The sequence below is a fragment of the Eubalaena glacialis genome, chromosome 18 (genome assembly GCF_028564815.1).
Source record: "Eubalaena glacialis isolate mEubGla1 chromosome 18, mEubGla1.1.hap2.+ XY, whole genome shotgun sequence".
Classification (NCBI taxonomy): Eukaryota; Metazoa; Chordata; class Mammalia; order Artiodactyla; family Balaenidae; genus Eubalaena; species Eubalaena glacialis.
Window position 1 is genome coordinate 116,835 of NC_083733.1, and position 121,896 is coordinate 238,730.

General features: G+C 53.9%; 5 protein-coding genes and 1 pseudogene across 8 annotated transcripts; 4 read left to right on the top strand and 2 right to left on the bottom strand.

Annotated features, from left to right (window-relative positions):
• Positions 1 to 33,272: 33,272 nt before the first annotated feature.
• On the top strand, positions 33,273 to 47,943 carry PRDM7 (PR/SET domain 7). Its single transcript, XM_061174030.1, has 15 exons — positions 33,273 to 33,341; positions 33,741 to 33,864; positions 34,188 to 34,295; positions 36,124 to 36,173; positions 38,303 to 38,459; positions 39,108 to 39,209; positions 39,425 to 39,696; positions 40,111 to 40,178; positions 41,320 to 41,513; positions 43,225 to 44,597; positions 45,149 to 45,219; positions 45,459 to 45,652; positions 46,754 to 46,840; positions 46,939 to 47,143; positions 47,883 to 47,943. The coding sequence occupies exons 1-15, from the start codon at positions 33,273 to 33,275 to the stop codon at positions 47,941 to 47,943; spliced, it is 3,135 nt and encodes a 1,044-aa protein (XP_061030013.1).
• On the top strand, positions 34,525 to 34,680 carry LOC133078562 (large ribosomal subunit protein eL39-like; annotated as a pseudogene).
• A 9,391-nt stretch (positions 47,944 to 57,334) lies between the features above and the next one.
• LOC133078244 (5-hydroxyisourate hydrolase-like) lies at positions 57,335 to 60,195 on the top strand. 2 transcript variants are annotated; one of them, XM_061173227.1, is made up of 4 exons: positions 57,335 to 57,544; positions 57,925 to 58,064; positions 59,328 to 59,463; positions 59,927 to 60,195. In XM_061173227.1, the coding sequence occupies exons 1-4, from the start codon at positions 57,485 to 57,487 to the stop codon at positions 60,014 to 60,016; spliced, it is 426 nt and encodes a 141-aa protein (XP_061029210.1). In that variant the 5' UTR covers positions 57,335 to 57,484; the 3' UTR covers positions 60,017 to 60,195. The 2 variants fall into 2 exon arrangements, with proteins under 2 accessions (XP_061029210.1, XP_061029209.1); XM_061173226.1 differs by lacking the exon at positions 57,335 to 57,544 and having other exon boundaries at positions 57,732 to 58,064.
• GAS8 (growth arrest specific 8) lies at positions 58,986 to 85,030 on the bottom strand. 3 transcript variants are annotated; one of them, XM_061173223.1, is made up of 11 exons: positions 84,951 to 85,030; positions 83,043 to 83,129; positions 80,873 to 81,070; positions 70,099 to 70,305; positions 68,499 to 68,553; positions 67,663 to 67,868; positions 66,971 to 67,138; positions 66,601 to 66,687; positions 64,607 to 64,816; positions 62,943 to 63,008; positions 58,986 to 60,618 (listed from the first exon to the last, which is right to left on the bottom strand). In XM_061173223.1, exons 1-11 carry the CDS (start codon positions 84,951 to 84,953, stop codon positions 60,469 to 60,471), a joined length of 1,437 nt encoding a protein of 478 aa, XP_061029206.1. In that variant the 5' UTR covers positions 84,954 to 85,030; the 3' UTR covers positions 58,986 to 60,468. The 3 variants fall into 3 exon arrangements, with proteins under 3 accessions (XP_061029206.1, XP_061029207.1, XP_061029208.1); XM_061173224.1 differs by lacking the exon at positions 62,943 to 63,008; XM_061173225.1 differs by lacking the exons at positions 67,663 to 67,868; positions 68,499 to 68,553 and having other exon boundaries at positions 59,779 to 60,618.
• Positions 85,031 to 89,450: 4,420 nt separating this feature from the next.
• On the top strand, positions 89,451 to 97,560 carry DBNDD1 (dysbindin domain containing 1). Its single transcript, XM_061173399.1, has 4 exons — positions 89,451 to 89,515; positions 95,161 to 95,307; positions 95,471 to 95,611; positions 96,319 to 97,560. The coding sequence occupies exons 1-4, from the start codon at positions 89,485 to 89,487 to the stop codon at positions 96,474 to 96,476; spliced, it is 477 nt and encodes a 158-aa protein (XP_061029382.1). The 5' UTR covers positions 89,451 to 89,484; the 3' UTR covers positions 96,477 to 97,560.
• Positions 97,561 to 99,392: 1,832 nt separating this feature from the next.
• Positions 99,393 to 121,681, bottom strand: LOC133079036 (AFG3-like protein 1). Its single transcript, XM_061174293.1, is given in 17 exon segments — positions 99,393 to 99,611; positions 99,697 to 99,891; positions 99,973 to 100,065; positions 100,068 to 100,181; positions 100,601 to 100,716; positions 101,875 to 101,985; positions 104,863 to 104,988; positions 105,631 to 105,739; positions 107,057 to 107,209; positions 107,420 to 107,557; positions 109,553 to 109,823; positions 110,294 to 110,418; positions 110,999 to 111,064; positions 113,385 to 113,534; positions 113,948 to 114,042; positions 118,109 to 118,196; positions 121,523 to 121,681. Coding segments are annotated over 17 exon segments (2,289 nt in total). The 5' UTR covers positions 121,643 to 121,681.
• Between the last annotated feature and the right edge of the window lie 215 nt (positions 121,682 to 121,896).

Consider the following 121,896-nt stretch of genomic DNA (forward strand, 5'->3'; position numbering starts at 1 on the left):
TTTTCCGACCACAACACTATGAGACTAGATATCAATTACAGGGAAAAAATCTGTAAAAAATACAAACACATGGAGGCTACACAATACACTACTTAATAACAAAGTGATCACTGAAGAAATCAAAGGGGAAATCAAAAAATACCTAGAAACAAATGATAATGGAGACACGACGACCCAAAACCTATGGGATGCAGCAAAAGCAGTTCTAAGAGGGAAGTTTATAGCAATACAAGCCTACATCAAGAAACAGGAAACATCTCGAATAAACAACCTAACCTTGCACCTAAAGCAATTAGAGAAAGAAGAACCAAAAAACTCCAAAGCTAGCAGAAGGAAAGAAATCATAAAGATCAGATCAGAAATAAATGAAAAAGAAATGAAGGCGACAATAGCAAAGATCAATAAAACTAAAAGCTGGTTCTTTAAGAAGATAAACAAAATTGATAAACCATTAGCCAGACTCATCAAGAGAAAAAGGGAGAAGACTCAAATCAATAGAATTACAAATGAAAAAGGAGAAGTAACAACTGACACTGCAGAAATACAAACGATCATGAGAGATTACTACATGCAACTCTATGCCAATAAAATGGACAACCTGGAAGAAATGGATAAATTCTTAGAAATGCACAACCTGCCGAGACTGAACCAGGAAGAAATAGAAAATATGAACAGACCAATCACAAGCACTGAAATTGAAACTGTGATTAAAAATCTTCCAAAAAACAAAAGCCCAGGACCAGATGGCTTCCCAGGCGAATTCTATCAAACATTTAGAGAGGAGCTAACACCTATCCTTCTCAAACTCTTCCAAAATATTGCAGAGGAAGGAACACTCCCCAACTCATTCTACGAGGCCACCATCACCCTGATACCAAAACCAGACAAAGATGTCACAAAGAAAGAAAACTACAGGCCAATATCACTGATGAACATAGATGCAAAAATCCTCAACAAAATACTAGCAAACAGAATCCAACAGCACATTAAAAGGATCATACACCATGATCAAGTGGGGTTTATTCCAGGAGTGCAAGGATTCTTCAATATATGCAAATCAATTAACGTGATACATCATATTAACAAATTGAAGGAGAAAAACCATATGATCATCTCAATAGATGCAGAGAAAGCTTTTGACAAAATTCAGCACCCATTTATGATAAAAGCCCTGCAGAAAGTAGGCATAGAGGGAACTTTCCTCAACATAATAAAGGCCATATATGACAAACCCACAGCCAACATTGTCCTCAATGGTGAAAAAGTGAAACCATTTCCACTAAGATCAGGAACAAGACAAGGTTGCCCACTCTCACCACTATTATTCAACATAGTTTTGGAAGTGTTAGCCACAGCAATCAGAGAAGAAAAAGAAATAAAAGGAATCCAAATCGGAAAAGATGTAAAGCTGTCACTGTTTGCAGATGACATGACACTATACATAGAGAATCCTAAAGATGCTACCAGAAAACTACTAGAGCTAATCAATGAATTAGGTAAAGTAGCAGGATACAAAATTAATGCACAGAAATCTCTTGCATTCCTATACACTAATGATGAAAAATCTGAAAGTGAAATTAAGAAAACACTCCCGTTTACCATTGCAACAAAAAGAATAAAATATCTAGGAATAAACCTACCTAAGGAGACAAAAGACCTGTATGCAGAAAATTATAAGACACTGATGAAAGAAATTAAAGATGATACAAATAGATGGAGAGATATACCATGTTCTTGGATTGGAAGAATCAACATTGTGAAAATGAGTCTAGTACCCAAAGCAATCTACAGATTCAATGCAATCCCTATCAAACTACCACTGGCATTTTTCACAGAACTAGAACAAAAAATTTCACAATTTGTATGGAAACACAAAAGACCCCGAATAGCCAAAGCAATCTTGAGAACGAAAAATGGAGCTGGAGGAATCAGGCTCCCAGACTTCAGACTATACTACAAAGCTACAGTAATCAAGACAGTTTGGTACTGGCACAAAAACAGAAACATAGATCAATGGAACAGGATACAAAGCCCAGAGATAAACCCACACACATATGGTCACCTTATCTTTGATAAAGGAGGCAAGCATATACAGTGGAGAAAAGACAGCCTCTTCAATAAGTGGTGTTGGGAAAACTGGACAGGTACATGTAAAAGTATGAAATTAGAACACTCCCTAGCACCATACACAAAAATAAACTCAATATGGATTAAAGACCTAAATGTAAGGCCAGACACTATCAAACTCTCAGAGGAAAATATAGGCAGAACACTCTATGACATAAATCACAGCAAGATCCTTTTTGACCCAACTCCTAGAGAAATGGAAATAAAAACACAAATAAACAAATAGGACCTAATGAAACTTAAAAACTTTTGCACAGCAAAGGAAACCATAAACAAGACCAAAAGACAACCCTTAGAATGGGAGAAAATATTTGCAAATGAAGCAACTGACAAAGGATTAATCTCCAAAATTTACAAGCAGCTCATGCAGCTCAATATCAAAGAAACAAACAACCCAATCCAAAAATGGGCAGAAGACCTAAATAGACATTTCTGCAAAGAAGATATACAGATTGCCAACAGACACGTGAAAGAATGCTCAACATCATTAATCATTAGAGAAATGCAAATCAAAACTACAATGAGATATCATCTCACACAGGTCAGAATGGCCATCATCAAAAAAATCTAGAAACAATAAATGCTGGAGAGGGTGTGGAGAAAAGGGAACACTCTTGCACTGTTGGTGGGAATGTAAATTGATACAGCCACTACGGAGAACAGTATGGAGGTTCCTTAAAAAACTAAAAACAGAACTACCATACGACCCAGCAATCCCACTACTGTGCATATACCCTGAGAAAACCATAATTCAAAAAGAGTCATGTACCAAAATGTCCATTGCAGTTCTATTTACAATAACCAGGACATGGAAGCAACCTAAGTGTCCATCATCGGATGAATGGATAAAGAAGATGTGGCACATATATACAATGGAATATTACTCAGCCATAAAAAGAAACGAAATGGAAGTATTTGTAGTGAGGTGGATGGAGTTAGGGTCTGTCATACAGAGTGAAGTAAGCCAGAAAGAGAAAAACAAATACAGTATGCTAACACATATATATGGAATCCAAGGAAAAAAAGAAAAAAGGTCATGAAGAACCTAGTGGCAAGACGGGAATAAAGACGCAGACCTACTAGAGAATGGATTTGAGGATATGGGGAGGGGGAGGGGTAAGATGTGACAGGGTGAGAGAGTGGTATGGACATAGATACACTACCAAATGTAAAATAGATAGCTAGTGGGAAGCAGCCGCATAGCACAGGGAGATCAGCTCGGTGCTTTGTGACCACCTAGAGGGGTGGGATAGGGAGGGTGGGAGGGAGGGAGATGCAAGAAGGAAGAGATATGGGAACATATGTATATGTATAACTGATTCACTTTGTTATAAAGCAGAAACTAACATACCATTGTAAAGCAATTATACTCCAATAAAGGTGTTAAAAGAAAAACAAAAAAAACAAACAAAAAACATTCTTAGTGAAAAAAGCCATACAGAAAAGGCCACCTAGATCCCATACTCATCTTGTCTGCTTCAAATCCATCAAGGCTGTCCAAATGAGGGGGAAACTCAGTAATGGTTCCAGAAAAAGAAAACTGGATATGGATGGAAAAAGATATTTTCATACAGTTGGGACAGCAGGTGAAATTTGAAGTGGGGCTGAGTATAAATTATAATGTAGACATCAGGATTTCCTCATTTAGGGGTTATGTGCTGGTTCTTTGGGCAAAACACACTGAGCATTTTGTGTGAAGTGGAAAATGTGAGTACTTTTGGCCATTACTGAAACTTTTCTGTACATTTTAAATTACTGGTAAGTAAATTACTTTTCTAGACAACCATGTCAGTATCATGCCAGAAAATCAGACAAGACAGACATCCAATTTTGTTATAGAGGCCAAGACTTACCCAGACCAAGTTCAACCAAAGTTGTGATACTTATTTCCCTTGTAGGAGTCCACATGGTATTAAGAGGCACCGTGGGAAGAGTATATTAGTAGCTACCATGTCTTGGGTCCTGTGGATTACCTGGGATGCAGTAGAAACAGTGAGATTTTAGTATTTCAATTTTTCACATTACTTCAAAAAATACATTAAAAAATAAATTCAGTAAAGTTGCAAAATATGGAATCAATATACACAAATCAGTTTTGTTTCTATACACTAATAATGAACCACCAGCAAGAAAAATTAAGAAAACAATCCCATTTACAATTCCATCATAAAGAACAAACTATTTAGGAATAAATTTAACCAAGGACATGAAAGACCTATACTCAGAAAACTATAAAGCATTGATAAAGAAATTGAAGACACAATAGAAAACAATATTCCATGCTCATGCATCAGAAAAATTACAATTATTAAAATGTTTATTCTACCCAAAGCCATCAACAAACAGTGCCAGGAAAACTAGACACCAGACACCAAAGAACGACACTGGTCACCATCTACACGGCACATAAAACTAACTAAAAGCGCACAGTATTCTACATTAAACCCTTTCTCTCCTGAGTCCCCTGAAGATGCACCCTACCCACCCAGCAGTCAGGTGCACAGGAAGATTCTCCACACTTGCTCAATTTTTCCTCTTGTGGAGTCTCCTCACCAGTGGTTCTTGAGAAAACCCAGCTGCTGTCAGTGTGGACAATGCCTCATGGTCCAGAAACCTAAGCCCTGACAGGAGACAAAGCTCCTGTCTGCTTGTCACAGAGCAAAGTCTGTGGGCAGGGTGCACCTGTGCCCCCAGGGTCAGACAGGTGGGTTTGGCGCCCCCTGTGGGACGTGAGAAAAGTGCCGGAAGTGCCGCACTCACAAACCCAGAGGCCTCATGCAGTTCTGCTGTATATACTAAGTTTGGAAATCCAAACTGAAATGGAGCCAAGTGTCTCACTGTATCTTCTCAAAAGATGGTTAAGGAACAATTAATTGCAAACCATATGTAATGAAATGAATGTAGACACAAACTTTACAACTTAAACCAAAATTCACTCAAAATTGCCCATAGACAAACTTAAATTACCAAACTATAAAAATCCTAGGAAAAAAAAAAGAAAATCTACATGACTTTGTGTCTGGTGACCTTACTCAGAAAACCGGAAGACAAACCACAAACTGCAAGAAACTATTTCCAAAACACATATCTGATAAAGGATTTGTACTCAAATTATGCCATTAAAATTTGGTAAAGATTGTAACACACACCTGGCCCAAGAAGATAAACAGGCAGTACATAAGCATACAAGAATATACTCAAGATGCTGGTGGAATGCATGTACAACCAACTTTGGAAGACACTTTGGCAGTTTTTTCCAAATCTAAAAAGTCTCACCTTAGGATCCAAGAAGTGTACCTCTTGTATTTAGACAACTGCTTTGAAAAACTGTGTTCAAACCAAAAGTAGCATCAAGTAATGCACAGCAGCTCTATCCATAATGGCTAAAAACTTAAAGATATCAGGATGTCCTTCTGTAGATGAATTCATAAGCAAATTAGGGCACATACATGTCAAAGGGAGCAGAATACACCACCCCAAAATATGCCCATTTGACAAAAGGATTATTTTGCACTGATTAATTTAAGAAACAGCAGACCCAGGAGAATCTTTCAAAACCAAGTAGAAAATGCCCTTTTATGAGGTAAATTTACATTTATTAAGGATATCTCCATTTGTAAGGGTATATCCCTCTCTGGACCAGGAATTGAATGATGACTAAATATCAAGAAAAGCTTGTTGGGACTTCCCTGCTGGTCCAGTGGTTAAGGCTCCATGCTCCCAATGCAGAGGACAAGGGTTCAATTCCTGGTCAGGGAACTAGATCCCGCATGCTGCAACTAAGAGCCCGCATTTCGCAACTAAAGGTTCCACAGGACGCAACTAAGACCCGGCACAGCCAAATAAATAAATGTTTTTTTTTAAAAAAAAAACTTGTCAACGAAATAGGCCTGGATGTAAATCTGTGTAACAACCATACCCTTGTCTACTGTGCTTTGCCTAATAACCTCCCTTAAATGGCTTCCTCCATTCCCTAATATCTTTCTTTTGTTCTCAGCAGAAGATAGCATTTAAGGTAATGGCTTGGGCCATTTCAGGGAGTGACTCAGTTTTCCTGGGTATCTTTCAAGTATACAGGAGGTATGCATGGTATATATTAAACTTCTGATTGTTTTCTCTAGTTTATCTCTTTTTCATTACAAGGGAGAGCTCAATGAAGAACGTAGAAGGGTAGAGGGAAAATTATTTTTCCTCTAATATACATGCAATGCAATAGTATTCAGAGATATAAAGGAATGGACCATCAACCCGTGCAAAAAAAAAAAAAGATACATCTAACACTTACATTGCTAAGTGAAAGAATCCAGTCTGAAGTGCTACACACTGTATGGCCTCATTTATATGACATTCTAGAAAAGGCAAAACTGACATGGTAAACAGTGTATGGAATATGTGGTTGAAATAGTCCATATGATACTTTAGTGGTGAATACCTGTCACTATGCATTTGTCTACACCCACAGATTTTTACAACCCAGCAAGTAAATTACAATCTATTCAAACTTAGCTACTTAGGATATGGGAGTGTCAAAGACTGGAATACAGACTGTAACAAAGAATTTAACTGATTCAGAAATGTATGAAAAAACTCACTGTTGGTAGTGGGACAAATGGGCTGACCTAAGTTAACTTTGGAAATATACAGAACCTGTAGGCCAAAGACAAAATGTGCCATACATACACAGTGGACTCTATGTTCTTTCCATGAGGGGTAGTAGCTAATAGTACTGAAACTACTATATCAGTAATTGAATGGAACAAGCACTGAATTTAATAAATGACAAATGGTGGAAGCCAGGTTTCCTACCACTGGAGTGGGATGTTACAGTCAAACAAAGGGAGAAGGTTACAATATCCATGTCATAACAGATCCGGTTGGAGATACCAGTATAAACTATCTTTAGCCTACACATAGTTCCACATGGAAATCTTTATAATTATGTGTATATGCATAGGCTGGGATACATGCATATATTTCCACGCACTGTCAGCTGAGCATATTTAGCTCCCACATGTAAGTTTTTAATACCATTCTCTAATAAACAGAACAAGGGCTCTTTGAAGAAAGGGCTGATGCTAGGACTGAGACAGTAAATATATGAAGCAGGATAATCTTAAAATATCAGAAAGTAAAGAAGTACCAAAAATTTTAAAAACCCACAAAAGAAAAATTATGTAAAATGAAAACAGGAGCAAATGCAAAAATCTCTCAACAGCCAAAGCAAGAATTAACTAAGCAGTCTAATAATGTAGTGCTGGATTATAACCAAAAGTTTACAATAATTATTCACGTGTCCAAACTGGTAAAAATAAATTACATAGTTTTTGATGAATGGTGTTAAATAGAAATCTCCTATGCAGAAAGCTTCTAAACAATTTATATAGCCACTCAGCTGTCCATCAAGGGTGTGAAGCTAACCCCTCTCTCCTCAAGTGTGGGTTCTGCATTATGACTTCCTCCTAAATAAGACACACAGGATGGACATGGGGAAAAATTAACCTCACTGTGGGAACACTTGACAAACACTACCTCAGCTAGGTGACCAAAGTTGAGAATATAAGTGAGAAGTTCCCTTGAGAGCCTGTCCTCTTGATATACAGTGAAGAGGAAGCACTTCACCTCTGTGATCTGCTTTTTCAAAGCCAAGTCTAACCACGACAAAAACACCAAGCAAATCCCAGTGCCCGGCAGTCTATAAAATACCTGACCAGTCCTCCTCCACACTGTCAAGGTCATGGAAACAAGGAGAGTCTGAGCAACTGTCAAAGCCCAGAAGAGACTAAATAGATATGATGACCCCATGGCCTTTGAGATCCTGGAACAAGGAAAGGTATAACAAAGGGAACATGAATAGGGACTTCGGTTAATAATAGAGTATCAATATTTGTTCATTATTTGTCATGATTCTATAGAAAATTAGACAGGAAAAATTAAACGTCAAATAAGAGAAACCTACTGTAACAAACTGGAAATCCAGAAGAAACGGGTGATTTCTTTGTAAAAACACATTACCAAAATGAACACTAAATTAAGGAAAATACAAAAAGACCAATTAATCACTGAGGAACCTCTTCCCCATACTGGTTATCCTATCACTGTTCCAGGGTTTCCCTCTCCCAGGACAGGGAAGGAACAGGGACAGAGCTGTTTGGCAGCTCCACTAATATCTGGTCCCACTCAGAATCTTCATCTCCCCCAGCCATGCCTACCCAGTGAGGACACCTGAGGAAGGATCAGGGATTATTGATTCAGATGTATCAACTACGAATTTTTCTTTTCCCAGCGACTGGACACACTTACTGAAGTAAAATAAATTAGTATTTACTTACTGTCCTCCCAAGACTGCAAGAAGGTCTTTCACTTGCTGACAAGTCAGGATCATTGGTGGTGGTAAACTCAAGTCTCTTTCCTTAGGCATCAGGTCCTCACATCTCAGAGGTTGGCCCAAAACAGCCCATGTGCCCTCAGAAGACACACAGACCTCATTCCTGCCCCTGAGAGGTGGGAGCCCTTGAGTTATGCCATCTCCCTGGCCATATTAATTGCCCATCCCTGAACAACAATACTGGTCCTTTTCCAGGTTCTTCTCTCTCCTTTACTAAGTGAAGAAACCAAATGCTAGGGTGGTAAGGAAACTCTTGTGCAATGAAGTAATGGGAGGCGCAAGAATTATTCCATGCCATGGAACCCATAATTGGCAGGCTTTCCAGAGGCCACATGGATGCATATGGCTCTCCAAGACAATGCAGCCTCAGTGTGAACCTCCCATTGGGAGGTCCAGGTGCTCCCATATCTTCGATTCTTAATGAATATGAATGTCAAAAGTTTCTAACGACTGAAAGGACAAAGGATTGCAGGGCCATGGTCTGCTGTAGGGTTGCTGTGTCAGGGACACACTCCAATGTTTAGAGGGTTATTACTTCTCTTGGCAGCCTATGAGGCTGTGAGGGGGAGGCCTTTTTCTCAACCACATGGATGTTGGTAGTTGAAACTTCTCAAAGGAATGTCTACACTGCCCAGGTAGCTGTTGAATTGCCCGGCATCATGGTCAGCTCCGTAACTATACATGAGGGCCTGACAATGCCCAGGCTGGACTGAGCTAGAGGACCACAGATGGCTGCCTGGATAGTCAGAGGTCAAGGGCTGTCCTGCCTGAGGCTTGATCATCTATTCATGCCCACTCAGATGGGACAAAGGATGCCTCCAGTGCCAGGAGGGCCCCACCAGCCCTTAAGAAGGCAGCATCTGGGGGCTGGCAGGTCACTGCACCCAGTCCTGTATAAATCCACACATGTCCACTGAGTGCCCTCCTGTCTGGGCTGTGCTGGAACCTGGGGCTGCCCAGGCAGAGTAGGGCCAGCATCACCCTTCCCAGGTAGGAGGGCAGAAGGAAACCATGCATGACTTCTGACACCCTCTCCAATCCTTGACAGAGGTTGAGTTGGATAAGAAACAGTCTGAGACAAGAACAGACATTTCATTCTTCTTTCAGAGCCCAGGACTGAGGGAAGGGAGGCCAGAAAAATAGTTATTGACCTCAGCTCCCTGACTCTTGTTTGACCCTGGGCAAGTCCTATCCATTCTGGAGGCTTCAGAGAGAAAGAGAGGGGAGGGCAATGAGGGTCAATTGTGCTTAAACCTAACTCTAACCTTTACCCTAAGAACCCTAACCTCTAACCTTAACCCCCTAACAACCCTAGCCCCAGACCCCTAGACCCTCGTCCCTGACCCCTAAACTCTAATCCCCGGCCCTGACCCTTTAACCACAACCCTCTACCATGACTCTCCAACAATGACCCATAACCCTAAACCGTGACCCCTGAACCCTCACACTGACTCAATCCCAGGCCTAAAGCCTGGCCTAGTGGGTACCGAGGGGTGACTGTATGAACTCTCAAATAAACCAAGGAATTAAATCTTCCTGACCATGAATTTAACAATGGTTTCTTAGATTTGACAGTAAAGCATAAGAAATGAAAGAAAAAAATAGATAAATTGGATTTCCTCAAAATTACAAACCTTTGTGCAACAAAAGAGGCTCTCCAGAAAGTGAAAAGACAGCCCACAGAATGGAAGATAATATTGGCACATTATATATCTGATAAGACTCTTTACCGAGAATATACCCAGGACTTTTACAACTCATCAACAAACAGACAAACAATAAAATTTTTGAAACAGACAAATGACTTGCATGGACTGCTCTCCAGGCAAGACATACAAATGGTCAAAAAGGACACGAAAAGATGTCAAACATCAGTAGTCATGATGAAAATGCAAATTAAAGCCACAGTGTGATGTCCCTTCACACACACTAGAATAAAAATAAATTTTTAAATAAATTTTTAAATATATAAATAAAAATAACAAATGTTGGCAACAATGTAGAGAAATTAGAACCCTTAAAAGTTACTTGTGGAGATGTACAATGGTGTAGTCTATGTGTACAAAACTTTAGCATTTACTCAAAAATATAAAATATAATTACCATGTGGTTCAACAACTCCACTCCTAGATATATACCCAAAATATGGAAAACAGGTGTTCAAACAAAAACTTGTTCACCAATTATTCATAGCAGCACTGTTCACAATAGCCCAAGGTAGAAAAGATTTAAATGTCCATCAGCAGGTAAACAGATAAGCAAAATAAGGTAGATCCATAAGCTGCATTATTCTGTCATATAAAAGAATAAAGTAAAATTATACAGCCATTGTGGAATACTGTATGGTGGCTCCTCAAAAACATGGAAAATGTATGATCCCTTGATTCCGCTCCAGGGTGTACACCCAAAACATTAGAAAGCAAGGACTGGAACAGATATCTGTACCCCATATTCATAGCAACATTATTCACAATAGCCAAAAGGTGGAAGCAACACAACACGTCCTTCAATAGATGAATGGGTAAGTACAGTGTAGTATATACACAATGGAATATGATTCAACCTTTAAAACTAAGGTAATTCTCACACATGCTACAATGTGGATGAACCTTGAAGTCATTATGCTAAGTGAAACAAGCCAGACACAAAAAGGACAAACGTTCTATGATTCCACGAGTATGAGGTATCCAGATAAGTCAAATTCAAAGACAAAGTAGAATAAGGTTGCCAGGGGTTGAGGTGAGTTAGTGTTTAATGCCTACGGTTTCACATGGGGAAAATATCTGGAGATGGATGATGAGGATATTTTTACAACAATGTGAATGTAGTTAATGCCATAGAACTGTATACTTAAAAATGGTTTAAATGGGGCTTCCCTCGCGGCACAGTGGTTAAGAATCCGCCTGCCAATGCAGGGGACATGGGTTCAAGCGCTGGTCCTGGAAGATCCCGCATGCCGTGGAGCAACTAAGCCCGTGTGCCACAACTACTGAGCCTGCGTTCTAGAGCCTGCGAGCCACAACTACTGAAGCCCGTGTGCCTAGAGCCCGTGCTCCGCAACAAGAGAAGCCACCGCAATGAGAAGCCTGCACACAGCAATGAAAAGTAGCCCCCGCTCGCCGCAACTAGAGAAAGCCTGCACACAGCAACAAAGACACGACACAGCCAAAAAATAAAAAATAAAATAAAAATTTTTAAAAAGCTTTAAAAAATGGTTTAAATGGTAAACGTTATGTGTTTTTAATCACGATGGAAAAAATGAATGAAATAATGATCAATGTTACAATGTGGATAAACACTGCAAACATCCTAAGTGAAAGAAGCCACACAGAAAAACCACCCAGATCATGCTCATCTTGTACACTTTAAGTCCAGCAAGGTTTTTAAAGTGAGGAAAAGCCCCAGTGATGGTTCCAAGAAAAGAAAACTGGATTCGAATGGAAAATACATTTCCACAAAGCTGGGGCAGCTGGTGAAAGTTGAAGCAGGTCTGGGGATAGGATTATAATGTGGAAACCATAATTATTCCTCATTTTGGGGTTATGTGCTGGTTCCCTGGGAGAGTGGCCCTCCCACTCTCACAGGGTAAAACAAACTGGAGTATTTTGTGAATGTGGAAAACTTGATACTGCTATTTGAAGTTTTTTATACACTTGAAATTTACTAGAAAATAAAGTACTTATCAAAACAACCATGTTGTACCACGCCAGAAATACAGACATCAAACTTTGTTATAGAGGCCAAGCTCTACCCAGATCCAGCTCACCCACAGTGCTGATGCCAATCACCCTTGTAGGAGTCCACATACTACAAGAGGCACCATTGGAAGATTACATTGGGAGCCACTATGTCTTGGGTGCTGTGGATGACCTAGATGTAGTTGAAACAGTGGGATTTCTGAATTCTAGTTTTCCACATTCAACCACCAAAAAACTGTTACAACTAAAAAATGAATTCAGTAAAGCTGCAGGATACAAAAAAAAGAAAAATCAATGCACAAAAATCATTTGTGATTCTATACACTGATAATGAACCATCAGAAAAAGAATTTTTTAAAAAAATCCCACTTACAATTGCATCCAAAAAGATAACTAGGAGTAATTTAACCAAGGACGTGAAGGACCTGCACACTGAAAACTGGAAGACACTGATAAAGGAAACTGAACAGACAAAAATAAATGGAAAGATACCCCGTGCTCATGGGTAAAAAGAATATTGTGAAAATATGCATTCTAAGGTGGGACTTCCCTGGCCGTCCAGGGGTTGGGACTCTGCGCTCCCACAGCAGGGGGCGCGGGTTCGATCCCTGGCTGGGGAACTAAGATCCCGCATCCTGCAGGTCACATGGTGTGGCCCAAAATTTTTTTTTAATTTTAAAAAATATGACGTTCTAGCCAAATTAATGTACACATTCAACACAATCCCTACCAAAAGTCCAACGACATTTCCCATAGAAACAGAGCAAACAATCTTAAGATGTGTGTGGAACCACAAAGGACCCAGAAGAGCCAAAGCCACCCTGAGGAAGGAGAATGGGCTGGAGGCATCTCGCTCCCTGACTTCACACTTCATTACGAAGCTACAGTCCCCAAAAAGTGTGGAATTGGCACAAAAACAGGCGCACAGACCAGAGGAACAGAGCGGAGAGCCCAGGAATCAACCTACAGGTATGTGATCAGTTAATTCACAAGCAAGGAGCCAAGAACATACACCAGGGAAAGGACAGTCCCCTCAATAAATGGTGCTGGGAAAACCAGACGCCACACGCCAAAGAACAACACTGCACTCTGTCTACACCACACACAAAAGCGGCCAAAAACCCAGTTTTCCACATCAAGCCCTTCCTCTCCTGGGTCCTCTGAAGACAGACACCCTCAGCGGTCAGCCATGCACAGGAACCTTCTCCCCACATTTCCTCACCTTTTCCCTCAGTGGCGTCACCCCCTGGCAGGTCCTGAGGAGACCAGGCTCCTCTCAGCATGAACTGGACCCCACAGTGTCCCAAAGCTGTAGCCTCAGGGGGTCCTGAGGAGACTCGGTTTCTGTTAGTGTGGACTCGACCCCAGCTTGTCCTGCAGCCCGGCCGTCAGTGTGGATGCAAACCGCGTGTCCCAGAAGCCAAGCCCCAGTGGGTCCTGAGGAGACAGGGCTCCTCTCAGCGTGAACGTGAACAGCATGATCTGAACAGACATCCCGCCAAGAAAAGATATACAGATGGTAAACATCATACAGAAACAAGCTCAACGTCATATACCATTAGGGAATTACAAATTAAAATCATGAGATATCACAGCACACCTATTAGCACTGCTAAACTCCAAAAATATGAAAATACCAATTGCTAGAGGGTGAGGAACAAAAGGAGCTCTCCCTCATAGCTGGGGGGATGCATGTGCAGCCACTTTGTAAGACAATTTGGCAGTTTTTTCCAAAGCTAAACAAGTCTCACGTTGGGATCCAACAATCATGCTTCCAGTATTCATGCAACTGCTTTGAAAATCTATGTCCAAATGCAAACAAGGATACAATTATGCACAGCAGCACTTTCATAATGGCTAAAAACTTGAAGAAATCAGGATATCCTTCAAAAGATGAATGTATAAGCAAATTGGGGTAGATCCATGTCAAGGTGAGTAGAATATGCCACCCCAAAATATGTCTCTCTGGCATAAGGATTATTGGTCTGCTTTAAAACAAAAGGGGGGGCTTCCCTGGTGGCTCAGTGGTTAAGAGTCTGCCTGCCAATGCAGGGGACACGGGTTCGAGCCCTGGTCCGGGAAGATCCCACACGCCGCAGAGCAACAAAGCCCATGCTCCACAACTACTGAGCCTGCGCTCTAGAGCCCACGAGCCACAACTACTGACCCTGTGTGCCACAACTACTGAAGCCTGCACACCTAGAGCCTGTGCTCCGCGACAAGAAAAGCCACAATGAGAAGCCCACGCACTGCAAAGAAAAGTAGCCCCTGCTCGCCTCAACCAGAGAAAAGCCTGCACGCAGCAACGAAGACCCAATGCAGCCAAAAATAAAATAATATATTCAAAAAAAAATCTCAGAAAACTGAGATTGCTGTTTTATGAAAGACATTTACAATACAGAAATCGCCATTTATAAAGGTATGTCCCTCTTTGCACCAAAAATAGAAGGATAATTAAATCTTAAGTAACTCTTTTCAATGGAGAAGTCCTGACTTAAATGTGCGAACAATCATACCCTTGTTTACTGTGCTTTGCAGGATAACCTGCCATAAGTGGTCTTCCTCCCTTCCCCAGCATATTTCTTCTGTTTTTAGCTGAAGAGCTATTTAAGGGGATGGTTTTGGTCATTTCAGGGAGTGACTCAGTTTTCCTTGCTATCCCCCCTGCATTCAGAAGGTAGACATGTAATTAAACTTCTGCTTTTCTCCTGGTAATCTGTCTTTTATTACAGGGGCAGGGGGGCCTCAACCAAGAACCTGAAAAAGTAGAGGGAAAATTGTTTTTCCGCCCATACACATGCAGTGGAATACTATTCAGCAGAAAGGAATGCACCATCAGCCTATGGAAAGACATGGATAAATCCTCAGTATATACTGCTAAGTGAAAGCATCCAGGCTGAGGAGGCTGCACACAGTATGACCCCATTGGTGACATTCTGGGAAAGGCAAAGCTACATAGATGATAAGCAGATCATGGGGTGGGGGGTTTGAAGTATTCCATGTGACATTCTAGGATGGATACCTGTCACTATGCATTTGTCTAAGCCCACAGATGTGTATAGCCCAAGGGGCCAATCATAATCTATTCAAATTTAGTTATTTAGAATGTAGGCATGTGTCAGGATGGAATACATAATGTGACAGAGTCTAACTGTGTTAGAAATATATGGAAACAACTCACTGTAGGGGATGGGATAAAAGGTGCTGACCTAAGTTACCTTTGGAAATGAATGGAATCTGTAGACTAAAGGCAAAATGGACCGTACATATACAGTGGGCTTTATTTTACGAAGTTCTTCCCAGGGTGTAGTAGCTAACAACTCTGAAACCTCTGCACATGTAACCTGGAAAGGAGCAATGCATACATAAATGGCAGATGGTGGGAGCCAGGCTCCTCATTGTGGGAGCGGGAAGTTACAGATAAGCAAGGGGAGAGCCTCTGCCCTCGTAAACCTGGATCTGGGCTTCCTGGGAGGATGTTGACTGGACGGGGGAAACACACAGATCTTCACGCTGGGAAGACCCTGCAGACATAGGAACTCCACGCCCCATCTTTCCACCCATACCTGCTAGAAACACTCAGCCCTCCATAATCAGTCAATTGCAGCGTTTAAGACATTCTCATCCCCAGGCAGATAAAGGAACATGAGGGTCTTGCTTACCCCTAAGCTGTCCCAGAATCCAGGCCCTGGGGGTGGAGCCAGGATGGGGTTTCCTGGGCCTCTGACCAGCAGGTGAGAGGAAGGAGGAGGACCAGTCCTGAGGACAGAGGTTCCCTCAAGTCTGTGAGCCCAGGACCCCCGATGGGATTCATTCCCAGTGAGGACATGGGCGGGGTCTGCAGTGGTTCTGTGCTCCCCCTAGGCCCCTTTGATGAAGCCATGGCAGCACTGGCCCCAGACGTCGCCTGGCAGTGTCTCAAACTCTGACACAGCAGTTTTACAAAGGAACAAGAGAATGGAGCTGAGCCCCTGACGGCCACTCCTTTCTGGCTCTGAGTTGCTTCCAACAGGACCGCAGTCACCTGCACGTATTCTGCTGTGACCTACCTGCCCCCACTGGCCTTTCCTCTCCCTCTCTGCGATGAGTCCCGTGACATTTCCAGCCTGGACCCCTCCCCCAGGCCAGACGCCTCTGTCCAGTCACTGCACCCCCATCTCACCTTGGGGGCTAACAGGGCCCTCAGGGGACCGGGATCCTGCAGCTCCCCACACCCAGCAGCAGCCCCACCTTCCCAGGGTGCTGAGCCCAGGCACCGGGTGTAACCGAGCAGGACCCTACGGGGCCTTCCCAGGACAGACCCCTCCCCCACATCCTCTGCTGTAGTTCCTCTCTGAAGTACCTGCGTAACAGTATCTGATGCACGCTTCCTGAGTTGTTTTACAGATGCTAAAACCACCACCAAACGGAAGAAATTAACTACCTGATGATCTTGAACAGGTAGCCCCGGAACTTCTGGTGCCTAAGAATTTAGAATGTTAACCGCCTGTTACCTCACCATCAACCAGAGAATTGTGCACCAGCTGATCACATACCCTGCGACCCCCTTCCTTCAACTGGCCTTTAAAATTGCTGTGCTGAAATCCTTCAGGGAGTTCGGGGATTTAGAGCACAAGCCGCCTGTTCTCCTTGTATTGGCACTTGTACAATTAAAGCTGCACTTCCCTTCACCACACCCGCTGTCAGTAGACTGGCTTTACTGCACTCGGGCAAGCGGACCCAAGTTTGGTTCGGTAGCACTGGGGTCTCCCAGGCTCCCACTCTCCTTGTGCCCCACTGACTGTCATCTGCTCCTCCAGAGTCCTGTTGCAGCAAAAATAGAAATGAAGTGTTCCCTCCCCTGAGAACAAGGAAAACAAAGGGAACAGCGAACAGGCTAGAGAAGAAACATAACCTGGCCTGAAAGAGTTAATCACTCCTTGTTTTACTTTGTCACTCATTTGTAGTAACTAGATTTGTACTTTACAAAGCTAACCTCACTCCCTGACACTATGTAATTTACCTCTGACACCCATCACCCCTAACTCTGTGTGAGTTACATCCCCTGCCTCTCACTCCCTAACCTTATTATGTCCAGCACTTACATTCTATATGCCCCTCATAACAAATCACCCCCTATAGTCTTTGCATTTCAGAAACAAGGTCACCGGCCGATAAACCAGAGGCAAACGGACGCAATTACCAGACTGCCAGACCCCAATTACCGGGCGGCCTGATGCCAACTATGACTGCTTTGAAATAATGCAAAGAAAAGGAGGAATGCAAGACCTTCACTACTTTGATCCTCATCCTATACCCCGGACTGCGAGAGCCCCACGTATAAAACCTTCCCTGATTCTCAAGGAGGGCGGGTCCAGTTCTTGAGGCGCTAGCCGGCTGTGTCTTCCCTTCTGCCTGGCAGAAGAATAAAGCCATCTCTCTCTTCCTCCAAAATCCCTGTCTCCGTATTTCTGTTTGGCCTCGGTGCACAGGGAAGCCGAGATTTCGACAACAGTCTGTGGCCAGTTCCCACACTAATTCACCTCTACGCCCACAGCCCTGGCCCAAGCCCGATCTTGTGCCTGGTTCCTCCATCAGGCCCTGACAAAACTCCCTGCCCGCACGGTGCACCTCACATCCCACCCCAACGTGGTCTTTCTGAAGCAAAAATGAGACTGTGACTCTCTCCCACCTGTAATCCCCCAAATGTTTCCCCACTTTCTCTAGAGTATCTGCTGGGAGAGACATCTGCCAAGGCCCTGAGAGTCCCCGGCATCCCCACGAGGCTGCTGGCTCCTGGGTTCCCTGACAGTGAGCACCTCAGCAGGCCAGGCGACACGGCAGGAAACCCCAGAACCGCTCACCTCAGGAGGGGGCTGGCACGGCCACTGCCTGATCAGAGAGAGCAGAGAAGGGCTCCCCAGCTGGGACACAGACTCTGCACGAGTGGCCTCTCCCTGAGCCACTACATCACCTCGTGTGACTTGAGGGAAGGAAGGACCGAGGCACACTTGGCTCCTAAGGAGGATGGGATAGGCTCAGCCATGTCCCCCCAAATTCACATGCTGAATCCCTAACCCCCAGGACCCCAGGATGTGGCTGTATTTGGAGATGGGACTTTTAAAGAGGAGATCAACGTAAAAATGAGGTCACTAGGGTGGATCCTAATCCAATAGGATTGATGTCCTACAAGAAGAGATTAGGACACAGATAGGCACAGGGGGAGACCACGTGAGGACCTGGGGAGAAGATGGCTGTCTAAGCACCAAGTAGAGAGGCCTCAGTAGAAGCCAGCCTGCACACACCTTGATCTCAGATAGCATCCAGGACTGGGAGATAGGCCTGTTATTCAAGCTGCCCAGTCTGTGGTATTTGTTATGGAGGTCCTGAGCAGACTCACACGCAGGGTAACTCAGGGCTCAGACTGGACACAGCCCACTCTCCATCCCCCTGTACATGAGTTACAGGATCCTCAGGAACTGAGGAGGGGGTCCCTGAGGAGAGGCACAAGATAGAAGGTGCTAGGCATTAACATGACTGCATTCACGTTAAACGTGCCTGAAGTCCATCCACACGAGATGGTCTTGTCCTGTATGTACATCGGCACCTTCAGTCTGAACTGAGATCTTTGGCTTCACCACCTCCACTGAGAGCATTAGCTTCACCTGCTGTGGACCGTCTCCTATAGGGTTTCCAGAACCACAAAGCATCGAAGCTTCACAGGACCCAGAGTCTGTGCGCTAGCGTCTGGGCGATCCTCACAGGAGAGCCGCCCAGCTGCCCATCAGAACCCATTTCCCTTTTTCCTGTTCACAGCTACCCTGCACCTCCCAGCCTTCCCATCCCTTGCAGCTGGGACCCAGTGTCTCGTGTTACCAAGGGGAAGGGGTGGAGGTGGTGAGGGGCTTGGCCAGCCTGCATCCTAGGACAGAGGGCATGATGCCCACCTGGTCACCCCACCCTGTTGGTTGGAGCCCTGACCTGGAAGCAGGGAGGAGAAACAAGGGGGACAGAGCCTGGGACCTGACACCTGCCCTGGACTCTCACAAGAAGGGGACAGAGACAGCTTGAGCTTCAGCCCAGTTTGGGGAGACACTTTGCTCCAGCAACAAACCTTTGCTCTAAAAGCCAAGGTGCTTTACAAACCCCTCCCCAGCTGTCACAGAAAGTCAGGCTTAATCTCTTCACACTTTGCAAACCCCAGCTCATGCTGAGACCACCACTCAGGTGACGGTGCTTCAGAGCAGCCCCTTTAAAAGATCCCTGGAGTTCAGCTCTCCCAGCCCTGCCTTCAGTTTAAGAGAGAAGTTTCTTTGACAACCTTGAAAAACCTGCTCAGTTTCCTTGACAACCAAGCTTCGCAATCTCCCAAACTCTTCTCCTTCAAACATTCCTACTCTAGGCTTGCTGTGCCTAAAATGACAGTGCTGTCATCACGTATCAGAAAGCGATTCCTCCAAGCCCATAGTTATTGGTTACATGATGCTATTGATGATGAAATCCCAGAAGAGCCAGCTTTGCAAGGTAACCACTTCTGGACTTGGCACTGGGTCCCTTTCCATGGACCGAGTGGAGTGGCTGTTTCCACGGACCCCATGGTGGAAGAGCTCACTTTCTGAAGAAGCCAGGCCTTGATCCTTTCCTGGTGATTCTAGGGTCCTCATCATCACCAGACCCCCACCCACATGGCTGCTGTCTGTGCCAATCTATATGAGATCTTGGTAATCTCCTAAAATGAGGGTTATTTTATACACAGATAATGGGTTGAATGGTGGCCCCAAAAGATGTGTCCCCCCAGAACACGTGAACAGGACCATATCTGGGAAAAGGGTCTTCATATATGTAGTTAAGGATCTCGAGGTGAGGTCATCTTGGGTTAGGGTGGCCCCCTATCTAATGACAGCGTCCTTGTAAGAGACAAAAGAGGAGAGACCCAGACACAGGAGAAGCCACGTGAAGACAGAGGCAGAGACAGGAGGGATACAGCCGCAAGCCTGGGGAAGCCTGGAGCCCCCAGAATCTGGAAAAGGCAGGGAGAACCGTATCCTGGAGTCTCTGGAGGGACTTCAGTCCTACAACACCTTGATCTCAGATGTCTGATCTCCAGGACTGGGGGAGGATGAATTCCTGTTGTTTTAAACCACCCAGCTTGTGGTCACTTGTTAGAGAAGCCACAGAACGGTCACACAGACCCTGCTCTGTAAGATCCTGGAGATGTGGGTCTCACTAAAGGCAGACAGAGGCTGGATTATGGAACCCTTAGAGCCAGCATTGGCCCCCAGAAATCCTAAAGCAGTGGTTGGACACCAGAATGTTGAGCGGTCAAGTCAGAAGCCCTAAGGGTGCTGTCTTCACGTGGCCTCCCCAGGTTCTTACACCTGTCCATGTGGGGAGTAAGTATTTCAATCCTGATTCAGGACCTTTAACATTACCATTCACATTGCTAATTAAGAACCCACCAGTGGAGATTGGTTCAAGATGGCGGAGTAGAAGGACGTGCGCTCAATCCCTCTTGCGAGAGCACCGGAATCACAACTAACTGCTGAACAATCACTGACAGGAAGACACTGGAACTCACCAAAAAAGATACCCACATCCAGAGACAAAGGAGAAGCTGCAATGAGATGGTAGGAGGGGCACAACCACAATCAAATCAAATCCCATAACTGCTGGGTGGGTGACTCACAAACTGGAGAACACTTATACCACAGAAGTACACCCACTGGAGTGAAGGTTCTGAGCCCCACGTCAGGCTTCCCAACCTGGGGGTCTGGCAATGGGAGGAGGAATACCTAGAGAATCAGACTTTGAAGGCTAGCGGGATTCGATTGCAGGACTTCAACAGGACTGGGGGAAACAGTGACTCCACTCTTGGAGGGCACACACAAAGTAGTGTGCACATTGGGACCCAGGGGAAGAAGCAGTGACCCCATAGGAGACTGAAACAGATCTACCTGCTAGTGTTAGAGGGTCTCCTGCAGAGGCGGGGGGTGGCTGTGGCTCACCACGGGGACAAGGACACTGGCAGCAGAAGCTCTGGGAAGTACTCCTTGGCGTGAGCCCTCCCAGAGTCCGCCGTTAGCCCCACCAAAGAGTCAGGTAGGCTCCAGTGCTGGGTTGCCTCAGGCCAAACAAACAACAGGGAGGGAACCCAGCCCCATGCAGCAGCAGACAAGTGGATTAAAGTTTTACTAAGCTCTGCCCACCTGAGCAACACCCAGCTCTACCCACCACCAGTCCCTCCCATCAGGAAGCTTGCACAAGCCTCTTAGATAGCCTCATCCACCAGAGGGCAGACAGTAGAAGCAAGAAGAACTACAATCCTGCAGCCTGTGGAACAAAAACCACATTCACAGAAAGATAGACAAAATGAAAAGGCACAGGATTATGTACCAGATGAAGGGACAAGATAAAACCCCAGAAAAACAACTAAATGAGCTGCAGATAAGCAACCATCCAGAAAAAGAATACAGAATAATGACAGTGAAGATGATCCAGGACCTTGGAAAAAGAATGAGGGCAAAGATCGAGAATATGCAAGAAATGTTTAACAAAGACCTAGAAGAATTAAAGAACAAGCACCTAGAAGAATTAAAGAACAAACAAACAGAGATGAACAATACAATAACTGAAATGAAAACTACACTAGAAGGAAGCAATAGCAGAATAACTGAGGCAGAAGAACAGATAAGTGACCTGGAAGACAGAATGGTGGAATTCACTGCTGCGGAACAGACTAAAGAAAAAAGAATGAAAAGAAATGAAGACAGCCTAAGAGACCTCTGGGACAACATTAAACGCAACAACATTCGCATTATAGGGGTCCCAGAAGGAGAAGAGAGAGAGAAAGGATCCGAGAAAATATTTGAAGAGATTATATAGTCGAAAACTTCCCTAACATGGGAGAGGAAATAGCCACCCAAGTCCAGGAAGTGCAGAGAGTCCCATACAGGATAAACCCAAGGAGAAACACACTGAGACACATAGTAAGCAAATTGGCAAAAATTAAAGACAAAGAAAAATTATTGAAAGCAGCAAGGGAAAGACGACAAATAACGTACAAGGGAACTCCCATAAGGTTAACAGCTGATTTCTCAGCAGAAACTCTACAAGCCAGAAGGGAGTGGCACGATATATTTAAAGTGATGAAAGGGAAGAATCCTACAACCAAGAGTGCTCTACCCGGCAAGGATCTCATTCAGATTCGATGGAGAAATCAAAAGCTTTACAGACAAGCAAAAGCTAAGAGAATTCAGCACCACCAAACCAGCTCTACAACCAATGCTAAAGGAACTTCTCTAAGTGGGAAACACAAGAGAAGAAAAGGACCTACAAAAACAAACCCATAACAATTAAGAAAATGGTCATAGGAACATGCATATCGATAATTACCTTAAACATGAATGGATTAAATGCTCCAACCAAAAGACACAGGCTTGCTGAATGGATACAAAAACAAGACCCATACATATGCTGTCTACAAGAGACCCACTTCAGACCTAGGGACACATACAGACTGAAAGTGAGGGGATGGAAAAGGATATTCCATGCAAATGAAAATCAAAAGAAAGCTGGAGTAGCAATACTCATATCAGATAAAAGAGACTTTAAAATTAAGAATGTTACAAGAGACAAGGAAGAACACTACATAATGATCAAGGGATCAATCCAAGAAGAAGATATAACAATTATAAATATATATGCACCCAACATAGGAGCACCTCAATACATAAGGCAACTGCTAACAGCTATAAAAGAGGAAATCGACAGTAACACAATAATAGCGGGGGACTTTAACACCTCACTTACACCAATGCAGATCATCCAGACAGAAAATTAGTAAGGAAACACAAGCTTTAAATGACACAACAGACCAGAGAGATTTAATTGATATTTATAGGACATTCCATCCAAAAACAGATTACACTTTCTTCTCAAGTGCACACAGAACATTCTCCAAGATACATCACATCTTGGGTCACAAATCAAGCCTCAGTAAATTTAAGAAAATTGAAATCATATCAAGCATCTTTTCTGACCACAACGCTATGAGATAAGAAATCAATTACGGGAAAAAAGTGTAAAAAACACAAACACATGGAGGCTAAACAATACATTAGTAAATAACCAAGAGATCACTGAAGAAATCAAAGAGGAAATCAAAATATACCTAGAGACAAATGACAACAAAATCACGACGATCCAAAACCTATGGGATGCAGCAAAAGCAGTTCTAAGAGGGAAGTTTATAGCAATACAAGCCTACCTCAAGAAACAAGAAAAATCTCAAGTAAACAATCTAACCTTACACCTAAAGGAACTAGAGAAAGAAGAACAAATAAAACCCAAAGTTAGTAGAAGGAAAGAAATCATAAAGATCAGAGCAGAAATAAATGAAATAGAAACAAAGAAAACAAAAGCAAAGATCAATAAAACTAAAAGCTGGTTCTTTGAGAAGATAAACAGAAATGATAAACCATTAGCCAGACTCATCAAGAAAAAGAAGGAGAGGACTCAAATCAATAAAATTAGAAATGAAAAAGGAGACGTTACAACGGACACCACAGAAATACAAAGCATCATAAGAGACTACTACAAGCAACTCTATGCCAATAAAATGGACAACCTGGAAGAAATGGACAAATTCTTAGAAAGGTATAACCTTCCAAGACTGAACCAGGAAGAAAGAGCAAATATCAATGGACCAATCACAAGTAATGAAATTGAAAATGATTAAAAATTAAAAATCTTCCAACAAACAAAAGTCCAGGACCACATGGCATCACAGGTGAATTCTATCAAACATTTAGAAAAGAGCTAACACCTATCCTTCTCAAACTCTTCCAAAAATTGCAGGGGAAGGAACACTCCCAAACTCATTCTATGAGGCCACCATCACCCTGATACCAAAACCAGTCAAATATACTACAAAAACAGAAAATTATAGACCAATATCACTGATGAATAGAGATGTAAAAATCCTCAACAAAACACTAGCAAACAGAATCCAACAACACATTGAAAGGATCATACACCATGATCAAGTGGGGTTTATCCCAGGGATGCAAGGATTCTTCAATATACACAAATCAATCAATGTGATACACCATATTAACAAACTGTAGAATAAAAACCATATGATCATCTCAATAGATGCAGGAAAAGCTTTGACAAAATTCAACACCCATTTATGATAAAAACTCTCCAGAAAGTGGGCATAGAGGGAAACTACCTCAACATAATAAAGGCCATATATGACAAACCCACAGCCAACATCATTCTCAATGGTGAAAAACTGAAAGCATTTCCTCTAAGATCAGGAAGAAGACAAGGATATCCACTCTCGCCACTATTATTCAACATAGTTTTGGAAGTCCTAGTCATGGCAATCAGAGAAGAAAAAGAAATAAAAGGAATAGAAATTGGAAAAGAAGAAGTAAAACTGTCACTGTTTGCAGATGACATGATACTATACATAGAGAATCCTAAAGATGCCAGCAGAAAACTACTAGACCTAATCAATGAATTTGGTAAAGTTGCAGGATACAAAATTAATGCACAGAAATCTCTTGCATTCCTATACACTAACAATGAAAGATCAGAAAGAGAAATTAAGGAAACAATCCCATTCACCACTGCAACAAAAAGAATAAAATACCTAAGAATAAACCTACCTAAGGAGGCAAAAGACCTGTACTCAGAAAACTATAAGACACTGATGAAAGAAATCAAAGATGATATAAACAGATGGAGGTATAAACCATGTTCTTGGATTAGAAGAATCAATATTGTGAAAATGACTATACTACCCAAAGCAATCTACAGATTCAATGCAATCCCTATCAAATTACCAGTGGAATTTTTTACAGAACTGGAACAAAAAACCATAAAATTTGTATGGAGACACAAAAGACCCCGAATAGCTAAAGCAGTCTTGAGGCAAAAAAACGGAGCTGGAGGAATCAGACTCCCTGACTTCAGACTATACTACAAAGCTACAGTAATCAAGACAATATGGTACTGGCACAAAAACAAAAATATAGATCAATGGAACAGGATAGAAGCCCAGGGATAAACCCACGTACCTATGGTCAACTAATCTATGACAAAGGAGGCAAGGATATACAATGGAGAAAAGACAGTCTCTTCAGTAAGTGGTGCTGGGAAAACTGGACAGCTACATGTAAAAGAATGAAATTAGAACACTCCCTAACACCATACACAAAAATAAACTCAAAATGGATTAAAGACCTAAATGTAAGACCAGACACTATAAAACTCATAGAGGAAAACATAGGCAGAACACTCTATGACATAAATCACAGCAAGATCCTTTTTGACCCACCTCCTAGAGAAATGGAAATAAAAACAAAAATAAACAAATGGGACCTAATGAAACTTAAAAGGTTTTGCACAGCAAAGGAAAACATAAACAAGACGAAAAGACAATCCTCAGAATGGGAGAAAATATTTTCAAATGAAGCAACTGACAAAGGATTAATCTCCAAAATTTACAAGCAGCTCATGTAGCTCAATATTAAAAAAAAAAAAAAAAAACCCATTCCAAAAATGGGCAGAAGACCTAAATAGACATTTCTCCAAAGAAGATATACAGATTGCCAACAAACACATGAAAGGATGCTGAACATCACTAATCATTAGAGAAATGCAAATCAAAACTACAATGAGGTATCACCTCACAACAGAATGGCCATCATCAAAAAATCTACAAACAATAAATGCTGGAGAGGCATTTATTGGAGAAAAGGGAACCCTCTTGCACTGTTGGTGGGAATGTAAATTGATACAGTCACTATGGAGAACAGTATGGAGGTTCCTTAAAAAACTAAAAATAGAATTACCATATGACCCAGCAATCCCACTACTGGGCATATACCCAGAGAAAACCATAATACAAAAAGACACATTCACCCCAATGTTCACTGCAGCACTATTTACAATAGCCAGGTCATGGAAGCAACCTAAATGCCCATAGACAGACGAATGGATAAAGAAGATGTGGCATATATATACAATGGAATATTACTCAGCCATAAAAAGGAATGAAACTGGGTCATTTGTAGAGACGTGGAAGGATCTAGAGACTGTCATACAGAGTGAAGTAAGTCAGAAAGAGAAAAAGAAATATCGTATACTAACGCATATATGTGGAACCTAGAAAAATGGTACAGATGAACCGGTTTGCAGGGCAGAAATAGAGACACAGATGTAGAGAACAAACGTATGGACACCAAGGGGGGAAAGTGGCGGGGGGTGGGGGGGTGGGATGAATTGGGAGATTGGGATTGACATGTATACACTGATGTGTATAAAATTGATGACTAATAAGAACCTGCTGCATAAAAAAAAAACTAAATTTAAAATTTTTTTAAATAAATAAAATTTTAAAAAATAAAACAGAAAAAAAAAGTTCTTCCCTTCCCATAGACGTATTTATATGAATGAATTATTTCCATGCTTATATCTATAAATACAAAAAAAGAGGAATAAAACCTACCTTGAACCAAAAAAGAAAAAAAGAAAAACAAAACAGAACCCACCAGTTATACAGATGAAAACCCTATCAGGACACTTGCTCCAGTGGTAAACAATTCTGAAGTTGGTCAGAGGTGGGGAATCGTCTCCCAAGCAGCCAGCAGCACCCCCGCCAGAAGCGTCCTCATTGCAAAGCTGGGGGACCGTGAGGAGGCGTCTCTGAGTAAACGTGAGCTGAGCCCCAGGCCAGCTGCTGCTGAACTTTTCCCACCCTTCCGAGGTAAAACACCTGAATGTGTGCAAGGACTTGAAAGCCTAGAGGAAGGGGCTTGGAGTCACACCAGCGACAGCACGCAGGCCCGACTTGGTGCCTGCAGGCCAGCCAGGATGGTCCTGGCCCCGGGCGCTCTTCTGGAAGCTTTCCATTTCCCTGCCTGAGGTACCCCTCCTGTCCCGGCCCCCACTGCTTTTTTCCTTCCTCACCTCTGCCCGGGTAGAAATTCCAGCGGCAGGTACGGGTGACACATCCTCTTCTTTAGCAGGTGGCAGCCCGGCAACTCCTGCAGAAAGTCCAGCAGAGCCCCACTCACACCGGGCCACCTGTAGAGCCGTGGGCCCTACTCCCTCCCACCAGCCCAGCCCCGAGACTGCTGACGGGGCAGAGCATATGGCGTCAGGCACAGCTGCAGGGGCTCTTGCTGCCTGGAGGGGTGTTTATATAGACCTCAACCCAGGCACACCTGGGGAGGGCTGGCCGGCCGGGTCAGGCTGCCCAGGTCAGCCAATCCTCGCCCCTCAGGGGCTCAGAGTTGCAGAAAATGGGCCTTGCTGCACCGGCCAGGTCCAAGGAACAGGTGTGGGGTCCTGAGAGTCAGGATACACACGGGGCTGCAGCTCTGGCTTGTTTTCTAATCGTTTTATCTGGTCCATGAGTGGGAGACAACTTCAAGAAGACCCTCTCCTAATGAGAGGAACCCAGGAGTCAGGGAGAGGAGGGGTGGTGGGTGGAGACAGGGGCCTGGTGCCCCAGCTGCAGTGGAAGCCTCTGGAAGACCAGGTGGAGGGAGGCCGCACAGAGTGAAGCCCAGGGTCACAGACCTGTCGGAGCTGCTGTTTGTTAGTTGAAGTCCTGCTCTGAGGTGCTCAGGGTCAGCTCTGAGCGACAGGTGAGCTGGGGGTGCTCTGCAATGAGGGCTACGTGCACGGTTCCTGTGTGCCCAGCCCTGCCGGGGTACCTGCCCAGGGGAGCTCCATATCCAGGGAGGGGCCTGCCTACGAGAGCCCCGTGGGCTGCTGGGTACCTGCTCAGGTGAGCTCCATATCCTGGGAGGGGCCTGACCACGAGAGCCCTGTCGGCTGCTGGGTACCCGCCCAGGTGAGCTCCATACCCTCGGAGGGGCTTGACCACGAGAGCCCCGTGGGCTGCTGGGTACCTGTCCAGGGGAGCTCCATATCCTGGGAGGGAGGGGCCTGACCACGAGAGCCCCGTGGGCTGCTGGGTACCTGGTAAAGGACGCCAGGACAGTCAGTGAAGCCACAGAGGATATACATCCAGTAGTTCCTAATTCCTACACCCTGCTGGTCATTCTACCATCCACCAGGACATGGTATTCTGTATTAGACTTAAAAGATGCCTTCTTCTGTATTCTATTAGTCCCAGAGTCACAAGAAATTTTGGCTTTTGAGTGGCAGGACTCAACATACAACAAAAAGAATACTACTGGAACGTCCTGCCCCAAGAGTTCAAAAATTCCCCCACCATCTTTGGGAAAACTTTAGCTAAAGACCTAAAAGATCTCCCTCTGGAGAAGGGAACACTCCTTCAATATGCAGACGACATTCTGATCGCCAGCCCTACTAAGGAGGCCTCTGAACTACCTAGCCAATAAAGGATAGAAGGTGTCCAAGAAAAGGGCTCAAATATCACAGACTAAGGTGACCTGCCTGGGCTTCATTCTCACAGAAGGTCGGAGAAGCCCATCCCAGGAAAGGGAAGAAGCCATTTGCAGCCTTACCCTTCCTAAAACTAGAAGACAGCTTAGGGTTTCCTGGGGAGGCCAGGGTTTGCTGCATCTGGATCCCTAACTACAGTCTAATAGCTGGGCCTCTATATGAAACACTGAAAGGAAAAGATGATGATCCTTTTGAATAGAATCCAGAAGCGGCCTTTCAAGAATGGAAAGAGCAGTCAGTTCAGACCCTTGCCCTGGACCTCCCTAATTTAGCTAAACCCTTTGACCTTTACATTCCCGGTAGAAGGTGAATCGTCCTTGGAGTAATAGTGCAAAAACTGGGACCACTTGAAATGGAACAACGCAAGTATGCCCTCCGGGTAGGAGAAACCATGGTAACCAAGGGTTGGGCCTGCCGCCCCACCAGGCCAGGATACTGGGGGTATCTAAAAACCTGGAAATCAGCAGCACGCAAGGCCAGCTCCCTCCTAAGGGAAAAGGACCCCACTTGGTGATCCTAACCACCCACCTTGCCCTGAAGTTGCAGGGGTCGCTCCGTGGACACACTGACCTCGAGTGAGGAGGCCCTCAAGCTCCAACCTCCAGAGAGACAACCTGGGGCAATGGGCCCCCATGACGACTCATGTGACCATCTCTTTGACCTGGAGCTTCTATTCCAGAAAACAACAAGACTGTGCCCCAAAAGAGCAGACTACTGGTTGCAGGAATTACTGCACCCAGAGGGGAGCTAATAAGCTTGGCGGGGGAACCGTATATAACGCTGTCACCATAGAAAAGCCAGCAGCCACCGCGGTGACGGCGGCCAATGAGACCGGCTCGACTCCTAGGTACTTCAAAAGGCCGTTGACTCAGTGGCCGTCATGGTCCTGGATCACCACCGGCCCTGGACTGTCTGGGAGTTGACCAGGCAGGGCTCTGACACCTGGTGCTGTTCGTACGTTAATTCAGGAGCCTAATTGAAGAAAGCGCGGACTACTGGTCAGAGCATCTAGGCTGGCAGAAACCGTCAGCCAAGTGTGGCCGAACAAATGTGGGGCGGGGTAAAACCGGCCGCCCAGCGTCTCTGGGCATCTCTCTCCTGGACCCTTAAAGGTCATTAGAATCTATAAAACTTCCAATGCTGGTGCTCAGGCGGACGAGCAGTGAGGCAGGAGGCCTGGGGGCAATCAACCTCACCTGGAGGCTGCTGGGGAGAAGTCCTGCCCCTCCCCCCGGGTATGAGGACACCCAACTCAGCACGAAGCAGTTACAGAAGAGGGGTCTGCACCCTCAGTGCCCCAAGAATGAGGAATGGGACAAAAGGCAGAGGAGGGGTTTGTCACCGGCAAAGCCCATTAAAGATTCCTGGGAGATAAAAATAGAATCTGGGCAATAAAATAAAGTCTAACCTTTTTTTCCTTTGTGCTTTGTCCAATTTCACGTGCTCCTAGGGCTCCGCATGCAGAGGCCTCACACCCGGCACTTCAGACCCGATTTCCTAGCGCAACATGGCTGGGCCGACACCTCAGCTCCCGCGCCGGTGCAGACTCCGCGACGTAGAGCCTGAGCTCCAGCCAACCAGGCCCACGAGAGCTCCGCCCCCTCCCTCCCGCTGACGCTGACGGGATCCCTACACAGCAGCCCCGCCCACAGCCCGCGGGGGAGCGCACGCTCTCAGCTCTCCGTTCTCTGATCAAAATATAAAGTTTTCCTTTGCTTCTGAACCAAACTCAGTCTCGTTCTGTTGGCTCCAATGACACTGGGCAGGGGGACCCTTGTTGGGGCCCATTCTGGAGGATCAGTAACAGAATTTGAGAACATTGTAACTTCAGTGAACAGATGTGCGAACCAAACTGTAATGAACGTAGAGCAGTGTATAAGGCTCGTGTAAAATAAGATGTTTCTAACACTTCCATTTGATTTTTCCAGCACTTGATTATAAGCAAGTTCAGTGGAGGGTTTTTGTCTTATTTGTCAGGTCAAGTTTAGAGAAATTAAGTGATTTTTTTCCAAGGATGTACATCTAATAATCTTGGCTGAAGCTTCAATCTTCTTTTGAATGCTTTTCCATTGAAAATGATACCTCTCTTTCTGAGGAATATAAAATCTCCCCCATTTCTGAGGAATATAAAATCTTATAACTTATTGTTACCAAAGGGGAAAGGCAGGGGGAGGGATAAATTAAGAGTTTGGGATTAACACATACACACTGCTATTTCTAAAATAGATAATCAACGAGAACGTACTGTATAGCACAGGGAACTACACTCAATATTTTGTAATAACCTATAAGGGGAAAGAATCTGAAAAAGAATAGATATCTATATCTACATCATCTATCAACGCCAGATAAAATGTAACCTAAGGGAGGCCGATGGTGACCTCTTCTGACCCTCAAGACTTCAATCATCTAAAGCTTGGACTCTGCCTACTGCCCAAGGCCCTCCATGAACATGCATGTACCCATAGCTTAAAACTTCCCCAGTTTGGGGGTTTGGGGAGACACTGTTTTGGCAAGATCCCTGGTGTTCTCCTTACTTGCTGCAAGTAATAAATCCCTCCTTCTCCCAATCTTTGGCTGGGTTGTGTCTTTTGGCTCTACACCCACCAAGAGGCAAACCCAGTTTTCTGGTAACATCTCTCCATCCAGACCCCCAACCAGCACTCGTGGTCCCACCTTGACAATAATTCTACAGTCAGTTGTCTTGCTTCCAATACATGGAAATCATGTTATGTTTCTGTGACCAAAGCTAGGTAAGGGGCAGAAACACTCTCCCCATTTTATCTTGTGAAGCCCCCTCTGCAGATCCATTGTCCTCGAATTTGATGCCTCATTTTAATGGAAAACACTTGCAGGGCTTTTTGGTTTTATTTATATCTCATTTCCGAAGCCTTTTTAGACCTACATTGCTTAAACATACAGATTACTCCTAAATGCCACTTCTACTTTGAGATTTAAAATTCTCTCAGTGTTTTTTCTAATGTACTTATTATTCCATTTGTTGCGTTTAAATCTTTGACCGTATGTTGTTTATTTTGTGTCTCATCAGATTTTAGTTAATTACCTAGTTTTCCCCTGAATAAAGCAATACTCATCACATACAGTTCTTGCCAAAACTGGATTTTACAAGGAAGGGAACAGGTGGGCCTAGGAGAAAGTTCGGGAGCACGACTACCGTCCGGTGGAGCAAAGACTCTCGTTCAGGGCACTGGATGGCCACGTCCACCCTAAAGACCCACCGCCCGCTTGAGGCTCCAGGATTAAGACGGGGTGCCTGACGGCGGGCGGAAAAAACAATCAATGAAAACCGCGAAGCTGCTCCTGCGCGCTGGAGGCTTCTTTTTAGACACGCGCGGGACCCAGAGCAGCCAATCCCCGAGCGGCGGGGCGGGACCTTCTGCCCGCTCCGCACCCTCCCGGCCGCCTATTGGCGGGACCGCTTCGGTCGCAGCGCCGATTGGTGGCTTCTGCCTGACGGGGCTTTACGAGCCGGCTCCGCGCCCTTCGCTTCGCCTCAGCTCAGGAGGACGCGAAGCCGCGGGAGCCGGAGCGCGCGCCGGGCCGGGGTGGGCCACGCGAGGGGACAGCGGGGAGACTGACGGGAACACGCCCTGCGAAACCCTTATAAACCCTCAGCCCGAGGCCTTCAAATTCCAGGCTGGGAGGCCCCAGATCCCCTCACCCTGAGGGGCTCCAAATCCCGTGAGCTCGGAGGGACCCCGGGTCCTAACCTGAGGGACCTCACATCTCCTCAGCTTCGGGGACCCAAAGTCCCTTCACCCACAGAAACACCAAATCCCCTAATGCTTAGACCCCCCCAAATACCTGGAGTAACCCCTAGAGGTTAGGCGCCCTAAAAATAGCACCCGCAGAGAGACCAAATTTCCCTAACCTCAGAGACGCTGAGTACCCTCAGCCCGGGAACTCTTAACCCCTTCCTCCTCAAAGACCCCGGCTACGCTCAGTGTGGGAGAACCTAAAGCCCCTTCACGAGAGACCCCCGATTTCCTCAGGCTCAAAGGTCCCAAGTTCTCTCAGCCTGCGCCTTCTACATCCCTTCAGCCAAAAGACGCCAAATACCATCAGCCTAAGGGACCCCGAATCCCCTCGGGTCTGAGGAACCCCAGTTCCCTCAGCCGGAGTGGCCCAGATCTCCTCAGGCTGAGCGATCTGTCCCTTAGGCATAGAGCGCACGTTACGCCCAGATTTTTCCGGAGCCCCCAGGTGGAGAGCCCCGAAACCCTTCCTGGAGAAACCGTCCCCGTCCGTCGCTGGAACAGAGCCCTGGTCGTCGACCTGCCCCCAGCGCAGCATCCGGGGCTCCCGGGGCTCCTCGGGGCTCCCTCAGGCACCCACCGACACGGCCTGCCGGTGCCTCTCCTCAGAGGGGCCGGGCCGCAGGGGGACTGAGGAAGCCGAGTCTGGTTCCCGTCAGGCGGCGCTGCCGTGGCCGGTGAGGCTCCGTGCACCCCACCAGTACCCTCCGCATCCTCTAACCCTTGCGGGGCTCCTCGCACCTTCCTGCTCGGGACAGCCCACCCGGGGAACGCAGACCTGGCTCTGGGCAGCGGGCTGGGCGACCTCAGCACCTTCCCCTCCCACAGGCGCCTCGGCCCTGAGGCGGTCCCGGGCCCATGAGCACCGACGGGCGGCCGGAGGAGCGCGCTGAGGGAGCCGCTGGGAGAGCAGAGTGGAAGCCCACGGTGAGGGGTGCAGGAGGCAAAGCCGGGCGCCAAGCCGGCTCTACGGGAGGCACACGGAGCTGGTCCCTGCAGGGCCACAGACCCCGGGCCTGCGCCGCTGGGTGGCCTTCTCTGTGAAGGGACACAGGATGGGGGTGCCTGGTGCTGGCTAAGATGGCGGGGGGGGGGACACAGGACACGAGCATCGTCCACCGCTCTGTGTCCAGGGAGAGCGAGGCAAATGCTCAGCGGTTGCTCAGTGAAGCAGGACACAGTCCGGAAGGAGCGCCTTCATCCTTGTCTCAACAGAGACCGCCCAGCGGCATCAGGCTACAGCCTGCCCGAGGCGGCGGAGGAGGCCCAGCTCTAAGTTCTGACTGAGATGAGTAAGTCACTGATGAAGGCTGCTATTTTCTCTAGGCCAAAGATGCTTTCAAAGACATTTCCATATACTTCTCCAAGGAAGAATGGACACAGATGGGAGAATGGGAGAAAGTCCGATACAGGAATGTGAAAAAGAACTATGAAGCCCTGATTGCTATAGGTAACGGGAAATGCTGGCTGCCTGTGAGCCTGGGAGGCGTGAAGCAGGTCTTCGGTCTCCGTGTGAGCTTGGCTCTCTCTCAGGTGGCCTCATCGGCTCACAGTTCCCTTCCGTGTGGAGACGAACCTGCAGGAAATGTGTGCTCTTTCGTATTCGGTGTGGGCCTGGCCCTGGCAACGCAGAGCTCGCCTCTCGCCTCGTCCCAGACTCTCCCAGCCCATCCTACCAAGTCACACTGGCTTTGTGGCGCTTTCCGTTGCCTCTGGGCTTTGTTCCTCCTTCCAGCTCTTCGCTTTTGGAACAAAGATTTTGCTTCTTTCCAGGTCTCAGAGCCCCTCGGCCAGCTTTCATGTGTCACCGCAGGCAGGCCACCAAACCCCAGGTGGATGACCCTGAGGATTCTGATGAAGAATGGACTCCAAGGCAGCAAGGTGAGGGGCCGGGAAGATTTACAGGTGTCTTCCCGAAACCAACCTGGGTTTAGGTCTCAGCTGCATCTCAGGCATTAGCAAAAAAACCCCATAATTGTTCACCAAACAAGCGAGATGCAAAACAGAATATTATACAGTAAGAGACTATCCATATAAAGTTTTTAAATATGTAAAATAATTAGCCTCCCCTTCTCTGCCATCCAATGTGTGGTTGACTCTGCTCCTCACCATGTCTTCTCACAAGACTTTCACGATCAAGCGATTCCTGGGCAAGAAACAAAAGTAGAATCGTCCCATTCCCCAGTGGACTCAAATGAAAACTGGTAATAAAACCAGGTACAACTCCAAGAGAAGACATTGGAGAAGAGCCAAGCTGGGTCTATAAGGAGCCACACATGAGGTGGCACACGTATTTATGCTGTGGAAGGTCACTTGCATCTTACCATATCACTCTGAAAACATCACTACTATCTGGACAAACGCATCCATTTGTTTTATTGGAAAAAAATGATTTTTCTCCTTGTGTCAGTGTTTCTGCATTAGTGCTTTGGCTCAGAAATAAATATGAGACCTTTTGTTGGAAAAAATATATATATATATATTGTTTATAGGTACATTAAAAGGCCGTAAATGTATAAAAATTTGAATGTGAATAAGAAGTACCAAATTCATCACCAGAGGAGTAAGGGCTGGCAGGTGGCTTCACTGTGTCTTGGTTAGTTTTTTGTTTGTTTTTGTTTTTGAATTTTGAAATAGAAATTAAAAGACCCGCAGTGGTTGTGGCAGAATGGTGACATAAGACTGAATGGAGGTGGATGTATGGGTTTTCCAGTATAATTCTCAATAGTTTTCTCTCTTTTTTTTTTTTTGGCTGCGTTGGGTCTTCATTGCTGCGCACGGGGTTTCTCTAGTTGCGGGGAGCGGGGGCTACTCTTCTTTGCAGTGCGTGGGCTCCTCGTTGCAGTGGCTTCTCTTGTTGTGGAACACGGGCTCTAGGTGCGCGGGCTTCGGTAGTTGCAGCACGCGGGCTCAGTAGTTGCAGCATGCAGGCTCAGTAGTTGTGGCGCACGGGCTTAGTTGCTCTGCGGCATGTGGCATCTTCCCAGACCAGGGCTCGAACCCGTGTCCCCTGCATTGGCAGGTGGATTCTTAACCGCTGCGCCACCAGGGAAGTCCCGAGTGCATAGAAAGATTTTTGAGTGTTGATTTTGTATCCTGCAACTTTGCTAAATTCTTTTATTAGTTCTAACAGTGTTTTCTGTGGAATTTTAAAGATTTTCTACACATAAAATCATGTCATCTGTGAATAAACCTAATTTTACTTCTTTCTTTCCAAATTGGAAGCCTTTTGATTCCTTTTCTTATCTAATACCCTGGCTAGGACTTCTAGTACTATGTTGAATAGAAGTGGCGAGAGTGGGCATCCTTGCCTTTTTTCTTGATCTTAGAAGAGATCACTCTTTCCACCAATGAGTATGATGTTAGAGGTGGACTCTTCATATGTGACCTTTATCATATAGAGGTAATTTCCTTCTATTCCTACTTTGTTGAGTATTTTTGTCATGAAGTAAATTTATTTGATACTTTATGAACATAGGATGAAGCACAGATGAGGTTTTGTCTATTTTTTTTTTTTAAATTTTAAGAAAACTATGTGATGCTCCCAGCGGAAGCATAGGCGTTGATGATACAGAAATCATTTTCCATTCCCCCTTTGGTAATCCTTGTACTTGTCCCTCTCTGGTTCAGAATTCTGTGTCCTTAATTCAGATGCCCAGAGTTTGGAAACATTTACCAACCGAAACACTGATTTCTCATCATCTTTTAGTTAAACCTTCTTGGGTGGCCTTCAGAGTGGAGCACAGTAAACACCAGAAGGTAAGTATTTCCCAAATCCTGTTGACAAGAAAATCTTCCTCGTGGATCCAATCACAGGTAAGAATAGGAGAATACACAGAGTATCGTAGACACTGCTGCTTCCTTTCATGATTCTTTAGCACAATGTCTGATATCATCGTCATTTTTATAGTTAATAAGAATAGCAACGATAGTAGGTTGTTCTATTTTCACATTATTTTCATAATATTTCAGACTCTATTTTAAGCATTTTACATGAATAAACTCACTTTCAACCTTAAAACAATCCTATAGTACCTATAGGTAGTGTAACTATCACCGTTTATATTGAATAGGTCAAGAAACTGAGGTAAAGAAATGTTTGATTATATGCCTGAGATCACAGTATCACTGGTAGTGCAATCTCATCCAAAGCTCCTTCTCTAAAACACTTACAAGCTGAGTAGAACTTCCATAGTTTTATAAAGTTTACACTGTCTTATTCATACATCTTTTTTTTTTTTTTATAAATTTATTTATTTATTTATTTTAGCTGTGTTGGGTCTTCGTTTCTGTGCGAGGGCTTTCTCTAGTTGCGGCGAGCGGGGGTCACTCTTCATTGCGGTGTGCGGGCCTCTCACTATCGCAGCCTCTCCTGTTGTGGAGCACAGGCTCCAGACGCGCAGGCTCAGTAGTTGTGGCTCACGGGCCCAGTTGCTCCTCGGCATGTGGGATCTTCCCAGACCAGGGCTCGAACCCGTGTCCCCTGCATTGGCAGGCAGATTCTCAACCACTGCGCCACCAGGGAAGCCCCATACATCTTTATATCATTCATCTGATGGATGATTTCAACTTCAGTTCTTTTCTGCTACGCCGAAGTGAGTGGCATGCTAAGACCATCTGACTAAGGGAAGCTTACAGATCTGTAGGCAATTTGTAGAGTGGATTGTCCGAGACGAAGAAGGAGATGGATCCCCCAACCTCAGAGCCTCCTACTCTAATAAGAGGAAGCATCTCCCAGCCCTGACTAGCTTCAAGTTTGATAATTGAAAACAACAAATAAGAAAATAACTTAAGGACTTCATAGAGGTTACCCGCGTTTCAACAGAAACTCATCCCTCTGGAACTGATTTCAAATGCTCATTCTTGCAGGAGGAAGTAACAGCTCCTTCCTCTGAGCTCTAATTAGGCAACTCTCATGTTTGGAATCATTTGTTTAGCCTGCCCCTGCGTTGCAAGCTTTGAGAGCCTGGTCCATACCCGTTTCTTCTCAGAAGTTCCAGGCCCAGCTCAAGGCCCCTGAGGGCCCCCTGGATGTTTTCTGAATGAGTGACTCCACATTTAAACATTCACCTAGAAGTAAGAGGGTCAAGGGCTGCTGAAGATAGTATCTGTGAGCTAGATTTCAAATAGGGAGACAGTTGAGGGGGTAAATTGATAGCAGGGCTGGACTCTCACATTCACACTGTGTTAAATATCAATAGCTCACAAAACAATTTGGTGAACGTTATTAAATTTCATGTCCACTGTAACGTTAAGAATTAGCATGTATACCAATTTATGGATCAGGAAACTGAGGAGAACTAGCTAGTCGTACAGCCTTATTCAAGCAGAATCGATGGGAACCAGCTACTCTAATTCCAAACATTCTCTCTGGGATATGGCAACCTGCAACTTTCAGCATCGTTTTCTTTATTGTCTAGATATGTTTCTGCCATACCATTTCTTTGTTCTCTTCCCAATCTCACTGCTCTGTCACCTCATTTTCCAGAAGTGTTTTGTCCCCTCTGTACTTTTCCACATTTCCTCGTCCATCAGAGGTCCACTAATTAATAGAAGACCCCCTCTTTTTTTCTATAAGCCCTTACCCACCGCTTCTTTCCCAGACTTTGTTGATTCTTCCCAATTATTCTCCCTGCCTCGCTCTCACTTTTACGGAGGAATTTGAGAGAAAGTTGAAGGGAAGGAACCTTAAGACATGGGTTCTAGTCTTGATTCACTACCCGCTTAGGCCCTTTATTTACGCTCTAGTGTTCAGACTCCACCCGCCCCGGGTATTTCCAAGGGTTGTTGAAGTATTAACTAAAGTCATGCATGTGAAAACACTTCATAAGCCCTAAAGAACTAAAGAAATGCATGTTGTCTTTTACTATGTGACTCTCCCGTTGAAGGGAGTGCCCCCGGTGCCATTAAGTAATGAATCTAGTTTGAAGAAATTGCCAGGAGCAGCGCAACCGCAGAAGGCAAGGGGCCCCGCGCAGGCCCGGCGCCCGGCGCCCCCTCCCGGAGCAGCAAGCACCTCTGCACGGCACGCTAGACAGAAGCTGGGTAAGAGAAAATACCTTGGGGGCTTTAGTCCCTCTCCTTCCTCTAGAAAGGCTGATTAGTATGGCCTACGTGTGTGGGGTGGACTTGGGGTAGGCGTGGGTTTAGGCTGGACTGATCTGAGACGTGAAGTTAGCACTGGGGCCTTGGGAAAATCTTACACGTTTTCTGAGGTCCTGATTGCTAATCTCTAAAGTGACTATAAGGATACATAACTCGTATAGTGTTTGAAAGCATTAAATTAAATATACAAGTACTGACACATACACGTTGTTCAAAAATCCATCTGTGATAATAGGGACCATGCTTTCTTAGTTAAGGCCTCTGCTCAATGCCTAACATGTAATGTGCCTTAACAAATATTTTCTGAATGAGTAAATGTGTCAATGAACCATTTTCTAAGTAGAAAGGTTGGGAAGTTAAACCTAATAATGGGAAGAACAGGAAGCTAACATTGAACTGGGCATCTGTAGTCAGTGTGGAGCCTCGGTCTCTCTGAACCAGTAGTTAAAGGGGGAAAAAACAAAGTATACAGAAGGACAGGTGATAATTTGATGGGAGGGGATTTCACATTTTCTGATAAAACAGGGACCAACACTCCAGACCCCACCAACCTTGTTACCTAGAGTTACCTACTCTTCTCCAACTTAGAACGCAGAACAAAGCAGATTGAAGTGAAGATGTATAGCCTACGAGAAAGAAAGGGCCATGTGTACCAAGAGGTCAGCGAGCCCCAGGACGACGACTACCTCTGTGAGTGACCACACTGGCCCATTACAGAGAAGGCTGTTATGTCTTGCTACAATAATCTCACCTTAGCATTTGGTCCCCAAATCATCCCCTTTGTCTAGTGACTTGGGGTACAGGATTGAGGCCAAATGACACGAGCGCCCCAGTTCTTTCTGAAGGTCTTTACGACCAGGAACACGCACTGTATCTTCCCTAATCCCTGTTGCTCTCGCCTCCAGACTGTGAGAAGTGTCAGAACTTCTTCATTGACAGCTGTGCTGCTCACGGGGCCCCTACATTTGTAAAGGACAGTGCAGTGGAGAAGGGGCATCCCAACCGCTCAGCCCTCACTCTGCCCCCTGGATTAAGTATCAGACCATCAGGCATCCCTGAGGCTGGGCTTGGAGTATGGAACGAGGCATCCGATCTGCCGTTGGGTCTGCACTTTGGCCCCTATGAGGGTCAGATCACAGAAGATGAAGAGGCCGCCAACAGTGGATACTCCTGGCTGGTGAGAAACCCACTGTCTTCCCCTGTCCTCTGGCCTCCACATCCCTTCTGTGGATGCGGGGGGGGCCTCACCTTCAGCATGCTAGGACGTGGATGGGGACAACACGGTTAGCTCTGTGTACTGAGTGCACTTTGCATGAACACAGAACTTCTGTTTAAAGATCAGAGGATGGGTGGGAGCACGGTGGTACCGGCACAGAGAAGTGGCTCCTCCCGTGCGGGGCCCTTGACCTGAGGGGACAAATAGACTCAGACATGAGGATGGTGATTAAGGAGCTTCTTGTGTGGTCACGACTGGCAGCTGCATCCATGCAGGCTGAAGAGCATTGATGACAGCAGAGTGAAATAATTCTTCTATTACCGCCCACCAAAAAGAAAAAAAAAAAAGCCTTTAACTTCTTTTTCTGACACTCAGATCACCAAAGGGAGAAACTGCTACGAGTACGTGGATGGAAAGGACAAGTCCTGGGCCAACTGGATGAGGTAAGTCCAGTAGGTTTCCAGGTTCCAGAGAGGACACTCATCTCTCTCAAGCCCATGTCCCTTTCCTTCTCAAACTGCCCCCCTCAATGGTTTTTACATCTTCTGTCCCTCTTTTTTTCCATACAGTGCTCTTTCATTTCAAGAGACGTCAGAAAAAAGGAAATAAAAATATAGTATATGTCCTCAAAATACGTCTCTGTGCTCAAGAAAATTGGGGTACTTGAAAACAACTTGAGGAGTCTAGATTCACCAGGGACACTTATTTACCTAATTAACACTTATCAAGCACTTACTATTATGCTCCAGTTTAGAAAACGGAGTCCATTACTTAAACAGATCACATAACCCATGTCCTTACGGAGGACACACTGCAGACAGACATTAAGCAATTGATTTTAGGAATATTTAATCATAATTTTCCGATTTTTCAAGAAGTGCACAGCACCAGCATAACCTAACATGAGGGACCTTTAGTCTGTGAGGGCGGCCACCTTCCCAGCCTTGGTTCCAGTGAGAACTGGGTTCTGAAGCCAGGGAACAAACGGACTGCAGGATGGTTGTGAGCAGCCCCTTTCTCTAAGGTCCCCTCCTTTCATCAGGGGAGGCAGAAAGTGAATAAACTACTATTGTTCTGTGTTTCGAGCTAAGTCAGAGAGCTCTCCAAGTTTCTACAGGAACCTGGGGGAGGCAAGTGAATGGGGGGCCCTGGATACACGTGGGGAGACTGGAGACAGGCCTCTCGAGAGAACGTAGGCTGGGGCTGAGTGCTGAGGGATGTGTGCTAAACTAGAAGCACCAAGTTCTGTGGTATAAAAACAGAACTTCATTGAGAGTTTAGAGAAGCCAGAGGTCACCAGTTTTATGGCCAATCCAGGTGGAGACCAGTCTGGAACTGGGCTTTGGAAAACAGCTAATTAGGTAAGGAGAGAAAAGCAATCCGGCCTGGATGCGCACCGGAAACAGCATCTGGAGATAGGGATTCACAGGACAAGGTCGCAGGTGTGAACAGAAGGTTCCCGAGGAGGCGCAGTGGGAGCTGGGGGCAGCGCCAGAGCGCGGAGGCAAGGAGCTGGCTTGGGTCTGACAGACAGAGGGAGCTCATCACCTGTGCTTTCTTCCCCTTTCTCGGCCCCGACCCCAGGTATGTGAACTGTGCCCGGGACGACGAGGAGCAGAACCTGGTGGCCTTCCAGTATCACAGGCAGATCTTCTACCGAACCTGCCGGGTGGTCAGGCCGGGCTGCGAACTGCTGGTCTGGTACGGGGAGGAGTACAGCCAGGAGCTCGGCATCAAGTGGGGCAGCAGGTGGAAGGGCGAGCTCGCGGCGGGCAGAGGTGGGCACCACTGCTCTTCCAACGCAAAGCAAGAAGCGCTCCTGGGGAGCTTTCATGGTCCGGCTCTTGAATGGAGTAAACTCCAGTCTGGAGTCAGTAAAATTTCAATTAAGATGCTTCAGAAATTGATTCATAAGCCTTTGACTCTTAGGAAAATTTTTTATATTAAAATTTTTTTCTTCTCATTTTTTTAATCCTTCATGCAAAAAATATATAACATCATATAGGGCTGAAAGGCTTAGAGGAAAAAAACAAGTTTTCAAGCACCTACCAGCTCTCTCACCTTTAGCTGTTTCTTCTTAATCTCCTCCATATTTCTAGATGATATGTGTACACGTTGATTTGCATTCAGTCACCATTTCGGTTTGCTGTCACACGAGTTCATACACTGTGCCAGACAGGGCTCCACGAACTGGAAACAGAGATTGAACAGGTCGGTCAGAATCACTGCCCTAGAGCAGCATGTGCCTCATACCAGACAGCAATTAGTGCTTTGCGGAAAAGTAGCCCAGAAAAAGTGCCTTGGATCAATGTGAGCGGAGGGGTGGGGTGTGGCGCTCTCCAGAGACAGCGTTTGTGGGCAAAGTGTTCCAGGCAGGGGAGCGGCCAGTGCCGCAGCACCAGGGCAGGAAAGAGAGGCCATGCAGGTGGTCAAAGAAGGAAGCACAGAGGGAGAGGAAGGAGGCTGGACAGAACACGGAGGCCTCAGGGCCTGTGCTCCACGCACAGACATGGGGGTCCTCCTGGGTGACGTGAAACAACCGTGCGGTTTTCAGCTGCGAGGGGCATGTTCTCTGCTCTAAGATGATGCTTTGGCTCATTTTTTGGAAAGAGATAGCAGTGGGGAATCCGCTCAGCGGTCAGTTCATCACCAGGGGAGAGGGGAGAGTGGACTGTCTGAAGAAGGGCAGGAGTTGGGGTGTATTTTTAAACAGGACTTCCTACTGCGTTTTAAACGGACTAAGCCTGACTGAAATCAATGAGGTGTGAATACTCGTGAGGCTTTCTGAGGAAGGACGTATTTTCATTTTCCGCTTTATGGAAAACTGAGCGAGAAGCAATTCATGACCTATTTGGGGCATCAGGAGCCAGAGTCCTTTAGTCAGTGGGACCTGGACCACTCAGCCTTGTCCAATCTGAATCCCACTTCCTCACAGAGATTCAGACACAATGGCTGCTCAACTAATATGTCTCTGTGAATGAGGAGCCTCAAATCCAGCTTTACTCACAGGTGCTCTAACCACTACCCTACCCTGCCTTCCACATCTGGAGATCTCCAGGATGAGTGCCCCTAACTTAATAAATCCCTTCCCCTTGTAGGAAGTCACTCGGGGCAATTCCACCTGTCATCAAGAGTGTTCTCTCCCAACAGGATAAAATACCTGTGGCCCCTCTGTCACAAAGTGATAGGACTTTTCAGATACTCGTACATGGGCAAAGGTCACTGCAGTTCCACCTCCTATAAGGAGTGACGCTGCCTCTGATGCTACTTGAAGGTCCCTAGTCAGGGCCATAGGTAGAAAAGGCCCTTGATACAGGCTTTCTGGATTTCTGAAGAAGACGGAGTGAGTAAAAATGGAATGGAAAAGTAGACTGTAAAGGCACACTTGCTGGGAGACAGAGCTTGCGCTGTCAACACTGAGATGATTAGTGGTTCAGGCCTTACCGGAGACAAACCATCTACCTGACCAAAAACTTCCTCTTTCAGCAGACCCAGAGCCCAAGATCCATCCATGTGGCTCCTGCTCTCTGGCCTTCTCCAGTCAGAAATTCCTCAGCCAACACGTGCAACGCAGTCACCCGTCTCAGGTCCTCCCGAGAACACCTGCAAGAGACCGCGTCCAACCAGAGGATCCCTGCCCAGGCTATCAAAATCGGCAGCAGCAATATTCTGATCTACACAGCTGGAGTGACAAACCTGAAGGTCCAGAGGTCAAGGAAAGGTCCAAACCTTTGCTGAAAAGGATAAGGCTAAGGAGGATTTCAAGGGCCTTTTCCTACTCTCCCAAAGGACAAATGGGGAGTTCTAGGGTACATGAGAGAATGATGGAGGAAGGGCCCAGCACAGGCCAGAAAGTGAATCCAGAGGACACAGGCAAATTACTCATGGGGGCAGGAGTATCAAGAATTGTAAAAGTCAAGTACAGAGGCTGTGGGCAAGGCTCCAAGGATAGGTCTAGTCTCATCAAGCACCAGAGGACACACACAGGGGAGAAGCCCTATGTTTGCGGGGAGTGTGGGCGAGACTTCAGTCTTAAGTCAAATCTCATCGGACACCAGAGGACACACACAGGGGAGAAGCCCTACGTTTGCGGGGAGTGTGGGCGAGACTTCAGTCGTAAGTCAAATCTCATCAGACACCAGAGGACACACACAGGGGAGAAGCCCTACGTTTGCGGGGAGTGTGGGCGAGACTTCAGTCATAAGTCAAGTCTCATCGGACACCAGAGGACACACACGGGGGAGACGCCCTACGTTTGCGGGGAGTGTGGGCGAGACTTCAGTCGTAAGTCAAATCTCATCGGACACCAGAGGACACACACAGGGGAGAAGCCCTACGTTTGCGGGGAATGTGGGCGAGACTTCAGTCATAAGTCAAGTCTCATCGGACACCAGAGGACACACACAGGGGAGAAGCCCTACGTTTGCAGGGAGTGTGGGCGAGACTTCAGTCATAAGTCAAGTCTCATCGGACACCAGAGGACACACACAGGGGAGAAGCCCTACGTTTGCGGGGAGTGTGGGCGAGACTTCAGTCATAAGTCAAGTCTCATCGGACACCAGAGGACACACACAGGGGAGAAGCCCTACGTTTGCGGGGAGTGTGGGCGAGACTTCAGTCATAAGTCAAATCTCATCGGACACCAGAGGACACACACAGGGGAGAAGCCCTACGTTTGCGGGGAGTGTGGGCGAGACTTCAGTCGTAAGTCAAATCTCATCGGACACCAGAGGACACACACAGCGGAGAAGCCCTATGTTTGCGGGGAGTGTGGGCAAGACTTCAGTCTTAAGTCAGGTCTCATCGAACACCAGGGGACACACACAGGGGAGAAGCCCTATGTTTGCAGGGAGGGTGAGGGAGTCATTACCAAAAAACCACATCTTAGCCACGGGAGGATAAATGTAGCCACCACATACCTCAGCTCTGAGGGAGCTTCAAAGGAAGTCTATGATCCCTTACATTCCCTAAGAGTGTGATGAGCACAGAAATAACGGGTTAAATAGATCCTCCGCTTTCATAAGAGAGAAGGTAGATAAACAGCAGAGGGTTTCTTAATTGCCCTGGAGATGTTCATACCAATCCCCTTCATGGTTTTTTGGACTCCTGTTTTGATAAATTTTGTCTCCATACAAATCTGAAGCCCAGACTGTGTACCTCATTCCCCCCTTATCACTGAAAGCAGTGGGGTCCAAGAGGGCCACAGAGAACTCATACTCGCAGCCCCAGTCTCCATAGGAACTGAACCCCTGGAAGGGCATTCTCCCTTGGCCTCTCCTCGTTCCTCTCTGGTTTCCTCTGACTTCTGTAGCCTCAAAGGTGAAGGCCTCGTGCATGTGTGTGTGCATGCCTGTGTGCCTGGCTCAATCTGGGGTATCTGGTCTCCCTCGCTCTCTCTTTGCTGTCCCCTCAGGGTCAGCACAGCATGTGGACTCCAGATCCAACCATAGTGGGTCAATTCTCAGCTCTGCCCTCACCAGCTGTGTGACCTAGGGCAAGGTGCTCAACCTCTCTGTGCCTCTTTTCTAATCTATAAAATGGGATGGGAGCGCCAGCCTTTTGGTTTGATGGATAAGCACAGGCAGAATCTGGCACAGAGGCTGGCTGAGAGTGCAAGCCCCGCCCTTTGTTATTCTCTCCCTGCCCACGTCTTCCAGGTCTTTAGAGCTGGACAAAGAAGGGGCCACTCAGGCACTGGTCAGACACAGCTGCTGCACCTGCAGACTCAGCTGCCCTGACGAGGAGGTGAGAGGTCAGGATGCTAAGTGCGGGCAACCTCCCTTCCCACCGCTGCCCTTCCCACTGAGCCTGGGCAGGCCCGGAGCCCCTCCACACACAGTCACCTGGGAAAGGCGGCCCTCGCCCACACCTGCTGAGAACGGAGTCTGGAGCCGCGTCTGCAGGAACCGGACCACCCGTGAGTCTCAGAACCTCTCCTGCCCCTCTGCACACAGTGTCCTCGAAGCCCACACCGCAGCTTCTCTAACGCACGTGCCGTGTACCTGGGCCTGTGTGCTTCAGTGCAACGGTGTCGCCACCTTGAAATTCTTCACTGTTGAATATTTTATCCTTCAACTCACTTTTTCTAAGAGAAGTCTGATGGAGAATGGGGCACGCTGTGAGCAGAGCAGACCCGCGCAGTGCGGGCTCACGGCGAACAGCCCCGAGGCCCCGGGAGCTCAGGGCTCCCGTGGAGCCAGCAGCGCAGGTGCACAGCCTGCACGTGAGGACAAGGTGGCACGAGGCCTCTCCCGCTGGGTAGGTGAGGGCACTGACAGCTCCAGGAGGCCACGCTGTGCTCAGACCCAGAACTGAGTTCTGGTACAGAAAGGAGGCCCCATCCTCTCCTCTTTGAACAACCTCCCTGCCCCTGAGGGAGCCCTAACTTGGCCCAGTCCTGTTCCCACCAGGATGGGTTCAGGGAGGCCGAAGGGGGGAGCCCAGACCCCATGACCACGAACAACGGCCCTTAGTCACCCTCCCCGTGCAGGCTTGTGAAGCATCTCTACGTGAACCATGTGGATGTCAATAACAAACATCCACTATTATTGTCTCCTTTCTTTCATGCTTTTTTAAGGGAACGTGTGTGTCTGTGGCTTTGTTTCCCTATGGGAAGAGAAGCGCCATAAACTTTCCATCTTCTGCGGCTCTCAGCAGGGGCCACGGGAGGGACGGAGTTGGGGGTGATGCCGGCAGAGGGGCTTCGACTGAAATACTGTGGGGGAGGGGCCCCAGAAACTTCCAGGGGCTTCTCACCTGCACCTCCCACCAGAGGTGGCCCTAGAATCCCCTGCAAGGCTGAGCAGTTCAAGGCCTGCCCCCTCCCCTCCCCTCCGGCAACAAACCTCACTCCTGGTGAGGCCGCCAGCCCCCAAGACGCCCCGAGTCCCTGGCCCCCATCATCCACAGCCTGCACAGAAGATGGAGGACCTGTGTGGTGGCGGCGATGGTGTGCGACCCCACAGTTCAGGCACAAAAAGGCACTCTGGCCTCTCACCCAGTCTCGGCTCACCTCTAGCAAGGGGGCTGGCGGTTTATACACCGTCCCGCCACCGGCAGCTGCTGGCAGCCACGATCCGCGTGCTGAAGGGGGGCTCGGAGGAATGTGCGCCGCCTGACACGCACTGGGCTCGGCTGAGGCGCCTGTCCTGTCCACGGGACGCCTGCCGGGCCTCCACCTGACACTGTGGGTGCCCTGGACAGGCACACAGGGCACCAGCAGCCTCCATCACACGTGCCGCTCTGACCGCAGTGGCCCCATGGCTGTGCCAGCCCCACCTGCCTGCTGCTCTACCGGGACCCTAGCTGAGCTGGTGAGCGCGGAGCACAAGAGGGTAAACTGGTCTTCGGCTGCCAGACTCCGCCTGGTCGGCCACGAGCCCGGCCAGTACCTGAGGCAGAGCTGCCTGTGGGGAGGGTGTCGCCCACAGACGCTGTCCTCAAAGCTCAGGCCGCTGAAAACTTACCAAAGAGGTTTTCTTAAGTTCGTTTTTAAAAGTAGGAGGCCGGGGCTTCCCTGGTGGCGCAGTGGTTGAGAGTCTGCCTGCCAATGCAGGGGACACGGGTTCGAGCCCTGGTCTGGGAGGATCCCACATGCCGCGGAGTAACTAGGCCCGTGAGCCACAACTACTGAGCCTGCGCGTCTGGAGCCTGTGCCCCGCAACGGGAGGGGCCGCGATAGTGAGAGGCCCGTGCACCGCGATGAAGAGTGGCCCCCACTTGCCGCAACTAAAGAAAGCCCTCGCACAGAAACGAAGACCCAACACAGCCATAAATTAATTAATTAATTAATTAAAAATTTAAAAAAAAAGTAGGAGGCTGTTCATCTATCACCCAGAGAAAACTCCTGTAACATTCTGAAATATGTACCTTAAGATCTTATTTTGCAAGCTCTCATGCTTGATGTCAACAGCTTTGTTGTTTTTTTTCTCGTAATATGCAGTTGTTTAGAAAAAAAAGAAATTTAGAAAATACAGAAAATAAAAGCCACCCATAATTGTATAGGGAACACCGATTAATACAGCATCTGGTCACCACACACAGACACACGTGCACACACACAGGAACACACGTGCATGTTTTTCTTCTACGAAATCTTTTGAGCCCCCATCTTACCTTGTCACCGGCCTCTGTTTTTGCTCACCAAGACGAGCCCGCTTTGGCCTCGTGACCAAACTCAGAAGCAGGGCGGAGGAGCAGGGGCTGTGAGGGGTGGGCACCGCCTGGCCTGAAGTGAGGAGAGAAGAGTGAGTGCTTCTCCTCCAGGTCCAGTACCTTCAGGGGCCATTAGGGGAGACACCGAGGAAGAAGCCTCTCAAACGCCTTCCCTTCAGTTTCCATGGTTACAACGTGCCCCACGTCCCGGGGTCAGACCGGGGTTTAACAGACCTTCTCTTGTTGGACATGAAAAGTGTTTCCAGAGAGAATCTGTCCAGATCTTGGCCTGCTTTGCTGCAGGTTTACCCATGTGGTGCATTCGGGGTTCAAGGAAGTTCTGCAGCTTCCCGGGTTTAGGGCTAAAGCACACCCCGCCCTCACCCTTCCCGCGGTCACTGCGTCTTCCCCTCCAGAGGAAGGTGTCTGCGACTATTGACTGCAAAGACACTACCAAAGAGGACAAAGGCCATGGCTGGCCCGGGGCTGGGGTGCTCCCTGGGGAGCAGAGGGGACATGGGACACTCAGTGCTGGCCTCGCCTGTCCTGCGTGCTTAGCCTCCTTCTCGGTGGTTGTGCAGCCTTCTGCCCCCGGGGGGCCTGCCAGCGAGGGGCTCCCAAGACGCTGCAGGCTGGGGTTGGCGGTGGGAGTGCTGGATGCCAGGAAACCCAAGACCCTCCAGCAGGTCAGTGCGGTGTGGACAAGACCTGGCCTCACTGGATGGCTAGGCCCTGTCCTTTCGGGACACCCTCTCTGGACCCCCGGCGGAGGTGCGGCTGTTTCCCCGATGCCCACCTTGGTCTCAGGAGGCAGAAGAGAGACTGGGTTATCCCTCCCACCTGCTGCCCGGAGAGGCACAAGGGCCCCTTCCCAAACGGTCGGAGCAGGCTTAGCAGAGGGAGTGCTTGGGTCTCACAGGGTCACCATGGAGAGGGGTCTACTCCTGACCAGGATCCTTCTCTGCTGGTTCTGTTTCTGTGTTGTCGTCACACCAAATCTCACAAGGACAAGGCCAGGTTTTTACAGCATCACTGGCCCAGGGGCCAGCGAGCCTCCTTATGGTGTGTTTGTTACAGGCAGGGAGCCAGGGCGGCGGGTGTGACGCTCCCCCGGGCGAGAGAAGGGACCACACTAGGTTGTGTCTCCTGCGGGGTTTCAGGGGTGCTGGCAATAGGGGCGGCCACTCCTTTTCTAAATATGTCAGACAACCACTGAGTTCTCAAGTTATTCATGAAACATTTTTTGAGCACCTGTTATATTGCGGGTACCACACATGAGGGTTGCAGAGGCGGAGGTGGGCAGAGCTGGGTGTTAGGAACCAGCTCTACGGTCGTGGAAGAGCTTCAGGACTCACCGAGGCTGAGGATTCCATGAGATGCCGGCTTCTGATGGCGGAGTAGACATTTTCTACCACAAGTATTAGCTGCAAAGATACATAATAAAGCAAGAGGCATGACTCTTGCAGCAAAAATAAGGGTGCGGGGTGGAGGAGAAGGTGGCAAGAAGGGCTGAGCAGAGAGAACAAGCAGGTCCTGTCACTCCAGTGTTAAGCGTGCAGGATCCAAGCCACCAGCTCAGCTCGGTCAAGTCCCTGCTCTGCACTTAGTTACCGTGAAGCCCTGGAGCCTCCACTTCCCCTGCTGTTGGGTTGGTACCGGAAGTTCTCAGCACAGGCACTGCTGTCATCAATATGAGGCTGAGGGCCCTCTACACGTGGTGTCCTGTCCAGCAGACCCTCGGCCATACCCTCCGAGCCCAACCGAGGCCCAGACGAAGCCTCACGTCGCTGGGTGGCCTCACTAGGGACCCAGGTCCCCCTCCCTGCTCTCCCTCCAGGACGCCCTCACCCACAGTCAAAGCGAGTTCGTGGCCAGGCCCACACTCCACCCCCGAGTGGGGAGAAGGAAGGGGCTGGGGGGGCAAAGTGCCTTCAGGCAAGTGGTGCAGGAGCTCACCCATCACCCCTCGTGGTCCGTCCCTGGGAGCGCGGTCACGGGTCACATGCAGCTGCAGGGACGCGTGTGCCCAGCTGAAGTGCTTCCTGTGAGGACGCGAGCTCTCTGCCGTGAGCACTGAAGCAGGAAACCCTGAGTGATCTTTCCGAGGCTGGAAGACTCCCCGGTCCTTGGGACGAGAGATAAAGCCAGAAAGTGGGTTCTCACTGGGACGGGCCTTCTCTAGACCCAGCTTGGGGACAGCAAGAGTGGGACAAGGGGCCCCGTGGAGACTGTGCAGCCGAGTGACAAGCCCACGTTCACCCGGCGGGAGGCCTTTGAGGGGTCTGTGACAGAGAAAGCCCACCCCGTGAGACAACAGAGGGTTTCAGGGACACATGGCAGCAAAATCAGGGAAAATATGAAGACTCTGGGAAACTAAAGTACGAATATCAAAGAAACTCTTACTGCCCTGAAGGTTCCCCCTGACATGAGCAGGGGCAGCTCCAGGACTGCAAAGGTTTCTGTGGTTTCAAGCAGCAGAGACTCTGCTCCACAGCACTGGGGCTGGGGGGGCCCACAGGCAGAATCTCACAGAGATGGGTCGACAGGGGCCACAAAGCACGGGGGCCCTTCTGGGATCGTGGGGCTGCTGTTGTCCAGGGTCGCCCGCTGTCCGGGGTCGCCCGCTGGCGGCCGCACCCCTGCCGTGTCCCTCCTGCTCACAGACCCTCCCCCGCGGCTGCTCTGGCCCCATTCCCTTCACGCTCCCAATTCGTGCCCCTGAAGGCAGCAACCTGACTGACTGCTCCTGATTCCGGGGCCAGCAGGACTCCCTCCGGCTCTCCCTCCCCAGGCGCCAGCCTGCTCGCAGACTCGGCGGCGCCCCAGCAGCTGCTTCTCCGGAAGCTTCTGTTGGTCTCACGAGGCACCACGGGCAGCGCTGCCGTGTCCACATACCCATCGTTTCCGACCGACACCTGGGGATGGACGCTGAGGTTCACGGGAGGTACCAGGCATTTCGTAGCAAAGGGAGCTGTGAGAGGATGTGCTCTGTCCCCTCCTGGCCTGCGACCAGCAGCCACTAACGCTTCCTCCTGGGCCTCCACGCCACTCACCAGGCAGCACAGGCTGTGTTCGGATCGCCCTCCTGAGGCGCAAAGCCATTTCGGGTCCTCTCCGTGGAGCAGACACCAGAGGCTTGGTTCTAGCAACCAGGACACACTGCCCCCAACCCCTCGGCCCAGCCTCACCACTTCTCTCCCTCTGGTTTGTGTGCTCGGCCCCAGCTCCTGCAGCGTGGCCAGGGTCCAGACAGGACTCCCCTGACAACGGTAGGGGAAAAGGGAGGACAGAAGGGACCCGAGAGCAGCGGGGCAGATGGAAAGATGGGATATGGAAGACCGCCCTCCCCTCAGCCACCTAACAGTTTCTCAGCCCCTGAGGTTAATGGTGCACAGGGTTCCCATAGTGACAGTCACGCCAAAGGATGACGTGAAGATTTCTGAGAAAGTAAACAAATCATTTGGAAATAATTATAAGACTTTGGTGAAGTATTTGAGCTGGCACTTACATCACCTGATGCAGTTTTGTTATCTGCATAGTGCGTAGACTAAAAAGCGAAGACATTTAATTTTAGAGTTTTTTAAAATACATTTATTTACTATTTATTTATTTATTTTTGGCTGCGTTGGGTCTTTGTTGCTGTGCGCGGCCTTTCTCTAGCTGCAGCGAGCGGGGACCACTCTTTGTTGCGGTGCGCGGGCTCTAGGCACGCTTCAGTAGTTGTGGCCCGCGGGCTCAGTAGTCGTGGCGCACGGGCTTAGTTGCTCTGCGGCATGTGGGATCTTCCCGGACCAGGGCTCGAACCCGTGTCCCCTGCACTGGCAGGCGGATTCTTAACCACTGTGCCACCAGGGAAGTCCTTAATTTTAGATTTTATATTAATTTGTTTGGTCGTGCTGGCTGTTAGCTGTTGACACCATCAACTCTTCTCCCCTTTGTCCCCACAGGAACCTCTGCAGATGGCGATAAGGATACGAACAACGTGGCCACTGCCTACACCCTCATCCAAGCCCCTCAGTGCCGCATCACAACACGTTCACCATCAACCAGCACAGGGGAACCATCGGTGTGCCCACTGCTGGGCTGCAGCGACAGGTCAGGGCCCAGGAGGGGGCCACCCAGTGACGCAATCAAATCTACATTTGTCCCAGCTGGTGAGGCACAGACACCACCCAATCAGAACAGACACCAGCGGTAAAGACGTAAACATAAGACATGACACCATAAAACTCCTAGAAGAGAACGTAGGCAAAACATTCTCTGACATAAATCATACCAATGTTTTCTTAGGTCAGTCTCCCAAGGCAATAGAAACAAACATACAAACAAAAAACCCAAATAGGACCTAATCAAACTCACAAGCTTTTGCACAGCAAAGGAAACCATAAACAAAATGAAAAGACAACCTACACAATGGGAGAAAATATTTGCAAACGATGCGACCTACAAGGGCTCAACTTCCAAAATATACAAACAGCTCATACAACTCAGCAACAAAAAAACAAAACAAATAACCCAATCAAAAAATGGGCAGAAGACCTAAACAGACATTTCTCCAAAGAAGACATACAGGGGACTTCCCTGGTGGTCCACTGGTTAAGACTCTGAGCTCCCAATGCATGGGGCCCGGGTTTGATCCCTGGTCAGGGAACTAGATCTTGCATACCACAACGTAAGATCCTGCACGCTGCAACAAAGATCCCGCACGTGGCAACGAGGATCCCGCGTGCCGCCAAATAAATAAATAAATATTTTTAAAAAAGAAAAGGAAGAAGAAGAATACATGAAAAGATGCTCAACATCGCTAATTATTAGAGAAATGCATATCAAAATTGCAATGAGGTACCACCTCACACGGGTCAGAATGGCCGTCCTTAAAAACTCTACAAATAATAAATGCTGGAGAGGGTGTGGAGAGAAGGGAACCCTCCTACACTGTTGGTGGGAATGTAAATTGGTGCAGCCCCTATAGAGAACAGTACGGAGGTTCCTCAGAAAACTAAAATAGAACTACCACATGATCCAGCAATCCCACTCCTGGACATATATCCAGACAAAACTATAATTCAAAAAGATACATGCACCCCTATGTTCATAGCAGCACTATTCACAATAGCCAACACATGGAAGCAACCTAAATGTCCACCAACAGATGAAGAGATAAAGAAGATGTGGTACGTATATACAATGGAGTACTACTCAGCCATAAGAAAGAATGAAATAAGGCCATTTGCGGCAACATGGATGGACCTGGACATTATCATACTAAGTGAAGTAGGTCAGAAAGAGAAAGACAAATACCATATGATATCACTTATATGTGGAATCTAAAATATGACACAAATGAACCTATCTATGAAACAGAAACAGACTCACGGACATAGAGAACAGACTGGTGTTTGCCAAGGGGATGGGGGCTGGGGGAGGGAGGGAGTGGGAGGTTGGGGTGAGCAGATGTAAGCTTTTATATACAGAATGGATAAACAACGTGGTCCTACTGTACAGCACAGAGAACTACGTTCAATATCCTATGGTAAAGCATAATGGAAAAGATTATTTTTAAAAAAGAATGTATACCTATGTACAACTGAATCACTTTGCTGCACAGCAGAAATTCACACAACATTGTAAATCAACTATATGTCAATTAAAAAAATATCGATTAAATAAAGAAGAAGACACCAGCCACTCAGAACAGACACTCAACCCATGAGAACAGACCCCAGACCAGCTGGCACATGGACCAACCAGTCAGAAGAGGCGGCTGCTGCAGGCGGGGTCCTGCTGGCGCACACAGGCTGACGGTGAGCCTCGGGCACAGCGTGCCCTGAGGGATCCCTGGAGGAAATCAGAACTGTACCCACAAGGCCCCTCCTCTAACTGGCAAAAAGAAGTGGCTCTGCCTGCCACAAAATTAGACCACATCCCCTGGTGAAACCGGAAAACATTCCTGGCATCCTGACCCCGTAAGTGTTGCCCACGTAACTGAAGGGGTCCCAGGATCCCCCAGTTTGGTGCTGGGACTAGGAATACGTTGAGCAGATCTCAATCCGGGGGAAGTCTCCTCCTGGGTCAGTTTTGGAAGGGGATGGTCTGAATTTATCAAAGTCTGCTTCTCTGCTGAGTGGTGGGCCAAGATGAGCCCTGAGGTGTGCCTGACAAGACAGCGCCCGGGAAGCCAGTCACTTAGTGGAGGGAAGGCCCCCCCACATTTGGTGCATCTGCCCTCTGGCGGCACCTCTGATCCCCGCACTGACCACCACGTCCACGACACAGACAAGGTGCGGTTGTCCCGGGGCAGGGAAGGCGCCTCATCTCTGGCCAGAGCTCTCCGATGCCCCGGCTTAAGACTAAGGAGGCTTCGGGCACAGGTGGTGTGGTGGGAACAGACTCGGAGCTGCTTCGGAGACGCGCAGTGCAGGACACACGGGTGAGTGAAGGACAGAGGGAGCTTCCCGTAAAGAAACAGAGTGCAGACGGGCTTGGGGTGGAGGAGAGCCCTATGAGGGCTGGGAAGCAGGGCCTGGAAACCGTGCGCCTCTCTCTCCCGCGCTCTCTTGCATCTCTGCCTTCTTCATCTACTTAACTCCCGCTCTGCAGCCTGACGTCTCTGCCCTTGCGTATCTGCACACTCACTGGCCCTCTGTGCGTATCTGCACACTCCTTCTGTCCATTCATTCAAGGGATATTAATTTAGCACCTACCTCTGGCCAGGTCCTATCCCAGGCACGGGAACAGCCTTGAGGAAACAGACAATAACCTAGGTCCTTGGGGAGCTGAAATTCTACCGGGGGCCAAATGCGCCCCTCCTGTGACCCCCACCCTTGGCTTCGCCATCCTCAGCCTGCCGGCAGGCCCCCTGACCTCCAGCACCTGTCACCCTCTGGCACCGCCCATCGTGTGGCCTTCTCAGCTCATAGCACCATGTGAAATGGCCTTCCCCTTGTCACCTGTGTCACCTCAGTGTACCTGGCGATGTTCAACATTTCCTCAGTGGAGGAAGGTCCCAGCTGCCCTCATGTCCCTTCCGTTGAGTTCTGACCACAAATTCCCGTCACAGCGGCCTGGAAGGACTCCGGGGGTGGGGCGTGGAGTAGGGGCAGGGGCTCGGGCACCCTTCGTGTCATAGCGCAGCTGCAGTGCCTCAGCGGGGCCCCAGAGGGTGGTCCCACGTGGGCCTCTCCAGGGGCTCAGGGTAGGGCGGGGACCTCCCAGCACCACCGCAGACCCAGACGGCAGCCCGACCAGCTGCCTTCTCACTGGGACAGGAGGACGGGAGTCTCTCGTTGCTGCTCAGCGTCTTGGCCACCCGGGAAGAATGGTCAGTTCCAAGGTACTGAGCACCCTGTGTGTAGTTATACGTTTTACCTGCATGATCTCAACTCCCTGAAGCAGAAACGCTTTGGGCTACCCACCTGGAAAAATCAACGCGAGTGGTTTAAAATCACTGCACGTAACACAATCCAGACGCGAAAGGCCCCACCCACCTGCCAGGCAGCCCAGTGGCAACACCAGGGATGCAGCTTCTTTCCTCCTCAGCGTGTGTCTTCCTTAGGGCCTGTGTCTGTCCTCCTGGTGCCGGGCGGGAGGGGGGGGGGCGGGGGTAGAATGCTGCAACTCCAGCATCACACTCACCTGGTCAGAAAGGAATGGGGGGAGGGAGGAGCTCAAGGCCTGTGTCTGGTCTCTTTTTACAAGAGGCCCAGCAGGTAGACGCGCACTTTGTTCCCCCGAGTGTGGTTTGTGGCCACTCCTGGCTGGAATGTGTTAGGCAGCAGGGTCACAGCTCAGGGGTCACGCGGCGAGCACGGCATGGCTGGCGCTGGGCCTATTAGGCTGGACCCTCATGCCTACTCTTAATCAACCCACTGCCCTCCCAGAGGCACAGGGAAGGTTCCCGGTGAAGCCTGCAGGCTGGGGAGGGGGCCCTAGCGAGGTCCCAGAAGGAGCTGTGACAACGTCCTGCCCTGCCCCGCGCTCTCCCAGAACTAGGTTTTCTCTCGGGGCAGAGAAGGCGTCAGCGCTGTAGACGGAGGGGGTGAAAGGGCACCCTCCAAAAAAGGTTTGATTGTTGTTTTTGTCAGCTTGCTTACGACATTTGAGACTTTAAGTGTACAAAGAAAGGTTACAGAATGAAAATAATTAACTGCTTGTCCCAGAGGTGGACCTGGTATCATCATTCTTTTGTGTGCCACACTAGAAAGTATTCCAGTACATGGCCCCCCTGTGCCTCAGTTTCCTCCTCTGTAGAAAGGGGATTCTAATAGCTGCACCCTGAGCTTGTGATGGTGATAAGTGAGCTTGCCCTTGTAACGGGCTGAAAGCTACTGTGGATTTAAAACCACGAAGCTATACACGCCTGCCCCCCCAAGACCATTCACCTTACACACAAATGGGCCTCACTCTTTTCACTGGGCTGCACAGTTGCTGTGTGTGCCGGAGTTCATGTATTTAACTGTCCCCCGTGGGGACAGTCTGGTTGTTTCTGGTCCCGTCCCCATGGGCATTTACCAAAACAGGTGTGTGTCTCTTTGGGGCCACCTCCTAAAGACATGAGCCCTGCCAAATGTCACAGGCATTTAAATCTCAGACAGATGTTTCCTGATTGCCAGCAAAGCACTGTAACCCACACCCAAGTGTCGCTAGAAAGGTCCCCTTCCCCACCTCAGAGGGGTCTGACCCCTAACGTACAAATCGGCCACACTCATTATCCAAATCATTAGAAAAGGCTCTTTAGCGACAAGAAAAATGACTCCACAACCAGAGCAACCCAACCCATCAGGCAACGTCAGCCAGACTGTAAATACAGAACGCCCTTATCTTTATTTATACATTATGTCAAGTCTGCTCCGTGTGTACATCATGGACTACCGCGAAACAATGATGGACCCGTGCCCATCGGCTCAGCCTTGTCTCTTGTTTCCTCATTTCTGAAGAGCCCAGACCCTACCCTGTCAGTGGGCAGGGCCCCTGCTCCTTGGGGGTCAAGGGCCAGAGGGGGCAGGAGGAGGGGCGGGCAGTGCGACCACACGGGCCATCGGTCCCGCCTGAGGCACCACCACGTGGCCTGTCGGGGCGTCCATCAAATCCCGACCTTCCCAGGGAAGAAAACAAGCTACACCGGTTCAGGGACTCCCGGGGGTCGTCAGGCTCGCCCTGCGGTGCCCAGCGGCCGAAGTGGACCTTGGCTGGACCTACCTGCCCCGCCAGAGCCCCACCCCCTCCCCGCGCCCCTCCCCGTCCGGTCCCGCCCAGCACTCCACCCCAACGTCCCTGAGCCCCACCCCTTGGGCCCCTCCAGCCCCCCCCCAGGGCCTCTCCACTTCCGGGCCGGGAGGAGCCTCCACGGCCCCGCAGGTCTGTGCACCTCGATCGCCCACCCCTCAGGGCACCCCTGGGCCCCTCCAGGTGGGCACCGAGGTGAGGCCGCTGCGAACCAGACCGGCCTCCCCCCTCCCTGTGGCTCCGCCCCGTGTTTGGTCAGACACGTGGCCCCCGGGGCCTGGGAGGTGCCCGGGGAAGGGCAAGGGCCCGGGGAGGTTCTGGGGGTGGCGGCGTGGTGTGGCCACCTCGCCAGCCCCCAGGCCGGCCCGGCATGAGCTCCGGGGTCGCCCTGCGGCTGCGGACACTCCAGCGACACCTGGGCTCCCCGGAGGTAGGGGGACAGGCCCGGACTCGGAGCCCCTGACCTCTCCTCCACCTGGGGCTGAGGGGACAGAGCTGGGCTCCGGGAGAAGAACCCCGTGTGGCCACCCACAGCCGGCACTGACTGAGGGAGAGGCCCCTGGGTGTGGAGACCCCTTCAGTGCTGGGGGGAGGGGGCTGCTGGGGGAGGAGGGGGACAGGTCAGCGACCTGCATGGCAGTGTGTCACCGCAGCCTGCGCGGGCTGCTCAGCAGTTCCACCCGCAGCTCCTCACCCAGGGCCCAGGGGCATTTTGGGACTTTGTCCCCCGGGGCTGTTTACACCAACTCCGCTGCCTCATACCGGCGGGCGCAGACACAAGGCAGCATCTCTGCCCCTCTCGTGGCCCAGGGCAGAGGTATGGAGCCGGGCAGCAGCCCGCTGACCACACACGTACTGGACACTGCCTCAGGGCTTCCGGCCCAGGGCCTCTGCCTCCGTCTGTCCAGGCTCGAGGACCGTGGCCAGCAGTGGACCGAGCTGAGGAAAAGGTAGGAGAGCGGGCTGGGGCAGGATTCGAGCCCAGACCACCTCCCCGCCCCACGCCAGGGCAAGGGGTGCAGGCCTGAAGGGGAGGGAGCAGGGCTCACCCCAGCCGGACGGTGTCCTACAGACCCTCAGGGCCGCTCTTTCCCCAGGCCGTAGAGTCCTGGTCAGGGCCGCAGAACGTGCTGGGCAGCTCACACCGCAAGTGCCCGCTGCAGGGGCAAGAGGGGTCTGTCTCTTCCTGCGGGCGGGGCCGGCTGAGGCCTAGGTGCAGCCTGAAAGGCCCGGTTGCCACTGCCTGCCGGGTGGCCTGTGCGGGGCAGCAGGCGAGCACTGGACGTTCTTTATACTCTCACTACGCCCTGTGTGCAGACACCGCAGGCACCCCTCTCCTAGACTGGGGGGCGAGGGGGGACGGCTGGGGCAGCAGCTCCTCCCACCACCTGGCAGCGTTACCCCTGCCCCAGGGCCAGGCTCTGCGGGGGGACGCCCAGCCCAGACTGGCAGGTGTCATGGGTCAGCCTGTGAGCAGTTTCCCCCGACCCTCCCGCGGGTGTGGGCTGATAGGCTGGACCCCAAAGGTTCCGGGCCTGAGGGTGTGGAGCCCTTCAGAAAAGCCGGGGGTCCAGGTCCCGCCTGAGCTTGGAGGAACACACGGAGTCCGGGGTGGGGGGGCCATACAGACCCACTCCCAGCCACCCCCTAAACTGCGCTGGTAAATGCCACCCTTTCTGATCACAGCACAGATGCTTGCGAGCACGGCTGGAGGTGACGGGGGCTCCTAGTGAGCAGAGGCCCTCAGAGCCGCCACTGGTGCAGCTGGAAACAGGCCACCATGCGGACGGCGATTTGGGTACAGTTACTGAACCAGAAAGCCACGCGCAGTATATTAAACAAAAAGTACACGTTATAAAACATTGTGACTAGTACAACCCGTTTTTAAAGTTTGTAAATAAGCATATTTATGCATAGAGAAAATCTGAAAAGTATACATGCCAGATACAAAGTGATTATTGCTCACGGGGCAGGTTGTGGGAATTTTCTCCCTTCTGCTTCTCTGTGATTTCTTAAACAGTGCGCAGTGTCCCTGGGCTGCTCCAGAGCCCCAGGTCCTGGAGGCTGTCCTGCTCCAGAGCCGCCCAGGCCTGCTCACCCGAGTCCCAGTCGGGCTGCGGGGACATCTGAGGCCGGTGGGCACGCAGCCCCGGGGGACCCAGGCCGGGGGCTCCTCAGCCCCCTCTGCAGTGCCCCCCCCTTCCTCTCCCCAGCTACACGGACCCTGACGGCCGCTGCCCTGGGCTCCTGCTGCCAGGCCAGATGAAGGCGGGCACCTACAAGCTGTCCTTCGACACTGAGGGCTACTGGCAGAAGAGGGGCCAGGAGAGCTTCTACCCGTACGTGGAGGTGAGGGCCAGACGGGTGGAGGCCCGTGACTCACTGTGACCCGCAGGCTGGCCCTGCTCCTCCCACCACCTCGCACCTGCTTCAGGCTCCCAGGAGAAAGGGGTGCCAGACTTGACCACATCACGCCCGTCCCTGCCCTGCTCCGGGGTCAGGCTGCCTCAGCCCCTGCGGACAGAGGGTCACCCGAGCCCCGTCCAGCTCACCGTCCCCCTTCAGTTGACCTGTTCGGGCGGGACCCCTTGGGAACCTGCAAGCCCAGGGCCCCTCAGATAGAGTGCTTTCTCTGGGGAGGACCCAGCCACACCCACCGCCCCCCCCCTCCCCGCTGGTCCTGGGGCTCCTGCCCCACAACTGCAGCCCCAGGGCCAGCCGTCTGGGCTGCTGAGTCCACGGCAGCACTGGGGCCAGGCTGAGTGCGCTCCATGCTGGCCCCTGGCTCTCCCGGTGTCCCCTCTGCCCGCAGGTCGTTTTCACCGTCACGAACGAGACCCACAGGTTCCACGTGCCGCTGCTGCTGAGCCCGTGGTCTTATACCACGTACCGAGGGAGCTAGCGGCTGACCGGCAGCCGGCCTGCGAGCCCGGACCCGTCACCACGGCAGGCTGAGCCGCCCCCAACCAGCAGGGCGGGCTTGTTGCTCACGGGCACCAGGCTCACACTTCCCGGGGACGTTCTGGCCCCGATTTCCCAGTGGCAGCTGTCATTCAGGCTTCAATAAAGTTGCTGCTGGCATCTGCGAGGTGGCTGCGGTCACTAGGCACGCTCGGCTGGAGCTGCCCAGCCTCAGGTGGGAAGGGGGCGGGCGTGCGCACAGAGCTGGTGGGCTCGGGGAAGGGGCCGGACGGCACCGTGGGCCCTGGGGGCGCCTCTCCACACAGCCACGCAACAGGACACGTAGCACTTGTGAAAACCTTCATTTGCTGACGACGCATGTCTACAGAACAAATACCTGCTGTCCTCGGTGCGTGAGGGGGGTGTCATCTGGGCAGTGGCCCCGGGCAGGGGCTACGTTGGGGTGCCCACGAGTCCTGCGGGGCCCTGGCCTAGCGTCTGCCCGATCACGGCCGTCTCCAGGGGCTTGAAGCCCACGTTGTCCAGGGGGACCCCAAAGGCCAGGAGCTTCGCCTCATAGGTACGCAGCAAGTCATTGTGGGCCTGTGGGGACACAGAGGCCTCAGGGGAGGGGTAGCCGGGGCTGACCCTCGCTCAGGCCCACCCAGCCCTGTGGAGAGCTAGCCTTCACCAGGTGCTCACTACACCAGACCCAGACCCTCACACGCTTATTTAAATTTGAGAATCTAATTGGCTTTACTCATGGCAGCATCCCATCTAGTAACCGGAAGGGTGCTCCGAGGAGCTGTACAAAATGGAGGCTTTTATGGGCACAGGAGGGTGGGACAAGGAAGTTAAAAGGGTGGGCACCTTCCCTTACGGGAGGCAGGGGGTCTTAGGCAGATCACCTCCCACTGCTGATGGGTTTAAATTTCCACTCTAGGGAGAGGCTAAAACTTCAATTAGATTAGGTATTAAGTCTTGGTAGGGTTCACATAAGTGACTCCGTTTAGGGCCCGTTGTTTCTTTTTAACAGTCCCCCCTTTTGATCAAACTCTTAGCCTGAGAGATATGATCAAAATTTTAAGGCATTAGTGCCGCTCACAGCTACCACCTGTATTATCTCAGCTTTTGCTGATTCTGTTTGGGTTTTTGTTTTTGTTTCCCTCAGTCTCTGGGATTCACAGGTCAAGACTTCGGGTTCACATTTTTTAAGTCCGTCATTCCCCACGTCTTTTTCAATATTCCAGTCTTAAGGAGATCATTTGCTTGGTGGTTAGTGGCTGCGAACATGCCTTTAAAGCTTTTGGGAAAACATAATGCACCAGGGGTATGATTATGATGATTAAAAGCAGGACAAACCCCAGTGTTTGGAGTCATCAAGACCAAACCAATCAAAGGCCCCATGGAAGGGGCCACCCTTTTAAGCCAAGTGACTTGCCCAGGGATCTTATGTAGCTGAGTTTCCACCTCCCCAGAAGAGTGGGTCCAGATGAGCAGGTGGTGATGGCCATGCACAGACACCTCCTGGCTCAGCTAGAAGACAACCAGAGGCTTTCCTTCTGTCGAGAACAACTCTGGCCCGAGTCTGAGGACTTTTATCGGGCACTACCCAACCACTTCATGTGCGGGACCTCGGTTAACCCACAGTGGAAGATGCCCCCACCATCCCTGTTTCACGGCTGGGGAGACTGAAGAGGGTGTGCACTCAGAGCAGGACTGTGGTTTGAGTTCCCGGTTCCCTGCAAGCATTTCTCACTCAGGCTCAGCATCCCTGCCTTGTCTACTGGCATCTATTCCCTTCCCCCATCCCAGGAATGCCGAGATCTGGGCAACAGCGCTGGCAGGGCCAACGCAGACAGGGTTTCTGTTCCCCCATCCTTTAAAAGCAGATGTTTTTAAAAGGGCACATTTCACCAGACGGTTGCAAGCGTTTGAAAAGCTGATGCATGTTACATGCTTAGAGCCTGGCCCGACTCAGAGCAAAAGCTCAAAGGGGCTCCTTGTCCTCAGCATCGCCAAGACAAGGTGCTGGGAGCTGAGAGTAAAGGGTGAGCCAGGGCCGGGCTCCAGGACGACTCAGGGGCTGGGCCCTGGCCCTCACCCATCTCTGGGGTTCAGCCCTCCCCACAAGCAGATGTGGGTTACGGAAATTCCCCCAAGAATGCATATAAGTATCAGGGGTTCCCAGAGCACCTGGGGAGGGCCCTATGGGCAGGGAAGGCCCAGGGGATTTGGTCACCACGGAGCCCGGTGCCCATGATGGGCACTGCCTGCATCCTGGGGCTCCACAGCCCAGGGCTCACATCTGAGTCACACTCGCGGGGTGCGCGCTCTCGGTCAGCGCGTCTGCAGGCAGCACTGTGTCTGCGTCCCCACGGGCCAAGCACTGACAGAGCTGCGGGCTCAGCCACAGAGCTGGGGACGCTGGGTGCAGGGCACAGACGGCACCAGGGTCAGGGCACTGCACTCCCCAGCTGCAGGAAGCCTCTGTGTGTGGCTTTCGCCAGACTCATAACGGACTCAGGAGAGATCAGACCCTAACTGCCCCTGCTTGGAAGACGTGGACGTTAACCTGAAGGAGCAGAGACCCCCCCGCCCCAAACTGCCCCAGAGGCCAGGCTAGCACCGTGGTGCCAGAGCAAGGGTCGGACAGGGACACAGGGACAGAGCCTGCTGGACAGGACACAAGACATGCACTGGGCAGGCCCCATCAGGGACACCAGGACAGCGTCGGAGCCATGCGGATGTGCTCCAGGCCACGTGCAGGCCAAGTGACCCTGGGCAGGCGCACATGGCCTCAGACTGTGTCAGCACCCAAAGGTAAAGATCAGGTGGGGTCCTGGGTGAGGAAGGGGCCTGAGGGAGGGGTGTGGAGCCCCGGGCACCTTGCAGAACATGGGGGAGGGGTGGGGGTCTCCTCGCACCTTGCAGACCCGGGCCAGCTCGCACTGTAAGTCCTTGATGGTGCTGTTCTTCGATTCCAGAACATCCTGAGGAAAGGAAGGTGTCAGGATGTCCACACGGGGAGCGGCTGATGTGGAAAGGTCTCCAAGGGAGACAGATCTGCGTCTCCATAAGGAAACTGCCCAGATGGTGAGAAGGGGCAGCCTGGCCTGCTTCTGGAGCCACCCCGGCTGCCAACCCCATCCCAGGGAAAACCTCCTCGATCCCCCCCACCTGCCCTGCCCTGCCCTGGCCCCCAGGCGCAGCCATGGTGACTGCCATGGACGGGCCTAGTTTTTATCCCCTCATCCTGGTCGCTGGCAGCACAGGGCCTGGCCCAGCTGCACGACCGGCTGTCCTTCCCAAGAGGAGAGCAGGAAAGCCCTCCTCCCCTTCGTGATTCACACACGAAAGGGACAGGAACAGAGGCGAGCCCCCAAACTCAGGACCATGGTGATGCCGGCCCAGACGAGGCCCCACCACGAGGCTGCGCTACCCCAGCCCCGAGAGCCTAGCCTGGGTAACTTGGGTCCTCCAGGCACTGCCACCCACTGAGCCAGGGCCATCGCTCCCCTGTGAGCAAACACCTGGTCTCAGCCAGAACCGTGGGCACGACATCACCTCGGACCCCAGCCCCCTCCTCCACTGGTGACGAGTCATCCTGTGTCAGCCCTGCCCACCCTCTCCTGCCCTCCTGTTGCCATCTGAGGCCTGTAACCCAGAAGATCTGCTTCTGTGTGAATGAAGAGCAGGGACGGACAGGCCCTCCAGCGTGGAAGGACCTTCCGTGGAGTCATGGAGGCCAGCTGTGGTCTGTGTCCGTCTCCTAGACCCCCAAGGAAACCGTACCTGGGGCCACCTCAGGCCTGGCGGCTACAGGTCACCCAACTGGCCAGGATCCCAGAGCCAGGTCACGCTTCCCTAGCAGCACCAAAGACCCCTTGTCCATCATCACCCGTGTTTTTCTGTGGCACGTCCCACCCAGGTCAGGGAGCAGAGGAGCAAGGCCAGTTCCAGGTAAGGTCACCGCCAGGGGCATCAGGGCTTCTGCTTGCTGAGCCAGCGGCAGTGGCAACCGCCGTCCTGAGTCCTCAGCTCACCCTGCTGGCTTGTGGGCACCGAGGCCTCGTCTGTCTTTTTACTGCTGTGCCCCATGCCCGGGACAGTCCCAGCACAGAGGAAAGCCACACACAACTGCAGACTCACGAGTGAACAGACGCTCCAGCCTCTGTTCAGATGTGACTCCCTCTGGGAAGCCTTCCCAGCAGCGATCACAAAGGCCACCACGGCCCTGCATTCCCCCTGCCACGGCCTCGACCAGCACATCTCAGTGTCCCAGGCGGACGGCGGCCGTGGCCTTGGCTGAGAGGCTAAGCTGGAATGGGCAGTGGACGCGGGCTCGAAGGTGACGGGAGGCTAAGGAGGGGCCGGGGCAGACCTCAGAGACGCTAGGGCAGAGCCCGGGAACCTGGGGAGCCCGATGGCACACACAGGCCTGGGCGCTCGGGCCCAGGAAACCACAGCCGCCCCTCCCCGAGGCGAACTGAGACTCTCCACTGAGGGACGGAGGCTGGGGCACAAGACAGGAGCCCCGACCGGAGCCCAGGCCGCCGGAAGCCCCTCCCCGGGAGCCCCCGGGACCGACCTCCAGCTTGCGGGACGCGAGGGTCAGGGCCGCAGGGTCCAGGCTGGAGGCCGCCAGCACCTCGTCGAACTGCACCTCCTTCTTCTCCACCGCGGCGGCCAGTGCCTGTACCTTGCGCTCCAAGACGAGGTTCTGGAAGCCCACCCTCTGCTGCACCTCCAGGACGGCTGCGGTGAACTTCCGGTACAGCTCGTCCCGCTCCTGCTGCACCTGCGGGATGCGCCCGGGCATCTCACTGGCAAGAAGGCCCTCCCGGCTCTGCCCCGGGGCCACGACGCACCACCTTCACCAGCGCCCGGCCACGGGCAGGTGGGTCTGCATCGTCTACACTGCCTGAGCCCCACTCTCTGTGACCGAATTAGAGGTGTGCGGCTGTCCACACCATGGGCGGCAGGAGGAAACACCTCTGGGAAGGTATCTCAGAAGACCACGGGGACCCTAGTACGAGCTGCACAGACCGCCAGAGGGGCTGGGGCCAGCGCTGCCCTGGGTCTGGGCAGCAGACTCGGGGCCACGTCCCTGATCATCCCCATGAGGTCCAGGGCCTCAGACTCAGCAGTGTTGGGGTGGGGGCCCCTTGGAGGTCCACTCCCTCTGCCGGCCCCAGACCCTGGAACACGGGCCTAGAGCGAGCCCTGGAGCCACCCGCCTGTCCACCAAGGACAGGGTCCTTTCCATCTCCTCTAACTGTTAACGGTGCACCATTAACAAATCAAGACTGAGTAGGGGTGTAGAACGGAAAAAGCAAACACTCCTCAACCCCACTTCCCAGAGGCCACCATCTGAGCATTTGCTGGGACTCCTTCCAGAATGTTCTGCACTGCCGTAAAAACACACATCACTGCTAGGAAGAGGAGAGGGCTGTGCTGAAACCCTGTAGCACCGTGTCTTTCTAACTACAGGATCGTATTCTCAAGATGCGCTTCAATCCAGACCCCGGCCCTCTGCTCTTTAAAACGTGACGAGTCTGGTTTCTTAGGGGTGCTGCCTGCCTCCCCTGCCGCAGACGACATGCAGACGGAAGAGAAGGTGGTAGAGTCCCCTCCCCACTCACGCCACCTTGCAGCGGGGACCCTCCCCTCAGCTGCCCTCAGCCTCCGGGACCCTCGGAGTCTCCTTGAGGGTGACTCTAGCTCTGACCGCTTACGGGATGTCCTTTCCACTGTCACAGTCTGCGGCGGTAGCTGTGCTAACGGCTCACACAGAGGGGGCGGCTCTGCCCTCGGCCAGGCCCCGGGCCAGACCCCGGGACCTGCAGGCAGGGAGGGCCATCTCTGCAGAAAAGCACGTGCAGTGAGACACCTGCCACCCAATCACGTCAGCGAAGACCTGGTGCCGGTGGAAGTGGCCCCTTGGGCACTGCGGGTGGGGTCGCAACTCTGAACATCCCTCCCGGCAGACTATCTGCACCCTGAACGTGAACCTTCTCGCCCAGCAGTTCCCCTGCTAGGAATCGACTTCCCTGAAAGGGATACACAGTTGCACAAAGACAAACTTAAAAGGATGCTTGTAACAGCAAAGGACTGAAACAGAGATTTCAAGTGTGACCCGATCGGAGAGACGGCACACAGGCTGAGACGAGAACACGGGCGCTCCAGACGCCCTCACTTCTGGGAAGCAGTGTCCCTACGCCGGGACACACAAGAGTCTGGGAGGAGAGTCAGGAAGCTCTGACCACTTGTGAGGACCAGCGCACAGCCCCAAGGCCCTCGTGTTTGCACCCACAGGCTTTCTTACAACGCACACATAAAGGTTTGGGACTTAGAAACACACACACAGATGAAAAAAGCCCTTCCTTCAAGGGGCCAGGCCACCTCCACGCTTCAGAGGAGAGCCCCAGGGGACGGCAGTGGGCACCACCCGCTCCCCACCAGGAACTGCCCTCTGAGACCCGGGCCGTCCACTGCGAGCCGCGGAGAACGGGGAGGGCAACAGGAGCTCCAGCTGCCGGAGCTGGGAGCCCAGCCCGGCCCCCAGGCGTCCCGGGAGCTCACCTTGGTGAAGCGCTGCTCCAGCACCTCGTGCTCCCACCGCAGGCTCTTCAGCTCCTTCTCGGTGACTTTCAGACGGGCTTTCGTGCACTGGAGAGAAAATGGGGGTGGGGGTGGCTCAGGCACCCGCACGATGCAGCTCCTGAGCAACAGCCAGGCCAGGTGAGCGTCAGGGGGAACCGGCTCCCAGACCTGAGGGGCTGAGCCGCCAGGGCAGCCCGCCGGGGCCACCCATCTCCCAGAACAGGTGCCAACCTCACGTGCCCCAGGGCCACCAGGCCCAGGAAGGAGGGGCTCAGCACCCCTGCCCTTCCTGCCCTTCCACGCCCAGGAGGAGGTGCCAGGGAGGGCCAGGAATTGGGCAGAAACCCACCAGCAGGATCTGCTTGTCCCTCTCGTAGCCCCCGAGCTGCTTCTGCATCTCACTCATCTCGTCCCGAGCCTCCTGCAGGGGGTCTGCCAGGCGCCTGTTCTGCGTGGACGCCTCCGTCACCTCCTTCTCCAGGAGCTCCTCCCTCTTCCGCATGCGCTCTATCTGCTCCTGTGGGCGCGAGGGGCGGGGGCATCAGGGGGCTCCTGTGGGCGCGAGGGGCGGGGCGTCGGCAGCCGGGACCAGGGGCTGCGGCGTGCAGGGAGCGGGGCGCGAGCTCTCCTGCCCACAGAGAATGGTCCTGCCGGCACCGTGAGGACCTACATCCGTTTCATGTGTAAACACACAGTATTTTTTCACAGTTTTAACTTATTCTGAATTTTCTACTAATTCAGCCTCCGTGCAAATTGAGAGATTACACTTTGCTCGTGACCCCCAGAGGACATCCTCCACGGCTGCCAGCACTTGGGGGACGATGACGCCCCTGTGGTTCCACCTGACCTTTGACATATCCCAGTGCACACAGGTGTATCACTTCCCTGCCACATGAGGGTTAGGGCAACAGCCAGACCGCAGCGACGGCTGTAGCGGGCAACACAACTTGTGAGCTTCGATCAAGGGCAGCAGAAGGGCAGGGTCAAATGTTTCTACAAGCAGGGGTGTCGGCCCAAGGGGGCTGGGCACCCCGGCGGCACCTTGAGGGAGTTGATGAGAGCCAGGTTGTTGAGGGTGATTTCGTTGTAATAGTTCCTGATGTCCGTGAAGGCCTCCTCGTGGCGCTGCATAAGCATGCTGATCTGGCCGTTCTTCCTCTCCTCCACCTCGTGGATCTCTGTCTTCCGGCGCAGGTCAAGCTCATCCCTAAGCATCCTGACCTTCTTATCGTACTTGGCCTCGATCTCTGAAAGGCAGCAGCACGCAGAGCGGCTGAGCAGAATGCTGGCCCTGTGGCTACGAGAAGAGATGGCAGCTGTGCCCAGGGCCGAGAACACCCACCAGGACGAAGGCCTCACCAACCAGCTCTGCGGACAGCAGGACGGGGCGGGGAGTTTCTCCTGCTCTGTGGCACCAGCACACACACCTGCCTGCCCTCCTTGCCCGTCGCAGGCATTGCTAATCAATCCCTGCCTCAGGGATCCCAAGAGCCGAGTGTCACCCAGTCCCAATGGGCTCTAACCACAGCCAGCCAGCCAGACTACGGGCTCTATTAGTAAACCAGACAGACTTCCGAGGCTGGAGCCTCCGCAGGCCGGGAGACCTGGACGCTGCCCACGAGGTTGGATAACTACCACCTGCTTCTAGGTGCCGCTTTGTGCCTGGGGGTATGGGCAGGTAGTGGGTGGTCCTCACAGCCTCCCACCTCTCGTGGAAATAGGGTGTTCTGGGATCCTGAATAGTCCACCAGCCTCGCTTTGCACGTCTGGGCTGTTTTAACTGGTTTATGTGCCCGGTCAGCAAGCGCTGTTGGGCAGTTCCTTCCTGACGGGAGGGGCTCTGGGGCCGTCTTACACGGAGCGCGGGAGACGCTGACCTCGCACCTGCCGCTCAAAGTCCTTGCGTATCTTGGTGATCTCCTCGGCGTGTTTCTGCAGAGGCGGAAGTGGCCGGTCACTGGAGGTCAGACGGGACGGGACAGACGCCGGCCCCTCAGCCCGGCCCCTCGCCTCACTGGCAAGGAAAGCCCGGCTGAGTAAACCTGTGCTGCGTCTGCTGGGCCCCCCACCTCCGAGCTCATGGACCCAGCCCGGAATAACAAGATTTGGTAAATTCCACGTTTGATAATGGACTTCCCTCAGCGCAGGTCACCTCGGAGCTGCAGAGAATGCTGACAGACATCCCGACCCCTGGCCGTGCCCAGCCCTTCCCGCCCTGCCCAGAGGCTGGACAGCAGGGGCCAGACCCACACAGAGCTGCCGGCTCCCCGCTGTCTGCTAACCTGCTTTGGCTTAGAACACCGTTACAAATTATTTTAATAGACAGTTATAAATTCTGAATAAAAAGTTTAAATTAGACTTTAGAGCAGTGTTTTCACTCAGAGCGGCACTCTGACCAGGTACCTACTCCACGCCCAGGCCTCGCGTAAGCAGAGAGCCCGCACCGCTGTACTTGTTGGAAGGCAGCCCACTCTGTGCTTCTGTCAGAAAGACCAGACCACCCTCAAGCGTCCAAGACTTCAGCACCCTCAAGCTTCACGGCAAAGTCTGCAGTGTTACTGATTTATTTCCAGATTCAGCTGAGGCCGGGCTGCCTCCAGACATACCCAGAGGCAAGTGCACTGACAAAGTCTTTCAACCCACAGCCAGGAACAACCTTTGAAAACCAAAGTTGGACATATCCTCCCTCTGCCCACGCCCTCCAGAGGTCCCCGACTCAGTCCTGTCCCCCAGACCCCTCATTCCTCACTCCTGGGGGCCGTGGCACTGGTCCATCCCCAGCCCTTCTCAGGGCCTGGTCTCCCCCAGCCCTGCCTTCCCCCCGCCCTTGCCCAGGTATCACCTTCTCAATGAATTCCCAGAATGCGTAGAAAAATGCAACCACCCTCGTTCCCAGCACCTTCCTGTAGCGCTAATGCCCGCAGACCTGCGACACAGGTTTGACAATTTATTTTGTCTTCTGTCTCGGGGGCAGCCTCTCCATTCTAGACCATCAGCCGCGCGTGGGCAGGCATTTTGTCAGCCCCATCCTCTGTGTCCCCAGAGATCAGAACCGGGCCCGGCGCTTAAGAAGGAATTCCAACCTCCACCTGGAACCCCGCAGCCTCCCTCAGAAAGGACCAAAGAGTCTCAAAGGTCAGCGAGGCACTTGAGAGCACAGCTCACAGGACAAACTGCTGTGGCTGCCGAAGGGCTGGAGGGCTGCTCGCTTCAGGGGCCGCGCACGCGTCTCTGGGGTCAGGGGTCAGCAGTATGCGGAGAGGGACCCTGGGCTGGATTTCCCTCGTGGGAAGCCAACCTGTTGCTCAAGCCTGAGACAGAATTCTGCGTCTGGACCCCAAACAGGGCTTGTTTGGCTGCATGCTACTGCTGTTGTTGTTTAATATTTAATTGCCAAAATGCAGGAGTTACTATACAGAAATATGAATTCCCAGTTCGACTGAATCCCGAGGCGTCCACAGCCAGCCCGGTACCTACCAGCCTTAGGTTCTTCACCGCCACCTCGCTGGCCAGCTCCTGCTCCTTCAGCCCCACCTTCAGCGCCCGCACGTCCCTGCACAGCCTCCCCTCCTGCACGCGGTGCTCCTTCTGCGCCAGCTTCATGACCACGGTGCCCTCCGCCTTCATCTCCATCACGCTGTTCTGATGCTCGTACAGCAAATGCTTCACCTTCTGCTTATAGACCTGCAGCCGGGGGAGCACCGCCGCTCACCGGCACGCACACGCCCACCGCACACACACCACCTGCACAGGCTCACCCGCACGCACACGCCCACCCGCACGCACCTGCTCACCCGCACGCACACCACCTGCACAGGCTCACCTGCACGCACATGCCCACCCGCACACACACCACCTGCACAGGCTCACCTGCACGCACACGCCCACCCGCACGCACCTGCTCACCCGCACGCACATGCCCACCCGCACACACACCACCTGCACAGGCTCACCCGCACGCACACGCCCACCCGCACGCACCTGCTCACCGGCACGCACACCACCTGCACAGGCTCACCCGCACGCACATGCCCACCCGCACGCACCTGCTCACCGGCACGCACACCACCTGCACAGGCTCACCCGCACGCACATGCCCACCCGCACGCACCTGCTCACCGGCACGCACACCACCTGCACAGGCTCACCCGCACGCACATGCCCACCCGCACGCACCTGCTCACCTGCACGCACATGCCCACCCGCACACACACCACCTGCACAGGCTCACCCGCACGCACATGCCCACCCGCACGCACCCGCTCACCCGCACGCACACGCCCACCGCACACACACCACCTGCACAGGCTCACCCGCACGCACATGCCCACCCGCACACACCCGCTCACCGGCACGCACACGCCCACCGCACACACACCACCTGCACAGGCTCACCCGCACGCACACGCCCACCCGCACGCACCCGCTCACATGCACGCACATGCCCACCCGCACGCACCTGCTCACCGGCACGCACATGCCCACCCGCACACACACCACCTGCACAGGCTCACCTGCACGCACATGCCCACCCGCACGCACCTGCTCACCCGCACGCACATGCCCACCCGCACACACCTGCTCACCTGCACGCACATGCCCACCCGCACGCACCTGCTCACCCGCACGCACACCACCTGCACAGGCTCACCTGCACGCACATGCCCACCCGCACACACACCACCTGCACAGGCTCACCTGCACGCACATGCCCACCCGCACACACACCACCTGCACAGGCTCACCCGCACGCACATGCCTACCCGCACACACCTGCTCACCTGCACACACACGCCCACCCGCACACACACCACCTGCACAGGCTCACCTGCACGCACATGCCCACCCGCACACACCCGCTCACCGGCACGCACATGCCCACCCGCACACACCTGCTCACCCGCACGCACATGCCCACCCGCACACACCTGCTCACCTGCACGCACATGCCCACCCGCACGCACCTGCTCACCTGCACGCACATGCCCACCCGCACGCACCTGCTCACCTGCACGCACATGCCCACCCGCACGCACCTGCTCACCTGCACGCACATGCCCACCCGCACACACACCACCTGCACAGGCTCACCTGCACGCACATGCCCACCCGCACACACCTGCTCACCCGCACGCACATGCCCACCCGCACACACACCATCTGCACAGGCTCACCTGCACGCACATGCCCACCCGCACACACCTGCTCACGTGCACGCACATGCCCACCCGCACGCACCTGCTCACCTGCACGCACATGCCCACCCGCACGCACCTGCTCACCTGCACGCACATGCCCACCCGCACACACACCATCTGCACAGGCTCACCTGCACGCACATGCCCACCCGCACACACACCATCTGCACAGGCTCACCTGCACGCACATGCCCACCCGCACACACACCATCTGCACAGGCTCACCTGCACGCACATGCCCACCCGCACACACCTGCTCACCTGCACGCACATGCCCACCCGCACACACACCATCTGCACAGGCTCACCTGCACGCACATGCCCACCCGCACACACCTGCTCACGTGCACGCACATGCCCACCCGCACGCACCTGCTCACCCGCACGCACATGCCCACCCGCACACACACCATCTGCACAGGCTCACCTGCACGCACATGCCCACCCACACACAGCCGCTCACGTGCACGCACATGCCCACCCGCACACACCCGCTCACCTGCACGCACATGCCCACCCGCACACACCCGCTCACCCGCACGCACATGCCCACCCGCACGCACACCACCTGCACAGGCTCACCTGCACGCACATGCCCACCCGCACACACCTGCTCACCCGCACGCACATGCCCACCCGCACACACACCACCTGCACAGGCTCACCTGCACGCACATGCCCACCCGCACACACCTGCTCACCTGCACGCACACGCCCACCCGCACACACACCACCTGCACAGGCTCACCTGCACGCACATGCCCACCCGCACACACCTGCTCACCTGCACGCACATGCCCACCCGCACGCACACCATCTGCACAGGCTCACCTGCACGCACATGCCCACCCGCACACACCTGCTCACGTGCACGCACATGCCCACCCGCACGCACCTGCTCACCCGCACGCACATGCCCACCCGCACACACACCATCTGCACAGGCTCACCTGCACGCACATGCCCACCCACACACAGCCGCTCACGTGCACGCACATGCCCACCCGCACACACCCGCTCACCTGCACGCACATGCCCACCCGCACACACCCGCTCACCCGCACGCACATGCCCACCCGCACGCACACCACCTGCACAGGCTCACCTGCACGCACATGCCCACCCGCACACACCCGCTCACCTGCACGCACATGCCCACCCGCACACACCCGCTCACCCGCACGCACATGCCCACCCGCACGCACACCACCTGCACAGGCTCACCTGCACGCACATGCCCACCCGCACACACCTGCTCACCCGCACGCACATGCCCACCCGCATACACACCACCTGCACAGGCTCACCTGCACGCACATGCCCACCCGCACACACCTGCTCACCTGCACGCACATGCCCACCCGCACACACACCACCTGCACAGGCTCACCTGCACGCACATGCCCACCCGCACACACCTGCTCACCCGCACGCACATGCCCACCCGCACACACCTGCTCACCTGCACGCACATGCCCACCCGCACACACACCACCTGCACAGGCTCACCTGCACGCACATGCCCACCCGCACACACCTGCTCACCCGCACGCACATGCCCACCCGCACACACACCATCTGCACAGGCTCACCTGCACGCACATGCCCACCCGCACACACCTGCTCACGTGCACGCACATGCCCACCCGCACGCACCTGCTCACCTGCACGCACATGCCCACCCGCACACACACCATCTGCACAGGCTCACCTGCACGCACATGCCCACCTGCACACACCTGCTCACCCGCACGCACATGCCCACCCGCACACACACCATCTGCACAGGCTCACCTGCACGCACATGCCCACCCGCACACACCTGCTCACGTGCACGCACATGCCCACCCGCACGCACCTGCTCACCTGCACGCACATGCCCACCCGCACACACACCATCTGCACAGGCTCACCTGCACGCACATGCCCACCCGCACACACACCATCTGCACAGGCTCACCTGCACGCACATGCCCACCTGCACACACCTGCTCACCCGCACGCACATGCCCACCCGCACACACACCATCTGCACAGGCTCACCTGCACGCACATGCCCACCCGCACACACCTGCTCACGTGCACGCACATGCCCACCCGCACGCACCTGCTCACCTGCACGCACATGCCCACCCGCACACACACCATCTGCACAGGCTCACCTGCACGCACATGCCCACCTACACACACCTGCTCACCTGCACGCACATGCCCACCCGCACACACACCATCTGCACAGGCTCACCTGCACGCACATGCCCACCCGCACACACCTGCTCACCTGCACGCACATGCCCACCCGCACGCACCTGCTCACCTGCACGCACATGCCCACCCGCACGCACCTGCTCACCTGCACGCACATGCCCACCCGCACGCACCTGCTCACCTGCACGCACATGCCCACCCGCACACACCTGCTCACGTGCACACACATGCCCACCCGCACACACACCACCTGCACAGGCTCACCCGCACGCACACGCCCACCCGCACGCACCCGCTCACCTGCACGCACATGCCCACCTGCACACACCTGCTCACCCGCACGCACATGCCCACCCGCACACACACCATCTGCACAGGCTCACCTGCACGCACATGCCCACCCACACACACCCGCTCACGTGCACGCACATGCCCACCCGCACACACCCGCTCACCTGCACGCACATGCCCACCCGCACACACCCGCTCACCTGCACGCACATGCCCACCCGCACACACCCGCTCACCTGCACGCACATGCCCACCCGCACACACCCGCTCACCCGCACGCACATGCCCACCCGCACGCACACCACCTGCACAGGCTCACCTGCACGCACATGCCCACCCGCACACACCTGCTCACCCGCACGCACATGCCCACCCGCACACACACCACCTGCACAGGCTCACCTGCACGCACATGCCCACCCGCACACACCTGCTCACCTGCACGCACATGCCCACCCGCACACACACCACCTGCACAGGCTCACCTGCACGCACATGCCCACCCGCACACACCTGCTCACCCGCACGCACATGCCCACCCGCACACACCTGCTCACCTGCACGCACATGCCCACCCGCACACACACCACCTGCACAGGCTCACCTGCACGCACATGCCCACCCGCACACACCTGCTCACCCGCACGCACATGCCCACCCGCACACACACCATCTGCACAGGCTCACCTGCACGCACATGCCCACCCGCACACACCTGCTCACGTGCACGCACATGCCCACCCGCACGCACCTGCTCACCTGCACGCACATGCCCACCCGCACGCACCTGCTCACCTGCACGCACATGCCCACCCGCACACACACCATCTGCACAGGCTCACCTGCACGCACATGCCCACCCGCACACACACCATCTGCACAGGCTCACCTGCACGCACATGCCCACCCGCACACACACCATCTGCACAGGCTCACCTGCACGCACATGCCCACCTGCACACACCTGCTCACCCGCACGCACATGCCCACCCGCACACACACCATCTGCACAGGCTCACCTGCACGCACATGCCCACCCGCACACACCTGCTCACGTGCACGCACATGCCCACCCGCACGCACCTGCTCACCTGCACGCACATGCCCACCCGCACACACACCATCTGCACAGGCTCACCTGCACGCACATGCCCACCTACACACACCTGCTCACCTGCACGCACATGCCCACCCGCACACACACCATCTGCACAGGCTCACCTGCACGCACATGCCCACCCGCACACACCTGCTCACCTGCACGCACATGCCCACCCGCACGCACCTGCTCACCTGCACGCACATGCCCACCCGCACGCACCTGCTCACCTGCACGCACATGCCCACCCGCACGCACCTGCTCACCTGCACGCACATGCCCACCCGCACACACCTGCTCACGTGCACACACATGCCCACCCGCACACACACCACCTGCACAGGCTCACCCGCACGCACACGCCCACCCGCACGCACCCGCTCACCTGCACGCACATGCCCACCTGCACACACCTGCTCACCCGCACGCACATGCCCACCCGCACACACACCATCTGCACAGGCTCACCTGCACGCACATGCCCACCCACACACACCCGCTCACGTGCACGCACATGCCCACCCGCACACACCCGCTCACCTGCACGCACATGCCCACCCGCACACACCCGCTCACCTGCACGCACATGCCCACCCGCACACACCCGCTCACCTGCACGCACATGCCCACCCGCACACACCCGCTCACCCGCACGCACATGCCCACCCGCACGCACACCACCTGCACAGGCTCACCTGCACGCACATGCCCACCCGCACACACCTGCTCACCCGCACGCACATGCCCACCCGCACACACACCACCTGCACAGGCTCACCTGCACGCACATGCCCACCCGCACACACCTGCTCACCTGCACGCACATGCCCACCCGCACACACACCACCTGCACAGGCTCACCTGCACGCACATGCCCACCCGCACACACCTGCTCACCCGCACGCACATGCCCACCCGCACACACCTGCTCACCTGCACGCACATGCCCACCCGCACACACACCACCTGCACAGGCTCACCTGCACGCACATGCCCACCCGCACACACCTGCTCACCCGCACGCACATGCCCACCCGCACACACACCATCTGCACAGGCTCACCTGCACGCACATGCCCACCCGCACACACCTGCTCACGTGCACGCACATGCCCACCCGCACGCACCTGCTCACCTGCACGCACATGCCCACCCGCACACACACCATCTGCACAGGCTCACCTGCACGCACATGCCCACCTACACACACCTGCTCACCTGCACGCACATGCCCACCCGCACACACACCATCTGCACAGGCTCACCTGCACGCACATGCCCACCCGCACACACCTGCTCACGTGCACGCACATGCCCACCCGCACGCACCTGCTCACCTGCACGCACATGCCCACCCGCACACACACCATCTGCACAGGCTCACCTGCACGCACATGCCCACCTGCACACACCTGCTCACCCGCACGCACATGCCCACCCGCACACACACCATCTGCACAGGCTCACCTGCACGCACATGCCCACCCGCACACACACCATCTGCACAGGCTCACCTGCACGCACATGCCCACCTGCACACACCTGCTCACCCGCACGCACATGCCCACCCGCACACACACCATCTGCACAGGCTCACCTGCACGCACATGCCCACCCGCACACACCTGCTCACGTGCACGCACATGCCCACCCGCACGCACCTGCTCACCTGCACGCACATGCCCACCCGCACACACACCATCTGCACAGGCTCACCTGCACGCACATGCCCACCTACACACACCTGCTCACCTGCACGCACATGCCCACCCGCACACACACCATCTGCACAGGCTCACCTGCACGCACATGCCCACCCGCACACACCTGCTCACCTGCACGCACATGCCCACCCGCACGCACCTGCTCACCTGCACGCACATGCCCACCCGCACGCACCTGCTCACCTGCACGCACATGCCCACCCGCACGCACCTGCTCACCTGCACGCACATGCCCACCCGCACACACCTGCTCACGTGCACACACATGCCCACCCGCACACACACCACCTGCACAGGCTCACCCGCACGCACACGCCCACCCGCACGCACCCGCTCACCTGCACGCACATGCCCACCTGCACACACCTGCTCACCCGCACGCACATGCCCACCCGCACACACACCATCTGCACAGGCTCACCTGCACGCACATGCCCACCCACACACACCCGCTCACGTGCACGCACATGCCCACCCGCACACACCCGCTCACCTGCACGCACATGCCCACCCGCACACACCCGCTCACCTGCACGCACATGCCCACCCGCACACACCCGCTCACCTGCACGCACATGCCCACCCGCACACACCCGCTCACCCGCACGCACATGCCCACCCGCACGCACACCACCTGCACAGGCTCACCTGCACGCACATGCCCACCCGCACACACCTGCTCACCCGCACGCACATGCCCACCCGCACACACACCACCTGCACAGGCTCACCTGCACGCACATGCCCACCCGCACACACCTGCTCACCTGCACGCACATGCCCACCCGCACACACACCACCTGCACAGGCTCACCTGCACGCACATGCCCACCCGCACACACCTGCTCACCCGCACGCACATGCCCACCCGCACACACCTGCTCACCTGCACGCACATGCCCACCCGCACACACACCACCTGCACAGGCTCACCTGCACGCACATGCCCACCCGCACACACCTGCTCACCCGCACGCACATGCCCACCCGCACACACACCATCTGCACAGGCTCACCTGCACGCACATGCCCACCCGCACACACCTGCTCACGTGCACGCACATGCCCACCCGCACGCACCTGCTCACCTGCACGCACATGCCCACCCGCACGCACCTGCTCACCTGCACGCACATGCCCACCCGCACACACACCATCTGCACAGGCTCACCTGCACGCACATGCCCACCCGCACACACACCATCTGCACAGGCTCACCTGCACGCACATGCCCACCCGCACACACACCATCTGCACAGGCTCACCTGCACGCACATGCCCACCTGCACACACCTGCTCACCCGCACGCACATGCCCACCCGCACACACACCATCTGCACAGGCTCACCTGCACGCACATGCCCACCCGCACACACCTGCTCACGTGCACGCACATGCCCACCCGCACGCACCTGCTCACCTGCACGCACATGCCCACCCGCACACACACCATCTGCACAGGCTCACCTGCACGCACATGCCCACCTACACACACCTGCTCACCTGCACGCACATGCCCACCCGCACACACACCATCTGCACAGGCTCACCTGCACGCACATGCCCACCCGCACACACCTGCTCACCTGCACGCACATGCCCACCCGCACGCACCTGCTCACCTGCACGCACATGCCCACCCGCACGCACCTGCTCACCTGCACGCACATGCCCACCCGCACGCACCTGCTCACCTGCACGCACATGCCCACCCGCACACACCTGCTCACGTGCACACACATGCCCACCCGCACACACACCACCTGCACAGGCTCACCCGCACGCACACGCCCACCCGCACGCACCCGCTCACCTGCACGCACATGCCCACCTGCACACACCTGCTCACCCGCACGCACATGCCCACCCGCACACACACCATCTGCACAGGCTCACCTGCACGCACATGCCCACCCACACACACCCGCTCACGTGCACGCACATGCCCACCCGCACACACCCGCTCACCTGCACGCACATGCCCACCCGCACACACCCGCTCACCTGCACGCACATGCCCACCCGCACACACCCGCTCACCTGCACGCACATGCCCACCCGCACACACCCGCTCACCCGCACGCACATGCCCACCCGCACGCACACCACCTGCACAGGCTCACCTGCACGCACATGCCCACCCGCACACACCTGCTCACCCGCACGCACATGCCCACCCGCACACACACCACCTGCACAGGCTCACCTGCACGCACATGCCCACCCGCACACACCTGCTCACCTGCACGCACATGCCCACCCGCACACACACCACCTGCACAGGCTCACCTGCACGCACATGCCCACCCGCACACACCTGCTCACCCGCACGCACATGCCCACCCGCACACACCTGCTCACCTGCACGCACATGCCCACCCGCACACACACCACCTGCACAGGCTCACCTGCACGCACATGCCCACCCGCACACACCTGCTCACCCGCACGCACATGCCCACCCGCACACACACCATCTGCACAGGCTCACCTGCACGCACATGCCCACCCGCACACACCTGCTCACGTGCACGCACATGCCCACCCGCACGCACCTGCTCACCTGCACGCACATGCCCACCCGCACACACACCATCTGCACAGGCTCACCTGCACGCACATGCCCACCTACACACACCTGCTCACCTGCACGCACATGCCCACCCGCACACACACCATCTGCACAGGCTCACCTGCACGCACATGCCCACCCGCACACACCTGCTCACGTGCACGCACATGCCCACCCGCACGCACCTGCTCACCTGCACGCACATGCCCACCCGCACACACACCATCTGCACAGGCTCACCTGCACGCACATGCCCACCTGCACACACCTGCTCACCCGCACGCACATGCCCACCCGCACACACACCATCTGCACAGGCTCACCTGCACGCACATGCCCACCCGCACACACCTGCTCACGTGCACGCACATGCCCACCCGCACGCACCTGCTCACCTGCACGCACATGCCCACCCGCACACACACCATCTGCACAGGCTCACCTGCACGCACATGCCCACCCGCACACACCTGCTCACCTGCACGCACATGCCCACCCGCACGCACCTGCTCACCTGCACGCACATGCCCACCCGCACGCACCTGCTCACCTGCACGCACATGCCCACCCGCACGCACCTGCTCACCTGCACGCACATGCCCACCCGCACGCACCTGCTCACCTGCACGCACATGCCCACCCGCACGCACCTGCTCACCTGCACGCACATGCCCACCCGCACACACCTGCTCACGTGCACACACATGCCCACCCGCACACACACCACCTGCACAGGCTCACCTGCACGCACATGCCCACCCGCACACACACCACCTGCACAGGCTCACCTGCATGCACATGCCCACCTGCACACACCTGCTCACCTGCACGCACATGCCCACCCGCACACACCTGCTCACCTGCACGCACATGCCCACCTGCACAGGCTCATCTGCACGCACATGCCCACCTGCACATACCTGCTCAGGCTCACCTGCACACACCTGCTCACGTGCACACACATGCCCACCTGCACACACCTGCTCACCTGCACACACATGCCCACCTGCACACACACAAAAAATACCCTCAGGTTCCCCACGTCAAGGACACAAAGGGCTGTGACTCCCAAAAGCAAGGCGAGACAATGCCCCTGGCCCCCGGTCCAGCTCCTCTGCCCATGTGGCAACTCCTACGGGGACAGGCCAGCCCCACTCACCTTGATCTCCACCTGGTGCCTCTCCTCAGCCTCCTCCATCTCCCGGTCTTTGTTCCTCAGTTCAGCCTTCTTCTCCTCCAGCTGCCTCCGCGTGATCTCCCAGAAAGTGTGGATCTTGTCCCGCTCCAGCTGGAAGTAGCTGCGCTCCTCCCGCTCACGGCTCAGCTCCTCCCGCACGCGGCCAATGTGCTCCTCCACCTGGCCGGCAGAACGGGGCCAGTGAGGCAGGCGGGGCGGGCGGGCCACCTGCCGCCAGGGGAGCGTGGACGGAGAAAGGCCAGGAAGAAAGAGGGAGGGGCCGCTCTCACCTCACAGTAAATCAGAGCTAAAAGTGAGAAGTTAAAGTAGGGGGCTGGGAAGGCTCGGGGACAGGGAACGTTCAGCAAACAGCAGAAATCTCTTGTGTATGGCCAAGGGTCATAAAATGATTATATCCTTTTATTCCTTCCTGGGGATTTACACTAAAGAAATTTCTCAAAAGAACACAGGAGCTTTCCACTTAAAGATATTAGCTACACAATTATTACAACAGCAAAATAATTAAAAAGGAAATGATCTAAGATGCTTTTAAGCAGGAGAATGGTTGGGAATTCCCTGGCGGTCCCGTGATAAGGACTTCGCACTCTCACTGCCGGGACACGGGTTCAATCCCTGGTCGGGGAACTAAGATCCCACAAGCCACGCAGCGCGGCCAATAAATAAATAAATAAATAGGAGAATGGTTGAGAAATTAGAGTATAACAGCTGGAAGGTTATATGGCCCAACAACACAAAGATATGAGAATGATGTAAATATGTTCACAAAACAATGCAAAATGTAAAAAACCTTTCACCTTTAAAGATATACGTTAAGCAAAAAATATACAAAACCAGTAGACCCAAAACAGTCAAGATGGTTTGGTCCAGAGCCAAATGCAAATCTGCAAATAGGTTAAAGAAAGAAAAAAAAAAAAAACAGGGCCACCAGGCCGGGGCGGGGCTGGGCTCCCCAGGAGGGAGGTCTACAGGGGGGTCTACTGTGTCAATCAGACAAAGGATCCAAACCAGGCTCCTCCAGACTCCGACTGGCTCACGCTGGACGTTCCATCACTCGATATCTAGATTTCTTATAAATATCTAGATTTCAAGCTTCTCTTCAAAAATCAGCAAACAGACAGCTCTGGAGCCCAGGGCCCACAGGTTAACATGCAGCGAACTGGCCGCAGCTGCCCTGAGTCTCTCACTCCTGCCTGGACCCTGGAAGCTTCCGAGGTGTCCATGCCTGGAACACCGGACAGCAAGGCTCTGCTCTGCAGACTGACCACTGCCGTGTCACAGTTCTGTCCCCACCGGACAGGAGGAAACGGAGAGCCAAGAAACAGCCTGACGGCTGGGGCAGCGCGGTGGGTAAGCCGTTCACGCGGCAGCCTGGGGACCTTTCCAAAGCACAACCTGACCCACCACCCTCTGCGGACACTGCCAACGGGCTCCCTGCCTGTGACACAAAGCCTCTCCACCACTGTTCAAGGGCCTCGGCCCAGCTCTCCAACTTCAGGTCTTACGCCTCTTTCAGTCACCTTTCATTTCCTTATCTCAAAACCATCAAAAGTAAGTAAGGGTCATTAACCCTCACAGGAGTGCATGTCAGATGCTCCCAGACCACACTTGCTCTCACAGTTTGCACATGTTACAGGTTTCAGGAGACTTGTAATTGAAATTGTAATTATATAACCATGTTCTCTAGCCCTTAAGTTCATCAAAATGAACAAGTGGCCAAAAATAATTCACAATGTTTAATGGTAAATAAAGTAAATGAGACTGCTATAGGTGTATGTACTATGATAACAGCTCTGTAAACATCAGGTGCCTAAAAAAGATAAGAATGAAAGAAAACACAGAAAACTTAAAACAGCTTTTATATCAGAAGGACATTTCCTTCCAAATTCCTACTACCCTATAAAAAAGTTCACCCATGTGCCTGTACCGCGTTGTTTTACAAACGTGCTGTGCTTGGGCGTGCAGGCGTGGGAGGGGCGTATCCTCGTGTGGGCAGGGCAGCAGGAGCCAGGCTGAGGGGAGGTGCACGTGGAAGCCGGGGCAGCGGTCTGAAAGAGGCTCCTAGAAGCGCGGAGTAGCAAACCCATCCCACCCCAACCCAGCGCCGGTCCGCGGCTCAGGCCAGCCCGCTCACCTGTTCCTTGCTCATGTCCTCCGGAGCGAGACCGTCAACAATCGGGGTACCTTTGGCTTTCCCTTTCTTCCCTTTCTTTTTGGGCGCCTTCGGTTGAAGAATAGATGGTTGGGTTAGAGCTCACCTTCTGGCTGGCTGATTCCCTCCCGGGGCCACTTGGGAGAGGAATTCCTGTTCTGGAACGTCCATCTGGCTGCCCACTGTCTCCTGCTCCCACCCAGACCACATCACTCTGCCCTAAGGTTTCCCACCATTAACCACAGGCACATTCTGTTGACACCTTTGGAGCAGCAAGGAGAAATCTGCCTTCTCAGAAGAGAATATTGTTTTCCCTCAGAAAGGAAGGGAGGGAAACTTGTTCTTAGTATATAGCAGAGACCTCCTTGGTGTGGATGCAAAGTCTACTCGGCCTCAAAAAGGAAGATTCCGCAGTACCACACTGTCAAACGTTACCACACTGGTTATAATGCTTGGCAAGCACCATAAGGAAACCTGCAATAAATTGTTCAGTGAGTGTAGGGAGAGGTGCCTCACAGCAACAATCAAAGCTGGCAAGATGAGGGTTCCTTCCTTCAAAACACAAAACCTCAGAGAACCCTGATGGAGGGAGCCGGACCAGACCGTGGCACTCACTGTGGGCTCTGTCAATGGGGCGAGGCCGCTTTTAACAACTTCAACAAGGTGCCAGAGGAGACCTTCCACCCTCACTCCCTTCCCGAGGGCCACTCAGCAGACGGCGAATTTCCTTATCCTTCTGCCTTTACTTCTCCCGAGTTTATGTGGCCCATGCTTGTGTGTGTGTGTGTGTGTGTGTGTGTGTGTGTGTGTACGCGCATCTACGTGACTCTGTAACATTTTCACTACAAAAAAAGTTTTTGTGGAAATCTTACAAAACGTAAAGAAAAAAGGAAAATCACCCTATACTCCCACAAGCTAGTAAAAGTAGATGTATTTTGGTGGTCTTTTTCCAGTTGACTTTCAAAAGACCCATCCACGGAAATCTTCACTCCTAATACAATGCCCTCTTTCCAATCCCTCTACTCCAATAAGTCCACCCCATCAGAAGAGCCTGAAGGTTTGTCACCACCCAGCATCAGGGACAGTCAGCCAGCGGCCGCCGCCTGGTAGAGCCCCTGGGGCTCCCGCACACAGAGGCATCGTCCCTGCCTCCCACAGCTGATGGCCACCCTGCCTGGAAACTGAGTTACCGACAACCCCTACATCATGGCGGGGGTGGGGTGGCGCAGCTGTGAGCCCTACCACAGAGAGGGGTGGGGATGGAGAGCCCCAGAGGCAGCAAGCTCCCGCCTTGCTCTGCTCAGTACCGGCCTCACTCCTCGCGGGCTCTCCAAGGAAACAGCAGTTCCTCTACCCTGAAGCTCTGCCCCGAAGGACTCCACGGGCACTGGACCCGCTGTCAGGACCCTCCGGTGTAGAGGGTCCTCTCACCACCCTGGTATGCCCCGGGCTCTCGACCCCAGAGACTGGAGGACCTGTGTGTCCCAGGACCCTGCCAGGTGAGACCCTAGGTCCCAAGGATGTCATCAATGAGCCTTCCATCCCAGGTAGGAAAGCCCCTCGACCCAAGTTCTCTGTTCTGGACGCCGTGCACACCGGGCCCTGGATCTGGGGGGGCGGGGGAGGCGGGTGCTCTCTGACCACCCACCCCTGTGAGCACAGGATCCTGGAGAGCCCAGATCTCTCAGCTCCAGGTGCGTGCGGGGTCCGGGGTCCAGGGCCCGCAGCACCCTGGGCCCTCCCCGCGAGGACTCCACGAGAGCGCCAAGCCCTCAGTTCCGGGACCCCAGAGCTCCAGGCCTCCCGTCCCGGGGTCTCCCTGGGCGCAGGGCAGGCCCCCGAGCCCCAGGCACCCGGCGCGGACCCTACCAGACCCCCACCCCTCCTCACCATGGCTCCGGAGTCCCGCCGGCCGCGACCCGCAGACCAACGCGCCAACACAGCACAGGCTGCGCGGTCTCCAGGCAACCGCTGCTAGGTTCCGCGCGAAGTCTCGAGGACCCTCGCGAGAGTCCGCCCGAGGGCTCAGGGCCTGGCAACGGCGGGAGCGCGTCCCCAGCAACGCGCTGGGCTGAGTCACTGGGTTTGGGCCGCAGCTGGGCGTCATCCACAAGCTAGGTTTCCACGACGCCCGTGAACGCGTTCGTTGCGGGACGTGTCTTGTTTATTGCGGGTCTTCCCCACTAGAACTTAAGGTCCATGGAAGTGGGAGGAACTGTTTCCATCCACTTCTTACTTACTGTACATGCGTACGGGTCCTACAGTGCATAATTTCAGTGAGTGAGTGACGGGAGGGGCCGGAAAGATATACACCGCGACGTTTTCCAAATTAGATTCAAATTCAGGCTGAGGCTCTGCCACTGGGCCCACCCCACCCCACCCCCACCCCCGCCCATCTTTGAAGATTCCTCCCACCTGAGGCTGGAAGATAGCTGGGTTTCCACAAACACTCAGAAGAAACAAAAGTAGGGAAGAGAACATGTTCCAGCTGGGTCCAAAGTTTTGAAATCAGCAAGTCTCCCCTTCACAAAAACTAACTGGTCTGCCTGAAGAGGCCTTGTCCTTGTGATGAGGAAAAACTAGAAACCTTTGCCAGAGGTTTCCAGACACGCACTGCAGAAAAAAAAAGCCATCAGGTTCCTTTCCTAAGCTCTTGCTCTGAAAACTGCTAACCGCTTTAAGATTTTCAAAGCGAATTTCCGATCCCTCCTCCCACCCAATTACCTACATGCAAGGTGCTGTCTTTACACACCATTTGTTGTCTTTTTTCTACACTCTCAACTTTAGCATCTTCCTAAATAGTGGTTTTGCAGGAGGTCATGTTTTTCCATCAGTTTTGGGATGGAGAAGAATCTTCTCTCCCTGGAGAGCTTCCTTGGGAGCAGGGTGTGAATGATGAAACAAGGCTCAGGTGGGAGACAAAGGTGCCTCTGTAGCTGGGCTTGCTTAGGCTCCGGCACCCACACAGGGGCATGCATGTGAGAGCCACAGCGACGAGCCTGGGGGGGCTTCCTGTTTGCCCACCCAAGCCCTGATCGTTCCTGGAAGGGAACAGCCCTTTGGAGGGACTGTGTTGCACAGGGCCGTGATTTATTTATTGCAGCCCTGAGGCCTTTGTGAGGTCTGGTGGTGTCACTGTGCCCGGGCAGACAAGAGCCTGAGCCTCTGTGTCAGAAACCTCTGGCCTGATAGGGGTCTTCTCCCCTAAGATGGGGTCCTCCCAGAGGGGTTTTGGCAGGTGAGACAGTGCAGCTGGGTAGCACAATGGGGTAATGATAATTATTTAACACTTACTTTGCAGACCCAATACGCTAGGTGCCTCATGCTGACTGGCTTTTTGCTTTAGGAGTCTGGCTGGGAGTCCTGAATTAAATAAATGCATTAACAATAATTCCTTTCAACAAAAAGGGCAAGAATAGGAGGGTTAGCTCAGGATAATGAGACAGGGTATTCATCTGTCACAAATCAACAGCACGGCGTGGTTTATCAGTGTGCACTGCAGAGATGAATAGTTCAGGGAGGCCTTGCTGCCAGCTCTCTGGGCTCCCAATAAGACCCACAGCGACCTGTGCTTTTCATATTTGAGTTCAGATTTTTAGAAAAGAGCCTTTTCTTCACATGGGTGGCTTGAGATACTTTTATTCAGCATCAAGCTGTGCATCTCGGAAATCCAGATAAATGGCATCTGAGTTTCCTGTAAAATCAAAGACCAAATGTTAATACATACAAATCCACTGACCTATGTCTAATACCTGGCTCTTTCTAACACCCACGTACCTGGTCATCCAGGTAAACTGCCTCAGACCACAGCAGCAACTCGATGGAGGCCTGGATGTTCGGATAACACAGTGCTTAAGAAGCCTAGACTCTCTTTTAGAGATAAACAGTGAAGTATTTACAAATGAAATGACATAATATATATAGGATTTGCTTCAAAACAACCCAGCAGTGGAGGGAGGCATTGAAAGAAAAATCAGGATCAGCCATGAGTTGGTAATCGTTGAATCTCGATGATGGTTCACGTAGGTTAACTGTGCTATTCTCTCTACTTTTGTTTGAAAATGGATTTTTTCCTTTTTTATTTTAGTTTAATTTTATTTTTTAATTGAAGTATAGTTGATTTACATGAAAATGTTTTTAATGAAAAGTTAAAAATAAGCACTGGCCTCTGGAGTCAGATCACCTGCTGTTTACCAGCTGGGATGCCCTTGACAAGACTCCGTCTGTATCCATTTATTCATATGTCAAATGGGGATAATTAATAAACACCAATACTGTTACAGTTAGTATGGCTGTGTGACAGCTTGCCCCCAAATGAAATACAGTGACGACATTTTTTTTTTAATAAGTTTATTTATTTGTTTATTTATTTTTGGTTGCGTTGGGTCTTCATTGCTGCATGCGGGCTTTCTCTGGTTGTGGCGAGCGGGGGGCTACTCTTCATTGCAGTGCGCAGGCTTCTCATTACGGTGGCTTCTCTTGTTGTGGAGCACGGGCTATAGAGCACAGGCTCAGTAGTTGTGGCGCACGGGCTTTGTTGCTCCACGGCATGTGGGATCTTCCCGGACCAGGGCTCGAACCTGTGTCTCCTGCATTGGCAGGCGGATTCTTAGCCACCGCGCCACCAGGGAAGCCCGACAACATCTGTTTTGCCCATGAATCTGCAACTTGGCTGGGACTCGGTGGGGACAGCCCACCTTGGTTCTACGTATTACCCCCTGGGGGTGGCTCAAAGGCAGGCTCTCATGCCTGGCTACTGGCTGAGACCTTATGTCTGGTTCATTGGCTATTGTGGGCCAGAAAACACTCAAGTGGCCCCTCAAATGGCCTGGGCTTTCTCACACAGGGTGGCCGGGTTCCAGGGGAGCCTTCGGAAAAAGCTGAATCCTACTTAAGACCCAGCCTTGGAAGTCACATGGCATCAACCTGCCACAGTCCATTGGCCAGAGCAGCCACAAGCTTGCCCAGGTTCAAGCAGAAGGGGCACAGACAGGGAATGTCTTGACGGAAGCAGAAGGTTCTGGAAGACACGGGGAATCAGAAATACTGCTCTGACCATTTTGAGACAATACAAACTTCCACCCCAGCTGAGTCTGAGCAGCCAGTGCCCACCTACTGTCCTGACCTCCTTATGTCCCCACCACCCACCCTGTAGCTCAGCTTTGTCCCCAAGGGGCTGACCTGCCTCTTGGAGTGGCACAGAGTGCAAACTGCAGCGGCTTGTCCTCGTGGGTCATGAGATCATTTTAGCAGTTTTTGTTTTTGTTTGTTTTGTAAACTAAAGAAAAATGGGAACTATTAGCCTGCCTCACTGACTGACCGTTTCAAAGTCCATGCGCTCCGTGTGACTGGAGCTGGACCAGGTGAGACCCTTGGTTGGCTGAAGCTGTATGGACAACCTGCCTCTGGGAGGGTGCCTTTCCTGCAAACACCAAGTTCATACCTCCCTCCTCTGCGGATTTTTCCACGCCCAGCTGGGAACAAACTCTGTCTCCCTGATGCTCTTCTTTGGTTTGTTTTGTCTTTGTGCAGACCATGGGCTTGCATTTGGATCTCCTGGATTCCAGCGCCCGGCTGTGGCACCTTGGTCGGCTGCCTACCCTGTGTTCAGCTTCACCTGGAAAATCAGGATCCCGTCTTCTAAGGATTCCCCGGGAGAATTAATGCACCAAGGGCCTGGCACAAAGCCGCATTCCAGGGCCTCGTGCAGGGTCCAGCATCTGGAAGTGGGGCTCCATCGAACCGTTTGGTGCTCTCAGCACGCCCAGACCCTGCCTGCCTTCCTTCTCCTGACCTCCCTTCCCCCCGCCCCTGCCCCCAGCCTAGCCCTTAAACGCTCTCGCCGCCACCCCCACCCCCCCCCCCGCCCCCTCGCCGTGCCTCTCCATAGCATTTATCACAATCTGCAATTCTTGGCTTAAGGGCCCTAGGGTGTTAGGCCCGCCCCTCCATACCCCGCAGAGCGCCGGCACGTAGTTGGCCGCCCACAAATTTGCGGGGGAGAACAAACGGACGGAAGCCGGCGCGGCTGCTGAATGAGGGCCCGCGCAGGGGCCGCAGGGGCCGGGCTAGCACTGGGGGACGCGGCCAGGTCGGGGTGGGTCTGCAGGAGCGTGTAGCCTCCGCGTGGGAGGGGTCCTCAGGGGCAGGGGCCGGCAGGGGGCGCGCGCGGGGCGGGGCGGGGCCGCACCTGTGCTGCGGGGCCAGGGAAGGAGAACGGGGTGGCGGGGGGGGGGGGGGGAACAGGGCCCCGGAGCAGCTGCGCGCCCCGCCCCGCGGGCTCCTCCCCGCCGCCGCGGCCCCCCGGCTGCTGCCCCAATGCGCTGCGCCGGGAGCCGGGGCCGAGTCGCCGCCGCAGCTGCAGGGGCGCCCGGGCCGGGTGACGCCGCCGCCGCGCGCGCCCCTCCCAGGCCCTGCCGGCCGCATGGAGCCCCCGGAGGGCGCCAGCCCGGGAGGTGAGTGCGGCCCCAGCCCCCGGGAGCCCACGAGCTGCGCCTTCCTCGCAGCGGCCCGCAGCCCCTTCCCCCTGGGCCCACACATCGGCCACGCCCCGGGGCCGTGAAGACCCACCGGCAGCTCCGAGTCCCCCTGCGCCGTGCCGAAGTGGGGGGGAGCCTCGTGCGCCGCGCCCGGGAAGACGAGCGGGGGCACCGCCCGGAACGGCCCCCGCGCTGGGCGGGGGGGCGCACGGATCGCGTCCCCGCCCCCTCGTCCTCCGCGCTCCCGACCCGGGCAGCGGTGCCTGGCGCGCTCCTGAGTGGTTGGCCCAGAGCTTGGTCCTGAGCCCCCTCCCAGCGGAGTCGGGTATCTGGAAGATGGGGCGTGCCAGGGCCAGAGTCGGGATCCAGGTCAGCGAGGCGTGGGGGGGGATGCTGCCCTCCTAGCTGCGCGTCTGCTTTGTTCGGCCCAGCCGAGCCTCCCTGGGGGTAGGGCGGGGAGGCCGCGGCCGGGATCCTCGGGGCACCAGGCTGAGATAGGGGCTCGGAGCGGGGGGGTGCACCTGGCGCCGCCTGCGGGGGCTCCCACGCCGGCAGGGGTTGCTGGCTGCCGGGCTGAGGCCCAGGAGCTCACACATCTGGGAGGGCAGGTGTGCACGGAGTGACCCCTCCTCACGGCCCCTGCCAGCTGTCGGGACGGTAGAGATGTACCGGGGGTCTCTCCCCTTGGAGTCTGGCCCTACTCTGGCCCTGGCCTGGCGGGAGGGAAACCTTTCCTAGGACAGGTTCCTAGGAACCTCCCAGGAACCTTTCAGGAGGGGTTTCCTGTGCCATCAGCCTCGGAACTTGGATGCAAAGTGCCGGGCTCCTCCACCCACCCAGCCAGGCCCCAGATGCACCCGGGGTTTCCTGGAGGTCCCATCCCAAGGAGCCACTCCCTGACCACATAGGGGTCCGCTGGGGGTCCCCTAGCCACACCAGTGGCCTGCTCTGGAGACCAAAATGCTGGCCCTGGAGGTGTCCTGAAGCAGTGGGCCCACCTACTGCTCTGTCTGCAGGCTGAGTTGGGCAGGTGCATTCCAGACGGCTGTCTAGGGGCCCATGTCACGCTTCCTCCAAGCACCACCAGAGACACTCAGGGGCTAGTGGGTGTGGGTTTTCTTTGTTTTGTTGTTTGTGGGAGGGATCCAGCTTTTTCTTCCCATTGGCAGTACGAGGACCCCGGGGCCTCCGGGTGGCGGCTTTGCGAGGATTTGATGGGGCAGGTTTGGAGAGCAAGGGCTGGGGATGCCGGCAAAGCAGCCAGGCCCCTCTGAGCTCCGTGTCCCCTTCTCTCAGTGGAGACCCCCCCTTGCCTGCAGAGAGAGGGAGCAGAGGGCAGGCCTGAGGGAGGGGAGCTTAACGACCCTTCCGTTTCTGAACGTCACTTACTGGAGCCCCAGAGACCTAACTCATTCAGTGCTCAGACATGTTATTTACCAGGGACCTCCTCTGTGCAGGCACCGTGGTGGGGCTGGGCCACAGCAGCGGGAGGTGGGCTTCACACGCTTCTTACCCCATAGCCACGTCCTGCCCACATGGGGGCGTCACGCATGGGTAGCTGTGACTGTCATTTTCTGAGTTCGCTGACTTTTTGGAACTTACTCTGGAGAGAGGGGCACACACACAAGTAGAGAGAGCAGTATGGTAAAGCGCCCCCCGCCCCTCACCCCGTGCTACCGGCCGGCTGCTCACCCACCTGCACCCACCTTCCTTCAGTAGTAATTTGTAGCCAATCTAGACATATTGTTTCATCCTTAAGTATCTCTGAAATTAGCTCTAAAAGATAAGGTTTTTTATAATTAAAACAGCATTTTTGCACCTAAACGAATTAACAGTAATTTCTTAATATCAAAGTGCACAGACATGGAGGGGAGAGGACAGGGTGCGCTTCTCGAAGGTGCCTTTGGGAGACCAAGTCTCTAGCCCACCTACCTCCAAGTCTGTCCGACTGGGAGAGAGAGGCCTGGGCCCTGCCCTGTGGGGGCTGAGCCTAGACGGGGCCCACCCGGCATCCTCAAAATGCTCCAAGGAGGAGCACTGACTCCAGGGACAGGGACTGGGGAAATGGGGGACAGTGCCCATCCCTCCCTCCCTGCAGCCATGCTGGTTTTTATGCTATTCATTCATTCACTTCATTATTTCACTCATTCGTGTTGGGTATGTGCAGAGCACCTCCTCCATGCTTGGGGCAAAACCCTGGGCACACAGCAGGGAACTTGAGATTTGGGCCAAGTTCTTGGCACGAATGTGCTGGAAAATAGGTCAGCAGCGTAGCACAGGGTAACACTATCATATCCGTTCATACCAGGCCCTGGGCCCCCACTTCCAGCCTCCCCACGCAGGTGCTGCTTCCGCGGGGCAGGGCAGCAGGCCCCCTGCAGGGGCCAGGGGCTTCACTCCCTCACTGGGGGCTCTGCCAGGCTGCCAGTCCTCTGCTGACCCTGGGGCATCAGAAACACCGCTCACCTTTGCCCTGGCCTGGGCAACCCTGGGGTCTGCTGAACCCACCCAGCCTACGGCTTGGCCAGGCTACCAAGGACCCCTGCCCTTGTGCCTGCCTGTGTGATCGGTCACTCCTCTGCTTCACACCCCAGGAAGAGCAGTGGGTCTCACTCGGGAAGAATTTCTCCCTTCCTCCTACAAGGGCTTATCGAGAGGGTATCAGACAGACCCAGGTGATTCCTAGCACAGCCGCTTAGTGACTCTGGGGTGGGGTCTTGGGCTCATTCATTCAACCAGCATTTACGGTGCACCTACTGTGCACGAGGACCAAGCAAAGGTCCTGCTTCCTTCACATCCTTCCAGCCAAAAGATCAGTGTCCTTGATGCCAAAAGTTGCATCTTCTGCCTTTTCTTCCCCCCTTGCACAGCTTTGACACAGGCCAGGACACCAGGATTTACAAAATAAAGACCAGACCACTGCCAAAGGGAGCTGAAAAGAATAAAAAAGTAGACATAAGGTGACTTTAAAAGTTCACCATTACCATACTCCATTGGCTCTGTGACACCATCGACTAGACGGTTTGCTGTTTCAGGGATGCTGAAATTTGATAAAATGTGCTTCTTACAATGAGTACAAAAGGCCACTGTGCCCGTAGGGGCTGGAGATCTGTCCTGGGCTGTCTGGGACCCCTGGATCCTAGGATCTATAATGAGGCGTATCTGCATACCCAGCCCCCTGACCCAAGGCTGGATGGGGAAGACGTCCTGCTTCCTTGCCCTGCCCCCATCTCAGCACCTGTGGACTTCCTCCTTCCCACCTGGACTGCGTCCCATCCCATAAACATGCAGGTAGAGTCTGTCCCACTCAGCTCGGAACCCTCCCAGCTCATTCAGAGAGCAGCCAGAGGTGTCTCCCCACGGGTGTCCCCCTGCCCCTGCCATTCCTCAGAGGCAGCCACGCTCCCCTCAGGGCCTTTGATGGTGCTGTCTCCCCAGTTATCACCCAGCTCCCACCCTCCTTCAGACCTGTCCCCAAAGCGGGACCACAGCGCCCAGGGCTCCCCAGCCCTGCCCCACCTCGAGGGCAGGAATCACCTATTTTGTTCATCCGGGTCCCGCTCAGGAAATCTACCGGATGCACAGGCGAATAGCGCTTTCTTTTCTAGGTAAGGTGAGAGAGGCCCGTTATGAGCAGAGACCCCCGCCTCTGCCCCACCTTTTATGCTAAGTCCCCTTCCACCTGGTCAGGGCCTAGCTTCCCTGTGGGCGCAAGGTCAGGGTCTCCCCTCCCTCTGCTGGCCGGCAGGTGGTGGCTGAGAGCTCCCGCTCAACAAGCTGAGCCCCTCGGTGTTACTGGACAAGACCCACTGTCCCTTCCTCGTAGCTGGTTGTGACATTAGCTGAAAAACATATTGCTGGAACTCTGCCTGGCACAGAAAACCATGAGCCACTGTCATTCTTCTTGTTATTAACCCAGAGCCACCTGCCCCATTGGGAGGCTCCAGAGGAATGGCAGCACCTAGCCGGAGCCCCCAGCCAGCCAGTCACCCACCACGATGGGACACGTGTGGAAGCAGAGCAGGACACTCCAGGCACGCGTGCGCCCTTGGGGAGGGGGACCCGGGCCGCTGTGCCACCCCCCCTTGAGGAAGCAGAACACTGTCCTGCAGAGGAAAGGTCCCCAAGGGCTTCCTGGCCCTTCGACCTCAGCAGGGATTCTGAGGTTCGGGAGAGGTTCCCCGCTCACCCCAGCTCCCGTGCCCTCTGGTCGGGAAGGTGTCCTTGCTGGGCTGGGCGGGCCGGGACACCAGGGGGTGTAACCCTACCCTCCAAGGATGCTCAGACACCACGTTCCAAATGCGGCAGCAAGGTGGAAACCAGATCCCCAGCCCCAGTCCAGTGGGCCAGCCCTGGGCCCTGAGTGATGACACGGCACAGGGCAGAGCCAGGCAGGCCCCGCCAGTCAGCAGGCCCACCTGCCCTCAGCCATGCTTCCCAGGGAGCGGTTCCATCCTAGAAGCCAGGGGCGACCCAGCCAGCTCTGCAGCTGCAAATCCCACCCAGCCGGGGATCCTCCAGACCCGCGCGGCCCGCCAGGCTGCTGGCCACACAGGCCCACCCCTCACTGGCAGCTGTCGGCACTGGGCCCCCCTGGTGGGCCCCCCCTTGGCAGCTGCTCCTGTGGCTTCGTCCACACCCAGCTCTCGGCGCTGGACCCCCGGGATGGCCGGCCACACTGCTGGGGGAGCGGGAGGGCATTCCTCACTCTTTACTGAGCACCTGTTCAGCTGGGGGTCCCCCAGCTGGGGGCAGGTGGGGTCTCTGTCGGGGGGGGGCTCAGGAGAGAGCAGCAGTGGGGACGCCAGGGAGCCAAGGGGTCCCGTCGCCTCAGGGCACGTGCCTGCCAGATGACCGGGACCCCTGGCCATGTGGGGCGGAGGGCCCTGGAACACTCTGGAGGAGCTGGTAGGAGGTGTGACGGAGCAGTGTCTGCCCTGGTGACAGCAAGCATTCTGTGGGGTGGAGGGCCCACCCCTGAGTGGCACAGTCTCCACCAAGCAGATCCCCAAGGGGCCTCGCCTCTCACCCAACAAAAAATTACATGAAATGAGCCATTACATAAAAGCAAGAATTGCATAGAAAAAACCCTGGAGTAACATTCCCAGTCCGGAGGCATGGTCGGTGGGGAGGGGTTGTTGCGTCCACCGTCCGGGAATCGTTTTATGTGAGAACGTGTTCCGTGGATTCAAACACAACACGGGACAGACAGGTGAGCTGGGGCCGTTCTGGATTAAAGGGCGCCAAAGGGCAAGGAAATGCACAACCGCCCACCCGACCCTAGGTTGGACCAAAAAGTAGAGACAGGTGACCGTATTGGTGTCTTGGGGGCTCCGACAGGACCAGCAAGTGTCCCCGCGAGACCTGTGGTCATTCCTGCTCAAGTAGTCAGGGCAAAGGGTCTGGAAATCAGGGTTACGGGGAAGGGCAGCATCCTCGGAGAAGCCCTCTGCCCCTTGTCTGGCTTCCTGACCCAAGGTCACCCCTGGCCACTGCGGTCACTGCCCAGAGCCTCAAGGGAAGGCTCAATGGGCCAGGTTCTCAAGTCCTCCCAGCCTGCGTCCTGGGGGTGGCGGTGGGAGACCACAGTCCCCTCCTGGGTAACGCCTTCTCTGTTGCAGGGGTAGTTAAGGAGGTCGAGGTGCCAAGGGCTGCCCTGGGCACCCCCGTTCCTGAGACAGGGACCGGCAGCCACTCACCTGTGGCCGAGGAGGAGGTGGGCGTCCCAGTACCGGCACCGGGTCTCCTGCAGGTCACGGAGAGGCGGCGTAAGTACCGCCCACCTGTCCCGGCGTGCTCCCCGGGACCAGGGGCGGGTCCCTGGGCCTCGGGTGCGCCCCGGGGAGCAGGCGCCAGGGATGGGTCAGCCCCTCCTCGTTCCCACCGCACTGGCCTTCACCTGGCCCCGCTGACACGCCCCTCTGCCCACAGAGCCCCTGAGCAGCGTCTCCTCCCTGGAGGTGCACTTCGACCTCCTGGACCTCACCGAGCTGACCGACATGTCCGACCAGGAGCTGGCCGAGGTCTTTGCCGACTCAGATGACGAGAACCTGGCCAGCGACTCACCCGCAGGTGGGGCTGCTGCCGGGGTCTGGAGGGGGTCCTGGGGCCTCAGGCCACCCAGCACGGCTCCCTGGAGACCCACTGTGGAAAATGATTTCCTTTCTGACGCGTGTTTAAGTGTTTGTCGACACGGCACCATCTCACTCACCATTTCTGCACTTCACACACCTGTCTGCCAACTCAAAGGGATTTTTCTACCCCTCCTTAATTTCACTTTTCAAATGCCAACGTAAGGCCACAGCCACAGTCCCACTGAAAGCAGAATTCACTACTCGGGTTTAATCCCAAGTAGGCAGAGCACAAAGGGGGTGGTGTTCACCAGTCCTGGCCCCTCCTCAGCTCAGTTCCCGGGAAGCGCTGGAGCCCGCAGGCCGCAGGAACGGCTCGGGAGCCGCCGGGGGTATGGGGGCCCAGGGACCTTCCCCCCTCTCAGCTCACTGCCCATGCAGGCAGGGGGGCGGTGAGGGGGTGGCACCTGCTCCGGGCCAGGCTCACCCCCAGGGCAGGCGCCTCAGCTGCATGGGGACCCTCCTGGGGACAACAGGAAAGCCCCTGGCCGGGCTGCACCCAGACCCACGTGTACACATTGCTGGTGCCCAGGGGTCCCCAACATGTGGCCCAACCCCGTGCTGGAGGCACACACGGGCCCAGCCCAGTAGCTGAAGGAGTGACCTGGGACCCCAAGCCATACTGACCCCAGCCCGTGTTCCCACCAGGCCTACACCCGCTGCCCAGGGCCGGCTGTCTGCGCTCCCCCTCCTGGACACGCACCAGGGCCGAGAAGAACCGTGAGAAGCAGCCCTTCGGCGACCCTGAGCGGCAGCCTGCCGTTGTGGACACGTTTCTCACCGTGGAGAGGCCCAAGGAGGACTAGGCCGGCTGGCCCGGGGCCGAGGCGGGGCAGGTCCGGGCAGCCGTGGCCCCGTGGACGCTGCCTGCCCCACTTGGCGCCTCCGCATAAGCACAGCCCAGTGGCCTTACGTCCAGCTCTTCCTGGTCCCTGGATCAGGGACCAGGCCCAGGGATGAGATGAGACTTCTGTCTGTAGGAATGGTGTTCTCGTCTGTCACTAGACTCCCGGGTAGGGGTGCGGTGAGCAGGGACCTGCCCGTGAGAGGCGCTCTGCAACCCCCTGGGGGTCTCGGGGGTCCAGTCTTGAACGGCAGTGCCAAGCTCCAGCCCGCGGGACACCCTGCTGCCCCAACCGCCTTGATTCCAACCCTGCCCCCCTCCTGCCGCCCAGGAAGTGTCAGCACCAGAGCCCCCAGACCCTAATACCCTGCTTGCCGTGGTCCCTGCCTGAGAGCCAGACCCACCTCCTGAGCTCGGAACACCAAATATGTCACGACTGCCTCAGACCGCCAGGCAGGGCAGGGGCAGGCGAGGTTCGCCCTCCCCCTGTCCTTGCCATGACAGTCCCCGCGGCCCACCAGACACAGGCACACACAGGCACGCACACGCGTGCAGCAGCCCGAGGGGCACGGGGACGTGAGGGGACCTGGGCACAGCGCCTGGCCCCCAATTCAGGGGCGCCAGGCTCGGCTGCTCCGGACGCTGCTTACCTACTAAGGGACAGAACCGGCTTCCAGTCACACAGCGAGTCCAAGAACAGTTTTAAAACAAACGTGTAAGCTTGCTTTTAGTCCCCAAGGCCACCTGCCCTGACCCCTTCTCCACTGACACATTTCTGGGGAAGGAAAACAGGCCTGGGCACATGCTGGGCCCACTGGGCGTGGCTACAGCACGTCCCGCCAGGAAAAGGGTCGCCCTCTGCACCAGGAGGGGCACGTGAGGGGCAGCAACACGGAGGTGTCTTCCAGACACAACCAAGAATTTCACTTAAAAGGGATCCTGTGAGGGCAGCCGCGCCCCCCGCCCCCCAGGTCTTCCCCCCCGCCGAGTTCCCGTCCTTCTTGCTACGGCTTCTGCAGATCTCATTTCCAAACAGCAGGATTAAAACAGCACCCTGTCCTAAGTCTCGCTGACCAGTCTCTTCCTTTCCAGCTGACGTGGGAGCTCAGGCGTGCGGGCCGGGGGTGGCTGCTCTAGGGGCCTCCAGGAGCTCCGCGCTCTGGTCCTCCCCCAGCTAAAGCCACTGGGGGTTCCACTGTGACACACCCTGGGCTCTTATTTGGGTCACGTTTCAGGGCCAAGCGCCCTGGCTCCCAAGGCGTTAAAGAAGCGAAGACCCTGCCCCCACAAGCCCAGGCCGGAAGAGGCAGAGGTGCTCCCGAGAGGCTCTTCCCAGCCTGGGGCAGGTTCCTGGGGAGGCAGCCGCCAGGTAGGGCCCGCCTGTGAGCAGAAGACCAGGGATGAAGCCTAAACCCTGACCGTTTTAACCACCATGAGATGCAGGCCGTGTGCCCCGTGCCGGGCGGTTCCTCCTGCGGGGCTGAGCCTCCCTAACCCGAGATCCTTGGCCAGGCCTCGGCCCAGGTGGTGCAATGGCCCAGACGGGGTGCGAGGTGAAGGGGGAGCTGAGGAGACTGGAGGGGGTGCGGGCACGGGGCACGCAGGCAGGGGCGCTGTCACCAGGGGAGTGCCCTGGACCCGGGGGGGGGCTGCACCCAGTCTCCCAAGGAACAGAGCCCCAGGCTCGGGATGACGTGGGTCCTTCCTGGGGTCAAGGAGGGCACCCCACCTCCATCAGAAGGAGCCCCAGGACAGGCCCCTGCAGGACGCCAAGCAGCTCAACACACGGAGGCTGAGCGTTCGAGGCTGCGTCACAGGGCGAGCCCCCGAGATCTCAGAAATTCAGCAATACACGTTTCACAAACAACAAAGTTGAAAGTGTTTGTCCCAAGTTGGAAACTCTATTTTTGAGGCAAATATACCAAAAGATTTGGAAAATTTCATCCCCGAGGCCCAGCGTGTGGCCACGGCCGAGACAGCAGCGGCGGGCACGTGGGGCGGTGCCCCTGCTCCCGCAGTCAGCCCGCGTCGCCCACCCCAAGGCAGCAGCTGCTGCTACTGTCACCGTTCTGACGACTCCGACGCCCTGGCCGTGTTCTGGGGACCCGCGGGGCCATTTCCACTAACCCCGACTCCCCGGGGGCTGGGCCCTGGTCTCGCTCCAGGACCAACCGGGGAATGGAAGACTCAGCCCTAGAGCTGCGCTACGACCCCCGGTGGCTGTCCTCCCACGTGGAGCAACCCAGAGCCCCCTCTCCTGGACCCTAACAACACGGGCCACAAGGAACGCAGCTACCCGGAGACGCACGGTTGGCAAGGCCCCTACCCTGAGAACAGGGGCGGCTCCGCTGGGGTACCCCTCAGGTTCAGACCCCCCCCAGACGCCCCGCCTGTGGAAGTGGCGCGGCCCCTCCGTAAGGACTAACTGGTATCCCACCACCCTAACAGCTACTCGCTTGACGCCTGGCTAGCATTCTCCTTTCCTCAGTTCTGAACCTCTCGCCACGGACAGACCTTGAGGATTTCTGAACTGGGCCAAAAGCCCCCTCTCCGTCTCTCCCCGGGGCACGTGAGGTGACCAGCACCGATGTCCCCCCGCTGGGCGGCTGTCCCCAGCAGATGAGCCCACCACCCACCTCGTGGGAGGCCCAGGGGGGTCCTACACGCAGGCCCCCAGGGGGCAGGTGAGTTTCGGCCACTGCCCTCCCCTCCGACTCGGGAACAGGGTCCCAGCCCCCGCCTCGGTGGAAGGGCACGTTCTGGGAGCTGGAATCCCCGTGGGCTCAGAGGACCCTGACCTGAAAACACCCATTTGTGATTATCACGTGTTTTAATTTGCTCTCTGGAGATTGCGGAGGCTGCTCTCCAGGCAGGGGCGCTAGGCTGGGCTCTCCTCCATGGGGCACTCCGTGCCGCCCTCCTCCGGCCCCCGGCGCCAGCCCGTCAGCCCCTCGGGAAGGGACGTGTCCTCCTCCAGGCCACTCGTGCCCTCCACGAGCTCCTCGTAGGTGGTCTTCTCCGCGAAGGGTCGGGGCCCAAGCAGCTCCACCGTGTCGGCCCGCTCCAGCACCTCCTTCCCCAGCAGCCGCCTGCCCAGCTGCACACCAGGCCACGCCAGGCCGTCCGCCCGGCACCCTGCAGAGCCCCCGCCCCGACCCTGGGGACGGGCCGGCCCCACCCGCCTCGTCCGCCTGCTCCCAGTAGCGCGTCAGCAGGTCCGGGGTGCGGGCGTGCGCGGAGCTGACCAGCCGCCGAGCCTCCTGGTCGATGAGCTGGGCCGTGGCCTCGCTGTACGGCTTCTCCGCCAGCACCTCGCCGGGCCGGGGGAGGTCGAAGGACACCTGGCCCAGCTTCTCGCTCATCCCGAACTGCACAATCTGGGGCAGGCGAGGGGCGGGCGTGAGCCTGGCGGACAGTGCCCTGAGCCCCCTTCCCAGCCCCCGTGGCCACCGCCTTACCTGGGCGTAGGCACTCTGGGTGACCTTCCTCAGGTCATCCTGGGCCCCCGTGGTGATCTGCCCGAAGAACAGCTGCTCGGCCACCCGGCCACCCGGCCACCCAGCACGGCGCACAGGCGGTCCGAGAGCTTCTCCCGCGTGTGCAGGTACTGCTCCCTGGGCAGGCACTGGGCGTAGCCGAGCCCCTTGCCCCGGGGGATGATGGACACCTGCCAGATACGGCAGGCGCGCCCTGTCACCCCCAGGGTCCCCGGGCATCCCGGAGGAGGAGAGGAAACCCTGGGCCCCAGCGCTGACAGGTCACCCCAAGGATGAACACAGAAAGCCCCTCTGTCCCGCCATCCCAGGAAGCTGTGGAGGAGCCGTGCCATCAGGGGAAAGTTTAGAGTGAGGTGAGTTTAACATGGAAACTCCAGGTGTCAGGTGGCCAGCATCCAGACCCCTCCTGGAACCAGCACCCCCCTCTCTGCCCACCCACCCCTCAAGGAATCTTGTAACAAATTCTAGAGCATTACATCCTCAAAGAGTGAAGAGGGCCGCCACCTGGAATGCACCGTGCCCACACAGCACCCCCGGGAGGGGAGTGGGCCCTGAACCACACCGCAGATGCACGAGGGGATGGGCCAACCTTGAGAAGGGGGTCTGCGTGCTCCAGGAACCAGCCCACCACCGCGTGGCCAGCCTCATGGTAGGCCACCGTCATCTTCTCACTGGGCTGCAGAACCCGCGTCTTCTTCTCGGGACCTACAAGTCAAGCTCATGGCAAGAGGCAGAGGACAAACGGACAGCTGAGAGGTGGGCGCCAAGGCCCCATTCTGCACTGCGGGCGTGTTGGGGGCTGGTCAGGGCCTCCGTCCGCCCAGGACAGACCCGCAGCCTGTCCGCTCCACGCACACCGCTCAGGCCTGCTGGGCGCCTGTCCCTCCACACCAGACGCTGCACTGCCCTCTGCTCTGCCGAAGCCCCGCCCCACCGTGCAAGCGGCAGGTGCCTTTGGGGGCCCGTTTGTAGCCACGGGGGTTAGCTACTCTCCGTGGCTTGACTGGCAGTGAGGCCGGACGCAGGGAGACCAGGAGCATTCTCTACGCCGCCTACACCCAGTCACAGGCAGGCAACAGGGCACAGAGAAGGCACCACGACTCGCGTGACCAGCTCAGGGCTGGTCAGCTCAGCAGCGCCACCAGGACAGCGTCGAGCAGCTGTGGCGACTGCCTTGGGTTACTGACACTTGTCTGTGCACGCCACACTCCAATAAAACGTGAAGCAAAGACAAAGCAGCCCCGCCAACCTGCTGACACTTGTCTGTGCACGCCACACTCCAATAAAACGTGAAGCAAAGACAAAGCAGCCCCGCCAACCTGCTGACACTTGTGTGTGCACGCCACACTCCAATAAAACGTGAAGCAAAGACAAAGCAGCCCCGCCAACCTGCTGACACTTGTCTGTGCACGCCACACTCCAATAAAACGTGAAGCAAAGACAAAGCAGCCCTGCCAACCTGCTGTCTGGAGATGGGCTGGTTCTCACAGCCGTGGGGCGGGATCATGAAGGACGGCTGCTGGCCACACGGACACCTACCTCCCTGACCTCCGTCCCCGGGAGGGCACTCGGGAGACCTCTACCCCACGCTGAAGCTTCCCAAGGAAGCACGCGAAAAACCTGCCTCTCGGCCACGGGCAGCACCCGAACCTGGGTCTGACGCAGCGCCCTGGAGGTTACATCTCTTTGAAATTCTAAATGTTGCTCTAGTAAGAGCACGAAAGCTGCTGGCAGATCCCAAGTCCCAGATTTTGGTCTGGAAAACTGTCCACGGCTGCAGCTCACTGAAGTGAAGCTGGGGCCCCAGGGTGGGCCTGCTGCGGGTCAGAGCTGGAAACTGCCCCTCAACACTGCCCGGCTCACCTCCGATGACCCTCTCAACCGCCTGCTCCAAGTGCTTCTCCCGGACAAAAGGACTCAGGTGGCGGGTGGCGATCAGGGCCGCTTCGTTGCAAACATTAGAAATATCAGCACCTGACCCGGAAAAGGAGAAACAGTCCCATCAGTGCCCCAGGGCGGATTGTTAGAGGAAAATCTCCAGCAGAGGGACCAGAGCTAAACTAGGTCAGGGACTTGAAGGAAATGGGACCTGCTCTGTCAGTCACCGTTGCTTTCAGCCAGTATTTTCGTTCAACAATTTACTGAGGTGTGATTTATTTAACATAAAATCTATCCATTTTAAGTGTACATTTCAAAGACTTTTAGTAAATTTATCAAGATGTGCAACCACTGCCCTGATCTCATTTCAGACATTTCCATCACGGATGTGATGTATGTGGCTAATTCCTGTACCCATGCCCAGCCAACTAACCTACTTTCTGTCTCTATGGATTTCCCTGTTCTGGACGTTTCACATAAATGGAATCACACAATAGGTGGTCTTTTGTGTGTGCTTCTTTCACTCGACACAGTGTTTTCACATTCATCCGCTATCGTAGCATGTATTGGTATTTCATTCCTTTTCACAGCTGAATGAGGTTCCATCACATGCACAGCCGCCCCGAGGCCTTCACAGGAGATAGCAAACTCCACGGACGCTCAAGTCCCTGATATAACATGGCCAGTACAGCTGGCCCTCTGTACCCACTCTATACACATCTATCCAGTCACGCACCGCTGGACACTGGGGTGGTCTCTACCTCTTGGCTATTATGAATTATGCTGCTGTGAACATCTGTGTAAAGCCTTTGTGTGAACAAATGTTTTCAATTGTCTTAGATACCGAGGAGTGGAACCGGGGTCATACGGTAACTATATTTCACTTCTTGAAGAACTGCCTGGCGGATCCCCGTGGCCACACTATCTTACATCCCCACCAGCACCATGCGAGCATGGCCGTCTCCCTACACCCCTGGCAACTCATCCATCTGCCTTTTACGGCCATCCTGGTGGGCATGAGGTGCTGTCACACTGTGGTTTTGATATGCATTTTCCTAATGACTAATATCACTGCGCACCTTTTTATGTGCTTTCTGGCCATCTGTATACCTTCTTTGGAAAAATGTCTGTTCAAATCCTTTTCCCATTTTTAAATTGGGTTCTTTAAATATTTTGGATTATAAACCCCTACCAGATGCATAATCTCCAAATAGTTTCTTCTATTCTGTGGGCTGTCCTCTCACCACCTCAGTAATGTCCCTTGACGCACAAAAGATTTTAATGTTGAAGAAGTCTAATTTGTTTTCTCACTTGTTGCTTGTGCTTTAAGAAACCATTGCCAAATCCAAGGTCACAAAGATTTTCTTTTAAGACCTTTATAGTTCTATCTCCACAGTTTAAGTCTCATCCATTTTGAGTTCACCGCTGCATGTCGTCTAAGGTCTAGTTTCGTCCTTTTGCTTGTGGACACCGTTGTCCCAGCGCATTTGATTGAACAAACTGTTCTTTCCCCATCAAATGGTCTTCACACCCTTGACAAAAAACAACTGACCAAGGACTTCTCTGGTGGCACAGTGGTTAAGAATCCACCTGCCAATACAGGGGACACGGGTTCGAGCCCTGGTCCGGGAAGATCCCACATGCTGCGGAGCAACTAAGCCCGTGCGCCACAACTACTGAGCCTGCGCTCTAGAGCCCGCGAGCCACAACTACTGAAGCCTGTGCGCCTAGAGCCCGTGCTCCACAACAAGAGAAGCCACCGCAATGAGAAGCCCACGCTCTGCAACGAAGAGTAGCCCCCACTCGCCGCAACTAGAGAAAGCCCGCGCGCAACAAAGACCTAATGCAGCCAAAAATAAATAAATAAAATAAATTTAAAAAAACAACTGACCGAGATGTACAAGCGCATATCTGGGCTCTCAGTTCTACTCTATTGGTCTACGCCCACCCTTGTGCCAGCAGCCCCATTCTGTTTACTGGAGCTCTGTGGTAAGTTCTGCATTAGGGAAGTGTGTCTTCCAGCTCTGCTCTGCACAGACTGTGCTGGCTCTTCAGTCCCCTGGCAGCTCCCCAGGAAGGTTAGAATCAGTTTTTCCCTTTCCAGCTTTAACAATGTACAAAGGTTCTGCTCCTACACAGCCCCTCCCACCTTCACAGGTTACATCTTTTTACTTCCCGTGCCCATTAACACAGACATGTCTTTATGGGTTTAAGCACCTGCCCTTTAAATCATAAAGGGAAAACAGAGGAGCTGCAAACCAAAAACACACAGGATGCTGGCATTTACGTTTACCTATGCAGTTGCCTTTCCCAGGGCTATTTGCCCACACAGCTTCGAGTCACTGGCCAGCGCCCTTCCATTTCAGCCCGAAGGACTCCAGCATTTCCTGGAGGGCAGATTTAAATATAATAAGTTCCCTCAACTTTAAAAAACAATCTAGGAATGCCTTTATTTCTCCTTCCCTATTGAAGAACAGTTTTGCCAGATCCACTGCCTTCTGGCCTCATGGTCTCCAAGGAGAATCGGTTGTTAACCTTACTGAAGACCCATCCCCACTAGGTGTCCCTTCTGTCTGGTTGGCTTCAACAGTCTCTCGTTATCTCTGACCAACGTGGATTACACTGTATCTCAGTGTGGACATCTCTGGGTTTATCCCTACTTGCAGTTTATTCAACTTCTTGGACGTGTAGACTCAGATCTGTCATCCAATTTGGGAAGTGCTGAACCATGACCTCTTCGATGGGCAGCATGCCAAGGGGACGAGGCGTCACTGCACTATGTTCCCGGGGTGGCAGGAGTTCAAACAGGCACAAGCCAGCCTTGGGGCGAATCATCTCTGAGGCCTCCGATATGTCCATCAGACTCAAAAGTTCCAAAGACAAGGGTAGCACATGCCAGGACCAAATGGCACAACGAGACACCACCCACCGACGACACGTCCAGACCCGCACGGCCCACCTGGCCACACTCACCTGTGAAGCCTGGAGTGAGGGCCGCAAGCTTCCTCGCCAGGGCGTCCTCGCTGAGGCTCTCGTCCAACTTGAGTGGACGCAGGTGGACCCTGAAGATGGACGACCTGCCTTTGATGTCAGGAGGGCCTAACAGAGAGAGAGGCACTGAGGGCCAGGGTGGGGTCACCTGCAGCCACTTCACTGCAAGGGCCCTCCCCTGCGTGTCTGTGCTGCACACTCGGCTGTCCGACCCGGGCCAGGGAGCTCCCCGTGGCAGAAACGACCCACAGGTCACGTACGTTCAGCTCTTCAACACATCAAAGAACTTCCTGACCGTGGAGCCTCTGGTCCACGCAAATCCATCCCAGGACAGGGACCCAACCACAAGCAAAACTCTGGCTGCCCTGGCAGCACAGGGTCCGTGCAGGACTCAAGTCCTAAATTCCCAGGATCTCCTCACCAGTGGAAAGGGCCAGGGTGAATGCTTCTCTCGCTAACCGCCCTCTGAATTTTTGTAACGGCGCACAAAAAAAAAAAGCTGAAGGATCCAAGTCTGTCACCTCGCTCCCACCTGCATGGACTGCAGTGACCTTCCCCCAGCCCCAAGTACACCTGTTTTTCCCAAAGTGAGGGGCACCCACGCACCTCCACCGTTTCACAACACTGTATTCACGGCTTTACGACCCCGATCAAAATCTCCTCCAAATACACAGCTAAAGATCTAACCAAACTTTCAACCCAAAGGAGGGGAGAGCCAAGCCTCAGCACCCAGGCGACCAGCACACTCACCAATGTAAACCTGACGGCCGACCCGGCCAGGCCGCGTCAGGGCCGGGTCAAGGATGTCGGGGCGGTTGGTGCCGGCCAGCACCATGACGTTCGTGGTAGAGCTGAACCCTGGACATGAGAGAAGCAGGTGAGCCCAAGCAGCGGGCCCAGGCAGCAGGAGTCTCTCCACTTCCCAGGGCTCCTCCCCTGCGCAGCTGGCCCCCGTCTTCCTAGGACCCCTGCCGCCCACCCCGGAAGCCCCAGGCTGGGCCTGCTTCTCCTGCTGGCCTGCAGCCCACTGCACAGGCCACTCGGAGTGGGGCGGACACTCGCGCCCAGGGCTAGCTCTGACCCGTCTCAGGAAGCAACCAGCGGCTCTGGTCCCCGCGGCCCCCACTGCTCTGACTGAGGCGCACGTGCAGACCTTCCTCAGGCCACGGACGCCCATCCTAATTCATTACTGGTCTATTACGGCCAGCCTCTGACACCACGCGGCGAGCTGCAGGGGCCAGGCAGAGCCACCACCATTGGGGGCCTGGGCCGCTGTGGAGACCTCCCTCCACCCAGGCCCTGGACGGCTTGCTGGGCTCAGGGAGCCAGACTGGAAGGCAGGCAGGGCGACGAGGGCCTGAGCTCACCCAGCCCTCATCCGCAGAAAGGCCTGCTCGCAGGGGCACTCGGCCACCTCTGGGACCTGGGATTCAGGACCGCTCTCTGATGAGAGGGGCTCCCCGCGCCTCAACTGTGCGTGCAGACGTGTGGCTTCTGCGAAGCACCTGCCTTCCTCCTGGGAGGCTGGGATCGTGGCACGTGCTGGGCAGAAGCTGCCACGTGACCAGCCCCCAGCGGAAACCCCACTCCCGAGCGTCACCCAGCCCGCTGCCCGGGAAGCAGCCGCATACTGCGAGTCCAGGGCTCCAGCGGCTGTGGCCGGCTTCCCCAGCCGCCAGGCTCCCTGTGATTCCGCTGTGTCCTGCCACTGCACTCAACCGTGCTCCTGAATCCAACTAAACACGGAGTCCTCCTGGCGAATCACCAAACCCGGGGTGGTGTCGGGGACCCCAACACAGCTCCAAAGCCAAAGCGAGGACAAGACCTGCCGAAGGTCGAACAAAAGCTTCTCCAAATTTGGAAACTAGTAAGAACGCCTAGACGCTTCCCGCGAAGCTTCGGCAGGGCTGCCGGGCTGTCACGCTGAGCTGGGACCTCCCCGAGCAGTGGTCCCCAGGGGGAGAGCGGAGAGGGGTTCTGGGCAGGAGGCGGCCCGAGTCAGAGGCCAGCGTGGAAGGAGCCTGGGCGTCGGCCCCGTCCTGCGCTGAGCTCTGAGGGCAGCTCCCTCCACCGTGTGTGCCGAGAACAGCCTTCCTGCAAACAGCGCAAGCAGGGGCTCTCGCCCGGGGAGGTCCCACACAGACGAAGGCCTGGGGGACGGTCGCGCAGCCGCCCCGTCCACCTCCACGAGCAGCTGGTTCAGGGTGCTCTCCTGCTCACTCTGGCCCCCAAGGTGCCCACGGCCGCGCGTCCTGCCGGTCGCATCCATCTCGTCAATGAACAAGATACAAGGAGCGTTTTTTCGGGCCATTGCAAACATGTCACGAACCTGGAACAGGAGTCCACGCAGGGTCTGCTTTGTCACTGGTACCAACACAGGACTAAAGAGCTCACCAAGCTGAGCCCTCGCCTCTGGAACTCGACTCCCGTCTCAGCTGCTCTGCCTGCCCGCCCGGGTCCCCCCGCACATCTGTGCTCTGCGCCTGTTGCCAGGGCCCCACACGAAGCCCAGGGCAAGGGCAAGGGCGCATCCACCCACCCGAGCTGGACCGACGCCGACAAACATTTCCAGGAACTCGGACCCGTTCACGGTGATGAAGGGCACACTGGCCCCCCCTGCAGTCGCCTTGGCGAGAAGCGTTTTGCCGGTACCAGGAGGACCAGTGAGCATGGCCCCCTGAAACAGAAAGGCAACGGCTGGTTCTGAAAGGGCACAGACGGCGCCGAGGAGAAAGTCACGTTCTACTGAACAGGCGTTTCTAGGCCTGCTCCACGCGGGTCGGCTGAGGACTGCTTTCGGTGTGATACTTTCTGCTTATAAAATGAACGCACGTTCACCATGAAATGTTCAAACGCTGCAGACGTGGGAAAGCCCCCCCACACCCCCAGTCCAGCCGAGCAGGTTATTTCTTCAGGCAACGCTCCCAGGGCAGGGCTCGCTGGATCTCGCGGTCTGACGTTTAATGGTCTTTGCCAAACTGCCCTATGAAACACACCAACTCACACCAGGACGAACAAGAGCCCACGCCCCAGACCTGGTCACGTGACTCTGTCCAGCTGGTCCACCGGCAGCTGTGAAGGCGGCACCTGGGTGTGGCCACTGGCACCTGTGCCTCCTGATCGACAACCTGCCTGTTTCTACGCTTACTCAAGGTTTAAATTCACAATTCACGCCCCAGAAACACACCTCGGTGTTCCTTTCGGGGTCACCATTACGCCTGAAAATCGAGGAGAGATTTAAACGGGGCTCATATTCCTCCATTTCTAGTCGAGGGTGTGGGTTAATACCTACTTATTTCAAAGGAGACTCTAAGGTTGTTTTTTTAAGTCTTTAAGGACAAAAACAAAATACATAAAGGGAGGGAGGAGGGAGCCACAAAACTCAAAACCACAAGGCGTCAGGGCCCCACGTCCCCGTGAGTGTGGATGTGGATTCACAGAGGGTCTCCTCAAGGCAGGGCCTTGGGACCCAGGGCGCCTTCTGTGCCCCCCACAGCCGGCTTTCCAGCCAGCTCTCACCAGGTGGTCAAATAGAAGCACAAACCTCCTGCCCACAAAGCCCCAGCGGTCAGTCACGCTCTCCTGTTGCTCAGGGCACTCTGGGGGAAGCACGGGGCCACCAGGAAGGTCAGTGCGGTGAGCGCTATCCACCCCGGAGAGCTCGTAGCCTGGTCCAGGGCCCAGGGATGCCTCGAGGGATCTGTCAATCTATTCTATGTGAGACGCAAACCTTTCTGGGAAAAGGACTCACAGCTTCGGCCGGGCCCTCAGAAGGTCAACACCCAGAGGCACCCGCAGGTAGACGGAGCGGCCAGAATCACCGTAGCTCCACTTCCTCTGCACGGCACCCCAACCTGCGCCCACACCGCACACCTGCCCCACTACTGGGTCGTACGCTTCCCGAGAGGCAGCTGCATCTGATCCCAGACCCGTTTACGAGAGTTGTACTTGATGGTGTTTTCTTTTTTTTTTTGGCCACGCTATGCAGCTTGCAGAATCTTAGTTTCCCAACCAGGGATTGAACCCGGGCCACGGCAAGGAAAGCCCCAAGTCCTAACCACTAGACCGCCAGGGAATTCCATGTACTTGTTTTTATTATATACTTTGGTAATAAGTAATGGTAAAGAAAGTTGTTTCTTCAAAAACAAAGTTGAAGGCTTTAGATGATAAAGTAATAAAGGCAAACTGTTAAAGAAAAATGCTGTCAAACTGAATGGATAGAAAACTGAAAGAGTAAGAAAAAGTCAAAAATATAGGATTCTGCACTCAGATTGCCTCTACGTTCTCAGTTCATTTTAAAGAAACAAAACTATAGACGTTAAGTGCTTTGTGCAGGATATTTAACAGAGAATTTGATCACTGGGGCCAAACTCAAAGGAAGGCCTGTGCTCTAAACGAGACACCACATCAACAAAGACGTATGTTTGTGCTTGAAGGTGAAATAAACACACTCCAGGTGGGCGTGCACTGTCCCTATGATTCCAGTTTTATAGTTTAAAACAGCTAATCAGATAAGAGGATTTTCACTCTTCTACTCTGCAAATGAGATTTCCACTCCCCACTGTGATTTAATAATACACAGAATCATTACCAAAAGCTACACTGTCCCAGCTCTGTCCACAATGAACCAGGGCGAAGCTCAGAGCATCACCATATTTTCTCAAATCAGTACCTTTGGAATTTTGGCCCCGAGGTCCGGATACTGCTTGGGATTCTTCAGGAAATTCACAAACTCCACGATCTCCAACTTGGCTTCTTCGCAAGCAACCACGTCTGCAAAGCGCACGCCGATGTTGTTCTTCATGATCTTGGCTGTGGTCTCGCCAACGGTGAAGAGGCCCCCTCCTCGCCTGCCACGCCCAGCCCCCATCGGGCCCCTCCTCGCGACATAGAGGAGGATTCCGATCAGGAGAAAGGTGGGCACCAGGCTTCGCAAGAAAGACCTAGAAAGTCCAAGAAAACCATCTGTCACGTTCCCTTGAGAGACAGGCCAGAAACACTGCCTCCAGGCCGTGAACAGTGGACGGCTCCAGAACTTGGTTTTGCTACACAAAAGGGAACAGTTTGTTTTTTAACGTGCCAACCTGTATATGCAGCTTCCCCCATCCACGCACATCTACCTGCCCGATTTCACCTGTGGGGCGGGCAAGGCAGCTGCGGCCCCTCCCTCAGAACCCCTCCAGACCCAGCACGGCCTCCCCGCAGCTGAGCCCTTCCCGGCCCACTGCACACAGTCCTCAGGCTGCCTAGCTAAACATTTCCCCGATCAATTCTTTCCTCGATAAAAACAGAGCTAACAAATTTATCTTCCACCACAGACACTGTGACTATCGGAGAACGCCTGTAACACGCCTAAGCGGGTTCAGCAGGAAGTGCTGCGTGGCCAGTACCGGGCCCAGCTGCGCCCACTCACCCGTCGCTCTCGGTGGTGTAGACCACGGCTGTTTGCTCCGGGAGCTCGATGCCCAGCTCCCAGTGGGCGGTCTCCAGGTTGCGCTCGAAGGTGTCCATGCTGCCGATGTTGAACCACACGAACTTCTGTAGAGACCAAGGCGCCAGGAGCTGTAGGGGGTGCCCCCCACAGCCGCTGCCCCTCCCCAGCGCCTCTCCCAGCAAAGCCCCGAGCAGCTCTGACAGGCCACCTGTCCTGGCCCCAAACCACAGGCTTAGGTTTGAGGTCGAAGTATAAATGCCCATGGACAGCTGACGTCGCCTTCCTCTGTCATTTTATTCTTCCCCCTTCCAGATCTCAGCTGGCAGCTGTCACGTGTTACTTGGCAAAACTGAAGCACAGTTACAGCTTTATGAGGGTCTTGTGCTACTTGGAAGACTGTTCCTGTCATGTCACCAAAACAAACGAGCACAGGTGGGTGCTGGAAAGTGAAACCAGGGAAGGCATTTCTCTAAAAAAACAGAAAACTTTTTTTTTTTTTTTTTTTTGGCCGCAAGGCTTGCGGGATCTTAGTTCCCCGACCAGGGATTGAACCTGCGCCCTTGGCAGTGAGAGTTCGGAGTCCTAACCACTGGACCACGAGGGAATTCCCAGAAAACTACACCTTATGCTAAAACCAAAACCAAAACCTACGTCTGGGACACCGGCCTTGAACCCAGCCCTCACCTCAGACGTCCCAGGGGCAGGAATAACACACACAAACTGTCTGTTCACGACTTCCAGCCGGTCCACCTAGAAAAGAGACAACAAGTCAGAACAGCTGGGGTCCCAGGCAGGACACGGCGCAGCAACCCTGGGCCTCTTCCTCAGACGAGCCTCACACACACGGGCTGCGCCTCTGCCCGACGGCAGCTCACACTCCGCAGGACAGGTCTTCGTTTTGTTTCCTACTAACATGGACAGTTTTAGCCTGGGATTATTTTAATAAACAGGAACCAATGCAAGAAGAGGGATTAAAATGTGGCACATCTGAGCACTAAGCCTCCAAACTGGCTTAAAACTCCCAGAGGAGGGAAGTTCCCTGGTGGCCTAGTGGTTAGGATTCTGGGCTTTCCAGGTTCAATCCCTGGTCGGACAGCAGGCACCACGAGAAAATGGTGCCGACGAAAATGAAAGTGCAGCCCCAAGGCCTGCTAGCTGCTGTCGCCTGAAGAGCCCGCTGCCCCGAAGGCACGCGCCCTCTGGGGAGCTTCAGACACGGCCTGCTTCCAACACCACCACAACCACTGGAAACACCACAGCTCCTCCTGGAAACAGCGGGAAGACTCAGGACTGCACGGCGAGGACACGACCCCGAGTGTGGAACCTCACCACCACCCGACTCCTGCACACGCCTGTAACACAGCTGGAACCACGGCAGACAGGACTCCAGGTGACTGCCCGCCCTGGCTTCTCCGCCAACACGCGGAGCCCCAGCCAGCCAGGCCCCGCCAGCTCTCAGGTTCATGGAGGCGAAGGCATGGCGCATCCTCCCTGCCCCGCGGGACCCCTGCCCAGCTGAGCCGTCACACTTCCCCCAGCGCAGTGCACCGCTGCCGGAGTGTGCAACGGGACAGTCAGAGGGTGTAGACGAGTGAGCAGCTCCGCTTTCAGACCGGCCAGGAGGATCACAAAAAAAGGCCAGCTTGGGTTAGCAGACGGCGATTTCTTTCTTTATACTTTTATTTATTTCCCCAAATTTTTTTGCAGCAAGCAAGTATTACATTTGTAATCAGGAAAAAAAACAATGCTGTTTTAAAATGAAGATTACTGGGACTTCCCTGGTGGTCCAGTGGTTAAGACTCTGCACTCCCAATGCAGGGGGCCCGAGTTCGATCCCTGGTCAGGGAACTAGATCCCACATGCATGCCGCAACTAAGAGTTCACATGCCACAACTAAAGAGCCCATGTGCTGCAATTAAGGAGCCCACGTGCCGCAACTAAGACCCGGCGCAACCAAATAAATATATATATATATCTATTAAAAAAAGAAACAAAATGTACATACATTTAAAAAAAAAAAAAATCCCCCCAAAAACCGAAGACTGCTACCGAGGTTTTGGAATATTGTAGTTTTTTGTTCCCAAACAACCCCTTCACAAAAGAACATCCGTTCCAGGCCAGGGACCTCTGTGCCTAAGATGACTTGTTTCTGTGACACCTGAAGGTATTATCAGGGGATCTCCTCAGACAACTCAGGTGGGGTTGGGAGAGGATGCAGCCCTCACGTTCACGTGCTGGACTCTCCCAGCTGACGTGAAAGTTCCCCCAAGTGAGCGGGATCTGGTCCTCGTCTAACTGAGCCAGGCGAGAGTCGGGCCCCACCAGGCACTGCAGGAGCTGAGCGCAGGGCTGCGTCAGGTGGGCTGGGGAGGGAACACGTCGCCCTTACGTGTTCCAGGCCGTTTTGGAACAACCGTGTCTCCGTAAGCCACGTCGGACCTCGAGGAAAGTCTGGAACCTGTCCTGAATGCAGGCACAGGACGCTGGTCTCACCCCACCCTCACCCCGCCCGGGCCACACCTACAGGGGCAGGTCCTTGGCGGAGAAGGGCTGCAGCAGCCTTTCCCCCACTACACAGGGAGCATCGCCACCGGCCTCTCTGAGGACAGAAGACAACACAGGCCCCAGCCGCAGACCTGGTGGAAAACAAGAGCTCCTTACGGACATCCCCGCACAGAGGGAAAGCCCAACCTTAACCGTCGCTGTTTAGGGCAACGGGGAAGCAAGGCCTCCGTGCTGGGCAAGTTTACACTCCAGCCTGAGCATCCTGCAGGACAAGCCGGGGGGACTCTGCTGGTGCGAGCCAGCGGGGCAGGGGCGCCCTAAGAGGAGGAAAGCTCTCAATCAGATTTGAGAATGAAGCGTAAAGATAAACAAACAGAACCAAGTCTCAGAAGCCAAAGCGAACGCAAGATGAGTCAGGCCGTGATGTTAAAGAGACGTCCGCCCGGCGAGCACGGGCGTGGGCGTGCGGCGGCGCAGTCACTGGCGAAAGGAAAGCCGCGTGCGTCTGCACCCCGAGGCTGACCGGCCACCTTCTCCCCGGGCAGGCAGTGTGTGAGTCCCTCACCAGACCTCTCGCCAGGTAATACTGCACAAAGTGCTTCCAGGTGATTTCCTTCCCAGGATCTCGGAAACAGAAGTAGAGAAATCCCACAGCAACACCTGACCCCAGAACGGCCAGACTGCGGAAATCCTTGTCATCCCAGGGGACCTCTCCCTGTGGAAAAACAGAACACAGACACATGTTACAGTTAAATGAGGGTGGTTCTTACATGAAAATGGCCATTTCCTTTCACAGACGTGGGAGAGGTCGCCCAGACCCTCCCTCCTGACCCCGCTCCCTGCGGCCTCCATGTGCAAGGCCAAACCCACCCACTGCCCGCAGCTGAGACCACAGCAGCGCTGCAGCTCCCTGGGCCACCCAGGAGAAGCAGCCAGCATCCCTGAGGCGATCGCTTCTCTGGGTCTTTAAAAATTCAGATGGAAATCTCCGCGGTTTTAGAAATTAAATCCACTGCTTAGAATCTCTGCAACACAAGCAGAAAAGCTGTCCAAAGCCCGAGCCTGCAGTGACTACTTCCTCAGAAAAGTGACAGCCCATCTGGGTCTGGTCCTCGGACACACACAAACCTTCTGCAACCGTTTCCACCAGGCAAAGTCATACCGCTTTCCTCCTCTCTTCTCTCCATCCGCTCCAGGACCAGCATCCTTTGGTTTACTAGTTCCTAAGTGAAAACACAAACTCTGACCTCGGAAAACAATCACATCTAACTGTCCAGGAAAGGAGGATTCAGAGAATAGGAAAATGCTTTCCAACATACAATGTTCCCAGAACGGGTGCCTCCTGGAGCGGAAGGGAAGCGGCTGGGGCGGCAAGGGGCAGAGCTGAAACGTGGCGGTGTGCCCTTCGGAAGGGCGGCAGGAGAACTTGCCGTGCCCTCCTGGGATCAGGGCACGGCCCAGGTGGTGGGGGCTGCGGGCCCACGCCAACCCCACACGTTTCCAGACAAGAAGGAAATTTTAAAACAGTTTCTCACACTCTTTGAAATCATGAGTGACTGTACCCACGTGTGAGTTGTCACCTAGCACCACCAGTTTTTTTTTTTGTTTTTTTTTGGAGGGGGGCTGAGCCTCTCGGCTTTCAGGATCTCACCTCCCCAAACCCGGGCCCTTGGCAGTGAAAGCGCGGAGTCCTAACCACTGCACCGCCAGGGAATTCCCTAGGAGGTGTTACTTTTAAATAAGTGATAAGACAGGCTGGCACTCATGCCACCAACTCTCAGACACGACCCCTTCCCCTCAGAACACTTGTGGCCCACAGACTAGACGACTGGTCCAGTCTCCAAGCCTCCTCCTGTAGCGTGCACGTGTGAAGCAGGAACAGTTGAAATTACACCAGTCCAGCCCCATAAGCACCCCCGGAGCCCCCCACCCTTCCGTCAGATGCCAAGTATGTACTGGGGGGGATGGGTCTTACTCAGGACATGCCCATCTGTGTTCTAAAGGCCCCATTACCTCCTAGTGCAATCTAAGGATCAGGTGGCTTGAACGGTCCTGGAAAGCTGGGCACATCCAAGGAAAAACCCTCCTCTCCCCATGTAACTAAATCAACTACACCTCCAATTAAAATTTCCAAAAGGCATTTTAGCGTACACAAAAACGACAAGGGAAAAGAACATAAGACAAAGGCAAATAATTGCTATCGTGGCGTCTGACAGGTATTTACCTTTGTTTGGCCTGTGTGATATTTGCTTTTTAATGGGAAATATACATTTGGTCTTCCCAGAAGGAGCCCCCCAAACCCTCATAATTTCTTAAGTGAGAAGAAAGAAGACCTTCTGCTGTCCACAGTAAGCCCCTTTCACCACACCAGAGTTCGCGTTAATGAGATGACTTCTGGGAAGCCCCCAAGGATGGGGGCTGGGTCCAGGGGCCTGGAGGGCTGGAACTTGCAGCTCCCCCTCCCCACGACCTCTGTAGTTTGCATCCATCACCACTGCCCGTGCAACAGAACCTCCACAAAACCCGAAAGGGCCGGGTTCAGAGAGCTTCCACGTTGGCGGACAGGAACCCTTCCAGACGCTGGACGGGGGTGCACCCCGCACTCCCCCCGGGACCCTTCCCAACCTCGCCCTGTGTATCTCTCCGTCTGGCTGTTCACTTATAACGTCCTTCATAATAAACCAGCCGTCCAGTAAGTAAATCGCTTTCCTGAGTTCCGTGAGCCACTCTGGCAAATTAACTGGACCAGAGAAGGGGGTCACGGGAACCTCTGACTTACAACCAGTTAGTCAGAAGCGCAGGTGACAACCTGGATTTGTGATTGGCGTCTGAAGTGGGTGTTGGGGGGCGGATTTCAGGACTGAGCCCTTAACCCGTGGGTGGAATCTGATGCCAACTCCAGGTAGAGTGTCAGAACTGAGCTGAGCTGTTGCAGAATCGCTTGATGGGGAAACCAGAAGTAAAGAGCTGAAAGTGGAGAACACACACAGGAATGTGTTCTTCCATCAGAACTTAGGAAACTAACCCAAAACTCAGAAAAAAATCATTTCCCTGGGACTTCCCTGGTGGTCCAGTGGCTAAGTCTCCGCGCTCCCACTGCAGGGGTCCCAGGTTCGATCCCTGGTCAGGGAACTAGATCCCACATGCCACAACTAAGCGCTCGCATGCTGCAACTAAGGAGCCCAAGCGCCACAACTAAAAAAGATCCCGCACACGGCGATGAAGATCCCGCGTGCCGCAACTAAGACTCAGCAGAGCCAAATAAATAAATATTACAAAAAAAAAAAAAAAATCATTCTCCTGAATAAAGAAAAGGTGGGCAAAGATGTTATAAAAAATAAATAAATAAATAAATAAATAATGAAAAATAAAATAAAATCAATTATACTCCAATAAAGATGTTAAAAGAAAAAGAAAAAAGAAAGAAAAGGTGGGCAGACAGAGACTTGAGACAAAAATCACTTTCTCCGCTAGGCAATCCATCCACAGCCAGTCAACAAGAGCAGATGCAGGGCCTGAGCACAACATTCATCCAGGTTCCAGGATAAAAGCCCGAGCTGCCCCATGACGTACACGGCACCACTGCAGCAACCCCAGCTCAAAGCCACGGAAGCCCGAAGGCCAGAACGACCCCAGGAACGGCCAAACATATTATGGGATAGAGTGAAGATGTGCATAAACATTAAGGACAAAACACGAGTCTTCAAAGAAGTCTTACCTTTGTAGCGAATCATGTAAGCACTCCTCCCAACGAGCTTTTATGGGCCTCGTTCCACTTCCTGCTCCTGGCTACCCGAGCAGCAGACATTTCCCAGGAGAAACACTCCCGCTGAATATTCACTTCACCCACCCACATCACCAAACTACGCTATAACTTCACAAACAGATCTGTCGAGGCTTCAGAGCCACACAAGCTGTGGAGGTGCTGAGCCCCGAAGATAAAGGGAGGGAGTGAGGCCACGTCCACAAACAAGTGAAGGGAAGGAAATACCAGAACCACCCACGCAGGGGCCACCTGATGCTCACCTCTCCAAACTAACTCAAAATTAATGAACGCTTAAAAATTCTCCAGTGGGGGGTTTCCCTGGTGGCGCAGTGGTTGAGAATCTGCCTGCCAATGCAGGGGACACGGGTTCGAGCCCTGGTCTGGGAAGATCCCACATGCCGCGGAGCAACTAGGCCCGTGAGCCACAATTACTGAGCCTGCGCGTCTGGAGCCTGTGCTCCGCAACAAGAGAGGCCGCGATAGTGAGAGGCCCGCGCACCGTGATGAAGAGTGGCCCCCGCTCGCCGCAACTAGAGAAAGCCCTCGCACAGAAACGAAGACCCAACACAGTCATAAATAAATAAATAAATAAAAATTTAAAAAAAAAAAAATTCTCCAGTGGAGACTTCCCTGGCGGTCCAGTGGTCAGGACGCTGCGCTTCCACTGCAGGGGGCACGGGTTCAATCCCTGGTCGGGGAACTAGGATCCCACATGCTGCATGGGTGGCCAAAACTAAATTAACCAGTTAACTTAATTAAAGAATTAAAAAATTCTCAAACGTAAAATTTTGACAGTCTGATTTGTCAAATGTCCCTTTCACCATTTTGTTTGGTTTTTCTTTTTTTTTGGAGCTGTTGGTTTTTTAAGTCTGTGTTTCTTCTACTCCTCTTAAAGAACTTCTCAAACCCACTGGGACAAAATGATGAGGTGCGCACACCACACTCACAAAAGCAGCCACACTGTCAACCCAGGAGAGGAAGAGTACGGGAGAAGCGGGTTTTCCTCCTGACTTCAGCTTGGCGAGACCAGCATGCGCCCCCACGTCCTAAGTGCCCTCTGCTCCGCACTGCAAGCCTCCACACAGGGTCTCCCGAGAAGCACTGAGCACAGCCCACCGCCCACCCTCGGGGGTGCACGTGCCCCAAACTAACTGCAGTCTACACGAGGTCTCTGTTCTGCTTTCCAAACATGAGGCTCAGCTTGGCCCTCAGATGTGCAGAAACAAAGGTTTGTTCCCATGCATCCCCAAAGATTCACCCAGCAGCAACTTCCTTCTGGAAGAGTTTCTCTTTCACCACCTACACTGATATATCAAAACTGTAAAGACGTGGCGGCAGGTGACCCAGAAATGGGGAGAGCTAAGCGTGACTGAATACGGAAGCTAGAAAACGAGAGGTCCGGGCCTCCTGAGCCATCATGCACCCTGTCCCCACTCCGCATGATGCAGGACACCAAGGAAGTCACACTCGCCTCGGTTCCTGTGACCTTTTGCTGCCAACGATGGTAGGAGAAAGACAGGTACCGTTGGGTGGTGTTGAACACAGCCACTGGGAAACTGACGTCTGTCTCTTCCACAGAGCCAACTGCTGAAAGCGGATTCCCTGGAGGCACTGAAATGGGAAAGAGAATTAGCTTCCTCTGCAATCCGATGGGGCATCTTCTCACAGTGGCAGTTACAGGCTCAAAGGGACCAGGATTTGGGCTGCGGTGTAAACCTGAGGCCTTTATCTACTTTATCTCATTAAAAATATGATTCAAACAGGAGAAGAAGAAACTGAATGCAAAGCAGAGATACATGAAGAATTTTTAGAGCTACAGCTGTCAAAAAAAAACAAAACAAAACTAATCACTTCCTGCCTGAGGCAATTTTAGTCACTGAAATTTTTACAGCCTCAAAAACAAACGTTATTCTAACATTAAAATCATATGAAATTTAAAAACCAAAGAGTATTATGATTTATCTTTGATCAGCCACAGGTTAGTGTTTTTGTCAGGAAAGCAAATGTTTTCCTAGACGTTGTATTTTCCATAGTTCTCAAAGAGGAAATCAACAGTTTTTACCGTAAGCTGCTAACAATACTAAACATCAATTAAGGACAGAACTAGAGACAATTTCGGTTTTTCACTATCACAGGTCAAAAGCCATTACAGCAAAAACGAGCACAATAAAAGCCACCATACTAAAAAACAAGCTCTAAGCACACTCACTAACCTAGTACTAACTGTATTCAAAAAAACCCCAACCTAACCAAAGATTTGGATTGTTCCCAATATTTTGTTACAATGAAACTGGATCCACAGGTGACGACACTTGTGTTATTTCAGTCGTGCCATCTTTCATGGTGAGGCAGGCTATTCCCCAAAGCAAACTCATTCCCTAATGATTATTAATTTGCTCATAAGCCAAATTATTCACACATCCCTATCAAAGGCCACAGAGCACTAAAAAGTAAGGTAACCTATGAGAAAGGTACTAAAATCAGGGAAAACTCCAAACGGGGAAGCTCAGGAAGGAGACATGGCGGTTAACAGTGATGAGGCTCCTGGAGCCTGTGCGCCATGAATGCCACCTCCCCACCATAGCAAGTCACCGCGCACAAGGGGACCAGAACCTGATGTCACAAAGGCTGTCACTGTGAGGGGAAGTCTACAAAGGCTCTCAGAAGGTGGTGGTCCTGGGCCCTGGTTGGGTGCCAGGTGCTTCGGTCCCCTCCTCTGCTCCCCAGTGCCCACCTTGAGGAAGCAGGTGCTGCCATCCCCCTGTGGGGTGGGAACGCAGAAGTTCAGAGGGGCTGGTGAGCGCCTGAGGCAAGGCAACTGGGAGCCGGAGGTGTGTGGCAAGGATTCTGGCACCCAGTCTCGCTGTCAGGCGGCCTCCAGCCCTAGAAGGACAAAGTATGATCTTCAGGCCTCCAAAACTTGAGAAAATATCCAATTCCTTTATTTTAATTTATAATTTAGTCTTTTTCTGATTTGGTTAGGGGACCACATTAGGTCAGATGCAGCTCTCAAAGACAGGGGTCTACCATCCATTCTTGGTGTTTGGATATGCAAAGCCAACACGTGAAGCTGTGCACACCACAGTCTCCCTTTAACAAGCAAAGCACCACTGTCCTTTCTTTGTAAGATCACAAATCAGGTGACCCTGGTCTGTGTCTCAGATGCACACAGGTGCAGCCCCACCAGGTGCTTGTGAATAGGCCGGCAGCTCCAGCTCAATCCTCACTTCCTTCAGAAGTCGATTATCCCACCTAAGATAACGTGACATTTATCCTCCTCCACCCCTTCTCTTCGTTTCCTACTTCCTTTGTTCTGCTTCCTCTTCCTTCATACCTCATATAACCGCCTAACATGCTACCTACACATTTGTTGTCTTGTGTGGCAGGAACAATGTAGGAAGCTCACTGAATGAAAAAATAACTCATAGAAACTTCCAGAACATAAGCTTCCCCTTGAGGAGTGCTGACTATAGTTAAAAGGGCACATCTTTTAACTATAAAGCAGTCTGCTACTTCATCTCCAGCCTTCACATGCCCCCCTCAGACTACAAGTCACCAAGCCCTCAAAGGAGAGCAGCTCACGGGGCAAAGCCCTTGCCTGTCCCGTTCCCTGTGACATGCCCTGGCTAGCAGACTCCACAGATGAACAGGACAGCTCAGTCTGGGAAGGAACCCAAAGATCGTCCAACTTCCTCCCTTCATAATTAAAACCACTGAGGTCCATGGAATTCATGACACACCTGTGCTGCACCCCATCAATGACTGCCTTCCACCCGGTTAACAACTAACACAGCCCCCTGCAATGCTGAGCTGCCACGTGGCCACAGGCGAAAGGCTGTGCTTTCACTGATATTACCGGAAACAACCTGAAACTGACGTGCACCAGCTCCAAAATGAACAGAGATGAGAGAAAAAAGTTCACTCCTGAAGACAGGACAGAAAATGAACCCATGGAACCCTTCTCCGTCTTTCAATACTGTCTTAAAACCAAGATAACTTTCTCCGATCAAAATCCGAGGCTCCACATTAGTCCCTCAGAAAAGAATTCAATGTGATCACTGCTCCCTGGGATGTACAAAAACAAACTTTAAAATATGGTGTATTTCAGAGTATCTAACCCAGGGGAAGGCGTACAATACAGGAGTATCTAAAAGCAAAGATGCTGACCAGCTGTGGCCTTACGTTTCCTCTCCTCTAAAACAGAGTTAGAGCAGCTCCTACCTACAGGACGGGTATAAGACTTAAAGGAGACACTCCCTGTAAAGCCCTTAGCACGGAAGCCCTCAAAAAATGTTAGCTATGATTAGAGTGGCAGAACTGGACTCGACGAAAGTTGCTCGAATAAAAACCACATAAGACTTGACAAAACTCTTTCACGTCCGTCATCATAACAGAGAGCAACCCTGCGAGATAGTGCAGAAGTCATATCACCGCTGAGCCCAGGAGGAAACCACCTCGCGGTCGGAGCGAGCGCCCGAGAAGACACGGTAGGTTCGCAGCGGAGCGAGGCCTGAACGCAATTCGCTCCACGCGGCTCTCGGGAGACCGGAATAAGGACGCGCGGGCAGTGGGCAGGGCGCTGGGAGGCAGCGGAAACTTTCGAAGAAAAGGGCGGGGGCTCCGAGGACAGACGGAGACCGGTTCGGGCGAGCGTCAGCCTGCTCAGCCGCGGGGATGGGCTGGAGCCCCGGGGCCAGCCGGCCGGGGGTGTGGTCGCCGCCGCCACGCCTCCGCCTCTCGGTGCCCGGTTCCCGCGCCCCGCTCCCCCGCGCTTGCCGAGGGATGTGGTAGCCGCCGCCGCGCCCCCGCTTCTCGGTGCCCCGGTTCCCACACCCGGTCCCCGCGCCGGCCGGCGCAGCTGGATGGCGTCACCGCGGCGTCGAGCGCAGCCACCGCCCCTGCCGCCCGGAACCGGCGGGCAACGCCTCCCCGCTCACCTGCTGGGCGGTTCCGAGGGCCCTCACGCCTGCCCCGGCCGTCCTGCCGCTTCGTGGGCCACCGCCGCATCGCCACAGCACGGCGAGCGGCCCGGCCGCCACCATCGGCCACTGCGACATCCCCCCGACCCCGACCTCCCGCCGCTTGGGCGCGCGCACGCCCAGTGCAGCGGTGAATAGGTCATAGGGCGCCACACCCCCAGCCGACCTCCGGGTGCCGGACGCATGCGCGGTGAGGCCAAGGCGACGACGCGGGGACCTCTCCCTAGGTGTCTACTCTACGGCCTGACTCGGATCTCAACCTGCGCGCCGCCCTGGCCCGCGGTGACCGACGCGGGCGAGGTGCTGAGGGGACAGCCAGCGCCTTTAGATTT

Bases quoted from the DNA above. Each gene is read 5' to 3' on its own strand.
- PRDM7 (XM_061174030.1), top strand. From the start codon at position 33,273: ATGAGCACCGACGGGCGGCCGGAGGAGCGCGCTGAGGGAGCCGCTGGG. The intron at 39,210-39,424 runs GTGAGTGACCAC...TCTCGCCTCCAG, and splicing joins CCAGGACGACGACTACCTCT to ACTGTGAGAAGTGTCAGAAC. The intron at 45,653-46,753 runs GTGAGTCTCAGA...GCTCACCTCTAG, and splicing joins CTGCAGGAACCGGACCACCC to CAAGGGGGCTGGCGGTTTAT.
- LOC133078244 (XM_061173226.1), top strand. From the start codon at position 57,748: ATGGCAGTGTGTCACCGCAGCCTGCGCGGGCTGCTCAGCAGTTCCACC. The intron at 58,065-59,327 runs GTAGGAGAGCGG...TCCTCTCCCCAG, and splicing joins TGGACCGAGCTGAGGAAAAG to CTACACGGACCCTGACGGCC. The intron at 59,464-59,926 runs GTGAGGGCCAGA...CTCTGCCCGCAG, and splicing joins GCTTCTACCCGTACGTGGAG to GTCGTTTTCACCGTCACGAA.
- GAS8 (XM_061173223.1), bottom strand. The intron at 67,869-68,498 runs GTCAGCGTCTCC...GCTGCCTTTCAG, and splicing joins CTTTGAGCGGCAGGTGCGAG to AGATCGAGGCCAAGTACGAT. The intron at 67,139-67,662 runs GTGCCGCCGGGG...TCGCGCCCACAG, and splicing joins CTCTCATCAACTCCCTCAAG to GAGCAGATAGAGCGCATGCG.
- DBNDD1 (XM_061173399.1), top strand. From the start codon at position 89,485: ATGGAGCCCCCGGAGGGCGCCAGCCCGGGAG. The intron at 95,308-95,470 runs GTAAGTACCGCC...CTCTGCCCACAG, and splicing joins GCAGGTCACGGAGAGGCGGC to AGCCCCTGAGCAGCGTCTCC. The intron at 95,612-96,318 runs GTGGGGCTGCTG...TGTTCCCACCAG, and splicing joins GGCCAGCGACTCACCCGCAG to GCCTACACCCGCTGCCCAGG.